The sequence below is a fragment of the Mauremys mutica genome, chromosome 2 (assembly GCF_020497125.1).
Source record: "Mauremys mutica isolate MM-2020 ecotype Southern chromosome 2, ASM2049712v1, whole genome shotgun sequence".
Taxonomy (NCBI): domain Eukaryota; kingdom Metazoa; phylum Chordata; order Testudines; family Geoemydidae; genus Mauremys; species Mauremys mutica.
Genome location: NC_059073.1, coordinates 12,352,833 through 12,497,011, shown reverse-complemented (window position 1 = coordinate 12,497,011; position 144,179 = coordinate 12,352,833). Strand labels below are relative to the sequence as shown.

At 43.7% G+C, this 144,179-nt stretch overlaps 1 protein-coding gene across 1 annotated transcript; it reads left to right on the top strand.

Annotated features, from left to right (window-relative positions):
• Positions 1 to 68,530: 68,530 nt before the first annotated feature.
• Positions 68,531 to 141,467, top strand: DENND3 (DENN domain containing 3). The gene is made up of 23 exons (XM_045007062.1): positions 68,531 to 68,735; positions 84,812 to 85,088; positions 85,862 to 85,977; positions 86,493 to 86,632; positions 96,422 to 96,533; positions 97,734 to 97,853; positions 99,306 to 99,524; positions 101,707 to 101,828; positions 103,344 to 103,499; positions 107,335 to 107,431; positions 110,370 to 110,473; positions 117,415 to 117,596; positions 118,901 to 119,419; positions 121,027 to 121,286; positions 121,922 to 122,092; positions 125,119 to 125,248; positions 125,535 to 125,642; positions 130,681 to 130,820; positions 134,715 to 134,875; positions 135,757 to 135,890; positions 137,123 to 137,241; positions 137,372 to 137,509; positions 139,060 to 141,467. The coding sequence occupies exons 1-23, from the start codon at positions 68,652 to 68,654 to the stop codon at positions 139,258 to 139,260; spliced, it is 3,810 nt and encodes a 1,269-aa protein (XP_044862997.1). The 5' UTR covers positions 68,531 to 68,651; the 3' UTR covers positions 139,261 to 141,467.
• The last annotated feature ends 2,712 nt before the right edge of the window (positions 141,468 to 144,179 follow it).

The window sequence follows — 144,179 nt, the reverse complement described above, 5'->3', positions numbered from 1 at the left end:
GTTATAAAGCACCCCATGAAAATGCTCAGGGTGCTGAGCGACAATCATAGAAACAATTGCTCATTAACTAATAAAAAGAGTTACTTTCTTCAGTGCCCTGGCCTGTATGGAAATGGCCCAGGGGCAGGAAAAGGTGCAAGGCCAGGCACAGTTGCAGCCTCTGTGCTCAAGAAATGCATGAACTGCTCCCTCCCAGTGCGTCTGGGTTTGCCAACCCTGCCAAAGGGGGAGGGGAGGAGCAGACTGGGGAACATGCCACTCCACATTGAAGGATGGGGGTAATGTCCACACCTCCCGCAACATCCTGGAGCTCCTTCATGGGCTCTCCCTGGGGCAGTGGGATGCTGCAACATCCTTGGGCTGGGCCAGTATCTCCAAGGCACAACCTGACACTAAAATAGCCCAAATTGCACTGTTTTAACCTGGAATTTAGAGTTCTTATTCTAGAGCTGGCATTTCCTGTCCCTGTTACCATGGCTTTTACGCATGACATTCGTATTCCAATATAACGTGAATGGACAGCAGGGAGGGAGAAGCGGCAGTGGGTGGGGAGGATCCCTGGGGAGAGGAAGAATTATCCCCATTCATAAGGGAGGAAGTGACTCTTGCTTTTGTGCAAAAGAGACCCACACAGACAACAATGAGGCTTAAAATCATAAGTGCGTCTGGGCTAGGGCTCTGATTCATTCATTACATACAGCCCCTTCCAAAGGAAGGGAGGAAAAACACAACGGCCCGGCCTTTCAGAGAGGGCTTAGGAAAACAATGGAAAGGGATCCAGTGTTGCCTTAAAAGGTCAGACGCAGGGATGTACAGCCCATCTGACAGCTATTCATGTGCCTCTGGGCACTGGGTCTGTGTCATTTTCCTTCCAACCCAAAACAAAAAAGCTGAGGCCTGCCTCTTACAAGGCCCTGGCTGGAGTCTGGGGACAAAATCCCTGGGGCACTGACACTGCAGAGAGTTCGCAGTGAAACGCTGCTCATGGGTCAACAGAAAACGCTGCCAAGGAGAGAACACCAAGTGGCAGTTTCAGGTGGGTTGAGGAGAAGGCCTCAGCTTGGACTCATTCCTGTGCGGAAAGAGCATCTAGCTCTAACTGCACTTTATGGTGTGAGAAACTCCCCTCTCTTGTCTTGCTACAAGATCTCTTCCAGTTTCTCTGCCTTGGGTCTTGGTCTCCTCCCCCCACCACAGCCCTTGGTGCAGTGTGACTCTGTCTAGCCCAGGGGTCTCAAACTCAAATGATCACAAGGGCCACATGAGGTCTAGTGCATTGGCCTGAGGGCCACATCACTGACACCCCCACCCTCACTGCCCCCGGCCCGCCCCCACTCCACCCCTTCCCTGAGGCCCCGCCCCTGCCCCACCTCTTCCCTGCCCCTTTCCACCCCCTTCCCCAAAGTCCCCACCCCAACGCAGCCCCTTCCCTGTCACCAGGGGGTACAGGGTGTGGCAGGGGCTCAGGGCAGGGAGTTGAGGAGGTGTGCAGGGTGCAGCAGGGGGCTCAAGGCAGGGAGTTGGTGTGTGGGGTGCAAGAGGGGTGAGGGTTGCAGCAGGGGGTCGGGGTGCAGGGTGCAGCAGGTGGCTCAGGGCAGGGAGTGTAGGAGGAGTGCGGGGTGTGACGGGGGCTCCGGGCAGGAAGTTGGGGTGCAGGAGGGGTATGGGGTGCGGCAGGGGGCTCAGGGCAGGGAGTTGGGGTGCAGGAGTGTATGGGGTGCAGCAGGGGGCTCAGGGCAGGGAGTTGGGGTGCAGGAGGGGTGTGGGGTGCAGCAGGGGGCTCAGGGCAGGGAGCTGGGGTGCAGGAGGGATGTGGGGTGCGGCAGGGGGCTCAGGGCAGGGAGTTGGGGTGCAGGAGTGTGGGGTGCGGCAAGGGGCTCAGGGCAGGGAGTTGGGGTGCAGGAGGAGTGTGGGGTGCGGCAGGGGGCTCAGGGCAGGGAGTTGGGGTGCAGGAGGAGTGTGGGGTGTGGCAGGGGGCTCAGGGCAGGAAGTTGGGGTGCAGGAGGGGTGTGGGGTGCGGCAAGGGGCTCAGGGCAGGGAGTTGGGGTGCAGGAGGGGTGTGGGGTGTGGCAGGGGGCTCAGGGCAGGAAGTTGGGGTGCAGCAGGGGTATGGGATGCGGCAGGGGGCTCAGGGCAGGAAGTTGGGGTGCAGGAGGGGTGTGGGGTGCGGCAGGGGGCTCAGGGCAGGGAGTTGGGGTGCAGGAGGGGTGTGGGGTGCGGCAGGGGGCTCAGGGCAGGAAGTTGGGGTGCAGGAGGGGTGTGGGGTGCAGCAAGGGGCTCAGGGCAGGGAGTTGGGGTGCAGGAGGGGTGTGGGGTGCGGCAGGGGGCTCAGGGCAGGGACTTGGGGTGCAGGAGGGGTGTGGCAGGGGGCTCAGGGCAGGGAGTTGGGGTGCAGGAGGAGTGTGGGGTGCAAGCTCCAGCCCGGCACCACTTACCTAGAGTGGCTCCAGGGTGGCAGCGGCACACATCGGGGCCAGGGCAGGCTCCTGGCCCCGCTCTGCTCCAGGAAGCAGCCAGAACCATGGTCTCTGCTCTGCTGCTGCTCCTCCAGGTACCTCCCCCGCAGCTCCCCTTGACTGGGAACAGGGAACCACGGCCAATGGGGGCTGGGGGGGGGCAGTACCTTGAAGCGAGGCAATGCAGGAGCCCTCTGCCTCCTCCCCCATCCCCTCTGGCCCGAAGGGACGTGCTGCCAGCCGCTTAAGGGAGCGGCGCAGGGCTTGCGGCGCCATGGGGGGCAGTCCCACGGGGCACCCCTGGCCTGGAGTTAGGCAGAGGGGCAGGGGGCGCAGGGAGCTTGGCGGCCCGCACAGAAGAGCCCTGCAGGCCACGTGTTTGAGACCCCTGGTCTAGCCACTGCATTCTGTCTCTCTCTCTCTGCTTCTCTGTAAGCATCTGCTCAAATAACTTTAATGCTACTAGTTTTTAAATAAAAAGCCTCTGTCTCCAGGCTGGGTGAAGTGATATCTTTTATTGGACCACCTTGTCTCTCTAATAGCCTGGGTATGACACAGCTACAACTACATTGCATTCACCTAGGCTATGGCACTTATTGCTTGCCTGCCCTCCAGACTGCAACATGCTGGAGGCTGCTGCTTCTCTTCTTGGCATATGTGGGAGTGTGATCACCTCAGATCCATCTTCAACTTCACTGGCTTCCCCCACTCATTTCAGGAGTCAGTTCAGGAAATCAGAATCAGTCTATGGACCGTAGGGGCAAGAACAGGAGCGTAGAGGTTACTGGCACAGAAAAAAATCCTAGAAGCCAGGAGACGAATTTCTGATGCAGCGTCAATACTCACAGCCAAAACATCACCCAGTCTGTTCTATGCAGGGTTCTATATCACATCAGTCACCGGGATATCTAAGCATCTTCCTACAGAGTAGTGTGGTGGGATGGGAGAAGAAGGGGTTAAAAGCAGCACCAGGGAGGCTGTGCAGAACCCACTAACAAGGAAAGGGCTTATTGAGCCCATCAATAGGGGGAAGGCTTGCTGGAGCAGCCAATCAGGGCCGGCAAGGGCCGTATATAAAGGGCTGCTCAGCAGAGCCCAAGGGAGTCTCTCCTTGGAAGGCAAGGGGGGAGGATTGGCTGCCTGAAGAAATGCCATAGCTAGAGCAGTGCTGGGTAGGGGTGGCAGAGGGTGAGCTGCTGGCTGACCACTACCAGGCTGGGGCTTTGCTACCAAAGCTGAGAGGGTGCTAGGACTATGGGAGAAGTGGCCCAGGGAAAATAAGTAGTAGGTTGGAGGAGGGAAGTAGGTGGCTACTGGCTATAGGGTCCCTTGGTTGGGAACCAGAGTAGTGGATGGGCCTGGGTGTCCCATCCTCCACTTGCCAATGAGAAGAGTGGCCAGTATCCAGACTGTAGTTTGCTCCTGAGGCAAGGGGGTGGATCTTGGTCTGCAGTTGGCTGCTGAGGCAAGTGGTGGGAATAAGGATTGTTCTCCCCCGGAACAGGGGGAGATAGCAGAGTGGGGCACAGCTGGAGGGCTGTGCCCAGAAAATGCTGTGGTCTGGGGAGCAAAGTGGGTCCAAAGAGTGGAGACTGCAGTGATGGCAGGTGTGACACCACTAACTGAAGGTGGGCTGGAAGGGCTGAGACCTAATTCCCAAGATGGCCAGCAGGAGGCACTGCAGTGGTGAGTTGTGCCTCGTGACAGGTAAGAAGTCCCATCATAACTTCTGTTGTGTGATGCTCTCGTCCTGTTTCCTGGTGGAACTCTGCCTGGAGCCTTTCAAACAAAATGGAAATGTTTGGGTCTACATGGTGTACTATGGGTGTTGTATTATTAAAGGCAGATCAAGGACGTGCACCTTGCACTTGGAATGGAAAGAGGGAAGGTGTACGGTGGCTCCTGGATTCTGTGGGAGTTTGTTCCACTCTCTCTAGGGCCCTACCAAATTCATGGTCCATTTTGGTCAATTTCATGGTCATAGGATTTTAAAAATAAATGTCCTGATTTCAGCTATTTAAATCTGAACTTTCACAGTGTTACAACTGTAGGGGTCCTGACCCAGAAAGGAGTTGTGGGAGGCTCACAAGGTTATTGTAGGGGGGGCTTGCGGTACTGCTACCCTTACCTCTGCACTGCTGCAGGTGGCCGTACTACCTTCAGAGCTGGGCAGCTGGAGAGCAGCAGCTACTGGCTGGGATCCTGGCTCTGAAGGCAGAGATGCTGCTAGCAGCCACTTACCCTTACTTCTGCGCTGCTGCCTGCCTGTCCAACAGCTGCTGCTCTCTGGCCACCCAGCTCTGAATGCAGCCCAGAAGTAAGGGTGGCAATACCAGGACCCCCTAAAATAACCTTGCAACTCCCCTTTTGGGTCAGAACCCCCGTTAGAGAAATACTGATCTCTGCTGTCAAATCTGTATACTATAGGGTAAAGCACACAAGACCAGACTTTACTGGGGGAGACCAGATTTCATGGTCCTTGACACGTTTTTCCTGGCTGTGAATTTGGTAGGCCCCTAACTATCTCGGACAAGCACTGCGAAGCTCTGCCTCCTGCACATATGGTCTTGAGAAATGAAGGATGGGCCACTGGCTAGAGCATTTTAGCCTATGATATGGGACACCTGTATTTGAGCAATTGCTCCACCAGACGTCCTTTGTGACCTTGGGTGACTCCCTTAGCCTTGCTATGTCTCCACTCCCATCTGTAAAATGGGGATAATAGCAGTGCCCCACCATAAGACAGAACATTTCATTGTGCATGAGGAGGGGAGTGGTTAACTACATTTTTTTTTTCAAAGCTATAGGTGACTTTTCCTGGGCTAGATCTTGAAGATCAGGACTGATATTCTGCACTTGATGCAATATACTAGTGGGGAGCCTACTGGCTTTCTTCAGAGTATAGCTCTCAAAATCCACTGAGTGGAGATGCAGGTGGTCTACACCTCTGGAAAATCAGAGTTAGAGTGTACTGGGGGAGCTAAGCAATTCAGGCTGCACAGATCTACTCCCTTGGTAATCCCTGTACTTAAGATAAGGAGCTGTAAGCTGTGGTGTCTTTCAAAGAAAGCAAATTAATTCTTTTTGCCAACCCTGCACTGGCGTCTGTCTGTACTACACTTTGAGGGCAAAAAAATAATCATACTCATGATGGTGACTGTCACAGGGCCATAGCCCTTTCCTCTGTCACATTCTTCCCCCCCCCTTCCCTGCAGTGGTTTATCACATTTGCAGGTAGCCATTTTCCCAGGAACCCTTGCTGCAGATGCAGTACACTAGTCTTGTCACAACTTAATGCCAATGTGCTTTTGAGACAGGGTGGCCAGCAAGGGGAAACTGCAATCCTCAAATGATGCTGCAGATTCCATCTTCCTGGCTTCTAAAAGCAATGTTTTATTTAGTCTCTTGGTGGAAAATTCTGAGGAGCATCAGATCTTTCCTGCTGCTGCTGCTCTCTTCTTGCCATCCTCATTATGATTCATCCAAGGAAGCATTGTCTCAGCATGCCCCACAAACAAACAAAAGGCCCCCTCCTCTTGAGTGTGACCTCAGTCTGCCTCTTCCCAGCAGGAATTCAGCCCATTCATCTCTCCCCACATGTGCCTCCTCCTTGTAGAGCTTTTGTGTGGGTTAGTCAATGGCCAATTATTCACCATAGAAAAGGCAATGGGCAGCTCTTCTGTGATTTACCCACTGTCTCCTAAGACCATTATAAAATACATTTTCTACTCGGAATGTATTTCCAGAGATTTTTTGCAGCTGAAATCAACACAAGCAAGTTATATTCACCAGCAGAAAGTTTCATTAGAAAAGATTTAAGATTGCAAGTGTTGATAGCCCACAACACTAATTGCAATGTTTAGATTTTATACAAGATTCAGAATTTTTGTAAACTGTACACTCACTGGAAATGACTCGCTAAGAGATCCAGCCATTTCCTGACTGCTGGGGAATCCTCCTTTGGAGTGGAGGAGCAGGGAGGGAGCCTGGGCTAGCTGAGTGGGGATGCACCAGTATTGCCAACACCTTGCCAAGTTGTCACCAGTCTCATGACACTTGATGTTTTTTCTTAAATCCCCAGTGCCTGCTGGGGTCATGTGATTTGAGAGACTCTCAGCTTTTGTACAGAAACACACATGCATACAGACACACAGGAGTAAGTTTCTAGCCCTTATGGTTGTGGAGAAAAACTTAAACGTGACCCCTAAACTCTCCAAGCCAGAAGAACCCAAAAGTTATTAAGGCTTTTAAAATTCAGTTTGGAGGAGGCCGGACATGACTTTTTAGTGCTTGAGGATGGCAATGCTTGTGAGCTTGGGACAAGTGGATGGGTGGTGGGGATGGCCAAAGATAGCCACGTCACACTTGTGTTGGAGTTGAGGCAGACTCCTCCATGTTCTCATCTCTGCTCCTCTCTGTTACTTCTCCCAGGCTTGTGGCCAACAGGTGGAGCAGTGAGAGGGGAGGAAGAGAGGTCTTCTGGCAACCTGTAGCCCTGATGCCTCCTCCAGTTGCTCGGGACTTTTATTGGGACTAAGTCTCAGGGGCAAACATTAAAATCCCAGGCTGATCTCAGCCAAACCACGTGGCAACTACGCAATATAAAAAAGTAGCACTTTAACTTCCAAGATCTCTTCTAAACAATATGCTGTGTTCATTTGCCAAGTTCCTTCCAGTTCTAAAGTTACTTTCCCATTCCAGCAGAGGAGAATCTCCTTCATTGACCCAAGAGGATAGAAAGCCTCATCTTTGCAGTCCTTACAGCCTGCAGTATCTAGACAAATACATTTTGTTAGGGCAATCGCTGGGCCCTTTCCAGAGTTGCAGGGGGTGGGGGGGTGTTACTGCCCCGCCATAGGGAATTTCACATTCACATTCTTAGCAAGTGCAGATTTGGCATGGAAGAATCACAAGCTTTTTAATATATGGAGCCACAGGTCATAGCTTCTGAGTGCTGCCTTTCTGAGAGACGGAGCAGTGCAGAACAAGCTTACAGTGTTGGGGTGGTGGTGCACCCACCTGTTGCCGGCCCAAAGGGCCCGAGGAGGGGCAACAGTGGGGTTCGTTGCCCGGTGTGTGTCGCACTAATTAACGCACCAGGGTGGAGAAGCAAACCACGTTTATTTGAGCTCAAAAAAAAGGCGCAAGGGAGAAATTACAATTGCAAACCCTCCACACCCACACGCAGGCAGGGTTCCAGCATTTATACCCCCCTTGTTTTTCCCCCTTTCTCCCTCCCCCTTGCAACAGTTACACTTAACACTATAATGTAGCTTGTTAGAACTGTTCTCATTCGCATATTTATTTATGGCCTTCACAGCACAGACGCATGCAGACTTTCCTCCCCATTCTCCCCCCCCCCGTCTTACTGCTGCTTTTTGCTGTTTCGAGCTGTCCTGCAGCTGCAAGCCAAGACAGCTGACAGTTACACATTTTGCTTGCTGTTTGTTAGCATCTTAGGCTGGTTAAAGTTTACAGCATGGAAGAACTTTGGTTCACTCAGGCCCGGAGTCACAACTTTGGTTCACTTAGGCCTAGGGACACCAACACACCTACTTCATAAGCAGAATGAGAAGTCCTTATTGCAACTGAACTCTTCATTCGAGTGCCTAGATGATGGAGTTCAGAAAAGAAGTCTGATGCTCCCAGCAGCCTTTTCTGTGATTGCTTCACTATGGCACAAGTGCAATTCATGTAATTAGGCACCAGATGGCAGCTGTTCTCATGTTACCGTACACAATACCAGGTGCAATTAAATATACTGTACTTACCTAGTGATTAACAACAGTTTCTTAGCAGATTTTTAGTGTTGCAGTTGCACTCAGTGGAACCCACCTTTTAGTAGAGGTAAGGGGGTATCAAGCTGGTGCATCATTCCCCTTACAGCAAGTCTGTGGGGCTGAACTGCCCCTTAAAGCTGAAGTTCATGGGGCTGATTTTGCTTTCACATTAGTATAAAGCTGAGGAACTCCTCTGAAATCTGCTCTGAGATTAGTTGGGCCTCAGATGGCTTCCTGAGTCATTAGTTGCCTGTGGAAGAACATTTAAAAAAAGGCCTGCAAGAAGCAGAAACAGAGTGAGACACTCAAGTTCATCCTACTGCTGCTAGTCCTGGAACCCAAAATATGCAGCGTGGTGTCTAGAAGGTTCATATAAATGTGGCAATTCTCTCCACCTCTTTCCATAGTCAGTCAGGGTGTATGTGGCTGCCTAGGACAGAAAGGGGGACTCCTGTAACCAGGGCATTCCTTGATTCAGTTTTACCAAGAGGGAGTACCAGGATAGGATGGTTTCAAGGACCTGGATATGGATTGAGGTCACTTCAGCTCCAGGGGGAGCTGAACAAAGCCAGCTGGCTTCCCAATGAAACCTCGGTCCATTAGGGAGTGTGAAAGTAGAATGAATTATTGTAAAAATAAGAATGGATTAAAGAAATGTTGTATGTACCTTTAAGCAGAAATAAGAAATGTTGAAATACAAGTGCCAGGAAAAGAAACATTAGGCATAAACAATGGTGCTAATGGCGAAACATTAACAGAAGATGGGTAATAGTTAAGTAAGGAAATAAGATAAGTTTACCTGGGCTAGGCATGCATATCTGATTCTGCCTCCTTTGTTATCTTGTTAAGTTCTCACCCTTTTATCTGTATAAATAAGATAGTTTGTGTCTTGCATGGTGCTCACATTATCTGGGTGTTATTAGCAGGAGCGCTGTGCTAATAAAACAGAGTGGTCTGACAAACTGTGAGTCCTGAGTCTAACTTTGACAATTTGGAGGTTCCACCGAGATGGCAACCGTCTTCACTGGGGCTGTGTGATTCCTGACTGTTTTTGTAGGACGACCGTGGCAGCCGGCACCTGGGCATTTGGCCCGAGCGGTCCTCCACCAGAACAGAAAGGTGCATGACCACAGTGAAGTCTACGCCATTGAACCTGTTGGTTCCCACTCTGTTCTGGTAGGGATCCCGGGATCTGACATCAGGAATCTGATCAGGTAATTATTTCTGTGTTTTGTCCGGACTGAGGACTGTTCTGTCTCTGTGTCTATCCGTCTTCCTGTGGAGTGTTTGAGTCTGGGTGCCATCTCCGTCCGGGGATCGGCCAACCAAGGGGTTCCTGTCCCTGCGGTCTGAGTGAGTGGAATCTGCACAATTGCAGCCGCACCACACTTTGGGTAAATCCCTGGGTGTGAAAGCAAGGGCAATTGAGGCAGTAGCCTGTGGGCTCCTTTTGTGTGTTGCACTGGGCATTGCTCTCACGAACCCGAATTTCCTTCTTGTGCGATTGGTGTGTGAAGTCCTCCTGTATGGGTAACCAGACGTCTAAGTCAGGACAGTTCCCTAAATGAACGCTGGCTCATTTTATATATTTAGGATGGGTCCAGACTCCTGTAAGAAGGGTCTGGACTCCTGTAAATTTCTGGAAAAATGGTCTAGGCTAACTCGGGGGGATCCTAAAACTCAGTGGCCACTGTTAAAATCTTGGAACAAGACCGAGTGGACGTCTTAAAGGACAAACTCGGCCAACCTAAAACTAAATTGGCTAAAGAAGAGGTTAATTGTTTCATTCAGTGGTGGGAAGAGGCAAATCGTAGCTGGACAAAATCAAAAACTCGCCTCTCTCAAATATTCAAATAATAAGTTAAAAGCTTTATTAAAAGCCTCCTCTCCCACCACCAGACCGAGCGCTCCCCTTTACCCCGTTCTCAAAAACCCACCCTGGATCGATCCAACCCCCTTAATACTCCCATCTCATTGTAAAAAGGACAAAAAGCCCCTTGTTCTGTTCCCCTTTGTTGTCTGCCTCAAAAACTGATTCTTTAGTGTTCCACTAGCAATTCAGCAAGGGTGGGGGGGCTCCTCAACTAGCCCCCACCCTTCCTGGTCCCTTTCCTTGAACATTTATTTCAAAATTGTGAAGTGACCACAATATCACTCACAAACGGTTCATTGGAAAAAAAAAAAAAAAGCAGGATCAGGCCCAGACAAGCAGGCAAGCAACAGATAAAGAAACTGAAAAACAGGTTGGAAGCCCTAAGGGCCTAATGTCAGGAGTAAGAAAAGCAGTAAGTGCAGGCATGAACCCCTGGAACAATACCTAAAATGGTGAAATCTGAGGTGATAAAGGTGTTATTTTGGGAGATAAACAAGTGATTTATGGAAAGAGAGTGAAAAGTTAACTCTACAAAGGCTGGAGAGAATTAAGCAGTTAAACTTTGTGAAAATGTTAAAAAGGACCATGTTAAAGAGAGAATTCTTGGTTTCTTTGCAGCCATTCTGAAGGGAAAATGGGCCCTTTTCCAAAAGAATGCCTGTAAATAATCCAAATATATATAGAGCTATGTAAAAACAAAGCAGTGTAAAGGAATAGAAAATGTGTATGTATCTATTTGTCTGTCAAAATATGTAAAGTTCTAAGAAGCTAAACCAGCACATCTGGTTTGTAAAACTCCTGTTTTGTAGGTGTAAGATAAATTGGTTTTGTTTTTGTTTTTAATGCCACTAAAAATTCATTTGACTCTTAATTCAAAGTTGCAAAACTGACAGACCTTTTTGCAAGACACAGGTAATTAGTGTTGTTTGGCTTTGGGATTTAGCATTTAACCCTTAAGGGGTAACTTGATTCTTTATAAAATTTAAAATGTTTTTAAAATAAAAACCAAGTCATGGCTGCAATAGGGCAGTCAAAATCAGAAGAATAGGGAGAGATTCTGGAGTCTTTTTGTTTGGTTGGTTGTTGTTGTTTTTTTTGTAACAATAGCAGATAAGAGCTGTAGTGAAAGAATAAAAAAAAATTTTTAACAGTGCCCCTCTGAAGCAACAGCAGAGGTAAGGTGCACAAAACAAAAAGAAGCAATGTTTAAAAACACTGAGCCTTAAAATGGCTCTGTGTAATCAGACTGTCACTTTTGATAAGGGTACATAAAAACTCTGTAAGAAAAAAAAGAAACAGTTACATCATATGTAACAATTGATATGGCTAATGTTTAAAAAAAAAAAGTTGTAGTATAGAAGGAATGTGCTTTTTCCCTAGGACATGTGCAGTGTATATTGTAAAAAGGGGTAAAAGAAATACAAATGAAATATGCTACTGAATTAAAATCCTATTAGGGCTCCAAAAAGAGCCGCAATAGACTGTTTTCTTTTTCAGATCTCTGTGTGTTTTGTAAGCAGGAGTTGAAAGTGGAAACAAATGAAAACTCTGGTGAAAGTTGATTGTGTCCCTTTTAAGACAGAGTCTCTGAGCTCTGCTGATGGGTTTAAATCCAAAAGCCAAGCCTGTGTTGATGCAAATTACCTAACTGGAAGGTGAAAACTGCCAGCACAAAAGAAATTGCCTAAATAAAAAAAAAAAACATGGTATAACAAGATATCTTTAATAGATTTGACGCTAATGTTATTGTTAATATTAAACATTGAAATAAATGTAATGTTAGTAAGTACCCCTGTAACAACGTATAGTATGTATGATTTTTGGGAAAATCCTTTAAGGTAATATGGTAATGATGCTTCTCAGCTATTACCTGTGAATAAACTTAAAGCTTAACACAGCAGGAAAAACATTACAAACTTGGTCTGCTATATAAGAAGAAAAACTTGAGGTACACCACCTCATGAATTTAATAACTAAACAGTAGAATAATTTCCCCATAACCCTTAAAAAGTAAAAGCCATTAAAACCTGGCCTGCCTATATTAAAAAAATAAAAACAAAAACAAAAAACCACAGGAAAATATGGGGGTAATTCCTCTATTTTGCCTGCAATCAGCAAGGGTATTTGTAAAAGAAAGGAATCTTTTAAGCGACAATCAATGCCACCCTGAAAGGGGTAGAAAAATGTTTTTTGTCTTTTAGAAAATCAGAAATGAAAGTTAAAAAAAACATACTGCAATAGCTATGACATGTACTGAAATGCAGATATTTAGAACATAAAATGTTTTGGGTAATATAAAAAAAAAATTAAGGTTTTAATACATCTGTTAAAGCAAAGAAAAAAATAATTGTTTAATACCTATCAATATAACTGGATGCAGTATGTCTCCAGTACGGTAAGACAAAATTTGTTAAGTGAAGAAATTGTTAAAATTGCACACCAACAGGCTCTGGAAGCAAAGAGATGGAAAGTTAGCCCACTCCACAGATTGCACCTGGGATCCTTCTGGCTACCTCAAACCTCAAGCCACTTGGGCTGGGGAGGAAGGGAAACTATTGGACACTAGAGGTTGTACCAAGTGAACTCCTCAAAAGTGGGTATGCTTATCCATGCCTGTTCCTCCAAAGCCCTGTAGTAAAGACATCTCACTAGGATCCTGTATGTGGGATAAAATTAATAATTAGACCAAAGTATTGTATAACGGGCAATGTGTGTGTTAATTCTTGGAAAGAAGTGTTTTAAAAGGATAAAAGTGTTAGCAACCCACCAGTAGACAAATGTACATGTAATGTAAGTACTGTGTTTACCAATAATCACATTTACTATTTGCCACAACCAAAAAGTCTCAGCTTACTGTAAGCACTGATTTAGCTGAGTTCTCTATCAGTCTTGGCATTGAATGGCAAACAGTTACCAATTATCTGTGTAAAAAGGTAACAGTTCCTAAAAACAAAAACAAACAAAACAATGTGGGAAACAGAACCATTCATATTATCTGGATGGACTCCCACAACTACTGGCATACTAATGTTACTATCCCTAATTGTTTTTGGTTTTAAATTATATGTGTTTAACTGAAATGTTTAAAATATGCTGGTGAATAAAACAAATGTATGCAAAGCTAGAGCCTCAGGCCCAAATCACCTCCCAGTATTTTTACTACATAAGAAGTGACACTGGCGATTGATAATCTTAGTGTCAAAAGGGGGATATGTAGGAGCTGGACTTTATAATGTATAATTTGATTTCATCCTACCACCCACCCTTTTTGAATAGCAGAAAGAAATGACCCTCTGGGACTATAAGATTCTGTTTTCCCATATGCATTACAAATTGGGCCCTCTCTAACTCTTTGTTTTAAGATTTAGGTAGTAAGAGACAGGATTCTCTATTGTGTCTATGTTAAGTAAATTAGAGAAACATTGAAGGCCTGGGTCTCAATGTAAATTGTCTTGGTTAATTGTAAAACTTAGCAAGGTTTAATTTGCAATGCCTTTTTGCTCAATATAAAATACTACTGTTTGTATTCTCAATCTGTTTGTGTGAATGAGGAATGAATGCATCAGGAAAAGATAAGGTGTGAAGGCCATTGTTATAGCCAGAGTCAAAGAAAGAAGCAAAAAGACTTAAAGAGTATCAAAGAATCGTCAGGCACTGCTTACTACCCAGACGGCTGTTAAACTGTCTGGCATCCGCAGCATGAATACATGCTTTGCCGTGTAAGAATGCACCACCCTCAGCGAACCAATCATCACCTCAGGACCACGCAGAGTCAATTTTGACTCCAGAAGATGACGTAGAGGAACAGCCTGCAATACCTTACAATCTACGTTCTCGTAAGGGTTGCCAGAAGCAGACGACTACCTAAAGCAAGGCCCAAGAAAAAGCAGTAGTGAGCCTAGCGCCTGCTGCCTGGTGGACATAAAACTGTGACTACAGTTCCCTCAGTTGAGGTTGTCAGAACCAGAAGGGTCCTGCCTCCAACATGTGGTGCCTGTTCCTCGGCTGTTGGTGTCTGAAGGTCTGGGGAGTCCACAATGACAATTCTTTTATCCAGCAGCAAGTGTGGATAGCTCAGACCCTTAATATTTCTAAATGCTGGGTCTGCAGCCACATCCCAGCCCACTCTCAAACTGATGTTCCTGTCCTGGCTATCCCACTCAATTCCCCAGACCTCACTGGAGGACCTTGTCCGTTTAACACAATATGGAACAGTAATGACACCTGGGAAGAGACTATTGGCAGTTCCTTTAACTCACTTGGGGGAGTAATACACCAGGCCAAAAAAAAAAAAAAAAAAAAGGCTCCTGAGGTTAAAAGAAGTAGTTAAAATAATGGCAAATAAAACTGGAGAAAGTTTGAGCCCTGGCCAAAGAAACAGGGGCAATCCGACAGGTGGCCTCCAAAACCGTCAGGCATTGTACATAGTGCTGGCGGCCAAAGGAGGGACCTGTGCTCTCATTGGAAAACAATGTTGTGTGTTTATACCTGACGATACCAATGAGGTAATAGATCACGCTAGCCACTTAGAACAAATCGCATATCTTCCCCATGAAGAGCCGAGTTCTTTATGGAAGTGGCTAAGTAACCTGTTCAATTTCTCTGGCATAGGAAACTGGTTGTTTCAGGAAGCCCTGACTATCCTGTTTGGAATCCTAATAATTTGTGTATGTTTTCAGTTAGTCTCCTGTTGTACCCAAAATTGTGTAAGGCATGCCACTCAGGTGACTGCCCCAGAACAGAGTGCTAATATGATGATTTTTGAATATTGCTGATGAACAAAGAGATAAAGCGGTTAATATGTGGAACCCCGTAAAATTTTGGTCATGGCGTGAGCTTGACCAAAAGGAGGGATTGTGAAAGTAGAATGAATTATTGTAAAAATAAGAATGGATTAAAGAAATGTTGTATGTACCTTTAAGCAGAAATAAGAAATGTTGAAATACAGGTGCCAGGAAAAGAAACATTAGGCATAAACAATGGTGCTAATGGCGAAACATTAACAGAAGATGGGTAATAGTTAAGTAAGGAAATAAGATATGCATGCCTAGCCCAGGTAAACTTATCTGATTCTGCCTCCTTTGTTATCTTGTTAAGTTCTCACCCTTTTATCTGTATAAATAAGATAGTTTGTGTCTTGCATGGTGCTCACATTATCTGGGTGTTATTAGCAGGAGCGCTGTGCTAATAAAACAGAGTGGTCTGACAAACTGTGAGTCCTGAGTCTAACTTTGACAGGAGCTGAGCTTTCATTCCATCCTCAGGGGCTTGGAAAAGACTCGCTCGTTCCTCAGGGAGGGATTGGAAAGGTTGTGAAGAAGGAGGCTGGAGGATGTAGCTCTGCAGTCTAGCAGGAGTCCAAGAAGTGCCCAGTTTATACACCCTAGACTAGTCTTCAATATACTGTCTTTGTTTTATCTAGTTGGCTTAGTGGCCCCCAAAAGCTAAGGACTGCACAGTGATTCAGACAGCCTTCCCTTGTGGGATGTTTTTCTGTTGGACCATAGCAATCAATGTCAATTGCTCTCAGACAAACAGGTTTCTTCTCTGCTGCTGTCATAGGATGGCCACCTCCATGGTGCCCCCTCAGTGCCTAAGGCTGTGGCCCTGCAAATGATCCCCTGCCTCCATTCCCAGGGGCTGATCACCTGCCCGTATTCTTTCCGAGCATAAATAGCCCATTGTGAGCTTAATTTATAACAAAAGGTCCTACAACCATAATTCAGATTTCCCCAGCACAGTCCAAACAGTCACTCTTTCAAGCCTCCATAGTCCATCAACAAGTACAACTCCAGCATCTCTCTCTGCACCTACCTGACTCCTTCTAGCTGGGGTGCTTCTCTGCCCTGTTTCCTTGCCAGGCACAGCTCCAGCTCCTGTCTAGAGACCTCAGGGGCAACCCCTCCATCATTCCTCATCCTTCAGCTCTGTGACTCAGAGCCAGCAGGCATCTTGCTCTGCTGCTGTCAGCTTTCAGGCCTCTCCCACAATGGCTCTTTGGCCTGGGGAGTTTTGTGGGTGACCTGTGCTCCTGCCCCAACAGCCTTTTGGTTTCACCAGCCTATCTGGTTCCACTGCTCCCTAGGAAACTCTTCCCACTCCCTCTTTCAGGGGTATCCCCTTCCTGAAACACTCAAGCCAGCTCAGCTCTCACCAGACTCTGGGTTCTGAGTTCTCCCTTACCATTGTTCTGTCTCCCATTTATATCTCCCAGGACAGCCCCTCCCTCCTCTTTACACTAGATTAGGGGGCACCTGGCCTGAAACAGGAGCACTGGGCCTGATTTCATTTCGGGGTCTGTTATCCTGTTACAACCTCCAAATAACTCATGTTGGATTTATGTTGGGGATGGGGTAGATCTTGACTCAGCCTTATAGAGCAGTCCATTGTCATGGATAGCCTGACTCATGAAGAGTGGTAGGAAAGTTCAGCCAGTCTCCTGCTCTCACTTGGTGGTGGTTCCTTACTGCTTTACAGCGAGAGTGATGAATCATCTTGTTCCCAGCAGCTGGAAATCTTCAGGAATCTCAGACGTCATCTCAGAGCTCTGAGCATGCAGGGGAAATCCCCACAGGCTAATGAGCTTCCTTCCTGATAGAATATTCCATCACAGCTACAGAGTTCTTTCTGGAGTTGTGTAGCATAGACAATGAGAGGTGCAATCGCTCAGCCTTTGTGCATTGCACTGTGAACTCAGTCACATTTCTTCTCTGCTGATGTCCCCAAGAAGTGATTAAACCAAAACACCCCCAGCAATGTTAACTCTTCCTCTGAGTTTCCTAGTGCATCCGTCCTCTTCCACAGCATCTTTGAAGTCAGGGCTGCTTCATCCTGTGGCTTGTACGGTGGGTGCACGCTGCTGCTGATGAGCCAACCATAAGCATTCCAAAATGGGCTAATCCCAGAGCAAGACTCTTCTCAGTCTCCAAACGTGCCTAGTTTTGATGCAGACATAACTTTGAGCTGAACTGTTTCAGGAAAGAGAAATTCAAGTGACATAAAAATGGCCAGAATACTTGGCTTTAGCAGCATGAAAGCGCTTCTACTTAGAAGGCACTTGGAACAATGCTAGATTCTGGCCCTTAAAGTGTAGTTATGAGTCAGACTTTTTTACTGTCTCAGTTCTTATACTGTGCTCACTGCAGTAGTAGCTGAGTGTCTCATTCGCCCTGAATAACTTGCATTGCCAAATGTGCCCAGTTCTGAAATCAAAACAAGGTTTGTCTGGAACATGACAAGTGCCAGCTACAATTTGAGAATCAGAAAATGCCCTTTGTTTGTATAATTGTCAGGGTTCTCACATGACACTTTTGTTGGTACCCGCATAGCTCCTTGCTATGAACCATGGGTACAAAAATAAATGTTGCCCTTATCCTCTTCACAAGGAGGGCTTCAGGGGAGTCTCCCCTCCTAAAGCTCTCTGAAACACATCTTTTGATAGGGCAAGCAGCATCTGCTGCCCTGCACCCTCCACTAACTGGGCTATATGTGAGTAGAATCCCTGATTACTAGCAGTGAAGACATAGTTTTATTGATAAAGCAGATGGTAGGATATGATCCACCTCTTCCCTGCTCTATTGTTTCCCCTTCAGTAAACTGCATCTTATAAAATACATAGGGCCAAATTCTACTTTTTGTTGGATTTTACCCTAAAACAGTCACAAACCCATGATACTAATGCAATATTTTGTGTTCCTGTTTTTCTGTCAGTCCCCTTGGAAAGATTTGTCCCAATGAATTTGGGGCTGCCCAAACAAATTACTCTGACTATGAGCAGCAGCAATCTGAGAAGAAGGTTCATGGTCACAGATTCGAAGGCTCCATGCTAAATCACATGGTTTCCTTTAACCAGGTACCAGATTGGCCCTCCACACATGTGAAGAATCTACAAAGTGGCTACAGAGCATTAACTCAGTGCAACTGGAGACAATCCAGATTCAGATCAGCATTTGCACCAGCTATTCTTCTGGCAATCTACTTTCCAACATTCTCATACACAGAAGGGCAGGCTGGAATTTGGCCCGTTGGCCCTGATTCAGCAAGTTATTGAAGCACATGCCTAACTTTAAGCATGTGAGTAGTTCCACTGAAGTCAGTGAGGGCCATAGAGAGAAGTGTGCTATTTGTACAGAATCACATTTAATACTAGCAGCCTATTTTATTTTTAAGCAGAATATAGGGGCTAATTGAGTAAAACTTTCACTTCCTGAAACCATGACAGATATTCTTGACTTTTGCAAGAAGTTAATAAAATGCCGATGTATCTTTCGTAATTAAGGCAGTGACAATGCTTTTGTTTCAGTAGGAATGTAGCTCAAAGGAAGTCTTCTTGCAGTCTCCAGAAAATTTTCTCTCTCAACTGTTTAGAGGATTTATTTTCTATGCAAGCAGGGGTGGGGGGGAAAGCAGATGTAGCAGATTTACCTACTTTGTCTTGCTTTTTGTGATGCAGATCAGATGAAGATTTAGGAGCTTTGTGTACAGCACAAGTGCAGATGAAAATCAGCAAGCTGAGCAAAAACCAATCTAAATTAGGGCTGCTGTCAAGCCATTCCAAAGGCTTAGATTTTCTGTGCTGTGCTGTGAGGAAAACTTCCAGGGTTGGGAAGAGACTTGCACAGAAACACTTATCTCTGTGCTTGTTGAATCATTTCATTCTATCTGATGGGAGCGAGATCGTCCCTTCTTTCTGTGGTGCTAGCTGGAACTGGGTCACTTGGTTTTGGTGTGACTGTGCTGCAAGAAATACTGTTCCATACCGCTGGGCAAAGCTGGCATGGTCCACAGTTGTGAAGCCAATTTCCTTCAAAAAGGGATCCCACTGTATCATCGTCCATCACGGAATTTTTCATTCACCCGGCACATGACAGATGCCAATTCTGACTCAATTTTCTTGGATTAGTTCACATTTTGTTTTAATAATAGTGCTTCTTGCTTCAGTAGCCCCTTTCTGCAGAAGATCTCAAAGTGTTTTCATATATTAGGGGGGGAAGAGCCCCCCATCCTCACTGTGATGTAGGGAAGCATTATTATTACCATTTTATAGGTGGGGAAACTGAGGCTCAGAGTTGAAGTGGCTTGCCCAAGGTCACCCTGTACACTGAGGAAGGGGGTGAAGACCTGCAATGGTTAACTAGAGTGCTGTGTAACCACAGGGCAGTATTGACCCACTATGGATGCACTGCTGTGTTGCCACTTGAACTAGTGCAATCCCACCCATGCAGTTCCCAGTGATTCAGTTCTGTAACGTAGCAGTCCTCAAACTTTGGCCAATGGAGCACTTGATGGTGGTCTGCAGAAAGCTGGCGGGTCGCATACTTCTGGCTCTTCCTTGTTTCCAGCTGCTAAAATGCAGTAAATACTTGTTATCCAGAGAAGCATAGGGATTTGGGGTGATCAAAAATGGGACATGGAGAGTCAATGAGGCTCTCTTTCCATTAAGACCCAATCGACACTATAAAGAAGTCAGAGAATCTCCTACTCTAGTGTGGACAAAGGGAGTAAGGAGAGCTGAATAGAACATTGTACAGTAGTCTTAAAACATGCAAAAGTGAAATGTATCTGCTAATTAATCCTCCCAACACTCCTCTGCAATAGACAAGGAGCCATTTGAGATGTCACCGAGGCAGGGACTATCTTTCTGTTACATGGAAAGTGTCTAGTACAGTGGGCTACAGAGAGAAATAAGAATGTCAGTGGAGCTGCTTATGTATTTTGCAGGTGGTTTGGCTCTTTTTTTCATTTTACCCAAAACAAAAAAGCATTTAATAGAGGGTTTGTTTTCAAAGTGCAGTTCCTATAGTAAGAATTGTATTGCAAACTGCAAGACTGGGTCCCAAAACACTTTTATGCACATGAGTAACACTGAACTCTGGGGACTTCTCAGAGTTTAAGTGTGTGGAGTCAGGGAGTTGGTGGTATCCAATTGAAAGCATCAGCTTTGGGGTAGTGAAAAGTCAACAAATGCTCACCATCTGAAGGTGGGCCTTTCTCATTGTTGAAGGCCCTGACATTTTGAAATCCATTCATTAAGTGAGGCAGGAAAAAGAAATTGAGAAGAAATCTCCCTGCAGCTAGCCTTGTGCGCATCTCTAAAACTATTCAAATACCTCAGCTATTTAATGGGAATTTCACAGGAATGGGAATTTCACAGGAATGCAAAAATCCCCTTACGTTTATTTTTTTTCACATGTATTAAAAAAAGGACACTAAAAGTATCTATCCTCAATTCTGGGCACCCTTTACAAGACCCAAAATTCATAGTACTCAAAACATTACATCAGACTACAACTGGTGTGCTCACAAGCACAATCAATCATGGACCCCAAACCTAATTAGCCTGATAAACAACCCTAGCCAACCCTCATTCCATCTCCTCTCCTGTGTCTTCACTAGGAAAGACTGATTAACTCAGGTTAACTAACTGAAGGTAAAAGTCTAGAGAAGACAAGGAAGTTTTCACATGTTAGTAAGTCAAGTTAGAGGCAGGAGGAGGGATCAGAGCAAGGATGCACTGGCCATTTCTTTGCACATGGCACATTCAGTAGGGGAGGAGGAAGTGTTCTGATGCCTCCCTTGAAAATGCTGTGTGGAAAGAAATGGCCACTCATCCTTTCTCTATCTCCCCTTGCCTCTTTAACTTGCCCTGATAACTCCCCTCAAAATGACCAACCTCCTTGAATTTTGATCATCAGTACATGGCAATTGCTGTAGACTCTTTTTTTTTTTTTTTAAATGCTGCATGCAAAACACCATCCTCTAGCATATTCAAGCTGCTCACTTTCTCAAATCTCCTGGATCCCTTCCAGTCAAGCTTCTAGGCCGGATATGGCATGCAGACTGCGTTGGTCTTTCAAAACTCTCAATATGAGTTTTTAGATTCTCACTATGATTAAGGACAGCAGAAAGAGAAACCATATTTGTCTGAAAATGTAGGAAGATGTACAAGAAATCCGAGAAATTAATTGATTTGGCAAAGGTACACAGCCAGTCCGGGTCAGAATTGGGGAAAGGAACATGGGAGTCTTGGTAGACACTGTGACGCTCTGTACCTCAGGGGAACACCCTACACCCCATGTTCCTGTTTATAAAATGATTGTGTGGTATACAATGCAAAGTTTGTCATGTTGGATGTTTTCGGAAGGCTCATAATGTACTGAGCATGGTTGTTATAGTGATCTAGTAATTGTTACAGTAAGGTTATAGGTTATAATTTCACGTATATAGTTGAGGCTGAAAATGTATCTTCATGGCTTAAAGCAAGCCCATGCAAAAACGCTCCAAGAGCAGAGGGGCAGTTCCCACCTCGTCAGGGCATGGAGGGGACAAACCCAGCCCAGCCTCGCAGGAACAATGGACACTGGCTTAGGCAGCAACAAAAGAATATTAGACCCTGGAGGGAGTCACCCCCTTCCTTTGGGCAGTTTGGGACTGCGATGAGGTAATGCTCACCTGACTCTGAAGGGGAGGGGGGCAAAGCCAAGAGGAAAGAAAGGGCATGCTACAAGGGAGAGACATTTTGCCATGCGCGCTCTCTCTTTCTCTTCCACCTACATCTACAGACACCATCAGCACCAAGCAACTGAACCGCTGATCAAAGGGGGAGAGCCTGGCTGAAGAGCCAGCCTGTGGTGAGAAGCATCTACGTTTGTAAGGACACTGAAAGTGTTGAGATCAGCTTAGAATGCCTTTTGCTTTTCTTTCATTTGACCAAATTTGACTTGTTACGCTTAGATTTTTTTAAGTGATTATAAGTCCATCTTTATAGCTTGTCTGTCTGTTTGTTTGTTGTACCTGAAGCAGTGCATTTGGTTTGAAGTGTGTCAGACTCCCCTTGGGACAACAAGCCTGATGCATATCAATTTCTTTGTTAAATTGATGAATTGCGGCGTCCAGTGGGCATAACGGGGCACTGCAAGACGGAGGTTCCTCGGGTTGTTTCTGGGACCGGAGATATTGGCTAGTGTCATTAGCTTGCAAGTAGCTGGGAGCAGCTTACATGTCAGAGGCTGTGCGTGAACAGCCCAGGAGTGGGGGTTCTCACAGCAGAGCAGGGTAAGGCTGGCTCCCAGAGTCAAGAATTAAGGTGACCTAGCAGATCACTAGTCCAGGTAACACCGGAGGGGAATGTCACGCACACACTTTCTGAAGCTGCCTCTATCTTTGTGTGAAACCTTGGACAAGCCCTGCTCCCCCATTTGTAAATTGACAATAATACTGGCCTCCCTCATAGGAGGTTGGAAATTTAATTTGTAAACCCATTAGTGCTTTGGGTGCTATGGAAGGGCAGAGGATTATCATTTATTAATTGTGTTTCACTGATGGGGAACATCTTAGAATCTAGAGCTAGGAAATTGACAAAGTAGAACTTGCTTGTAGACATCTGGCAGATTACTGAACTAGCAGCTTCTTTTTTTTCTTCCTTTCCTGCCATGTTCAGAGGATGTTAGTGACAGTTGCCAAGGGGATTTTTCTGCTGGTGGCAGATTCTGCGGTCAGACTCTCTTTGTTGCAGGAGAAAAAAGTCTCATTGACTGCTATCGTCCCAGCTTCAACTCCAGTGGACGTTTCCCTCCAGAAACAGTTTGGTTTCATAAAACGTTAGCAGGCTTTTTGGGCGAAGGGAAAGAGAGCTACTCGCTTGCCTTCAGGGTGGGGCTAATAAAGTGTATAAGCAGCATCCCTAGTTGATTGGTGTTGCTATCAAAATCAGTGTTTCAGGGATCAGCAAAGTGAATAGGGAAGAGGTTGCCTCTGGGTATCGGTTAAATGTGTCTCAGTACCATATATCTGGTTTTGAAGCCATATTTTTGGAAAAGAGAGAAGCTTTGTAAAAAACATTCTAACTTTTAATCCCACTCAAGCTCCCCAGAGTCTCTTTAGCAGAGCACTATCCTCCTCCTGTGACCCTTTGACACTGAATATTTTTGGTCTGCAGTCTATAGTAATAGCTGCTAGATTTCCTTTGTGCACAGGATTTGGTAGGAAATTACAGCTATTCATGCTGCGCAGAAGAAGATAAAGTGCTGTTCTGGGAACACAGATCCATAAAGATTATTAATCTAGAGAATTATTGCTTTTAGGTTAAAACAAAAAATCTCTGCCATAGATGCTGCTTCTCTTTATTTTAATTGGTCTCTAAAAGCAGTCCTGACAAAACCACCCTTTTTTGAGTGACTTGAGTATGAGGATGCAGGGTTGAATCAATGACCATTCTGTGTCCCATTTTTAACAAACAAAAGCAACTCCCTGCAGCTGTGTCCACTACACCATTATGTGATTTTTTTTTTAAAAGCACCCCATGAAAAAGGTATGTGAATATAGAATAGTTTCCTTCATTACCAGTTGAAATAACTCACTGTTTTCTCCTCTTCGCCCCCATAACTAGCTCCATGGTTTTCCTCCTTCTTGGGACTGCGTAACAGAATTGCTTGTCCCTATAAGGGCTAGAGGTTTGGGGCTGGACAACTGGAGTTATGAAGTAGGCACACCTCACTAGGGATCAGTTGATTTCCCCTACAAGCGCAGCAGGAAGCTGCGGCAAGAAAGGCATGCTTGGTGAGAGACAACCAAAGGAAGCTGTGGCAGAGACTTTAGAAGAGCTGCTCTGAGTAGGAGTTGTGTCTCTTGGAAGATCCTTGACTGGGAGAAGGGCTTGGGCTTGAAAGCTAGAGGGCTGAAGAAGGATCCTCTTGCACCAGCAAGGAAGCCTTATGCATGGGTGATTTTAGTTTGTACCTAAAGAGAGGCAGTTGATTGACATAAAACTTACTTAGGAACTCCTGAGCTCCTGTCTTGGCTCTGACACTGGCTTATTGCCTTGCCTTGAGCACAGGTGATAGGTCATATCCTGCCCTAGATCAAATCTTGGGAGCCCTAAAACCTGGACAGGATCGCTCAGGTCTAAAGCCCATAACCTCATTTTCCTGCCATATATACAAGTAGGGAACTGGAAGGGACAGAGCTTAAAATGGCTGGAGAACAGATGTAGCTGGGATCTACAAGACACAGCTGCCATGCATAAAAAGGAAGAGGAAAGGAGGTTTGTGGTGGAGGGGAAATCCTCATCTAATTTGGACAGGACAGTGACCTGTTCAACAAACATTCTGATGACAGAAGAATGTTGATTTCCGCCTGTTTACATGCTGGAAAGGGACAAATAATTGTTTGAGTGTTCTTATCCCTGTTGGCGAGGAAAGGCTGCCCTTTGGTGGGATGTTAGCTGGTTCTGTGTCTGGATAGTGGAGGGCAGAGTTAGTCAACTTTCCAAAGAGGCATCTAATTTTGGGTGCCCTACTTGTCACCTTGGGCTGATTTTTCAGGAATGCTGAGTACCTGCTGTTTTTATGGTCTTCAGCTGGAGATCTGGGTGATCCACATCTCTGAAATTGTGGCTGGCAGTGTTTGACTGGGCATGCAAAAATGTAGGCACTCAAACTGTGGCCACTTCTGAAATCTTTGACCTTAGCTTCTCTGTCTTACTCTCTCCATCGGATCCTTCCTTGGCTGCCTCCCTTGCAGGGATGTTATCACATGTAATGTTTGTACAGGGCTTTGAAGGAAGAAAGAACTCGGTTATTAAAAAGAATCAAAGTTCAAGGGTTGCATAAAACTGTGAGCAGAGATGGTTGAGTGCATTCAGCCCTGCCCATTGCCTGTCCTGTTCAGGATGTTGGTTTCCTTTAACAGATGGAATGAGATAAAGCAGGTAGAATAGCTCAGCTATTTATCTGAGCTGGAAATGAAACACACAAAAATAACTGGTAGAAGGACTAGATGCTTTAATCTCCTGCTGTGGAGTAGTTGACAACTAGCCAGCTTGATATTACTTGATGCTATAGTACTGTCTGTTCCACAGAGATAAAAACATCATACTGATCTTCTATACTCTCCCAAAGGCAGTAACTCATGGTAAGGAGAGGTACTATGACTGACAGGTTATACTGGAGTCCATATTTAGTTCAAAACAGTTAAGAACTGGGGAACCCCAATCAATTTTAAGTGTAGACTAAAAGACATCCTTTCTATCCATCTGGGTGCATGGCTGCATGTCTCACACCCAGATAATATCCAGTATAGGCATTAAAGTCTTCTCTATGCTGCAAACAAAATGATGCAGAGCTGAGTGATCCTCCATCTGTGGCTGTTGAATCACTTATAGCTCCTAATACTCTTATTGCTGTTGTGGTTTATCTTTTTGTCTCTTGGCTCATTAGGATATTAAGTGGCTCCTCAGCTATTCAACACTGAGTAAGTGCTACTGGTGTAGCTGCTTCTGGTAGCAATGGAACTCAACAGGCCCTTTGCGGGCCCCTCTGTAGACCTGATCGCTTACAGAGACTCTACTCTAGTAGCACATGGGGAATCATGCAGAGTCTGCTGGAGGGCACCTCAGTTCCTGTGCTGCCTGCAGAACATCCTTGATGCTCAACCAACACTGCAAAGCTTGGTATTGGGGCCCCTTCTGGAAATAAGCCACTGTGGCCCTGTAATCATGTGTTCCCCGGCTTCCAGCACTGGCCCCAAGTGCTCGCCCAGGGTGCTCAGTCAAAGGCAGACCAATTCTGAACCTTCACTTTTGATTCTCTGGCTGGCTTCCTGGGATTTAGGCTTGTATACATCCAAGAGGCTTAAGGTAGAGACCTTGTGTGGCTGTAGTGTCATGGACAACTCTAGCTCTTGAGTTATCTCCAAAAAACCTCTTATAACAGTCTCCCCCCCCCACATAATAGCAAGAGGCTAACAACGATTTCATCATAATTCTTCCAAATCTCCATAGGTGCTGTTAAGGAATTGAAATTAGAGATGAAAAATGTTAGTTCATCGAACCATCTGCCTGGCAGGCCTGTTCTCTGCAGGACACTTTACATGTTTTCTCTAATCTAGTTTTAAAAATCCTAAATAGATGGGCCTATCTCTGCTTGCCTTGGGAGGCTGTTTCACAGCATACTAGGGCTCTGTGCCAAGATGGTTTTCCTGAGATTCAGTTTAAATTTTCCATTCTTAATCTCACCCCAGTAGCGGTACTTTCTCCATCTTTGGCCACCCCAAACAATTTGTCTCCATCCCCAGCCTTTGTATGCTTGTCACCCGCTATCACGTCCCTACTTACTCAAGCTGTTAATACTTCTCTCTTCTATTACTGTAGTGCTTGGACCAACCACGATCAGAGCCCCATTGTGTTTGGTGCTATATATGTACACACCCTGCCCAGAGGAGCCTCCAGGCAAGACAAAGGGTGGGAGGGGAAATACAGGTATAGAGAGAGTAGTTTGCCCAAGGCCCCACAGCAGGGAAGTAAGTCTGTCTGGTGCTTTATCTATTGCACCACACAGCAGCTGCAATCTTTCCTCAAACCACTCCCCTAATTGTCATGTTTCTCTTTCCTGAGCTCCCTCCAGTTTGCTGCTACCTTTTCTGTCCTGACAGTGTCAGACTTGGGTCCAAGATTCCCACAGCTAATCACTGACCAGAGTGCCTAAGACTAGACAATTAAGCAATTGTGTTAATGTTTCAAAAAGAAATTGGGGAAGCAGCACACGAATGGGCTAGATGCACTCGGTCTGATAGTCTCCATGTGCATCTTCAGACTGTCAAGTTTCATCATCTGCTGCACAGGGGATATGGTGATGCTTTCACATGTAGCAGCGGCATCTCTTGGGTTGGGATAGAAGTGCTTGCAGCAAATACCAGGGCTGGCTCCAGGGTTTTTGCCGCCCCAAGCGGCGGAGGAGGGGAAAAAAAAAGCTGTGATCGGCGCCTGCTCCATCACGCCGCTTTCTTCTTTGGCGGCAATTCAGCAGCAGGTCCTTCCCTCCGAGAGGGACCGAGGGACCCGCCGCCAAAGAGCCCGATGTGCCACCCCTTCCCCTTAGCCGCCCCAAGCACCTGCTTGCTGGGCTGGTGCCTGGAGCCGGCCCTGGCAGATACCAAGGTGTCTCAGTGTAATAAATGTGCATGGTTTATCTAGGAAACTTGTTACACCTCATGCTGGTACGTAGAATTTTTTTCTCTGTGTGTGTCGATTCATTTTACACCTTTGGATACAGTTCTGGTTTTGTATCTGAGGCTAAATTCTACCATCAGTGCCACCTGTGCAACTCCACTGACTTGCCTTCAATGAGGATAAACGGCTGTAACTAAGGGCAGAATTTATTTCATACCACTTTGAGCCCTTAGCTTTTGTGAATGGACTCCATGAAGTTCACTGAAGACAGTGGTGCTCTGCATTTCTTGTTACCAAAATCAGAGTTCTTCCCACTGATGTCTAGAAGATTCCCTGGAATTTTGGAATGTATTGGCCCCAGTCTTCAAAAGTTACCGTGTTAGAGAAGTGGCATGGAGTCGAATGTTAGGCCTCACTTTGCTTGGCCAATGATAGTTCCTATCCCAAATTACTTGCAGCGGATCATGTGACTGATATAATGTAAGCATAAAATAGAGCCACAGCCAGGAGCCCAAAGGATGCATTGAGTCCTGCAAACAGAAAACTTTCAGGAAGACTGGTAGAGTAGATCAAGATGTCTCTAAAGAGATTTGGGTTCAGATTGTAGCCACAAATTTGTCCTGTACCTGAGACCATGTTTAAATTTCTTAGCCCTTTTGGCACAAAGAATCTTCTTCTACCTTTACTATTTGCTTGAAAACTTCCTAGCTGTAGTGTTGTGCTAATAAAGCAGCTCTTTCAGTTTGTTTGAATAAGGTGTGTAGAATAAACAGAACACAATATACTTATCTACCTGTTAGTCTTAAGAATAATGGCTAGCAAGTGATGGCAACACAGAATGTAATACATTTACCCACGTGACCCCTTTAGAAGTGTACCTTGGACAGTATTCCTCAAAGGCAGTAAAGAAGGCACATTCCTCCTGAAAATTTAGAACTGAAGGCTGTATGTCATCTAAAGATCAGCATGATGGTCTTTATATATAACGTACTGTGACTACTGTTTATAGATCAGTTTTTCTCCCTTCCTAAAAAGATGATTGTCAGGGAATATATCTCACTGGCCGCTAGCCATAAACAAAACAAATAACCCTCCTATGCTCAGTGAATATTGTCGTGACATTTCCTGTTGCAAGAAACTAACACAGTAGATTGTAGATTTTTGACTTGACTCTGAGCACAATGAATGTTTCTTGTGGGTCAGAAGGCTTGTCATCCAGAAAATCTGGCGGTAGGAAATGCTAAATCTCCCCCCAGATTTTCCTCACTGAAGCCTTAGCTACACTAGAAATTGTTTGTCAGTAAAACTGCAGTGATATAGCTATAGTGGCAAACCCTACTAGTGTAGACAGCTTCTACTGGCAAAAATGTGCTTTTGCTGATATAATTTACAAGAGCTCCCAAATGAAATAAGCTATATCAGCAAAAACACTTCTTTTGCTGGTATAACGACTGCACTAGGGTTTTGCACCTAAAAACACCTAATAGACATTATTATATTGGTAAAAGTTTCTAGTGTAGACTTGGTGTGAGTAACTGGGACACTTCCTGAAGTGTTTTGCTTTCCTCATTCCAGTTTCTAAAATTGATGATTAGAGTTGGTCAGAAAATGAATTTATGGTCCAAGGGAAATTCTGATATCTTGACTCCCCTCCCTCCCGCCAGCCCCAGATGAAATAGAAATTCTGACAGGCTTAACCAAATGAATTGAAAAGATCAAGTCAAAATGACATGGTTTAGCTTATCAAAATGAAACATTTTTCTCTTATTGAAACGAGAGAGCTGAAATGATTGATTTCTACTTTTTGTCATCAAAAGCTGTCTAAATCTACACATTACAGTGAAACATTTAGATTTAGAGAAAGCTGCAGTTTTTGTTGGAGTGTTGTTCTGTTGAACTTGTCATCCAGCTCTACTGGTAATATCGATTGTATTTCTCAGTCTTCATGTGAATTTACTGGTGTTAAGACCAGCAACCATGAACATTTATGGCTCAATCCTGGTCTTCACTGAAGACAAACTGTTACCTTACACAGACAGTTGAGGATCTCTCCGGAATTCTTCTATGGTACAAAACTGATGTAGACAGTCTACCTTAGTCTCTCGTGCTCTCCCTCCAGTGCTGGGGGTAAATGGGATTCAGGTCTGGGTTCAGCCATCCTGGACTAGTAGAACAGCCCATTTGGAGCTGTTCCTACAAACATAAATTGGAGCAAGGCTGGTCATTGCTCCTGAAAACTGAGCCCTACATATCCACAGAACAAATGCAGCATGTGAAGCAGTTCAAGCTTCCCTCACACATGAACTTTCCTGATCTAAGGGGATCTTCTTTAGAGGAAAGTCAGTAGTTCAGTCTCTGTGGCCCAGTCACTCAACCTTTCTGCTGGGGTTGCTAATTGGTGCCAAAGGTGATGATTTTTTGTGATATGGGTACCTATCCAAGGGGACTGTAACTGACATTACCAAACTCATTTCATGCAGGCTACCAAACAGTCATGAGATGGTAACAACTTGCAGTCACTATCAAACTAGGCTCAATTTGTACCCATGACATTGAAGTGAAAAGCTCTGTTTGGCACTACTAATCACTCCCTCAGCCATCATTCGTGTGTTTTTTTTTCTTTTTTAGTTCCCATCACTGACATTCTGCATCAGATGCGTTCTTAGAACTTTGCTTGGATGTGTTCTGTAGCTGGCTCCAGTTACCATAATTTTCCAAAAAAAAAAAAAATTACACTGAAACACACAAGGTGTATGGGAACGCATGCTGGTGCTAACTGTAGCATGCCACAATACTTAGTGGTAAAACTGTATGCTCCTTCCCTCCTCATATAAATGCCAGAGCTGAAGATTGTTTATTGCTTTAAACTCTGTGCTCCCCAAATGCAGCTAACACCCTTCTGAACAAAGTGAAACAAATGGGAACAGAGGCCTGGGCACAGAACATACATACAATGGAGAAAGCTGGCAAAATCATCTGTTTTAAAACTCAAGTATCAGAGGGATAGCCGTGTTAGTCTGGATCTGTAAAAGCAGCAAAGAATCCTGTGGCACCTTATAGACTAACAGACGTTTTGCAGCATGAGCTTTCGTGGGTGAATACCCACTTCTTCAGACTGTCCTGCACACCTGTAAATGTGAAACTTGATCAGTAATTCAAATAGTGCTTTGGTTTGCCATCCGCCGGTATTGCTTCAAAGCAAAAACTAGGGGAAAAAAACGCTGTTTTCTTCTGTTCTGGCTGAGAGAGAGATTAGTCCGTGTTGTGACTATATAGCACATCTGTATTTGTGCATTGAGACACCCCAGAAAAGAAATCCGTGCTGAAAGCAAAGGCACGGAAGCATTGAATTTTGCACACAGAAATTATGGCATTGTTTTATGATGACACAGGATGGATCCATGTTAAATAACTTTAAGCATGTTAATTAACTGATTATACATAGAAATTCTTATCCCAGAGCTGCTGCCAGATTTTCACTTATTTGCCACACTCCTTAATAATGTTGTCTGGTAAAAAATACCAGGTCAGATTCTCAGCTGGTGTCACTCCGTTGGCTTTGATGGATTGACAGTGATTTATGCCATCTGAGAATATAGGCCATTCATATTGAGTGTTTCAGATTATGACTACAGGCGTTCAATACTCTTCCAACTCTGGGAAGTACTGACTCAAAGGACTTGCTGTTGGTTGAAGCACCTGACCGGTCACAAAGGGACACATCATGCTCCCCTTACTCCCAAGTGGCTCCAGTGAATTCAATGAGCCACTGATATGTCAGCTGAGCATGGTTTGGTCCTAATTACTTACTAACTGCACCAAGAAAGCTCCACCCCTGGTGGTATTAATCAAAAGGGGGGAAAAAGACAAGATGAGTGGGTGACTGAAGGGGCTGGTAATAAGGGAGAACAGAACTTAGGTTGCCTGTCCAGACCTAGCCCTGGTCAGTAATGACAAAGTCATGAAGCCGGCCCTGTGGGCTAGGTGAAATGAGTGTGTCAGTCCAATTGTCAATGGAAAAATGTCCACATCACAGCAACTACCCTTGTAGCTGGGTTGATTGCTTCTCCTCTCCCTTTGGCAATCTCAGAAAATAGACTAAGAATTTAGTGGCTATGGAGCGAGGATGATTTAGATTGATAGTTCACTGGGGCAAGCAGCTAATATAGGGCCCTGATCCTTATTGAGGTTTTAGACACTAGTGGAATATAAATAATGACCTCTAGATGTGTCATTCCCCCTCCCTCCCCCCAGCAGGATTCATGCACGGGGGGGTTGGGGGCGATGATTGCACTGTTATCCTGAGGCTAAATAGAACATTTCAACTTCCTGATGTCTCAGTCTCTTCCTTTTCACATAAACAGTGTAAAGCCCATTGTTGTAAGTGAGAATTTGACTTGGAGCAAAGTAGAAAGAAAAAGTCAAACAATTCTTCAGGTATTTGGACCGATACTTTAGACAGATGTTATGGCTACAGGTTAAGTGTAAAATAAACAAATATGCTAAGCAGTGAAAACCTGAGGAAATCTACAAACTACCGAGGCTTTCAGAAGTGAGTTTAGTACTGAGACGTAGTAGGGGAAAATAGCATATGATATGGGAGCATGTAGCACACATGGATTTTAGGGAAAGCTGCATACACTGCTTATTTGTGCAGTCAATATTTTGGAAGGTGTAGCCATATCATGCTTAAGCTCTGATTTGTTAACTAAGCACAGCTGCACCCGGTCCAGATATAGAGGACAGACAGCCAAGGCAAATGCATGTTTTAGATTGAGAGCTCTTTGATGGAGGGGCTGTTGCTTTTTTATATCTATAAATATATAATCTGTATTGCACTTAGCCCGGTGGAGACCCAATCCTCTAGGTAGTACTGCCCTCTGAAAAATAAATCATAAATACTAAAAGGTTGTAGTACTGCATTCCTTTTCCCTATGAGTCACTACTGAACCAATGCACTCACCTAGTGTTAGTGGCTTTGGGCTGTTTGCTTTGTGAATCACCTTTCAGCTGAGCCATAAACCAAATGGCCCAACCAATGACCATAGCACTGGAGAATGACATGTGGAGGGAGTGCTGTCTTGGCTGAATTTCAGTGTGGGGGATTACTTTCTTTTTTAATAGAGTTTAAAGGCTAGAAGGGCCCACCAGATCATCTAGTCTGACCTCCTGTATATCATAGGCCACTAGCACCACAGAGCATCTGCACACTAATCCAAACAACCACAATGACACAACGGTGTTAATACTCCAGTTTCTCCTGTGGACTGTATGTGCCACAGGGAGAAGCGGAGGGACCGAGGTGCAGGGCCTCTGCAAGGACAGGGCAATGATTAAGTGAGCTATACCCAATAATTCTGCCAGGAGACCTGCACCCACATGCTGCAGAGGAAAACAAACCCTTCCCAGGTCACTGCCAATCTGACCCAGGGGGAACTCCTTCCTGACCCCACATATGGCAATCAGTTAGATTCGCAAGAACCAGCCAGCCAAGCCCCTGAGAGAGTGCTCAGTGCTACCTCCTAGCATCGGCCCACTCCATCCAATCCCTCATCTCCAGCCATGGTCCTCTCTGGTGCTTCAGAGGAAAGACAAACAAAACACACAGAATATATTTGGGGGGGGAGAAGGGTGGGGAATCCTTCCCTGGTCTCTGTAGCATGTAAGACATAAAAAAGAAGTGAGATCTAGGGCTGCTGATCCCTGACCCCCTACCACGGGAAGCAACCTCCTCAGACAATCACACTCAAATGTGTTCAGTGCTCTCTCAGAACTAATTAAGTTGATTGCCCCAACCTCCTATTGGGAGGCTGTTCCAGAACCTCACCCCTCTGATTAGAAACCTTCTAATTTCCCACCTGAATTTGTTCAAGGCCAGTTTATACCATGTTGTGCCAACATTGTCCTTTATCTTAAATAGCTCTTCACCTTCCCAAGTGTTTACCCCCTGATGTATTTCATATCCTCTGTCTTCCTTCTGCTAGGCTAAACAAGCAATGCTCTTCCAATCTCCTCTTATACAATAGGCCCTCCATTCCCCTGATTTCCCCCAGCAGCTCTTCTCTTTCAATTCACCTTTCTTGAACATGGGTGGCCAGAATTGTACACAGTATTCCAGATGAGGTCTCACAAGTGCCTTGTGCAATGGCATTAATACTTCTCTATCTCTACAATAAATGCCTCACCTGATGCATCCTAGAATTCAATTTGCCTTTTTCACAGCTGCCTTGTGTTGGTGGCTTATAGTCATCCTATGACTGACCCATGCACCCAAGTCTCTTACCTTCTCTGTTGCTTCCAATTCATGATCTTCCCCCCTCCCAAAACTGTAGAAGAAATTCTTATTAGACTCTATGTGCATGTCTTTCACTTTGTACTGTTAAGTTTCATACCATTTCTGTTACTCCAGTCTTCAAGGTCACCCAGATCTTCCTGTATAATATTCCAATCCTCCTCTGTACTGACAGTGCCTCCTACCTTTGTATCATCAGCAAATTTCATTAGCACACACCTACTTTTTGTGCCAAGGTCACTAATAAAAATGTTGAATAAAATTGGTTCCAAGATTTATCCTTGAGGAACTCCACTAGTAACTTCCCTTCAGTCTGATAGTTCACCTTTCAGCACAACCCATTTTCTTTTCCCCTTTAGCAAGTTCCTTATCTACCTTATAATCTTGTACTAAAGCCCATATTCTTTAATTTAACTAATAATTTCCCAAGTGGCACCATGTCAAATGTTTTATTGAAGTCCAAGTACAATGGATTTACTGTATTGCATTTTTGCTTATCTAAAAAAAACACCAGTTATTTTCTCAAAGAGAATCAGGTTAGTCTGGCATGATCTACCTCTGGTAAACCTATATTGCCTTATATTCCTCTTACTGTTTACCTCCATGAATTTAATTATTCTTTCCTTCATAATTTGTTCTGCAGCCTTGTATACTACTGAGGTTGGACCAACAGGTCTGTAATAGCCTGTATCACTTCTTTTCCTTTTCTTAAATATAGGTACGATATTAACTATTCTCCAGGCATATGGTACTATCCCCGAATAGATTGATTGATTTATTAAAAATCCTTGCTGCCAGACTAACCAGCTCATGTGTCAGTTCTTTCAGTATTCTAGAATGACAATCATACAGTCCCTCCAGTCAGAGCTCATTAAGCTATAAGCTTTTTCTTCCACCTCAGATGTGGTAATTTCCACTTCTATACACTAATTTCCATTAGCCTTCATGCCCATATTATCATCCTTATTGAAAACTGAGGCAAAGTAGTTATTTAGTTTTGGGGACATACCTAGCTTATTTTTTAATCCCCTTCCCATCCCTGCTCCATAGAAGCCCAACCTCATCCTTCCTTATTCTCTTTTTATATAGATAACTTTAAAAAACCCTTTTATTATTTATTTTCTTTGGCAAGAGCTTATTCATCTTGGGTTTTAGCAATTCTCATTTTATTCTGACATTTTCTAATCTCCAAGGTGTAGCTTTCCTTTCTGATCAATCCATTGTTCCATTCCCTGTAGGCTCTCTGCCTACTTCTAACAACCTTTTTGAGGTGCTCATTCATCCAGTTGGGTCTAGAGCAGGGGTCTGCAACCCGTGGCTCCGGAGCCGCATGCGGCTCTTCAGCCTCCTTGTTGTGGCTCCCTTCGGCCTTGACAAAAGAAAAAAAAAAGAAAAAAAAGAATAACGGTTATTTATTAATTTAATTTTTATTTATATATTTTATTTTTGTTGCACAGTTCTCTTGGAGTTCGAGGTGATACTTTAACATCGAATTTTTAAAAAGTTTTTATAATTTGTCAATTAAAATATGCGTCACATCCACGTCTATAGCCCTCGCCTTTTCCTGCAGGCGGCTTCTTGAGTGTGCGACCCCCGCGGTAAGCTAACCATGAATACATCCCAAAAAAGAAAAATCTCAGAAGAAAATAGAGAGTTTAATTCTGCATGGACAGAGTCCTTTGCCTTCACTGCCAACGACGCTGGCTTACCTGTGTGCTTGATATGTGGCGAGAAATTAGCAAACAACAAAAAATGTAACGTTGAAAGACATTTTCAAAACAAGCACTCAGCATTTTCTGAAAAATACCCAACTGAAGATGGGCGAAAGAGAGCGATTTCGGAACTACTACGGAAAGTTGAGCAGAGCAAACATACTTTCAAGAAGTGGATCAACTCTCCAAACTCAACTACAGCTGCTAGTTTTGTGGCAGCTCATGAGATCGTAAGGAGGGGGAAGCCGTTCACAGATGGAGAATACATGAAAGAATCATTCATAAAAATATCAGAGCATCTATTCTCCGAATTCAAAAACAAACAGGAAATTATTCAGAAAATTAAAGAAATGCCTCTCTCTGCAAAGACCGTCAAGGACAGGACCATTAAAATGGCAACAAACATCACCAGTAAGCAAATTGATGACATCAATTCAGCTCAAGCATATTCAATTGCCTGTGATGAGTCAAGTGATGTAAACGATATTGAGCAGACAGCACTGTTATGCAGATATGTGAACTCTGATGGGCCGCAGGAAGAACTGATTGAACTCATACCGCTAAAGGGCCAAACGCGGGGACAGGACATTTGTGAGGCTGTTTTGAGTTGTCTAAAAGCCAAAGGAATAAACACCACTCACCTGGTGTCAGTGTCTACTGATGGTGCACCCAGTATGAGAGGAGCACAGAAGGGCTTTGTGAATTTACTTCAAAAGTCGCTGGATCGAGAGCTGATGACGTTTCACTGCATCTTGCACCAAGAAGCACTGTGCGCTCAAACATTTCCCCCCTGAATGTGTGGAAGTGATGAACCTCGTTATTAAGATAGTGAACAAAATAATTGCAAACGGGTTAAACCACCGACAGTTTTGTTCATGGTTAGATGAAGTCGAGAGCGCATATTTGGATCTCCTGCTGCACAACAGAGTTCGGTGGCTGTCAAGGGGAGACGTGCTGAAACGCTTCGCTGCTTGTCTGGAACATGTGAAAACCTTCTTGGAAAGCAAAGGCCTCAGCTATCCCGAACTGGGAGATCTCGATTGGCTGGAAAAGTTTTATTTCACGGTGGATATGACAAGTCACTTAAACACGCTGAATAAAAATCTCCAGGGAAAGGGAAGCACGGCCCTGCATTTGCTGGAGGATGTTCTGGCGTTTGAGCGCAAGATGACAGTGTTTGCCAGAGATGTACAGAGAGGTACGCTCTCTCACTTCCCCTCCCTGAGAGAGTTCAAAGAAGAGAACAATCACATAAATTGTGATTATTTACACCGTGCAATTATGGCAATGCAAGCTGAATTTGGAGAAAGATTCAGCGAGTTCAGAAAGGAAAAAAAGCACTCTGTCCTTCCCTGTCACACCGCTGGACATCGACCCATCCCTGCTGAACATATCCGCATTCACAGGGATAAGTCAGCCCGATCTTGAAATTGAACTGGCCGACATAGCGGATAAAGACTTATGGGTGTCCAAGTTCAAAAGCCTGACAGCGAATCTCGAAGAAGTCGCCCGTCAGAAGGCCACTTTCGCTAAAGAGCACAAATGGAATGATATTGAAAACCTCCCCAAACCCGACAAACTTGTTTTTGAAACATGGAGTGCCATTCCCGACACGTATATGAACATGAAAAAGTATGCATTTGGAGTCCTGTCCATCTTTGGCTCAACATACTTATGGGAGCAAGTTTTCTCGAGCATGAACTTCATAAAGTCCAAATATCGCTCCTGCCTCACAAATGAGAGCCTACAGTCCTGTGTGAAGATCAAAGAACATCTTACAGCCCCGACATAGGGAAGATCAGCATCGAGCTTCAGAAACAGAAGTCACATTAAACAGGTGAGAACACTAGCATTTAATAGGCTATTATTATTCAGAAAAAAACATTTATTTCAGACCCGGAGCTGATGTAGTTTTTTATTGTATGTTCAGGTGCTTCGGTTGATTGCTGGCCGAGAAAGAAACCCGAAGAGGATGAGAGCACACTGAAATGGACTTGTCAAAAAACGTTCCTAATTTTATGTTTACTTTTTTAAAACTGCTAAGCTGCAACTATGTTTTTTTTTATATTAAAGTGGGCTACGTTTTATTTTAATTTTACACAAATATGGGAAGGACTCAAAAAGGCCTGCATAGTTCAGTGTTTAATTTATTTCAAAGTAGGCCTACACATGCACACTGCACTTCTGTTTGTTGTATTCTGTTGTTGTAACAGGTAAAATTAAAAAAAGATTAAAACTTTTAAAAGTTTATAAGCAGTGTTATGTTTTGCAGCTCCAGACTATTTTTCTTTAGTGGAAGAGGGGGCAAAATGGCTCTTTTGATAGTAAAGGTTGCCGACCCCTGGTCTAGAGCTTTCCCCTACAACTTTTTTCCCTTGTTTGGATGAAAATTGCAGATAGATTTATAGAGGTGATTTGAAGAAATTCCAAGCTCCCTCCACATTTAAGTCTGAGCTCTTAGGTCCAGCTGAGTTCTTTAACCAATTCCCTTCATTTTCCAGTCTGCCCTTTTGAAATAAATATTTATAGGTGATGACCTCGTTTTGATTATCCTGCCTTTTAATCTAAACTAGATCAACTCATGATCACGCTATCCAAGGTTATTTCCTATGACCAGCTGGTCTATGATGTCTTCACTATTTATAAAAACAAAATCTAAAATTACATAATCTCTTGTTGGTTCAGTGACAACTGGATGAAGAAAGCTGTTGTCTATCATATACAGGAATGACTGGCCCTACTCGTATTAGTAGCATTCATTCTCCAGTCTATATCTGGGAAACTAGTTTTCCATTATTATACAATTGCCAATAATATTTATCTCTCTAATAATAAAGAAACCTCTATCTATATCTGAGTCTGACCCTACAGGCCTATAGCAGACCACTAACACTATCCCAACAGAACCTCTTCTACAATCCTTCCACAAAGTGATTTTGACCCAAACAGATTCTGTACAGTGCTACCCTATCAGCTTTACCACTATTTCTCTCTCTCTCTCTCTCCTAAACAGCAAATACCTTCAATACTTGTATTTCAAACACGAATGCTATTCTACCATGTTTCCGTAATCCCTATAATGCCTGGTTTGGCCTCCTACACTAGTAGTTCCAGTTCCTCCCTTTTATGTCCCAGACCAGGCCCACCGACAGCAATTTCGGTGGCTGGGGGCACTCGGGCAATTGCCCCCTTTGCCCTGCCCACCCCTACCAGCGGGCCTGGCCCACACTCCTTGCATTTGTGTGTAAGCATTTCAGTTGCTTCCTTCAGACTTCACCAAGTTTTCCAGCCTTTCCACTAACTGTAACACCTACCTCACTACTAGTTCAATCACTACTTGTACTTTCTCCTTGCTGTCCATGCTCTTACCTTGTGGTGTTCTGTTTATCCCTCTCTATCTTCAGTGAGCTTATTTTCATCCTCCTCTTTTGTTCTCTGTCACAGTCCCCTGTACTTCATCTTCCTTTTTCCCAAGCCTCTGGTCCCTGGCTGTCTCCCTCATCTCTTCTGCCTTCCCTTTCCCTCCTCACCAGCCCATTTTCTAACTGTTTCTGCTCCTTGTTTCCCAGCACAGCAAACCTATCACTCAACTTGATTTCACCACCACTAGCTGGTCTCTTCCTCTGGCTTGTCCTCATGGAGGAGAGGATGTTATGGAGGAGGGGAAATCGAGTGCCTCTAGAAGAGCCAAACGAAATTCTTCCTGCATTTTCTAAATGTTTACATAATTTTTAAATTAACCACAACATTTATGACCCATAGTAAATACTATATTTCAACACAGTACATTTTTGAAAATATGTAACAATTTTGTTATTAAACAGGAAGGAATGACCAAGCCTGTTAATTCAAATTGGTCTTGTTACAGCAACTCTAAGTATTTCCATAATCAGATTTAGATGTCTCTCCATGCCAAGAGGCTTTGTGTTCCGAGATTGTAGGTAAATTACAAGCTTGCCTTTCAAGTCTTTATCATAATTATACAAGTCTGGTGTAATCTTGCATGTAAGTGGAGGTGACCATATCTTATCCAAGTCAGTTGATAATACTTTAATTTTATATAATGATGTGCTGCCAATATTTTAACGAAGACTGAGAGGAAAAAATCTCTTTAAATCCATTATAAACTTCCCTCGGGGCATATGTGACAGGAACAGACTGAGAGGGGAACCTGTTTATAGAGTTGTATTAACGGGGGAATCATTCTTTTTTTTTCTAATTTAAATATAACTGCTTTCTTATAACCATTACCCAGGAAGGATGCACCCACTTTGTTCAGCCAGATTTTGCTGAAGAAGTATATACTCTGTTCTTAAAAATATATGGAATCTATTGACAGCACAGCACTGATCAACTGGTACAGTCTGAAGAGGGAAGTTGAGGTGAAGGTCTTTATAAAGGGATTCACAGGCATCCTCTCCTAGGACACTTTCAAAATTATTTCATTTGGTGCAATCTGGAGCATTCTTATGGCAAAACATTTGCTCTTCAGAGGCTTTTTTTTTTTAAATGTCACCTCTAGCAATATCTGGAGAGGGGGCTGAATGTCATTTAAGAAAGATGGAAATCATTCCAGCCCTTCCCCTTAAAATGCATGCAGAATTTTTAAAAAGGAATCCCTGCAACAACCTAGTGTTCCCTTCTGCACGTCAGTTACATTGTATTTATACTATTGTTTGTATTGTGGTAGCATGTAACATCCTAAATCAAGATCAGGGACCCATTGTAGGAAATGTTGTACAAATGCTTAGGAAGACACAGTTCCTGCCTTGAAACTCTTGGCATGTAAGGCTCTGATCCTGCAAAGAATTGTGAGAGGGCACCAGACTATGCCCCTACTGAACAAAATGCTGGATCTGGGCTTAATCAGACAAGATGCATCAACAATCTGAGGAGTGGGTGGACGAGGGCATAAGAATATTGTTTGGAACAAGATTTGCTCATGCAGGATAATGCAGGTATCAATAGAATTCTTTTCAAACCTAGTGTGACGCATATGCATTTTAGTTCTTCATACAAATGTAGTATGTGTATTTTGGAACCATGAGGGTTTTGAGTTTGTCATATTGGATGTTGTAGATGTCATTTTCCTTCAATAGGTGAAGAGTTGTAGTTAAATGTCGACCACCACCTTTGTAGTGTTTTTATTTGAGCAAAATCTTATGAAGAAAGTGCTCCCAAATCCCCAAGATAAATTCCCTCTCCAGTCTTGGGTTTGCATAATGACTCACTTTATATTTTGTTACACTTTACTAATGAAATAATTTCATTATAGTTACTTAACATTTATATTATGGAAGCACATAGAGGCCAACAAAGTGCTAGGTGCTGTACAAATATATATATATATATATATATCAAACAGTCCCTGCCCCAAATTGCTTACTGTCTAAAACAGGAGTAGCCAATCTGAATCTGAGAAGGAGCCAGAATTTAAACAATATACATTGCCAAAGAGTCACAGTAATAAGTCAGCAGCTTCCCCACCCGCTCCCAGTGTGTCTCACCCACCAGCAGCCTTCCCCTCCCTGCACCTCCCGATCAGCTGTTTTGTGGCATGCAGGAGGCTCGGGAAGGGGGGGGAAGAATGAAGGCACGGTAGGCTCCGGGGAGGGGGCGGGGCATGTGGCAGAGCCAGGGTTGAGCAGTGAGCACGCCCTGGCACATTGGAAAGTTGGCGCCTGTAGCTCCAGCCCAGAGTCGGTGCCTACACAAGGAGCTGCATATTAACTTCTGAAGAGCTGCATGTGGCTCCGGAGCCACAGGTTGGCCACCCCCGTCTAAAAGATGATACATGACAGATGGACAAGATGAATAAGCAGCTCAGGGTGGGGAAGGGAAGGCAACAACCACCAAAAACAGGATGTGCATAATTCTTAGCCAGTCAGCAGTAATCACAACTCATGAGAAATAAGCATCCCCTTTATATAATTGTTAGGGTCCATATTGACCAACTTCCTCCATGGGTCTGTACTTTACCTACACACACGAGACTGATCTGGCCATTGAACATGTCATCTCACTGACTCATGTCATCTTAGGCTGATGACTAAAAGCCTGGGGTATCTATAAATTGCTCCCTCTAAACCTTACTGGTTGGGTCACCTTGCCTGCTACTCACTTCCATGTATCTGGTTACATTACTTTGCAAGGTTGTGTTTATACTGAGTTCCTCACTTCTTAGAAGATATTGGGTAAATTAACTCTGAAAAATTCTAAAAACACCACAGAAAAGAGAAACCCAACTCAAGATTCAGCGGAAAAAAGAGGGCAAAGAATGAGAGCCTGAATTACTCTGAGTGATCTCTGAAAAAAGCCTTTGATTAATAATTCACCTTTGTAGATGAAAAATTCACTTTGCTCTTTGAGGAACTGGCCACTCTACAGAAAAGGGAGATTGTTATTACTCTGGAATAAATGAGAGACTGAGAAAATAGACTGTCACATCACTTTTCTTAGCCAAAGTTTGGCAGTTCCAGACTTCTTTTGAGCACAGAAAAACACAAAGTAGGAAGACAACCACAGGATATTGGGCTGTCGTGGGTATTAATGTAATCATTGTCTGAGTATGGAGAAAATGAAAATGATTAAAACATATGAGCCAAAAACAAGGTCTCTATGCTCAGCCCTGGTATGGGGAGCAAAACCTTAGGAAGATGCCATGGTTGCTTAGCACAACATCACGGCCATGTGGTTGGTTGGGTTTTGGTTTGGAGTTGGGGATGAGCTCATGAAGAATGTGGGAGGCCTCTCCCCTAAGTGCTATGATTCCCCATCCCCTCCCCTCCCAAAAGCCATGGCAGAGCAAGGGGCTTAAAGTTAAAGCTGCTTTATAATTCATGACCCTCTCAACAGAGGAGTTGGTTGCTAGCTCACCTCTGCACCATGCAATCCCTCATAGGAAGGGGATTATATGAAGCAGGAACTATTGCTGTTTGAAGCCATAGGTAACATGGTAACAGGCATACAGACGTTCTCTGCTCTATGAGGTTAACACACTGCCATGAATGTAATATGTGGACCTGATCATGTTTTATAGTGTACATACAGGAGTATTAGAATACAGGTGGTATATTTAGTTACGTAAATGCTACATCTTTGCTTTCTGTGTATTGCTCTTTTAAATCTCTAAGAACTACTTCATACAAAGAAAGGTGGCAATTTTGGGACCGATTCACTGTTGCCCTGCATCTTGCAGAGTTGTGTATCGGTGCAAAGTGAACATAACATGCTGCCAAACCAGAATGGTACCATTTTGCATCCACTCTGCGCTTATGCAAATTATGAGTCAGCCCTCTGGGCCAGATCCTTGGCTAGTGTAAATTTGTCAGTGGAGCCATGTTGAGGATTTTGCCATTAACATTTAGTTCAGAGAAGACTGTCACAGAGGGGAGACACACACTGCGCACTCTCTTATGCAGAATTTACTTGTGTTCCTTCTTTTTTTTTTTCATTAAAACTAAGTCATTCAGACTGAAAATATCTGTGTGGTCACTCTTTTTATATATGGAAAACATAACAGCATTTTGAGTGGTGAGAACAAACCTGGAATAATCTTCTTGAATTACCTTGTAATGTGGATTTGAAAAATAACTTAACTCAAATCCTTGTGCACTGTTGACAGAAGATAAGTTTGTATTTAACATAACACATTCTGTTTGTTCATGCTGACCTTTTATGGAGTGTGTGATGTAGAGGTTACTACAAAGGACTGAGAGGTAGGTGGGGACTGGTTTCTGTTGTGTGTTGATTCACTGAATTAACTTTGACTGAAGCACGTTAAAATCAAATTTCTTCCCCAAGGTCACAAAGTTAGTTACAAAACACTGATACATATTTTCCAAACACACTGCAGCACTCTAAGTGTTTCTTGGGACTCTAAAGCAAAACAGAAGATTGTTTTCTTCACTTAAAAACAATAATTTGTGGTTAGCCCATGTTGTAATTGTGGTTTATTTTAAATCAGGGTGTGGAGCTTGTACCCATGAATAGGCAGCAGAGATATCTGAAGCATTTGTAAATTGTTAGACAATGACTGCACACCCTGGTGTTTTTTTGTGTTTATCCAAATCTCTCACTGGGATAATGCACTAACAGACTGTGGTACTTTCACACTTGAGCCCACATTTCTTTATCGCACTGCTACAAAGACCAAAAAGTGCCATGCAGCATAAAAGCAGCTATAAAACTATCAAAATCCCATCAGTGGCCTATGGCTGGGTAGAACTTGGGGAACTGAAAGTACAAGTGTCATGTTGAGCAGGTCAGATTTGAGGGATGTGTCATATGCCCCAGGCAAACACAATAACGTGGATATTGACCCTCTACGCATTCTGTAGGAAGGCAGCTGTTCTGCAGCTCTGAGTTATATCTGACAATCTTTCCTATGCCAGATGTTTGTAATATTCAGAGTACATGTATTAGTCTGGATCTTTGCAAAGACGGGGCAGTTTAATGGTAGTTCATCCCTCCAGAGGGAGGGTTGTCATAAAAAACAGATCTCCCCCCCCCCCCGGAAATCTAAGCCGATTGATACTGTTCAGAAACCCAAAGCCACTGGTTGCCTGATTATTACAAGCATAGATAAGTTGGTAAAACACAATGCTGCATTGATGCTGATGGTCCATCGTGGTGGTGGTCATCATGTCTCTCATAATTAAGGTTATGTTTTAGTCATGGGTATTTTTAATAAAAGTCATGGACAGGTCATGGTCAGTAAACAAAAATTCACAGCCCGTGACTTGTCTATGACTTCTACTATATACCCCTGACTAAATCTTGGGGGCAAGTGTCCTGGGAGCCCTGCTGGTGCTCGGGAGGAGGGTTGGCGTGGCTGGCTGGCAGGCTCCCTAGCTGGCTCTGCACCTCCCCGGAAGCAGTGACAACCCCCTCCCTCAGCTCCTAGGTGATGGTGCGGCCAGGCAGCTCTGGACGCTGCCTCTGCCTCGAGCACCAGCTCCACAGGTCCCATTGGACGGGAACTGTGGCCTATGGGAACTGCAGGGGCAGTGCCTGCAGGCAAAGACAGTGTGCAGAACTACCTGGCTCCGCCTCCACCAAGGAGCTGAGGAAGGGGGATGTTGCCGCTTCCGGGGAACCTCCCAAGGTTAGGGTTAGAGCTCTCACCCTGACCTGTCTCCTGTCCCCCGCCTCCCACACCTGCAGGGGGACAGGGGGTGAGACGCAGTGGCCCGAGACTGCCCCAGCAGCAGCCGGTGCCGCTGGCCCCCAGGGACTGCCTGAGCTGCTCAGGTGGCCCCCGGGCCAGGCACAGCATCTGCTGAAGAAATCACAGAGGTCACAAAGTCATGGAAACTGTGGCTTCGATGACCTCTGTGACAAACTCTCAGCCTTACTCATACTTTGTTTGGTTTAACAAAGACACTGATTATACAGGTGGCCCAAGAGCCTTTCTGCATGGTTGGCCACATCTTTATAACATAGTCTGATCCAGTATGGTCATTATTAACAGTCCAGTTAGCCCAATATCCTGTCTTCTGACAGTGGCCAGTGCCAGATGCTTCAAACAGCTGAACAGAACAGGGAGGTCATCCAAGTCTAGCATCTAGCACTCAGAGGGTTAGGGACACCCAAAGCATAGGGTTGCATCCCTGACCATCTCAGCTAATAGCCATTGATGGACCTATCCTCCGTGAACTTATCTAACCCTTTTTTGAACCCAGTTTTTGTCTTCACAATGTCCCTTGACAATGAATTTCTCTCTCATGTCATGATTCCTTACTTTGCTTAAGAGCCTTTGGTGTGGGACCTTGTCAAAGGCTTTCTGAAAATCTAAGTGCACTATATGTACTGGATCAACCTTGTCCACATTTGTTGCCACCCTCAAAGAATTCTAATTGATTGGTGAGGCAAGATTTCCCTTGACAAAAGCCATGCTGACTCTCTTCCCCAACATATTTTGTTCATCTATGTCTGATAATTCTGTTCTTTATGATAGTTTCAACCAATCTGCTTGTTACTGAAGTCAAACTTACCAGCTTGGAGTTGGCAGTTTTGCCTCTGAAGCCTTTTTAAAAAATCTGTCACATTAGCTATCTTCCAGTTATCTGGTACAGCGATAGGTTACACCCTGCATTTAGTAGTTCTTCAATTTCACCTTTGAGTTTTCAGAACTCTTTTTGGTGAATACCTTCTGGTCCCGATGACTTATTACGCTTTAATTTATCAATTTATTCCAAAATCTCCTCTATCGACACCTCAATCTGGCACAGTTCCTTCAGTTTTGTCATGTAAAAGAATGGTTCAGGTGTTTGGAATTTTCTTGACATCCTCTGCAGTGAAGACCAATGCAAAGAATTCATTTAGCTCCTCCACAATGGTGTTGTCTTCCTTGAATGCTCCCTTAGCACCTTGATCATCCAGTGAACCTGCTGATTGGCAAACTTCTTTCTTCTTGCTTTTGCTGTTAGTTTGTCTTTTTGCTAGTTGCTCTTCAGATTCTTTTTTGGCCTGCCTAACTACACTTTTATCCTTGACTTGCCAGAGTTTGATTCCTTCTATTTTCCTAGGTATGATTTGACTTCCAATTTTTAAAGGATGCCTTTTTGCCTCTAACTCTCTCTTTTACTCTGTCTAGCCATGGTGGCTTTTTTGATCCTTTCACTATTTTTTTTTTTATTTGTGGTATACATTTAATTTGTGCCTCTATTATGGTGGTTTTTTAAGTTTCTGTGCAGCTTGCAGGCATTTCCTTTGAATTTCCATGTAATTAGTTTCCTCCAATTTATTTTATTTTCACAAGGGTTCTTAACTTTCCTTCTGAAGCGCCATGCAGAGTCACTTGCAACTGTTTTTCCTCACATTGAACCCAAAATCCTCTGCACAAGTTCCTATGGGGCTTCAAAGGAGGTGCCAGTTCCTAAAGAGTTTCATAGAAGACGTGATTGAAATGATTAAATATCATGTGTATAGTATCATAAATTAACTGGGTGCTTTACAGACTAAAGTATGCAGTGTAGTTGTAGCTGAGTTGGTCCTAGGATATTAGAGAGACAAGGTGGGTGAGGAAATATCTTTTATTGCAGCAACTTCTGTTGGTGAGACAGACAAGCTTTTGAGCCACACAGAGCTCTTCTTCAGGTCTGAGAAAACTGCTCCCAGTGTCACAGCAAAATGCAAGACGGAACAGATTGTTTAGCATAACACATTAGCATGTTCAAAGTTGAGTGGCCCGATAACATCTCTGCAGTCATGGAACAAAAAGAGGAGGTTAGTGGGCTACAGATTGTTGTAATAATCCATAAATCCAGTTTCTCTGGTCAGTCCATGATTGAGTGTCTAGCAGAGTAATGAATTTAAGCTTGCAGGCTCGTCTTTTGAAAGTGTTGTGCAGGTTTTCTTTGAGCATAAGGACTGATAGACCACTTATCAAGTATGACTGCTTTGTGAAAAGTGTTCACCTACAGGTGATAGGCTGTTTTTGTCTTTTATCATTTTCCTGTGTGCTCATTTGAGAGCATAGTGATTGTCCGGTATCACCCACATAGTTGTTGTTGTGGCATTTAGTGCCCTGGATGAGGTACCACACATGCTTTGATAAACCTGTATAGGAACCAGTGATCTTGAAAGGTGTGTTGTGGGGGCGTTGATCATTGTAGCAGTGGAGATATGTCTGCAAGTCTTGCATCTATAGTTGTCACCTTCCATCCCACACTGGAATCCATACAGGGTATCCTCGAACAACTACAAGCCATACTTGATGGGGACCCCATCGTGAAAGATCTTTCCTGAACCCCCATTTCTGGCCTTCAAACAACCCCCCAACCTCTCCAATCTCATCATCAGTAGCAAGATCCCCACAGACCAGGACACACCAACTCAAAGTGGCACCAAGACCCTGCTAGAACAATAGCTTGCTCAGTTGTAAATTTTAAAAAATGTACCCTTCTCCCCTGGAGGAGGTGTCAAAGCTTATTAACAAGAATCCCTCTCCTTACAAGTGTGGTGAATTTTCCTCCTCCAAGATCAGTCCAGACTAAAGAAAAGGAAACTGGGGACCAGCTTGTGTAAGACTTCTAGATGCAGAAATGTCATTAAAGCCAGTGGGAGCTCAACAAGCCAAGGGTTTGCAGAACTCCCCAAGCTTTGCTTAGAGATGATCATTCACAGTGGTTACGTAGAATTGCATTTAGATGCAAAGGGGATCATAGAGTCCAGGGCCAGAAGGGACCATTGTGATCATCTAGTCTGACCTCCTATATAACACAGGCCAGAGAATTTCCCCAAAATAATTCCTAGAGCTTCCCTTTTAGAAAAAACATCCAATCTTGATTATAAATGGTCAGTGATGGCGGAGCCACTATGACCCTTGGTAAATTGTTCCAATGATTGATTACTCTCACCATTAAATTTATGCCTTATTTCCAGTCTGAATTTGTCTAGTTTAAACTTTCAGCCATTGGATCATGTTATACCTTTCTGTGCTGGATTGAAGAGCCCATTATTAAATACACTGCTACCTCGATATAACGCCACCCGATATAACATGAATTTGGATATAACGCTCGGGGGGGGGGGGGCGGGGAGACAGGGCTGCGCACTCTGGTGGATCAAAGCAAGTTCAATATAACATGATTTCACTTATAACGCGGTAAGATTTTTTTGTTTTGGCTCCCAAGGACAGCATTATCGAGAGAGAGGTGTATTAGCTCCCCATGTAGGTACTTGTAGACTAAAATCAAGTCACCCCTTAACCTTCTCTTTGATCAAGCTTTCTATAAAGCATGTTTTCCATAACCTGGAGATTCAGTGCTTCAGACAACAAATATTGCTGCAAAGTGAATGAGATTGCAGTAGAAACACAGTTACTTCATACAGCCCAGACAAAATGGCTTCTATTTGGCTGGTTGGTTTTTTTTTTCAGCTGGAGTAAAGAGTTATTTTCTCTGTAACCTTGCACAGTTCAGAAAGCAAACAAGTCTTAATACACAAGCGTGTATTTCTGTGACCAAGGTGAAGGAAGGAAGGAGGGTTAGAATTGATACCATAAACCACTAGGCATTGCTGTGAAAAAGCCTGTACCATCATAACAGGAGAAGAGAGGATGCAGAAATGAGCAGCATACAAATCAGCCTACACTAGCATGGAAGGATTTTTTTTTTTTTAAGTTTCTACATTCAGTTTAAAAAAAAAAAAAGCAATGCATTATACATTTCCTGCAGTCCTGAAACACAATATGGGGAAACTTTCAGAGTCCTTCTGAAAAGTCCTGTATTTACTAACTAACTAAATATCCAAAGCAAGTGTGAGGAAAGCTGAAGCGGTGAAGAAATTTATTTATTTATTTATTGCATTTTTTTTTTAAAAAGCCTGTCTGTAGGTCTAAATGCTTTTACAAATGTGTAAACCTACACACAACCACGGATAAAACTCCTTTCTACAAGGATAGCCCGCACAGCAGTTATATTTTATAGCACTCACAAGTGGGGTAGGCACTTCACTGGCAATCCTGAGAAGACAGGTCCCAAACCTGCAATCAGATCTGATGACAGGGATCTCTGTGCTAGTGCAGAGCCCCACTCACCTCAGTGGATACGAGGGTCTGCCTATGTGGATCCATTTACAGATCTGGGCTCTAAACAGTGAACATATTAGATGAGAGGCTATTCCACATATCAGGGAGGAGAAGGTTTATAGTCCTTTGCAATGATTGCATGATACATTTTCTTTCCCCACAATACAGTCCTTAAACCAGGAAGTGCCACTGGCAGCTTAGGCCCCACCTTCTAACAGCTGGTCTGGAGGAGAGGGTATGAGGAAGGGAAGGATGCCTTGAGGGGGCCATTTAGGGATATGGGGCAAAAATCTGTTGGATGATCTAATTGGGGATTGGTCCTGCTTTGATCAGGGGGTTGGACTAAATGATCTCCTGAGGTCCCTTCCAACCCTGATGTTCTATGATTCACAAGTGATTTCTGAGTGTAAGCATCTGTATGTCTAAGTATTTTTTTAAATTTATTTTAAATTGTTAAAAAGTGGAATTTTTTTTGTAGGCAAAGCGACAGAAATGAGATTTTAGCAGTGACTGGAAAAAGGTGGAGCTGGAGGTGTGTCAAATAGATTTTGGACAGGAGTTCCAATGTAAGAGGCAATATGAAAGAGGGTAAGGAGACTAAAGGGATTTTGGAGGGGGCATCATTAGCAGAGTGCCAAGGGCGAGAGAGGATATAGAAGGAGATGCAAGCTGGGCCTCCATAGTACTTTGGACATCCTGAAGGAGAACAGGGTTAGCATCAGAGAAGATGAGACTGCAGTAGTCAATGCAGGTCCGGGATTGTCACATAGGCATGGACCTGTGATTTGGCCATTGGGATAGACAGAAAAGGTGGAAAATATTTATATAATATAGGTACTTCCTCATGAAGTGGTCACCACCTGAATAGGTGGTTGGGAAGAGTGGGAGCAGCCAGGGACGATCCCAAAGTTCTTGGCTTGAGTGATGAGGACATGTTGGCAGCAATGGAAAATGTGAGTAACAGATTCAGTTGGGTCATAATCACACACTACCACAAAATTGCCTAACAAAACAGACATATTCATCTGACCATTACATCACACAACCCACCACTCCCCCAGAACCTGGGATTGTAGATCTATCTTGTAGCATAGAATCATAAAAATGTAGACTGGAAGGGACTTCAAGAGGTCATCTAGTCCAGTACCCTGCACTCATGACAGGACTAAGTATTATTTAGACCATCCCTGGCAAGTGTTTATCTAACCTGATCTAAAAAATCTCCAGTGATGGAGATTCCACAACCTCCCTAGGCAATTTATTCCAGTGCTTAACCACCTTGACTGGAAGTTTTTCCTAATGTCCAACCTAAACCTCCCTGCTGCAATTTAAGCCCATTGCTTCTTGTCCTATCCTCAGAGGTTAACAAGAACAATTTCTCTCTCTCCTTGTAACAACCTTTTTATGTACTTGAAAACTGTTATGTCCCCTCTGTCTTCTCTTTTTTCCAGACTAAACAAACCCAAATTTTTACAGTCTTCCCTCATAGGTCATGTTTTCTAGACCTTTAAAACATTTTTGTTGTTCTTCTCTGAACTTTGTCCAGTTTGTCCACATCTTTCCTGAAATGTGGCACCCAGAACTGGACACAATACTACAGATGAGACCTACTTAGCACAGAGGAAGAATTACTTCTCGTATCTTGCTTACAACACTCCTGCTTATACAGCCCAGAATGATGTTTAGTTTTTTTGCAACAGTATTACACTGACTCATATTTAGCTTGTGATCTGCTATGACCTCCAGATCTCTTTCCACAGTACTCCTTCCTAGGCAGTCATTTCCCATTTGTATGTGTGCAACTGATTGTTCCTTCCTAAGTGGAGTACTTTGCATTTGTCCTTATTGAATTTCATCCTATTTACTTCAGACCATTTCTCCAGTTTATCTAAATCATTTTGAATTTTAATTCTATTCTCCAAAGCACTTGCAACTCCTCCCAGATTTGGACTGTCCACAAACTTTATCAGTGTATTCTCTATGCCATTATCTAAATCATTGATGAAGATACTACCCAGACCCAGAACTGATCCTTGTGGGGCCCCACTTGATATGCCCTTCCAGTTTGCCTGTGAACCATTGATAATTCTCTGAGAATGGTTTTTCAACCAATTATGCACCCACCTTATAGTGGCTCCATCTAGGGTGTATTTCTGAGCATGCTGCGATGAACTAGTGAAACTGCCCACCAGCATGGCAGGGATTAGAGAGAGCCTTGCCCCCATTATACCTGCAGCCAATGCCAGGCCTGGACGGGGAGAAAAGGAGAGAGCCTGGCTCAGTTGGGGGCTAACTGGCAAAGAGGCAGGAGCTAGCTCCCAGTCTACCTGAGGGGAAGTGTCACTAGCCTGACAGCTGAGGCAGCCACCAGGGAGTAAGGACTGTCTCCCCAGCCTGGGGAAGCTGTGGAGCAGACCTAGGAGCCTCTGGCAACTCGGGGAACTGGGTGACTGAAGCCCAGAGATAACATGGGGTTCAGCCTCACCGCTATGGCTGCGCTGGCCGAAGGAGCCTGGGACCATGGCTGGGTGCTGCCCGAGGTCCATGAGTGGGTGCTACTGGAGGCAAGCCACCCCAGTGACTTGAACTATAGGAGCCATGCCCCAAACTGAAGGGACAGTGGTAGGAAGTAGCACCGGGAGGTGGATTTAGACTGCCTGCTGGTAGGGCCCCCTGTTCAGGGGTTGACTCAGACAGGGCCGTGCAATGGGGCCTGGTGGAGAGGGAGGGACCGGGACCCCCTACCTCACCACCTAGAAGACTGATGCACCTCGACCAGGTAAACAAGGGTCCAGAGGTCAGGAGTGCCAGCCATTAGGCTGCCTGGCCCTCCAAGCACCCTGTTACACATACCTTGAAGGTAAATAAATTCAGGCTTTTATGGATCAGCGAGAAATATGAACACATGATAAACACATGAACACTTGATTTTAAAATTTCCAGTGATGTAAAAATTGTTCAAGTTGTTAATAATCCTCACTCTCAAAAATGTGCATTTTATTTCTAGTTTGCATTGTCTAGCTTCAACTCCAGCTATTGGATCTTGTTATACCTTTAACTGCTAGACTGAAGTTCCCGTTATCAAAATTTGTTCCTTAAGAAGGTACTAGACTGTGATCAAGTCGCCTCTTAACCTTCTTTGTTACATTAAATAGATTGAGCTCTGAGTCTGTCACTACAAGGCTTGTTTTCTAATCCTTTGATCAGTCTCGTGGCTCTTCTCTGGATCTTCTTGAAATGTGGACACCAGAACTGGACATAATATTCCAGCACCGGTTGCACCAGTGCCAAATACACAGATAAAATGATGTCTCTAGTCCTACTCCAGATTCCCTTGTTTATGCATCCACAAATTGCATTAGCATTTTCGGCCACAGCATTGCACTAGGAGCTCCTGTTCAGCTGACTGTCTACCATGACCCCCAAATCTCTTTGAGTCACTGCTTCCCAGGATAAAGTCCCCCATCCTGTAAGTATGACCTACGGGCTTTGTTCTCAGATGCGTACGTTTACATTTGGCCGTATTAAAATGCATTTTGTTTGAAAGAATATGACTTTTTCCCCTCTTGTTTTGGATTGTTACCTGTCAGGTCTGAAGGAGTTAACTGCTTTTCTTAAACAAGAAAAGCAATGCTGTGACTGAGGGAAAGCCTCTAAGCATGAATTAACTATCAGGAAGAAACATCACTTGTGGGTAATTACTGCAACTCTCTAGGCACATAAACAACAACTCAGCAGAAGTTCCACCTGGGGACAATTGCGTATACTGGTTTTGACCGGGTTCAAGAGGCCCAGCAAACAAAGAACTCAGAATTGTATGAAGTGGCCAACCTGACATGGAGGAGGTATCACTCTCCTTGGATCCAAGAATGGACATGAGGCTTCAACCAAAAGGGACAGACCCTGCAGGAAGGGTTTGAAGGACTTCAGAACTTACAAGGGTCTCCATGTGGAAGACGGGTGACACTTTATAAGACAGGCGTACATATAAGCTGTTTATTGTTTTCAAGGTATGCTTTCTCTGTAATGCTTTTATTCTAAATAAATACATTGCTTTATGAAACCTGGCTGGGCACTGGTAAACTCTGTCATAGCCCCTGCGAGATAGCAGGATGGCATTTGCTGAACTAAACTCAGACTTACTAAGGTGATCACAGTGAATGTCAGGAGGCATTGCAGCCTAAATCCCAAATCTGGACAAGTAATGTGAGTTCCTGCCTTGACTAAGTATGTGGAGAGACTTTTTGTTAGAGGGGTCCAGGGGCATCTAGGAGGGGGAGTGGTAGTTACTGAGCTATCTCTGTAGCTGAACAGAGGATTTCCATTAAGGGCAAGCAGTCTAGTGGGTTCCACACACCAAGAATCTGAGAGCTGAACCAATCAGAACTCAGTGCAGAAAGGGTTATAAAGAGAAGAGCTGGAGACAAGTCTGGCCCGAGGACTCAGGGCTTGTCTTCACTTGAAACACTGCAGTGGCACAGCTGTGCCACTGTAGTGCTTCACTGTAGACACTGCCTACGCTGACAAAGGAGATCCAGTTGATATAGTGTATTTAGATTTTCAGAAAGCCTTTGACGAGGTCCCTCACCAAAGGCTCTTAAGCAAAATAAGCAGTCATGGGATAAGAGGGAAGGTTCTCTCATGGATTAGTAACTGGTTAAAAGATAGGAAACAAAGGGTAGGAATAAATGGTCAGTTCTCAGAATGGAGAGGTAAATAGTGGTGTCCCCCAGGGATCTGTACTGGGCCCAGTCCTATTTAACATTCATAAATGATCTGGAAAAAGGGGTAAACAGTGAGGTGGCAAAATTGGCAGATGATACAAAACTACTCAAGATAGTTAAGTCCCAGGCAGACTGCGAAGAGCTACAAAAGGATCTCTCAAAATTGGGTGACTGGGCAACAAAATGGCAGATGAAATTTAATGTTGATAAATGCAAAGTAATGCACGTTGGAAAACATAATCCTAACTATACATATACAATGATGGGGTCTAAATTAGCTGTTACCACTCAAGAAAGATCTTGGAGTCATTGTGGATAGTTCTCTGAAATCATCCACTCAGTGTGCAGCGGCAGTCAGAAAAGCGAACAGAATGTTGGGAATTATCAAGAAAGGGATAGATAATAAGACAGAATATCATATTGCCATTATATAAATCCATGGTATGCCCTCACCATGAATACTGCGTGCAGATGTGGTCGCCCCATCTCAAAAGATATATTGGAAAAGGTTCAGAAAAATGATTAGGGGTATAGAATGGCTTCCGTATGAGGAAAGATTAATAAGACTTGGACTTTTCAGCTTGGAAAAGAGGCAACTAAGGGGGGATAGGATAGAGGCCTATAAAATCATGAGTGGTATAGAGAAAGTAAATAAGAAAGTGTTGTTTACTCTTTCGCATAATACAAGAACAAGGGCCCACCAAATGAAATTAATAGGTAGCAGATTTAAACCAAACACAAGAAAGTATTTTTTTACACAACGCACTGTCATCCTCTGGAACTCCTTGCCAGAGGGTGTTGTGAAGGCAATACTATAACGAGGTTCAAAAGGGAGCTAGACAGATTCATGGAAGATATGTCCATCAATGGCTATTAGCCAGGATGGGCAGAGATGGTGTCCCTAGCCTCTGTTTGCCAGAAGCTGGGATTGGGTGACAGGGCATGGATCACTTGATAACCTTTCTGTTCATTCCCTTTGGGGAACCTGCCATTGGCCACTGTCAGAGGACAGGATACTGGGCTTGATCAGGGGCGGCTCTACATATTCCGCCGCCCCAAGCAGTCATGCGCGGGAGGCGCCCCGGAGCCCCGGGAGCAGCGGACCTCCCGCGGGCTTGACTGGTGAGGGTCCGCTAGTCGCGCGGCTTGGCTGGACCTCCCGCAACTGCAGGCGGTTCGCTGGTCCGGCGGCTGCGGTTGAGCTGCCGCAGGCATGCCTGCGGGAGGTCCAGCCGAGCCGCGGGACCAGCGAACCGATCGCAGTCATGCCTGCGGCAGGTCCGGTCGTCCCGGGGCTCCGGTGGACCTCCCGCAGGCATGACTGCGGCAGGTCCACCGGCCCAGCCTGCCGCCCCTACTGGCAAATGCCGCCCCATGCGCGTGCTTGTCGCGCTGGGGTCTGGAGCCGGCCCTGGGCTTGATGGACCTTTGGTCTGACCCAGTATGGCCGTTCTTATGTTCTTATGATGTTGGCATAGGTAATCTGCTTCCTGAAGAGGTGGTAGCTAGGTTGACACTAGAATTCTTCTGTCAACCTAGCACTGTCTAAACCGGGGGAGGTTACCTCTAGGACCATCTCTAGCTATTCTAGGGCCCTATGCAGCCCCCCTGTGGGGTGGGGCCCCAGGCCTCTGGGGGGGGCTGGCTTGGGGGATGGGGAGAACCACCCCCCAACACTCACCGGTGGCGTGGCTGGGGCTGGGCCGCTGCACTTCGCGCCGCCAGTGAGTGCAGGCCCAGCCCTGCTGCAGTCCTTAGGGGTGGGAAGAGGCGGGGCTGGGGCGGGGAAAGGGTGGGACGGAGCAGGGGTGGGAACTTTGGAGAAGGGGTGGAGTGCAGGCGGGGCTTGGGTGAAGCAGGGGTGAAAAGAGGCGGAGCAGGTGCGGGGCTGGGGAAGAGGGAGGGCAGGGGCTGGAGCAGCATGCAGCTGTGTAGGGCACCAGGAAACTTTGTGCCCTAAATTTCCTGGTGCCATACGCAGCTTCATACTTTGCGTATGGGTAAGGACGGCCCTGGTTAGGTCAGTGGACTTTTCATACCTCTGAGCAACATAGCTGGTTTAACCTAACTTTTTAGTGGAGATCAGGCCTGAGTGGCTGAACAATGCAGGACTAAGATATGTTTGCTGTGAGATCTGCATCCCAGAGCCTGTGCCACTTTGGATCTAGGTTACAAACTCCCTATTTTGCTGGAAGCTGAGGAGATGCCAATTATTGACTCTGGGACTGGAATTACTGCTGACTGGCTGTATCTTTGGATTGCTTTTGCTGAGGACATTATGAGGCGTTTGGAGGAGAATTGTGAAGCTGCTGTTCTCCTCTGGCTTCTTGGTGCCATGCTGCAGACAGAACTCCTCTCTGTGGAAAAAATGGAGGAGAATGTGTGCCTGTGTGAAAAGATTGGAGGGGAGTATTGTTGTGTATTTGGTTGTCATGGGTTTTGTTACTATGGCAACTGAGTTAGACTATTAAGGGATAGCTCAGCCGGTTTCAACCGGCTGAGTGAGCTCTCTGTATATCTGTAAATAAAATGGAGGTTTTGGTTAGCTGCCTGCTCTCTGGCCTCAAGTGATTGCTTCCTACACCGGCTGCCCCAAGGATATAACAAGTATGTGTGTACTAATGTATATCCAGGCCCTTTGTTTTCAGTTTTTATTGAATTTTCCTGAAAAATGCCCAAGTTTTGAAAAACCCATTATTCAGGTTTTACTGATTTGTTTTTTAACCTGAATTTTGTAACTTCCCAGACCCGTCATCCTGCTCTGGAAGGATAGATGGTGGTTGCCTTCTGAAGGGTCTCCCACCCTGCAGAGTCCCTGCCGGGTGGCACAGCACACCTGCACCAGGTAACTGCTGGCTGCGCTGGGGAGCTGGGTTTTGGCAGCTGAGAATAATAGAATATTAGAGTTGGAAGAGACTTCAGGAGGTCATCTAGTCCAACCCCCTGCTCAGAGCAGGACCAACCCCAACTAAATCATCCCAGCCAGGGCTTTGTCAAGCCCGGCTTAAAAAACCTCTAAGGATGGAGATTCCACTGCCTCTCTAGGTAACCCATTCCAGTGCTTCACCACCCTCCTAGTGAAATAGTGTTTCCTAATATCCAACTAGACCTCCCCCACTGCAACTTGAGACCATTGCTCCTTGTTCTGTCATCTGCCACCACTGAGAACAGCCTGGATCTATCCTCTTTGGAACCCCCCTTCAGGTAGTTGAAGGCTGCTATCAAATCCCCCCCCTCACTCTTCTCTTCTACAGACTAAATAACACCAGTTCCCTCAGCCTTTCCTCGTAAGTCATGTGCCCCAGCCCCCTTATCATTTTCGTTGACCTCTGCTGGACTCTCTCCAATTTGTCCACATCCCTTCTGTATTGGGGTGGGGGGGGACCAAAGTAGGATGCAATACTCCAGATATGGCCTCACCAGTGCCAAATAGAGGGGAATAATCACTTTCCTCGATCTGTTGGCAATGCTCCTACTAATACAGCCCAATATGCCATTGGCCTTCTTGGCAACGAGGACACACTGCTGACTCATATCCAGCTTCTCATCCTCTGTATTCCCCAGGTCCATTTCTGCAGAATGGTTGCTTAGCCAGTCAGTCCCCAGCCTGTAGCGGTGCATGGGACTCTTCCTTCCTAAGTGCCCAACTGCTGCAGTGACAGGACCTCAGGGAGCTGAGGACTCCCTCCACGTCTTTCCTGCCCCCCCAGGAGTACCGGGCACTCACCCCACCCCTGCTCCCGCTGCTGCACTACCGGGGAGGAGTGAGATGGGTTGGGGAGCCAAGTTCTGCAGCCAAGATCACCCAGCTGCTACAATGATAGGCCTGCATGAAGTGGAAGGCTACCATCACCACTTCCCTGGCCACTGGCGCCCGTGAGTACTGGCACCCCTCACCTCCCCACCTGCTGGCCCCTGTGGGTACTGGGCACCTCACCTCCTGGTCCCAATGAGTTTTTTACCCATTTTTCACTCTTTTTTTTTTTAATAAAGGCTGCTTGTGACGCTGTATGGAATCTGGGGGACGCTTTAGGATATTATGAATACCAATATTGTGAAATTACAATGAGTTGTGCCAGATATGCCATGTAAGGTATCTGCAAAAATGTTATAATTTGCCAAGTATGATCATCTTGTTTGTGTGTTTGTATCACCCGTGTATGGTAAGTTTTTATATGTATGGTATATTTGTAGTTCCAAACTTGTGCTGAATATCTGGGTGACACCTCCAGACAGATTGGCATTGCACTTCCTAGCCTGCTTGATGGCTCATCAAGGGACATCAGCTATACAACTGACCCATTGAGAAAAGGCAAGGGATGATACACCTTGTGATTCAGCAAGGCATGCAGGGGCATGCCTGGACAAAACGCTAAGGCTTCCAGGCTATGTGCTGGGCAGCTTGTGTTTGGAACAAAGGAAATACATGTTGCATGGCAAAAGACTAAAAGGCAGCTGCATCTTCTCCATTTTATCTTCATTCCTGCTTCTTGTCTTCATTCCTGCTTCTTACCTCTGGAGTAACCTTTCTACAAATGAAGCTCTGAATTCCAGAGGGACTTTCAAGCCAGCAAACTCACACATATGGCTAAGAACCTGATACGTGGACTTTGAATCTTTGTATGTATCTGAGTAATTTACCATTTAACAACTCTCTTCTTGTTCTTTCTTTTTTCTTTATAATAAACCTTTAGTTTTAGACATTAAAGGATTGGCTGGCAGCTTTTGGGTAAGATCCAAACCTATACTGAGCTGTTAATGTGGCTGAGCCTTTGGGGCCAGAAGAACCTTTTGTATATGGGAGCAAAGTTTTTTAAAATAACTTCTCACTGAACTGGACCTAGGTGTTGATTGGGAGCCAGAACTGGAATGCAATAAAGGGGGCCCTGTGATTTTCTTTTTTGCTTCTTAATAACCAGTGTGGGGGACCAGAAACATAGTTTGTGACTGGTTGGGAAGTTTAATTTCAGTATTACCCACCAGTCTTGAGAGTATCTGCTCTCCCTGTTGCAGTCTGCCCTGACCTTGGCATTTCCAATGAGGGCTGCCCTAGGCACCCTGGGTCACACTGATACATTTATGGGAAATTTTAACCAAAACAAACACCGAAAAGAAAGGGCTTTACGTATATCTTGCACTGAAACGTATGTAATGGCAACAAAATGGAGACGTCTATGTAAGAACACCAGCAGTTGCTGCATAATAGTTGTTTTAAAATATTTATGAAAACTTTCTTAATCTAACTGCAGATTTTTATGTATTAAATGTAGGTCTTTAAACCACGATTTGAGGACTTTTAGGGTTAGGTTAGGGGTTTGTTCCAGGAGTGGGTGGGTGAGATTCTGTGGCCTGCATTGTGCAGGAGGTCAGACTAGATGATCATAATGGTCCCTTCTGACCTTAAAGTCTGAGTCTATAATATAGTTTAACATAGAGTTTAAGGCATCAGCAGTTTTATTCTGTGTAATACTTTTAAACAAGCCCTGAAAAGACTGAGCTCTGGTCTGTGCTTCAGCAGAAAAGCAGGCTGAAATGCAGGAATAAGGGAGTGTATTAGTTATATCACCTCAGTACCCCCATTGCCCATTACACATACTTGAAAAATTGGAAAGGGTACAGAAAAGAGCTACAAGAATCTGAGCTCTAGAAAAAAACACCTTATAGTGACAGATTTAAAAAGCTCAGTCTGGTTATTTTATCCATCTTCTCTTTGATCAGTTAAATAGGATAAGTGACTTGATTATGGTCTACACGTATCTATGTGAGGATGATAAGATTTTGTATAATAGAGGGCTCTTTAATCTCGCAGACAAAGGCATAACAAAATCAAGTTGCTGGTAGCTGAAACTAGACAAGTTCAGACTAGAAGTGAGGTGTACTTTTTAACAGTGGCAGTAATTAATCATTACTGGAACAGATTACCAAGGGAAGGGATGAATTCTCCAACACTTGAAGTCTTTAAATATAGATTCTTTCTAAAAAATATGCTTTAGCTCAACAAGAAGCTATGGGGCTGAGGCAGGAATCACTTTGCAATTCCCATAGACTCTGTTATGTAGGAGGTCAGATTACCACTGAAATGCTGGCAGACCAGATGCCAGCTATTGCAAAGGCCTCACTGATCATTAACAAATGCATAGCTGAAAAGCAGGCTGGCTTACCTGTGGTTTAGTATAGTTAAAATAGATATTAGTTTTATAAGAATGTGTTCAGTGTTTAAAAAAGAAGGGGGGGGAATAGAGAATAAGACTGAGAATATATTATTGCCCTTATATAAATGCATGGTACGCCCACATCTCAAATACTGTGTACAGATGTGGTCTCCTCACCTCAAAAAAGATATACTGGCACTAGAAAAGGTTCAGAAAAGGGCAACTAAAATGATTAGGGGTTTGGAGAGGGTCCCATATGAGGAGAGATTAAAGAGGCTAGGACTCTTCAGCTTGGAAAAGAGGAGACTAAGGGGGCACATGATAGAGGTATATAAAATCATGAGTGATGTTGAGAAAGTGGATAAGGAAAAGTTATTTACTTATTCCCATAATACAAGAACTAGGGGTCATCAAATGAAATTAATAGGCAGCAGGTTTAACACAAATAAAAGGAAGTTCTTCTTCACACAGAGCACAGTCAACTTGTGGAACACCTTACCTGAGGAGGTTGTGAAGGCTAGGACTATAACAGCGTTTAAAAGAGAACCTCCATGAATTTATCCAGTTAAGTCCATAAATGGCTATTAGCCAGGCTGGGTAAGGAATGGTGTCCCTAGCCTCTGTTTGTCAGAGGATGGAGATGGATGGCAGGAGAGTGATCACTTGATCATTGCCTGTTAGGTTCACTCCCTCTGGGGCACCTGGCATTGGCCACTGTCGGTAGACAGATACTGGGCTAGATGGACCTTTGGTCTGACCTGGTACGGCCGTTCTTATGTTCTTATGACTTTATGGAATGCTTGTAGGATGCCACATGTAGTAGTTCTGCTTATACTATTTGTATCCCATACTGTAAAGTGTTGGCTTTATAACTGTACATTGTTTATTCTGAAACTCTAATTCTCCAAACGGAAAAAACCTCACCTAATGCAAAGTGCTGGATCCCTACAGAAGGTGTTATATCCTATCCTTCAGAAGGACTGCTTGATCCAAATGGACCATTGTAGAACAAAGACTTTGTTGATTGGTCCCCCTACCCACCCACGGAGAGGTTATGTGCAGAAGCACTTGTCCCATCAGCTTGGACTCTAGGGAGGTGGCGATAAAAATCGCTGACCAGAAGGAATTGTGGTCTTTTTATGATGTTTGGACTCTAAATGACAGAAATTCCTAAACATAAGCAAGAGTCCCCACGACTAACCAGGGTTTGACCTAATGGATGTACAAAGCTGGCATATTTCAGGAGCTCTATCATGATCTAATAACTAAAATTGCTTTTGTGTGTGTATGTTCATCTGTTTTAACTTTGTAAATGACTTATTTCTTTTTCCTACTTAATAAACCTTTAGTTGGTTTATTACAGAATTGGCTACAAGCATTGTCTTTGGTGTGAGATTTAAGGTGCAAATTGACCTGGGGTAAGTGACTGGTTCTTTGAGACTGGGAGTAACCTGAATATTTTGTGATCTTCGGTGTAAAGGGACCATCTATCACAGAGCCAAGCTTGCCTGGGTGGCAAGATAGATCAGAATGCTCAAGGGGACTGTCTGTGACTCCAGATTAAGGCTATATAGTGCCTGAGGAATTTACACACATTACTTAGTTGGTGTAATCTAATTATAGAACTTACAGCCAGTTTGGGGTTTGTGCCCAGCTTCTTAACAGTACATCCTGAGGTTGGTATTGTAGCTTGTGAGCTTCTCCAGCCAGCGTGACAATCATAATTATCCCTTATGGCAGGGGTGACCAAACTGAGTCTGAGAAGGAGCCAGAATTTACCAATGTCCATTGCCAAAGAGCCACAGTAATACGTCAGCAGCCCCCACAGCAGCTCCCCACACCTGCTCGCAGCATCTCTCACCCACCAGCAGCCCTGCCAATCAGCGCCTCCCACTCCCTCCCTGCATCTCCCAATCAGCTGTTTTGTGGCATGCAGGAGGCTCTGGGGGGGGAGGGAGGAGGAGTGAGGACACAGCAGGCTATGGGGAGGGGGCGGGGCCTGTGGCAGAGTCAGGGATTGAGCAGTGACCATCCCCCCGGCACATTGGAAAGTTGGCGCCTATAGCTCCAGCCCAGGAGTCAGTGCCTATACAAGGAGCCGCATATTAACTTCTGAAGAGCCGTATGTGGTTCTGGACAGGGGCGGCTCTAGGATTTCTGCCGCCCCAAGCAGGGCGGCATGCCACGGGGGGCGCTCAAGCAGTCGCTGGGGGCGCTGTTCCGGTGGACCTCCCGCAGATGTGCCTGTGGAGGGTCCGCTGGCCCCGCGGCTCCGGTGAACCTCCCGCAGGCATGCCTGCGGTTGCTCCACCGGAGCCGCAGGACTAGCGGCCCCGCCGCAGGCACGTCTGCGGGAGGTCTACCAGAGCCGCGGTCCCAGCGGACCTTCCGCAGGCATGCCTGTGGGAGGTCCGCCGGAGCCGTCTGCCGCCCTCCCGCTGGGACGCCGCCCCAAGCGTGCGCTTGGCGCGCTGCGGTCTGGAGCCGGCCTTGGCTCTGGAGCCACAGTTTGGCCACCCCTGCCTTATGGCTTTAAAATACACTCATATGAATCTACACTCCCTTGCAGAGAGGATCTTTGAACTTCCAGGTTTTCAACCATTTCCTTCTTCTTGTTGTTCTACTATATACAAAAGTTTCCCACACATAACCACTCGTGGCTTCCTCCAACTTCTTTCAGGAAGCTGCACTGCTGAACTAGTTTTTTTTTTTTTTTAATCCAGAGTTAAAATCCAATTAGAATAGTGCCCCATAATTCTGACACACTGTTTATTCCAAAGGTTCTTTGTTGGTTCTTAACCTTGAATTGATGATGTATAGCATATTCTTGAAAGCTGTGAGCCATTTAGGTCATATCTATATGGGGATTTTTATGTGATTTAAACTATGTGTACATGGCTCTATTTAAAAGTTGCAAAGTTTGTCTGACTGGTGTGGATGGGGCTATCGTGAATGTATTTAATACTGCACCTTCAATTTCCAAGAGACTGCTGCCTGCGTGTCGGGTGTCATTTTGTGTAATGGAGGAATGCAGCTCCTTCAGAGGAAATAAACACTGCTCTTCACTGAGACTTTAGTTTTGTCCTTTCTTGTTGATTTCTTTAAACTAAAATAAATCATTCAGGCTGAAAGCATAGGCTTATTCTGTGTGTATGGAAAGAGAGGCCAAACTTCACTAGAAAAACCTTTAAATAGTTTCCCAATAAAGTAAAACCTTTATATAAAAACAGGTTGAACAACACACTAGAAAATACATTCTAGGGAATGATCAAGAATTGTTTGTTCATTTTTTGCATTTTGTCTAAATGCTAAATTGTGAGCTCTCTGGAATATAGGGTCTGTCTTTGTGGTCTTTATACAATATCTAATACAGTCCCTCATCAGTTGCTACCCTAATGGAAATAAATAAGTTTCAAGGGGAGGGACTAGGTGATGTAATATAAAGTAATGAAATGTAATTCCTTTACAAGATGTTATTAATTGTAAGTTAAGCATGCAGATCCAATTCCTACAGAGATTCCTACTGCCTGTGTTTTATAATCATGGGGTGAGAGAGGGTGGTGGGCTCTAAACCTGAAAACAACCTTGCTGTTTAGAGTTAGGACCTGACCCTGCATCCCTTACTCTTATAAACAGTCACACTGTCTTCAGTAGGACAACTTGTGTACATAAGGGCTGCAGGTTCAATTCTTTGGATCCTTCCTCCGCTGTGTTGTTGTGTTTGTGGACTTTGTCGGTGACTCATTCCTTTCTGGGAGCAGCAGTGCCATGCATTCAGTAACTGGCTCTGCTTCTTGCAACTTGTAAAGTTACTTGGAATTATCCTGTAGTTTATACTAATGGGATGACTCGCCCAGCTATGGCCGCCCTTAAGAAAGTATGGAAAAACTGTGGTAGCTCGAAATGTACCACGATGCAACTGGTGAAAACTCCACATCCGTAGTTATTTATGGATGTGAATCATGGGAAGTTAATGCTGCTGAGAAGAAGAAACTTGATGCTTTTGAAATATGGTGTTAGCGAAGACTCTTGTGTATCTCCAGGATGGGGGAAAAAAAGATGAAAGCTTATGTTAAAAATATTGGAGAGATGAAGACTCTGATTCGGAAAACAGATGCAAACGTATACACTTCAGTAACATTAGGCATAGAAATGGAAATAACTTTGGGAAAGTTATTATGGAAGGAATAGTGGAAGGTTATTGTAATAGGGGATGACCAGCGAGGAGATGGATGGATGGTGTGCAGCAGATCACTAGAAGGTCAGCTGTTGAATGGTCAAATTTAGCAGTGGATCATGAAGGCATCGGGAAATCCTGCTATAATGTCATTGCTATCCAGACATGAACAAATGGATTTGCTTACACTAGTGAAGAATACTGCGACTTTATACACCTATAGGAACATGCCAAGTAGCACTAAAGGACTCTCCAAACAGAAACTGAACCATTATGCAATCAGAATAATACAACAGGATTTTTTTTCAGTCACTGTGTCAGGAATAGTCAGTAGGCAGACTGCGGGCCAAATCTGGACTGTCAGACACTTTTGAATGGACCCTGAAATCTTTTTTTTATTGTTAAATTATTTTCTCTGGAGTCTAGACTTTGACAAAAAATAACTCTTCTTCCCCTGAGTGTAGATTCTGGAGCATTGGTGTCACATTCCTACTGAGAAACACAGCTTTCTGTACCAACTTTAGTTCCAAATGGATTTAAAGTGTAGCCTGAATAAGAGTACTTTGCAATAGTCTAAAGTTTGGGTGAAGAAGGTACAATGGTAACAGGGTCTACACAGCAGAGAAAAGGTTGTGATATCCTCCCCAGTTTTCAACCAATAAAAACCATCCCAAGCACAGCTGCTGCCTGACCATTTAGCAGCAATGCTGAGTGTAACCACACCTACTGACTGCAAATATAGACCTCAGACGTCACACACCCTCAGTAAAAAGACACACATAATCCTCACCATATCTTCCTGTTACATTCCCCAATCTGCCAACATTACCTCAGGGTTAGCTGGATTGGGTGTCAGCCAAGTTGTCCTCATCCAAGACACTAGGTAAGATATTCAAATACCAAATGAAATGGAAACATAAAGCTGGATGTTATCACTAGGTTGAAGACACTTCAGTTCAGCTCATTAACTCTTCCAATAGTCCCTATACATATACTGACCAGAAGGGGTCTATGGAAACAACATATGAGTATTCTTGTAAAAGAAGAATAGTTGCCCTGAGCCACACGCTTGGGTCTTTTCCTTCCCCTGCTGCAGGAGCTGACCCCCATACTTTTTAGGGGTGTGTGTATGTGGAAGAAAGAAAGGGGCAGCTGGGGTTGGTGGTAACAGTGCTGCTGCTACTCCTGTGGGTTGCTGGCCCAGCACGGAAGCTGTCAAGAAGGGCATGTTTGCTGCGTGGCCAGCCTGGTGCTTTCAAGAGGGACACACTTTATCTAGGTCAGTTAGCGTGGTGCTGAGGAGGGTGCTCCCTGCGAGGTTGGCTAGTCTGGCCCAGAGTGTGTTGAAGGGGCATGGTCTACTCGAGTAGGCTGGCCTGGGGCAGTGTCTGTGAAAGAGGGGGTGCTCCCCGAGGTTGTCTGGTGCGGCACAGAGTCTCTGGATGGGCGCACACACCCCCTAGGTCAGGGGTCGGCAACCTTTCAGACGTGGTGTGCCAAGTCTTCATTTATTCACTCTAATTTAAGGTTTTGGATACATTTTAACATTTTTAGAATGTCTCTATAAGTCTATAATACATAACTAAACTCTTGTTGTATGTAAAGTAAATAAGATTTTTTTAAATGTTTAAGAAGCTTCATTTAAAATTAAATTAAAATGCAGAGCCCCTTGGACCGGTGCCCAGGACCCAGGCAGTGTGAGTGCCACTGAAAATCAGCTTGTGTGCCGCCTTTGGCACGCATGCCATAGGTTGCCTACCCCTGCCCTAGGTCATCCAGCCCTTCCTAGAGTTTGTGGAAGGGTGTGCACTATCCTGGGCCAGGTGGTGTGGTCCTGTGTCTGCGGGAGGAGGGGCGCTCCCTCTGTTGGTCTGCCTGGTGTGGCATCCATAGGAAGGGGACGTGCTCCTTCTGGGTTGGCCTGGTGTGGTGTCTGTGAGTAGGGGGTGTGCTCCCACTGCGTCAGGCTGCCAAATATTTCCTGATGAAAACTCCAGGGCTGATAAATGTACATGGGTGGTGGTGGGGAATGAGGTAGCTGCAGGGGAGAAGTGTTGAGTGGGGGGAACGAGCTAGCTGGAGGAGAGGGGTGTGTGTGTGAAGGGGGGAATGAGCTAGCTGGGGGAGGAAAGGGGATGGTTATGTGTGGGGGAAACGAGACGGGGGGTGGTGGTGTGTAGAGATCAGCCAGCTGAGAGGAGGTGAGGTGAGGGGCATGTCCTTGGAGGAGGGGAATGAGCCAGCTAGGAGGAAGGGCATGGGGGGTATGAGCTAGTTGAGAGGAAGCAGTCAGTTGTGGGGGAGGGAAGGGGCATGTGTGTGGGGAATGAGCAGGGGAAGGGAGTGTGCATGTGAGTGAGGAATGAGCCAACTGGAGAGGAGGAGAGGGGCAGGGGCAGGCATGTGGGGAATATGAGCAGGGGAGGAGCCAACTGGAGGGGAGGGGAGGAGAGACATGTGTTGCAGTGGGGGAGGTTTAGGTTGGATATTGGGAAAAACTTTTTCACTAGGAGGGTGGTGAAGCACTGGAATGGGTTACCTAGGGAGGTGGTGGAATCTCCTTCCTTAGAGGTTTTTAAGGTCAGGCTTGACAAAGCCCTGGCTGGGGTGATTTAGTTGGGGATTGGTCCTGCTTTGAGCAGGGGGTTGGACTAGATACCTCCTGAGGTCCCTTCCAACCCTGATATTCTACGATTCTGTGTGTGTGTGTGTGTGTGTGTGGGCGTGGGGGGTGGGTGAGCCAGCTAGGAGGACAAAAGGGGAGGGCTGTGGTAGCGAATGAGCCAGCAGGAAGAAGGGGGTGTGCCTGGGAACAAGCCAGCTGAGGGGAGGTGTGTGTGTGGGAATGAGCCAGCTGAGGGGAGGTGTGTTTGTGGAGAAGAGCCAGCAGGGGTGTGTTAGGGTGAGACAGTGGGGGGAGGGACATGTATGTGGGGAACAAGCCAGCTAAGAGGGGGATGAGCCACTGGAGGCAGGGCTATGGGGGGAGGACAAGCCAGCGGCAGAGAGGGGTGTGCATGTGGGGGAATGGGGCAGGGGTGTGTGTGTTGGGCAGGGCCGGCTCTAACATTTTTGCCACCCCAAGCGAAAACAAAGAGCCCCGCCCCCCATGAGCGTTGCGCCGCCCAAGTCCCCACCCCCCGAACGTCACGCCGCCCAAGGCCCCGCCCCCCATGAGCGTCACCCCGCCCAAGTCCCCGCTCCCTCCGAGCGTCGCATTGCGCCGCCCAAGTCCCCGTCCCCCAAGTGTCACGTCACCCCGCCCAAGTCCCCGCCCCTCGAGCGTCGCGTCGCCCAAGTCCCTGCCCGCCCAACACGGCGCCATGCCTCCTAAGCCCCGCCTCCCCCCAGTACCGCCCGGCCAAACCAAAAAAACCCAAAACCAAACCCCGATCGCTGCCCCGTCCCAAGGTGCAGCCCCAAGCACATGCTTGGTAGGCTGGTGTCTGGAGCCGGCCCTGGTGTTGGGAACTAGCGGGCAGGGGGGGTTGTTTGTGTGTGTGGGGGGGAAACAAGTCAGCTGAGGGGAGGGAACTGGTGTGTGTGGGGGGAATGATCCAGGTGAGGGGAGGGAACTGGTGTCAGTGGTGTGTGTGTTTGTGTGTATGGGGTGGGGAATGAGCCAGCTGTGGGGAAGGGATGTGTGTATAGGCGGTGGGAATGAGCCAGCTAGGGGGAGGGATAGGTGGAGGGGCGATGAGTCAACTGAGGGAGAGGGATAGGTTAAGGGGGATGAGCCAGCTGAGGGGAGGGAAGTGGTGTGTGGGGGTGGGAATGAGCCAGCTGAGGGGAAGGGATGTATGTATGGGGAGGAATGAGCCAGCTAGGGGAAGGCTTATAAGTAAGTGTGTGGGTGTGTGAACAAGTCAGTGATGGGGAGAGGATGAGCCAGGAGGGGGGAAGGGTGTGTGGGAATAAGCCAGCAGGGGGTGGGGAGGTAGGAGGTGTATGTGGGAGGAGGAGCAGCAAGCTGGGGGGGAGGGTGTGTGTGCGGAGATGAGCCAGTTGAGGGGGAGGTGTGTCTGAGTTTGGGAGGGAACCTGCTGGGGGGGGGGGCAAGGGGAGGGAGGTGTGTCTGAGTTTGGGAGGGAACCTGCTGTGGGGGGGGGCAAGGGGAGGGACAAGCGTGTGCGTGTGTGTGTGTGTGTGTGTGTGTGTGTGTGTGAAGGATATGTGTTAGGGTTGTCACCTCTGACTGAAACTATTCCGAGAGATTTTTTCCCCCCCAACATGATGTAATGTTATTTTCTTAAAATAGCCTGGATTGCTGTCAATAGTCACTGGTTTCAGAGTAGCACCTGTGTTAGTCTGTAGCTGCAAAAAGAACGAGAAGTACTTGTGGCACTTTAGAGACTAACAAATTTATTTGAGCATGAGCTTTCCTGGGCTACAGGCTACAGCCCACTTCTTTGAGATTGAGGCAGATTCCTGGAGACGCCAGGCAAACTCTGGAGGGTTGGCAACCCTAATATGTGCGTGGGGGAGGAGGGGAACGAGCCAGCTGGCATGGCGGGGACGTGTGTGTGTGTAACTGGGTTACAGGTCCCTTTCCGCCCGCATCGACTCCCCAGCCACTCTTCACATGTCTCCCTCCTTCCCGCTCGTCTCCACCCTACTCCCCCCGGTCGTGGAGGGGCAGCCGCAGGGCCCCTCCCCTCCCCTCCCGCTCCGTGCGTACAGGTGGCGCGAGAGGGGCGGGGTGGCTGCCGCGCTTGAGGGAGGAAGAAGCCCCTCGGCCGCCACATGTGCAGGCCGCTCCGATTGGCTACATGTCCCGAGGGGGCGTGGGCAATGGGGGCAGACAGCCAATCAGAGGCTCGTTGCTCCGTAGAGTCGCTCTCCTCCCTCCCTCCCTCCCCCAGTAGAGCGGCGGGGTCGCGCCGCTGTGAGGGGACGCGGCGCGGGCTGAGGGGGAGCAGGTGCCCGCCCCCGCCTGGGGAAGGAGGCGAGTGTGAGGGCGGCTCCCCGCGGAGCAGCGCGCGCGTCTCCGGCTCCCCGCCGCGGCCATGGAGGAGGTGCTGCCCTCGGGCTTGCTGGAGATCTGCGTGCTGGTGGGAGTCTCCGGGGAGAGGGCGAGAGACGCTGCCCAGGTAACTCCCGGGCTGGTTTGCCCGCCTGCCCCGCCGAGCTGTGCTTAGGGTCCCGATTTTATAGGGACCGTCCTGCTTTTTGGGTCTTTTTCTCATATAGGCTCCTATTTCCCCACCCCCCCAGCCTGATTTTTCACACTTGCTGTCTGGTGACCCTGGCTGTGCTGGCGGCGACAGGCTGGGGACCCCGCTTGCCCTGCGCACCAGCCCAGCCCCACACCCGGGCTGCCCCGCGGGGTGAAACCCAATTGCTGCCCGCTGGGCAATGGGTCTGAAAGCGGTGGCTGGACTGACAGACCGGTGTGTCCGGTCTAGCCGTGAAAACCGGCTTCCTTGTCGAGGCGTCTCTCATTCACTGCAATGTGGCCATCTGCTTTGTTAACTTCCTCCCCTGCCTCTGTTCAGACAGTGTAACCCCAGAGTGAACTTCAGAAAGAGTAAGCACCATTAACCATGCGTTTGTAGGCGAGAAATCTGACTCTGTTTTCTTGGCAGTTAACTGAATTTGAGCTCTCGCTTGTCCTTGTGAAATACACGGTCTTTCTCCTGCCCATCATGCTAGAGATGAAGGGAGGGTGCTTTGCCAAAGTCTGGCTGTTACTGGCTCACGACATTGCACTGGTATGTTTTGGTGCAATGGAATAACTTCAGCATGCTGCCTCAAAGATGCTTTGTGCAGCAGCATCACAACACAACTTGATGGGTGCCTACAACGTGATGTGTGGAATCCAGACAGGCCACTGTCAGGATTTGAGATGTAGAATCATAGGACTGGAAGGGACCTCGAGATCTCATCTAGTCTACTCTCCTGCACTCAAGGCAGGATTAAGTATTATCTAAACCAGGGATGGGCAAACCCCTGAGGCTCCCCCAGTGCCCCAACCCCCACCCCAGCCCTGATCCCCCTCCCACCCTCCTAACACCTCGGTCCCAGCTTGGAGCACCCTCCTGCACCCAAAACCACTCATCCGCAGCCCCACCCCAGAGCCTGCACCCCCAGCTGGAGCCTGTACCCTTTCCTGCACCCCAACCACCTGCTCCAGCCCTGATCCCCCTCCTGCCCACCGAACTCTTGGCCCCAGCCCGGAGCCCCCTCCCACACTGCGAACTCCTCATTTCTGGCCCCACCTTAGAGCCCAACACCCCCCCCCACCCCCCGAACCTCAACCCCAATTTTGTGAGAGTTCATGGCCCACCATACAATTTCTATTCCCAGATGTGGCCCTCGGGCCAAAAAGTTTGCCCATCCCTGGTTTAGATAATACTTAGTCCTGCCTTGAGTGCAGGGGACTAGACTAGAAGACCTCTCGAGGTCCCTTCTAGTCCCGTGGCTTGAACTTGAAATTGTTTGTGCTCATTAATGGCATAAAAGGGTTATTGTTAAATTTGTTGCCACTTTTTATGGGGCATCTTTTGATGGTTTCAGTTTATTATTTAGCCAATATTAATGAAAGATTCAAATTTTGGAGCCTTGTTTAAGGCTAATAAACATACACTTCAAAATTAGGGACATAGTGGTGTCACAAATATTACTGCTAGATTATTTTGAATTACAGAATGTGGATATAACATGTAATTAAGAGATCTGTTTTGAAAGATTGAAGGAAAATTGGCCCAAGTGGGAACTGAACCAACTGTAGCGTTCTGCTCATCCTGTTCTGAATCCTGTCCCTCCACAGGATGTCAAAAAGGGAGGAGGGTGGGCAGGAAGGAAGCTGTATTAGGGGTAGCTCGCAGAGAAGGTATGTATTACAAATAGTAACACTGGATGCTGTTGCTATGGTAGACCTGTGATTTTTGGTTACGTTAGTAGGCAACTTAATTGGCTGAGCAGTTTTTAGACTTGCAACCTTAATTTTTGTGTGTGTTTATACTAAAGAAGAGTACATCTTAAAAAAAAGTCATTTATCCCGCTAACACTTATGCAGATGCTTAACTATTACGAGTATTAGTAGTAAAGTCAATGATGTCAGTGCGACTACTTGTGGTACTAAAGTTAAGCATGTACATAAGTGTTTGCAGGATCAGGACCCAAGTTCCATTGATTTCCCCCCCCCGTGAGATTTATGCTGTATCTACACTAGGAACACTTTACTGGTATATTATACTGGCAAAGCATTACTATTATGGAGACAGCTATACCAGCAAAACAAGTTATACTGGTGAGAGTACAACTTTGCTAGTATAGCTGCATCTACAGTAGGGACTCATACTGGCACAGCTATGTTCGTCAGGTATCATTCCTCTTCACATCCCTGACTGCCATAGCTGTGCCAGCAGAAATCGGTAACATAGACCTGTCCCTCAGCTCCTAATTCGAAAATTTTACCTGATTTTTTTTTTCATTTTGTTTAATATTTATTGGATTCCAAATGAAATATATACCAATGTGAGAAAATAGATGCTGCAGCCAAAGGCAGGTGGGCCAATGCATGTTATATGTTATCTGATCGAGGATATAGAAAACTGTCACAAATGTTGTACAGCAATAAAAGCACCAGTGTAGATCCATAATAAATTTAAAAAATCTTTTGCTTTTACTTTCAGTGACGGGATAGATTTAAATGTAGTATATATGGCAAGGAGAATTGTAACTGTTTTAATTAAATGTGATATTGGAGCTTGTAATGTCTAACTATTTGTTATGGGCACGTGTATTCAGTGCTAAACAAAACATGCAAGGTAAAAACGTGTCCTCCCATGAAAGGTTCCAATATGAGGCCTCAATCACCAAGCCAATTTCAATGATGACTGGGACATAAAAGATAGACATACAGATGACAGAGCGCACTGGAAAACCATAACTTGAGGATATGCCAATTTTTCCCATTGTTATGCTTTTTTTATATGACGTGTTTGTTTAAGAGACCAGGTGAATGAGGTGATATCTTTTATGGGACCAACTTTTGTTGGTGAAGGAGACAAGCTTTCGTGCTTGCACAGAGCTCTTCCCCAGGTTCATTTATTTAATACAATTTTATAGGCTCTCAGTGAATTTAAGTGAGGTCCTTGAATTTTCATTTATTTAATGAAAGTAGTGCAATACTTTGCACTTCTACTGATGTTGCACATTATGGGACAGTACTGTGTGTTAAAATTTTAAGTTTTGCTAGGCAAGCATGTAGTCCTGCGCATGTTTTACAAAAAGAAAATCCACTAGAAGTAGGGGGAAGTTATGGATTTCATAAGATAAAGCCACAGAAATGGATAGCAGAAGTTGAAGAGGTAGAATTCGTCCTGGTCTAGGGTCAAGTATATTTAAATTTTTCTATCTTTATATTTTATTTATAATAGAACAACTAAAAACAGCCACATTTTCTGTAATACTTATCAAAATATATAAATCTACAAAAACTTTCTCCAAAAAAACACACAAGGTTTTTTTTCTAAACAGATGTTTCAGAGAGAAATGAAATTTTGAGAAAGCAATTAACTTACCATACAGTAATTGTCTAGGAAGAACTTGCATACCCTGCCCTCTTCCCCACAAGGGTCTGTGTATCTTTGCTGAAGCACTCAGGAATCCCCATTCTGCTTTCTATTATTCATCTTTGAAGTTATGGCATTTGTTTTGCTGAAGCAAGATGCTAGCATTTCTTGGTTGTCTGGAGAGTGAACTGTTGAGCAACAAGAGGCACTTTATCTTCCCAGGGCCTGAGTATGCTATTTCCAAAACATTGTTTAGCATCTGGCAAGTAAGATAATGTGACTTTGAATAAATCGATAAAATGTTTATCTATTACATAGAATATGTTCTGGCGAAATATTGATAGTTGTAACTTTGCTGCTCGCAGGTCATCAGATCTGGCACATTGTTATTGGAATAACGTTGTCTTATATTAATGGCATGTCAATAGAAGAATGCTAATAGTTCCTTTTACTGTACTGGATTAAAATGAGCTAAGTGTCCAGTGTGGAAGCAGTGACACTGTAATAATGTAAACAGGAGTATTGTTCAGTTTATAATGTGTATTTTGGTATAAACATTTGAAAATAAACCCGTAAGTACTGTTAAAATAACATTGAAGGATGATACTCTCATAGCATGCAATAGTTCACTTCATAGAGTGTCAGTTTGGGAACTGGGCTCTGTGTCCCACTCCTGTGGAGGCAGAAACTGAGAGTATAGCAGAAGAATACACAAGGGATGATCCATTAGCTAGAGTACTAGCCCAGATTTTGGAGACCCTGGGTTCAATTATTTACACCCCCACAGCCTTTCCTGTATGACCTTGGGGAAGTTACTTGGTTGATCTGTGCCTCAATTTCCCCATTTGTAAAATGGAGTTAGGGAAGTAGTATTGTATAATACTTGTTTTGAGGCTCAATACACAAAAGATTGAGGTGCTTAGATACATGATACCTTTTGTGGTAAAAGAAGACAAGTGTGACAGATGGCAGTATCCTGGACAAACCTGATTGAATTGAGTTTAATATGTTTGGGGTCCAATGTATTAAAATGCAGTTGCTTATGTGTTGTTGTGAGATTATATGTAATTCATGTAGGAGGATGGGGTGTGCTAATGTAATTCCTCTGGTTATCAGCCCTTTGAAAACACCCCCTATAGAGGTTTGCATATACTGCTTCAAACTGGATTCTCCAGTGACCATCAGACAAAGAAAAGATTTTTAAATTTTAAACAGGCTCAGGGCTTTCTGTTATGATCCAGCAAATGAACAGGACCTCCAGTCCATGGAGGGCCCCAATCCTTAGAGAAGAGTTGGAAGGACTGACACTGACCAGAACACTTATGATCTCTGGTAAACTTATTAGCATGCATGTAGGTTTTTTATTATTATGTTTTCTCTGTAGTGCTTTTACCTTTTAAGAATAAAATGTTTGCTTAGGAAGAACTGTGTGGTAGTTGATAACTAAGGGCAATTACACTGTGTGTGGTGTCTGAGGGGAGAAGGAAGCAGGCCTATTTATGTAGACTCACTTTTGCTGAGAATAACACACTGAAGACAGGGAACGGTTCATGCTGGAGATACCAGTGTGTCTCTTCCCTTCTGACCAGGCTCTCCACCCAAGAAGGGCAACAGCTCGTAGCTGGAAGCCTGAGAATGGGTACCAATACTGACCCAATAATGGAAGACATAGATGCAGTTGCCCTGAACTGTCCTGATAAGTACTTAAGATATCCTGTGGCTGATACAGGAGCATCTGACTCCAGAGGGCACTTGATCCAGACTTCTTTAGTAGTGTGGTTACGGCAACATGAAGCTGGGGTTTGTTGCATGGATTAGATAAAACTTCTAGGATGTTATCACAGATTACTTTATTATGTTTTTGAAAAACCCTTGATGGTCTGCCAGAGGGCATCAAATGTCATTGTTGACAGGAGCTGTCACGTTTGGTTGTTAAAAGTCTAAACCTGTTTCTTCTTACGACAAAGCGTGATCAAAAGGGAAGAGAGAAAAGAATAGCAAAAGGTAGGCGAATGTAGTCAGGGCCAGATTAATCTTTTGTGGACCCAGCACCAAACATATTTGTGGGCCCCCATGTAGTCGTTATGGGCCCCTTCTGAGTGTGGGGCCGGTGTGGCGGTGCCATTGGCACCATAGTAACACCCAGTACTGAATCTCAGAGACATTTTTCATTTTGATCACACACCTCTGCAAGACTGTTTGTATTGCCATACACAGCTACCTCAGTCACCAGTTTTTCTCATTGAGCTGTACCCATGTAGGTTTACCAGTGTCCACAGTGAGCAGAACTTCCATAGTGATCAGGGGAAACTCCCCACAGATTTATCTCCTTCCTCATTCAGAAGTTTGGTAGCCACATGTCCAGTATCACTCTATTTCACCAGTCACTGTATGTGGTCCTGGCCTCAGCTCAACAAAGTTCCACAGCCAGCAGATACCTGATCCGTTCTGACAAACCCCTCCCCCAGCACCCATCCTGCCATTTGAGCAAGCCACTTGCAAACAACATTCTCCCAACCCTGCTCAGTGAGCACTTAGGCTGGTGACTTCAGGTTCCCAGGGGCTTTCTCCCTCTGCTCCCATCTACATGCTATTCCACTATGTGGTCACCACCACCACCTCTCTCCATGCTTGTTTCCCTTCTATCTTGGACATGCTCCACAACCAGCTGGTCCTATTCTCTCCCTGCAAGCCTGACCTGCTTCCTCTTTCCCTGCTCCCCCTGACATTCCCTTCCTACTGGTGACCTCTGTTCCTTGGGGTTAACTCCAGTTTTTTTTGTCTGCTCCTAGCTTAATGGCCCCTGGTAGTCACAGAGCCACATGTAGCTTCTCTGGCTACAGCCACGTGTCCAATTGCCAAAGGCCAGCCTTAGACAGCTGCAGCAACTAGCCGCAGGAGGGGTGGCAATGCCAAGGCTGAGCATTAGAGACTCTCAATCTTCAGCACTGGCTCTAGGTAGCTGCAGACTCTGTAGTTAGGTGCTTCCCTACTCCAGGGAGTCTTGGCTATCCACAGCCCCGGTGAGATGGGCTAGTGAAAGGATCTGAGTCCTCGTTCCTGTTCCCTTTACCCAGAGGCCTGCCTGACCTCAAGGGCTCCCCTTTCACTCTCCTGTTTGGCAGAGTCCTTGTAACCCAGGGCCGCCCAGATGATTCAGGGGGCCTGGGGTCTTCGGTGGCAGGGGGCCCCTGCTTCGGCAGTAATTCGGCAGTGGGGGGGTCCTTCCGCTCTGGGACCTGCTGCCAAAGTGCCCCGAAGACCCGTGGCAGGGGCCCTCCACTGCCGAATTGCCACCAAAGACCCAGCACTTTGGCGGCGGATCCCGCTTTGGCGGTAATTCGGCGGCAGAGGGTCCTTCTGCCCTGGAGCGGAAGGACCTCCTGCCGCTGAAGACCCAGAGCAGAAGACGCTCCGGGGGCCCCGGCCCCGTGAGAGTTTTCTGGAGCCCCTGGAGCGAGTGAAGGACCCCACTTGCCCCCCCTCCCTCGGGCAGCCCTGTCGTAACCCCAACAAGGCTGGGCTCAGGATTCCTGGGGGGCTTGACCCCCCACCTTGTTGTGGTCACTTAGGACAGGGGCTAGGGTGTCCTCACTCTAGGGTGCTTTCTGCGCTCTGGACACTTCGTTGACCCACTAATCATTACATACAGTTCAAAGCAAATACAATTTATTAAACAGCAATCAATTAAAAAAAGAAAAGGGAAAAATGGGAAAGGTTAAAGGAAAACCTGTCACCCCACTCTGTGGCACAGGGACATCACAACCAGTGTCTCTGGAATGTAAGGGAAATTCAGTCCTACCTGGGCTGTGCTGCAGGGATGCTGCGGGTCGGACACTTGCTCTGGCGGTGGCCACACACCCTCAGGCTTTTGGTGGCAGGACTCTTCTTCCCAACATTGTCCCCACCCCGTCAGGGTTACAATCCCCGTCCAAGTCTGGCCTGCAAGGCCTCTTGGCTGAGGGTGTCTACCTGCTCTGGGCCTGCTGCCCCGGATCCCGCCTCCTAGCTGCTCACTGCACCTGGCTCTGGACTGCTCCAGCTCCGCTGCCTCAGCACTGCTGCTGCTGCTCTGCCTCCGGCTCCCTGGGATACTTATCTGGCCCCAGTTGCTGCAGCTCCCCTCCCAGCACAGGTCTGCTTACTGGGTTGCTTCTGTAACTCTGCTCCCAGCACTGACCTGCTCCCTGAGCTGCTTTTCTGGTCAGCACAGCCCTGCTCCCTAGCCCAGCTTGGGCCCCTGCTTTCTCCTTAGCTCAGCCCCCACTCTGACCCAGGCAATTCCAGCTCTCACGGAGGCCGGGACTCCCTTGTCCTCCTGACTCCTTGATTAGCTTGGCTGCCCTGTTAATCAGGCTGACCTGGAGCATTGGCCTCTCCCCTGTCAGTCTCAAGGCCCTGATTTCCCATTGACCCTTCCCCTTTCTTTTGGTACTGGGAGCTAGCCAACCAAACCACCCCCAATGAGTTTAAGTAAGGGGACAATAGTTCCATTACATATGGCTTTAAGTACCGGTGATGCCTATCACCTGCAGTAGGCCCCCCACTTCCCATGAACCCATCAGTTAGCACATAGTCGTGCAGAAGGTGCAGCCTGGATGATTTTGGAGACTGGGGCGCCAGGAGGTTTCCCATCCCTGAGCAGCAGCTCTGTAACAAGCTCACACTGCCTCCCTCTGCGGTGGGACCAGGAACCTATGAAGACAGTGGAGTTATCCCAGCGTATAACCAGTTCCACCCAAAGCCTGTTGAAATCAGTAGGAGTCTTTTCATTGTCTTTAATAGACTGTGTATAAAGTCTGGGTGAGGTTCTTTGCTTCTAGGACAGGGGTGGGCAAACTTTTTGGCCTGAGGGCAGCATCGGGTTTCAGAAATTGTATGGAGGGCTGGTTAGGGGAGGGGGTTGTGGCCCGGGCCCCACCCTCTATCCACCCCCTCCGCCCCCCCGGGACTCCAGCCCCATCCAACCCTCCCTGTTCCCTGATGGGGCCCCCCTGGGACCCCTGCCCCATCCCCCCCCCCCCCGCTCCCTGTCCCCTGACTGCCCCCGGAACCTCGGCCCAACTGCCTCCTGCTGCCCCATCCACCCCCTTCTCATTCCTGACGCGCCCCCCCGCCCCCGGGACCTCTGCCATATCCAACCACCCCTTCTCTCTGTCCCCTGACTGTCCCCGCCCCCCAGGACCCCTGCCCCATCCAACCCCTCCTCTCATTCCTGACCCCCCCCTCCCCAGGACCTCTGCCATATCCAACCCCTCCTCTCATTCCTGATGTCCCCCCTGGGGCTTCTGCCATATCCAACCATCCCTTCTCCCTGTCTGCTGACTGCCTCCCACCGCCTCATCCAACCCCCCTCCTTCCTGACTGCCCCCTGGGTCCCATGCTCCCATTCAATCTCCCTGCTCTCTGACCACCCCGCCCCCTATCCACACCCCTGCCCCCTTGAAGTCTCCTGCCCTCTATTCAACCCCACCTGCTCCCTGCCCCCTTACCGTGCTGCCTGGAGCACTGGTGGCTGGCGGCGCTACAGCCGCCCCGCCTGGCTGTAGCCAGCCACACCGTCACCACCGCACAGCATAGTGTCAGGCCAGGCTCTGCAGCTGTGCTGCTCCAGGAGCTCACAGCCCTGCAGCCCAGAGCATTGTGCCAGCAACAGAGCGAGCTGAGGCTGCGGGGGAGGGGGAACTGCAGAGGAGGGGCCAGGGGCTAACTCCGTAGTTTGCCCACCTCTGTTCTAGGAGCACAGTGCATTCTGAAACTCTGCTGCACTGGTTTACTATTGTAAACAGGAGGGTCTCACATTACCTACTGAATAATCAACACCTCCTGCAACACACAACTTTTTCTGAGAGGTCTCCCACTCCACTACTAAATGTAAACCTGCTTAGTTTACAAGGGCTGAAAATAGCAGGTCGTATGGTTACAAAAGCAAGGCACTTCTGAATTCAGTAGGAATTTTGGATGTGCACAGAACACAGGACTGGTTCCTGCATGGTTACAGAACTGCAGTAAAGTGGAACAATTTTCAGTTTGTGTGATTGGAGGATATCTAGATCCATATTGTAATACTGTCCCACTTAATGAGGAAAAGTTGAGGTGTCTTTGCTGTTTGTTGCAATCTTAGTTTCTGTGGAGAACTTGTCATCTTTTTATGTTTTTACAGGAAACAAAACTAAAAAAATGGGTAATGGTGGTTGAAAATAGCAACTCTCTTCCTAGTTAGTATTGGGAAGATGCCAACATTTGTTGCTCAATTTTATCCTACTTTTTCTACAGAAAATTAGTGGATCAGTATTTGACTTGGGAGAAATGAAGTAAGTGTGGCCAAAATTGAACTTGAGCGCTCCTGAACTTTTGAGGGTGTAAATCTGGAAGGCAGATGCTAGAGTCCCTTTCTGAATGTTAGATAAATCTGGACAGGAAAAGCCAATTTCTGCTTCCATGGCTCAGAAGTGAAAAATGAGTCACATCCTCCTACGTGCTTGGTATCTAAAGCTGCCCAAGTCCTCTAGTAGAGCTTTCCTTTCCTTACTTATCATTTTAACTTCTCCTGGTAGGGTCCACATACTTCTGACCCTTGCTAGGCTTCAGATAGAGGCACGTTGTCCATTCATTCCACGCAATTCCTTCTTTGGGGGCTGACAGCTGAAGCCACTAGCATTCCTAATCCAATCTGAGGAAGTCTTTTACTCCTTGTGCCTACATGTTCCCCTTTCACAGCATCACCCTCTTCCAGCAGCCAGCTTCCCAAGCTCTGTGCATCGGGTCTCAACAGCCCTGGCAACTTCCCCTCCCTTTCTGGTTGATAGCAGCCAAGGGGAATGCTGGGAGATGTAGTTCCTTTCCTGCTTCAGGGCCAGCTTTCCAGGCAGGGAGCTGGCCAAGGAACTACAGCTCCTGGGCTACCTTGAGCTCTCAGCTCCTAGGCTAGATCCCTGCGGGCAGAGGGTGAGAGCTGGTCTGGAACATTTTTGCCTGTCTCTGGTCTGGGCAGGAGGGATACTATGTATCAGGGCCCTGATACATTGCATCATATCCCAGGGTTGTGGGGGGAGCCTGCGGGGTTGGAAGGGGTAAGGTGTTTGCTGGAGGCTAGGCACCGCAGTAACCAGTGTGCTGCTCCACGCACTGAGAGGGGAGGAAGTGAGCGTTATAGGCCCCTTCTGAGTGTGAGCCTGGCGCTAAGGAGTCACTGGTGCCATGGTAAACCCTGTACTGAATGTAGGGTCTGTCTCTGATGCTTACAGTTCTATTGCTGGAAGGCCATGTGGCATAACCCAGTTATCCATTCTTGGAGCCTAGTTTTACTCCACTAGCCCTGAAAAATGTAAGGTAAGAACAATCTAATACAATAGACTCGATCATAAGTCGGTTTGTTTATAAGCTGACCCCCCCCCAAAATGGATAAGTAAAAATGGCAAATTTTTATGACCCATTCATAAGCCGACCCTATAATTCAGGGGTCGGCAAACTTTGGCTCCTGGGCCACCATTAGGATAAGCCGCTGGCAGGCTGAGATGGTTTGTTTACCTTGAGTGTCTGCAGGCACAGGGGTAAACCTAAGTAAACAAATTGTCATAAGAATGGCCATACTGGGTCAGACCAAAGGTCCATCCAGCCCAATATCCTGTCTACCGACAGTGGCCAATGCCAGGTGCTCCAGAGGGAGTGAACCTAACAGGTAATGATCAAGTGATCTCTCTCCTGCCGTCCATCTCCACCCTCTGACAAACAGAGACTAGGGACACCATTCCTTACCCATCCTGGCTAATAGCCATTAATGGACTTAACCTCCATGAATTTATCTATTCTCTTTTAAACTCTGTTATAGTGCTAGCCTTCACAACCTCCTCAGGAAAGGAGTTCCACAGGTTGACTGTGTGCTGTGTGAAGAAGAACTTTTTATTTGTTTTAAACCTGCTGCCCATTAATTTCATTTGGTGGTCCCTAGTTCTTATATTATGGGAACAAATAAATAACTTTTTCTTATTCACTTTCTTCACACCACTCATGATTTTATATCCCTCTATCATATCCCTTAGTCTCCTCTTTTCCAAGCTGAAAAATCCTAGCCTCTTTAATCTCTTCTCATATGGGACCCATTCCAAACCCCTAATCATTTTAGTTGCCCTTTTCTGAACTTTTTCTAATGCCAGTATATCTTTTTTGAGATGAGGAGACCACATATGTGCGCAGTATTCAAGATGAGGGCGTACCATGGATTTATATAAGAGCAATAAGATATTCTCTGTCTTATTCTCCATCCCTGTTTTAATGATTCCTAACGTCCTATTTGCTTTTTTGACTGGCACTGCACACTGCGTGGACATCTTCAGAGAACTATCCACAATGACTCCAAGATCTCTTTCCTGATTAGTTGTAGCTAAATTAGCCCCCATCATATTGTATGTATAGTTGGAGTTATTTTTTCCAATGTGCATTATTTACATTTATCCACATTAAATTTCATTTGTCATTTTGTTGCCCAATCACTTAGTTTTGTGAGTTCTTTTTGAAGTTCTTCACAGTCTGCTTTGGTCTTAACTATCTTGAGCAGTTTAGTATCATCTGCAATCTTTGCCACCTCACTGTTTTCCCCCTCTTTCCAGATCATTTATGAATAAGTTAAATAGGATTGGTCCTAGGACTGACCCTTGGGGAACACCACTAGTTACTCCTCTCCATTCTGAGAATTTACCATTTATTCCTACCCTTTGTTCCCTGTCTTTTAACCAGTTCTCAATCCATGAAAGGATCTTCTGTCTTATCCCATGACAGCTTAATTTATGTAAGAGCCTTTGGTGAGGGACCTTGTCAAAGGCTTTCTGGAAATCTAAGTACACTATGTCCACTGGATCCCCCCTTGTCCATGTGTCCCGGCATGCCAGCTGCTTACCTTGATGGGCTTGGACAGCTACTGGCGGGGAAATCTGGTGGGGGAGGGGGGAGAAGCTGGGGGTCAGGGGAATAACTCCTGTGACCACCCCCCACATGACCCCACCCCTAGCCCGTGACACCCCCCCACCCGTTCTCCCCTTCCCACCTTAGCTGGGGCAGGGCAGGGGAGGATCTCTCTGGCCTGGCCACAGCCTGCTCTGGCGGGCTGGGCTGGGTGGTGTGGATGCAGCCTGCCAGCCCCGGAGTTGCAGCTACTTCGGAGGCTGGAGGGAGAGCAGTGTGGCCAGAAGAGGAGAGACTCTGGCCCCGCCTCTTCCCTTCTTGCTCTGCTGGCTGTGCTGCCCCTCCTTGCCCCCTCTGTTTGGGGGGCAGGGGGCTGTGTCCCACCTCTTCCCCCCTCCCTATACCCGTTCATAATCCGACCCCCTTATCTGATGCTTCCCTTTTTTTACTAAAAAAAAATTCGGCTTATGAACGAGTATATATGGTATTTTCCTTTTGCATGTCTGTGACTAGCATACCTTTCACTTCAGATCATGCTGCTAGTTATCACTTTTAGCTTGTCAAAAGGAATGCAGCAAAGCATTTCAAATATAGACTTCCCTTGGCTATCTAAACTGACTCTTACTAGACAAAAAGAGAAAGATAGATAGAAAAAGGCAGAAGAGGAAACTGACACACTCAGGAGTGAGTAATAGGAAATGTAGCTTCATGTCTTAGAGTTGTGCAGGGCATAGCAGTGCAGATGGTATTGTTAACTGATTACTTTTCCCCATCTGGTCAGGTCAGAACATCTTCTCTAGTGTAAGTATGAATTATTTTGGGGATGTTCTATAGCCTGTGTTATGCAGGTGGTCAGACTAGATGATCACAATGATTCTGTCTGACTTTTTTGTGTTTAGCTAAAAGAGCCCAAACTGTGGGATGGCAAATCCTGATGTCCTGGCATGTTGTGGTGATGGTGACCACGATGGTTACTCCTTTGTGTTGCATATAAGCAAGTTGCCAAGTGCTCCTCAGAAACAGTACGTAAAAGGTGACAGTGTTGTCTGATCAGAACTTGCCAGTCAAAACAACTGTCTAATGATCTTTTTCTAGGCAGACATTTAGTAGTGGATGTGTTTTACATTAACAAAAAAAAGTCTACTAGAAGCAAGGGGAAGTTAAGGATTTCATAAGCGCAACTGTAGAGATATATATGATAGTGGAAGTCAAAATGATTGAAGTCTTCCTGGTCTGTGTAAAACACTAACAAGCTGGTTTTGAAAATCTAGTTTCTTTCATAGATACTCTGTTTACATCATTCATTCATTCAACTTTATTATGTGCTTTCTTTCAATAACAATTTTATCTCACATATTTGTGGGTTCAAATGACCTCTTTGATACTCTCACTCACTTTGAATGATACAAGATTTTAGCCGGCAGTAGAGTTCAGTACAAGAGCTTGAAGATTGTAGTAGGGGCCTTTTGTTTCATTTTTGTAAGTTTGTTACTGGAGTCAAATTCTGTAATGACTGTTGACATGAAGAGGAGTGGTGGTTGGGTTTTTTTTTTTTTTTTTTTATTGTAATGGTAAATGGATGAACCAGTTTCCCTTAGGGCTGATCTACACTACATAGTTTTACCATATCTGAACACGGTTGTGAAGAATCCATTTATTTTGCACAGTGTTGACTGTGACTTTGCACTGTCCAGGATAAATCACATCCAGCATTATATCAGCTAATTGTGATTAAACCCATAGGCCTTTAACTAATTTGAGTCTTCAGATGATATTAAAACATGGAAAAATTTGTAACATTGATTCTTGAGACCTGCCAAATGAATCCATGGACTGCACAAGTACTCCTGTTCTTTTTGCGGATACAGACTAACACGGCTGCTACTCTGAAACCTGTAGCAAAGAAGTGTCATAGCCCTGAGAACAAGTGACTTATTAGTTGACTGATAAGCGAATTTGGTAATTGTCTTGTAGAGGATTTAATACAAACTAAGATTGCTGCCACCAAAGTAACTCCTTGTTTTTCTTGTGTAACAGTTTCAGGGCTAAGGGATAATTCCTTGCTACTAAACATTTTAGTGGGAAATCATGTTTTGATAGTGATCAAATTATGAATGTCTTGTTTCTTGATTACTTCATTAGAAATTAGAGAACAACTGCCAATTAAGAGAAAAATGAAGCTTCAGACTCTTACCATGTCAGAAATATGTCAGTCACCAGCCCAATTTATTACATTAATACATTTTAAGTTAATTGCCATCCTCTGGATCTCCCAGTGGATACTTATCTAACCTTTGTCTTAGACTGTAAAGTCCTCGTGGCAGAAATAAGGTCTTTAATTGTGTTTGTAGAAGGGTGATTTTTTTTCACCCTTAATTTCTTTTTGAAATGTGCTAAGTGTACTGCAATAGCATAAGATACAGAAAAATTAGAAGGAATATATAATTTCAAAGATATTTTTGTATGTACACTCCAGTCTGGAGGAAATTGCTGGTTTGACCCACCCATTAACACAGAGGTAAGTAATTTAAAACTTTTCTTAATTCCAAAACTTTTGATTTAAAAAAAGCCTGTTTTTAAATGAAGCAATGCAGCATTGATTTACTGTTGAGCTGTTCAAAATAGTGGAAGTATGTACAGGAGGGAAAGGGCAGAATTATGCCTTCGGGAATATTTTTCATATATATATATATATATATATATACACTACGTTATGTTTGAAGTTGAAGGTAAATAGCTATAGGTCTGGTTCATCCTTCCCTTAGCCTTGAAGCAAAGATTTGAAGATTGAGACATATGTTCAGTCACAGTGAGGCCTAGCTTCCCAGTTTCCACACACCCTTAGGACCCATAAAATTTGCTCTTGCAATTTTGAGGCTGTAGAATTAATCTGTTTCTGCAGCCAAGGAGTTAGAGATGCAACTATTCAGATATGGCCTCACTGCTCAGTCATAGGCATGTAAGGGAGCAGCAGCTGCCCCCTTGCCCATCTTCTGAAATCTTCCAGGGTAAGTTGTTACAAAAAGAGAGAGCAAGAGTTTGTAGAACTATAGTATTTTTTTTTACAAAGCTACTTACCAGAAAGCATTGCAATTTGTGTCACGATCTTATAGTGTCTGGCCATGTACCTATGTAAGTCAGAGGGAAAACCTTCATGAAGGTCCATAGGTACCTTATTATACCCTTTGTGCTTAAAATGCCTCTTACCATATTTTTTTTTTTTGTGATAGTGTTGGTAGCACGCAGTTTTTAACTGTGGTATAAAATGTGTGGTAATGTAGAAGTATGGTCTTCTTTTAAAACTAGTATAAAATAAATAAAAATGTGATTTTTATGAAACAAAGGATACACTTGAGGGGATGTGGACATATTTTCTTTTTGTTCTTGTTTATCTCTGAGAAAACTGTAAGACAAATAGAACACATGAAAGGAGGAAAGTATCTTTTTGGTATGTGCTGATGTTAGTTTTGGAAGCGTCGCTTGCCAAAGAGAAATAATTGATATAGTAAGGCTTGACTCATGAATAGATTAAGATTAGGGACCTAATGCTGTGACCGTTGAAGACAAATGGAGTCTTTCCATTGACTTCAGTGGGCTTAGGATGAGGTTGTGGAAGGGAAAATGAAGAAACTGGAAAGAAGAAAAATATATTCTTGTCACATTTACAATCACTAGGGCAGAATGGAAAATATGGCTAAATACATTTAAAAAGAACAATAATAAATGTCTACTTATTTTGTTTTTAGATTGCTCAGAAAAAAGAGAGAAACTCTCCTTCCCTTGATCCAGAAGTTCTGTCAGTTTTTGTGCCTCCATTTATCAGCAAAGAGGAGATTCAAGCGACTAATATAAATAGTAGTAACTTCAATAAAACAAAACGACGTTCTTTCCGAAAAAAGAGAGAGAGACCTAAGGTTGAAAATGTGAAAAATCCAAATGGGGAACAGAAAGCACCTGATACTGAAGATATTAGTGTTCCAAAAGATATTGATCTTATTGGCTTGCCACAGCTATGCTTTCCAGGTATTATGTGGTTTTCATTTAACTGTTAGTTAAGAAATGTTTTATAAATACTTTATCTATTTGGTGACCTATAATAATAATAATAATAATAACAATACAGTCACAGATCTCTTCCCTTATTGTGGCTGTTTATGGATATTAACAAGTTAATTTTTTTATTTGTATTATCATAGTACCACAAAGCCCCACTCATGGAGCAGGACTCCATTGTGCCAGGGACTGTACAAGTACAGAACAAAGAGACGGTCCCTGCCCAAGAGAGCTTATAATCAAATTTCTTTACTTTTTCCTATATTTGATATTTTTAAGGCTGTCTTCTCACCTCACCTCTTCTCTGCCTTTAGGTTGAAGAAAATATTTTCCTTCTAAATACCAATGAATTCCCTTTCCCACTCCAATACTATATATATTAGGATGTCCCTAAAGTAGAGACCATTTCCCATAAGCCTCTTTAAAAAAAAAAAAAAAAAAAGGGGAAAAAAAAGGAAAAAGTGCATCAGCTGGACTTTGTGATATGTTTTTGGCATATCACAAATACAAAATGAGCTGTGCAGTGTTTTCATTTATTCATTGAAATTTGTGTATGGCTTAAGATCTGAAATTGTTATACAACAAGTGAATTATGTAGGTGTGCTATAATCCCTTTAAAATGAAGCATTACAATGGAAGTAAAGTAGCAACATTTGCTATAACTATAGCAATGCAAGCTGCACTATTAAAACAAACTTTTTTTCAGTAATGTATGTTTTGAAAAGTACTTGTCTTATTTGCAGGAGGACTTTACATAACTTCTGAATCAAAAGAGGATCACATTCATTTTCTGGTCTTCACAGATGTCTGTGGTAACAGAACCTATGGTGTTGTTGCACAGTATTACCAACCTGTGCAAGTATGTTTTTTTTACCTTACACTTTTAATACGACTTACTTAAATATTAGGTAATACATTTTGATAATAATACCTACTTAATTTGATGCTTCACATAAGTTATTGGATATTTGTATATTTTAATACCAATATGGAACAACTCTTACTTTAAGAGAAGTACTCCTCACTTAATACAATATTGTGCCCATATACTCAAGCACAGTTTCCATAGAATTCAGTGGGAATGGTGCTGGAGTATCTGAGAGCAAAATTTGGCCTTAAGCATATTTTTAGGTGCTTTAATGTTTGTGAGTTATATACTCCATGTTCTTGGTAGATGTTCATAGTGCAAATAACTTGCTTTTAGCAGGGGGATCTAACCTTTACAAACCGAGATATTCTTTTTTTAAAGAAGTCTAAGGGAGTTAGATGTCCAAATCTCAATGGGAGTTGGGTGTCTAACTTGCTTAGATTCTCTCAAAAATACCAACTGTAATTTCATGAGTAATATAACATTAATATGTAGCTTTCTTGTAGGATGGTTATATCTCTTCAAATGGGCAGGCCCACAGGGAATCTGTGCAGACTGCTAAAGCCTTTGGCTGCTTCATACCATTTGCTATTTGTGTCATATCCAGATATCCATATTTTAATGCCCTTAAGGACTGTCTCTCTTGGTAAGTATTACTGTTATATCATTTATGCCTGTGCTGCAAATACATTTACAAGTCAGTCCTTTATGTACGAATTGTCAAATGTTGACAATGTAGTGGGAATGTTTGAGTGACAATAAAACTGGAGTTATAAGTGATTATGGCATGAGGCAGGGGAAAAAACAAAAAATTAAAACAAAAGCCACCTGGATAAGAACAAAATAGAAATGCAGTTTTAAAGAAATTCCAGTGTTGGTGTTCTTTGAGATTTTATCTGGCTGGGCAAAATTTAATATCTGCAGGGAACTGATTTCTAACATAGATTTATCTAGTTTCTCCCTGGAAGATCTCAAACTCTACAGGTCTCTCTATTTGGGGAAAATAATTTTAAAACACTTCACTGTGAACAGAATAAGTTTCACAAAGAGCATAAGTAAACTTGTCTCTAACTGGTTAGACACACTGTGGAATAAGGTGACCTAGCCACTCTGTGAAGGAATACATGATTACTCGGATTCTGGCAAATTAGAGGAGTGAATCTTTTAGTTCCCAAATCACACTGTTTTGAAGGCTTAACAGTGAGACTAATAATCTACATTCTAAAACTTCTTAAAATACTTCAACTTTAAAGGTGGGTCAAGAGATGGGATGGAACTTGGGAAACTGTTTTGTTGACTATCGTAGCCTCAATTTATTGTGGGGGCTACTATCTCAAGTTTTCACATTTTCACCTTCAACCTGTTTAATATGTATATGCCTGTGTCTGAAGTGGATTGTAAGCTCTTTAGAGTACCTGCCCTGTCTTTTTACATTTGTACAGTGCTGAATAATCTGCGGTTGTAGGCCCTCTGTAATAATCTAAATGGAAAAAAGAGTTTCTGCTGTTGTTTTTCAACTAATGCTAAGTCTCAAAAATACCAGGAACCTATTCATGAATTTGCTGAATAGTTTTCCCCACCCCAAAAAAAGGTTGTGGAGGAATTCCCTTATAAGCTTTAAGCCAGTGGTTAGAAAACTCACCCAGGATGTGGGCCACCAGGTTCAATTAACCCCTCTGCCTGATGTGGAGAATGGGTCTGAACTTGGGTCTTCTACATTGCAAGCCAGTGTCCTAACCATTGGGTTATGTGGGATATTGTGGAACAGGGCTCTGTCAATCTCTCCTGTTGAAGCAGTTCCATTTATAAATAATTAGTCATTGAAGGAGGGACTTGAACCTGTATCTTCCATGCTCTAGGTGAATACCCTAACCACCAGGCTATATAGTCACTCACTCACTTTTCCAGGCCCAATGATTATTCATTGTCAATCATAATGCTAATTTATAGTCATTCATAAAGACAGAACATAAGAACGGCCGTACTGGGTCAGACCAATAGTCCATCTAGCCCAGTGTCCTGTCTTCCGTCATGGCCAATGCCAGGTGCTTCAGAGGAAATGAACAGATAATCATCAAGTGATCCATTCCTGTCTCGGATTCCCAGCTTCTGGCAAACGGAGGCTAGGGACACTTCAGAGCATGGTTTTGCATGTTAATAATTGTAAACCCCTCTTACTGATGCTTCAGAAGGGACAGAGCAGAGACTGGTTTCTCTAGTGGACAGTCTCCTTATAAATATGGAGCAAAGGACAAACACCCATTCTGATAAAACAGAACCTTTCAGAGACCTAGGATACGATCAGCAAAAGACTATCACTGGCCCATCTGTGCAATGAAGCAGAAGTAAAGAAAGTTTTACCCAGCTCACCTCTACCTCGATATAACGCCGTCCTCGGGAGCCAAAAAATCTTACTGCGTTACAGGTGAAATCGCGTTATATCAAACTTGATTTGATCCTCCAGAGCGCGCAGCCACCTCCCCCCCGAAGCGCTGCTTTATCGTGTTATATCTGAATTTGTGTTATATTGGGTGGTGTTATATTGGGGTAGAGGTGTATGATCAAAGATCTTGCATTCTCCTGGCTTTTAGCTCTCTGCAGTCTCCACAAGGAAAGAGAGTATTTTCAGTGGTTTGAAGATTGGCCTACTAAACCCAGGGTTGTGAGTTCAATCCTTGAGGGGGCCATTTAGGGATCTGGGGCAAAAATTTGTCTGGGGATTGGTACTGCTTTGAGCAGGGGGTTGGATTATATGATCTCTTGAGCTCCCTTCCAACCCTGATGATCTGTGATTCATGTGGGTTAAGCATTCACCTCTGTCCATTTTATCTGTGTTGAAACTGAAAGCTTAATTCTGTGTGGCAGTTTGAAGCAAAGAGCTGGGGAGCATGCTCCGTGTAGATGGAATATTAGCAATCTCTAACTACAGCCTTCAGCTTGATTTTTTTTTTTTTAGCAGTTGCAGTTGGTTACTCAGATTTGGTTATGCTTAAGTTTCATGCAGCAGCCTCTATTTCCAGTGATTTCCCTAACTCCTATTGCAGAGAGCGATTTGGCTGATGGATCCATGTGGCTGCAGATCCACCATCCAGGCTCCTCCCATTCCCCAAGAATGCTAGACCAGCAAAAATCCCCACAAAGCATAGGTTGCAGTATACAAAGAATGCAGACTCTCTTGTGGGCCTTCTGTTGTTATAGAGCAGTGATACTTGGACTGAGGCTCGTGAGCTGCAAGTGGCTCTTTAATGGGTCTACTGCAGCCCTTTGCAGCGCGTGATATCAAAATACTGTGTGATTTAATTATTAATCAATTAGGATGCTATTACTATGTTCTTAACCAATTGTAGTTGATATAGTAATAACACTTCATCAGTCATTTTGCTATGAGAATAATATATAAATAAAAATAGTAAATGAAACAATGAAACTCTCACTATGGTGACTCTTTTGAGTAATGCTGATCACCAATTTGGCTCCTGAACCACTGAGATCTGACTGTCATTGTTATAGAGGAACAGTATTATCCTCTATCTTAAGGTCACCTAACAATTTTTTCCAACTTTATTCTTTTTTTTTAACACATTGACTTGAACAGGACTTTGAAAGTTGGAATGAGGATCGTTCTGGTGGCAAGAAGATGTCTTTTGCTGTTACTTATTCCGCTCTGAGAGCATGTGTGTGTGAAAGATTCTAGTTCTCCCGGAACGCACTGTTCACATGCTCCAGCACCTCCAGTGGACAGGATTTGGCCCTAAATGGGATTGATATTTTTATTCATACATGATATCTCTGAGGTTTTTTTTTATCTTTTTGGGCATTCAGCTCAAGTTCCTAACATAAGTCAAAGGGAAGCCAATAGTAGAAGTTACAACTTGTTCTTGTCCCAGTTATTTTTTTTAAATCTGAGACATGTTCATATTTTGTAATTGGAGACATTAAATCCTGGTGGGTACCTTGAGTCACATTACTGACATGGAAATTTCCATCAGAACAATCAAGATCTTTATGTTCTGTACCATTAATCTTACTTTTATAAATACTTGTTGCATTACAAATGGGCAGTGCTGGTGATTCTAGTGCCAGAACTAACTGAAAGGGAGACAGGGGACTGCGTGACTCTGTCTCCAAGGCAAACAACTGAGAATCCAGACCATTACAAAACATTGTTGCTGTTGGATTAATCTACAGGAGTATAGCTCTTTTCAAGAAGTTAAGGGTTTCAGTGAACAAGTATTTCCATTCCAGTGTGGTTGTATGCTATCCGTGTCCTGACACACACCAATAATAATACTTACCTCTAATATAACACTTTTCATCAGTAGATCTCAAGTGCGTTACAAAAATCAGTATCATTATCTTCATTTTACAGCTGGTGAAACTGAGGCACAGAGAAGCAGGAATAGAATCCAGGTTTCGTGAGGCCTAGTCTAGTACGCTTATCCCTAGGCCACAAGTTCTCCTACTTTCTAGCTAAACTGAAAAAAAGCATCTTTTAGTTGGTGGTAACCACCCATTTCTGAGTGATTCCCCTTCTTGGATGGATGAACATATTCTCTCTCTCTCTCTCTCTCTCTCTCTCTCTGTCTCTCCCTCAACATGTCCCCAAGTCTGCTCTACAGAAGGTTGAGACATTTGTGAGCCAGCCCAAAGATGCTGTTAGAAGGCCTTCCTTTCTGAAAAATTTCTAAAGTAAATCATGCTCAGTTAATTGTGTTAGAGAACCTGTACACTCCTTTGTAATCTCTTTGCTTGAAGTATATATTTTGTTCCCACAGCTCATTGCCGTTGGGCAGGCTTTTCCGAGGCATCACTATCAAATACTATAGTAGTACAGACACTCCCTGGGTTACGCAAACCTGATTTACGCGAATCCAGACTTACGGAAAAAGTTCTATAAGCTTTTTTTTTAGCGTAATTGTCGAGTATATGTTCCCGATTTACGCAAAGTTCGACTTATGCAAGGCTTGGAATGCTTGCGTAAGTCGGGGAGCGTTTGTACATAAATAGGCACAGTTCTGTTTAAAGTTGTCTGTTCCTTTCCTTTTGTACATTTTTCCTTTTCGTTGATGCAAATGTCAGGATTTAACTTGACTAATTGTGACATATGATTTATTGGGCGTCCTAAGATACTGTTTATGCCTCAGAACACTGACCGGCCTTCTCGTTGTGCTGGTAATGTCTGTTGCATAGCCTAGTAGGCATATACTAGTGAAAGACTGAAGGAGCTCAGTCTGTTCAGTTTAACAAAGAGATGGTTAAGGAGTGACTTGATCACAGTCTATAAGTAGCTGTATCCTTCTCTTCCCTGAAAGCTGGCAAGTGCTCATGTTTTGCTTGTGCATCTGATATTCTTAAGGATGATGAAGATCCTGGGGAGGTCCTAGTGGCGGTGTTGGGTAGGTGGGAATCTTCAGTCCACCTATCTGCAGCAGCATTATACTTCTAGAAAGAATGACAGTTGGCTGTGCCTCCATCTGAATATGCACTGTATAACTATGGTAGGGTACCTTGGTAGCTTCCAGGAATAACTCTGGCCTAAACGATGCAATAGGCAAGTTGGATCCACGAGCAGCTTTACTTCAAAGTAATCTAGCAAAATACAGTGACAGTGCAACAGAATAAAACTGCTACCTACTGTAGCAACTGTGACAAGATGATAATAGGTGGCAGCTAGTGGTTGTGACTTAATCGCTACTCACTGCAACAGACTTAAGTTAAAAAACAAACACACCCATTAAAAGCAGCAAAGAATCCTGTGGCACCTTATAGACTAACAGACGTTTTGCAGCATGAGCTTTCGTGGGTGAATGCCCACTCTTGCATCCAACGAAGTGGGCATTCACCCACGAAAGCTCATGCTGCAAAACGTCTGTTAGTCTATAAGGTGCCACAGGATTCTTTGCTGCTTTTACAGAACCAGACTAACATGGCTACCTCTCTGATACTTGACACCCATTAAATGTCCACAAGAACATTCACCATCAGCACCTCCAGAGTGCCTGCTCCCTTGTAGTTTTAAAATCCCAGACACTTTACGATTGTGGGTATGATGAACAGGAGTTCAAAGGTGGCACTAGGTATCTCTGTGGAATTAGAGGCAGTCCAGATAATAGGGAGTGAGACACTTTTATATAGAGCAGGTTAAAATTGATACAGTGGTAGCTGGTAATAATCCCAGTTATAAAACAGCCATAAACTCTAAACAGGCAATTTCATTTTTGTACAAGCTCCCTGGTCGTCTTCTTGAGTAGCCTGCGACGACATGCTGTCTCTAGCATAAGGACTTTCATACCACGCCACCCAGGGGACTGACAAGGTCTCCCAAAATATGGAGCATAGTCTCCCGGATATTCACACTTGCCTGTGGCACAACTCAGGTTCTGCCAGTACAGCCAGCGATTCTGGATGCAGCTTTCAGTAGCTGGCTACGAGAGAGAGTAAATGAGCTAGCAAGCCTGCAGGTACAGTGTGTCCTTAATACTGGTCATGTGGTTTCAGCTGGGATGTCTGGGCAACTGAGTCTTCCAAATCTCTGGATCTAAATACAGGCAACTGCTACTAGTTCCTATGCTGCTGGATGTCTAAACCTGGTAAGGTAGCACAGCTGGCTCCCCTCCCTTCTCATGAAATTCTGGACACACTTTTTCAGGCCATGATCTTTTTTTTTTCTCAGCTTCCTCTCTCTTCCAGCTACCCAGTTTCCCAGCCTATCAATACTGTAGGATTCTGTAGGATCTCCTGACTTTCCACTTCTGCCCAGATACAGGATTGCAGTGATAAGTTCAAAGTGTCCCAGAAGATGCCAAATGCTGCATCGTAGGATTTGTAGTCCTTACAGTGCCTAGCCGCTACAATTCAATTGGAAGTAGTTGTAGTTTTTTGGAACCAATGCACAGTACAAAGAAGCCTAATCTAAACACCTCTGGTAAGGTCCAGAAGCCCCCATAATGGAAGGAACCTACATACCTATATGGGGAACAGAAGTTTGATCAGAGGAGACTCTCCAATGTAATATACCTTGCTATGAAAAGATCCAGTGACTGTAACTTGAAACTAGACAAACTCAGATTAAAAATGAGGTGCAAATTTTTAACCATGAGGGTAATTAACCATGGGAACAATTTACCAAGGATTGTGATGAATTTTCCATCACTGAAATTTTTAAAATCCAGATTGGATGTTTTTCTAAAAGATGTGCTCTAGTAAGTTCAAATGGGAATATATTTAGGGAAGTCCTATGACCTGTATTATACACGTGGTCACTGTGGTCCCTTCTGGCTTTTTAACCTCTGAACCATTATTTTTTTCAGAATTAATTTTTCTCTACTAGAACACTGAACACTTTTTGCTGGACCATAGCTCTGCTTGGAGGATTGTGGAAAGCTTTTCAATCTTTATAACTGAGCACCTTTTGTATGACTTAATTGGGGTACAATTTTACTTCTGCTCAAAATACCAGAAAGCTGAAAATCAGTTCTCCCTGCCCAAATTTTCAGATGTGTGGAAGACAGAGGACACTCCTCCTGGTTGAAATTCTACACCATTAGGGTGTTCTGCTATAGGTCACAGTGACAGACTAGGATAGCTGCAGGTATTCTGTTCTGAGGACAGCTTTATTGCTATGTGGCTCTCTGAAACTGTTGCCTTGGTTTATTTTAATTTTTCTGTTACCTATGCTGGAGAAGCAAGAAGTTTAGGTTAAGGTTTTCAGAAGTGACCAGTGATTTGGAGAGTATTAATTTTTGGATACTCTACTTGCAGTTCCTTAAAGGGTCCCAATTTTCAGCGTATGGATCTTAAAGGGGCCCAGTTTTCAGTGTGTGGGTGCTCAGCACTTTCTGAAAATCAGGCCCCTCTGATGTGTCTCAAGTTGACCACCCAAAAATTGAGGCCCCCCCCCAAATCACTAGTGACTTTGGTCTTAGTGGCTGAATCAGGTTCTAGTGTTCATTAGTTACACTTAGACACCCAAAGCATTCCTGTTGAATTTTCTGGTGGGAAAGGCAGCAGACAACTCGAGTTTTGCTTAGGATAGGGTAGGTAGATCAAATAATGGAAAAAGGAAGAGGTCTGTGGCAAGTGAGGTATTGGGAACTGTACCTTAAGTTGCGTAGTTCTGGGGACAGGAAGTCTGGGCAGGGGTGCTGCAGAAGCCCATATTCTATTATGCAGAGGTAGTTGGAACTGGTCACTATTGAATAAAGTATCTCTTTCAGGTACATTGGGCCAGAGTGATTCCTCAAAACTCCAGCAAGGGAGAGAGCACTGCATTGTTTAGCCAGTATAGTGGTCTGCAGTGCTGTACAAGAGACCTGGATTTGATATCTTTTCCCAGGATCTTGTTCCCTGAGCTTCAGGGTCTGGGAGTTCTACAGAAGCAGTGCATGCAGTGTGTTGTAGGAGGAAGCACCTTTTGTTGCTCAAAACCATCCTCCCCTAGGTTAACTAAGAAGCAGTGGTGACTAGTTCTAAAGAATCAAGCTTAGGCTAGTCTACACTGGCAATTTTAAAGTGCTGCTGTGGCTGTGCTTTAACGTGGCTTGTGTAGTCATGTCAGAGCACTGGGAGAGAGCTCTCCCAGCGCTCTAAAAAACCCACCTCCATGAGGGGCGTAGCTAGCCCCCAGCGCTGGTGCACTGTCTACACAGGCACTTTACAGTGCTGAAACTTGCTGTGCTCAGGGGTGTGTTTTTTCACACCCCTGAGTGAGAAAGTTGCAGCACTGTCAAGTGCCAGTGTAGACAAGGCCTTAGGCTTGCTTGGCCGAAGGGATGGGGCCAGAAAGTGGGATTGGAGGTTGAGGTGAGGAGAAGGTTGGGGGGAGGGATAGCTCAGTGGTTTGAGCACTGGCCTGCTAAACCCAGGGTTGTGAGTTCAATCCTTGAGGGGGCCATTTAGGGAACTGGGGTAAAAATCTGGGGATTGGACTAGATGACCTTCTGAGGGCCCTTCCAACCCTATTAGTCTATGATTCTAAGAGATGGCAAAATCATGGGGGAAAAGATTGGATCACCGTGGCTTTGATAGGGAAGAGTTGTCATCATCTGAAAGGAGGGGCCAAACTAGGAGTGAATTTTGAAACTATTGGCCAGATAATCTTTACAGATTTCTGTTCAGGAGAGGACATTGGTCTAACTTTTCAAAAGCGACTAGTAATTTTGGGTAACTTACTTTTAAGTGGCAGACTTGAGATACCTTGAAGAGGTATGAGTTTCAGAAAACATGGAACCCCACCTTCTGGAAGTCAGGCCTCTCTGTGGTGTTTCAAGTTGGACAACCAAAAATGTACCCAAAATTACTAGTCACTTTTGAAAAATTAGATGGTTGTATATGACTGCTGAATGGCTGGCTCAGTGCTAAGAAAGGTAAAGTCTGATTATATCTTGTGTTTTAGACTGTCATTACATAACCTTGTAGTTTGTCAGAAAGGACTTCCAGCACTGAAAGTAGAACCTCTCTAAGATGTGACTCCTCCGGTTATTGGTTGGAATAAACTTTTACGTATTTGTCCTTGTCTTCTAGTGGCTGATCAGGAGCCACATTTTCTGATTGTGGGGAACAGTTGGTGGTCTCCAGTTTGTTGTTGTGCTCTGTGGAGCTCTGTTTCTTTGCTAGGCAATGTGCAAACATAGGGAAAGAAATGGTCACTTCCACTTGGAGCTTAAATCCCAATTACTATTGCACTGAAAATATGATAATATTGTGATATGAATTGGAGCTGACAAGTGTCTGAACTTATTTTCACAGGCAAACATAATAGCATATTTATGTACAAAAAATGAACCAAAGCATTTTTAAAAAATAACCAAATTCTGATAATGTAATTTAACATTGAAAATTTATATGCACAAAAGTCAGGAAATTCAAAGTTCTAACTTCTTATAGTTATTAATTTTTTTTTTACAATGCATGCACCTTGAATCACACATTTTAATGGTAATTTATTGCATTACTCTACATTTGTGCAATGATACTTTTTAGTAAATTAAACTTTGGAGTTTGACGTGCATTTAATTTCTCAATTGTAATGCTGCAGTAGTAACTCTTTTTGGCTTGTGTATTTTTAATTTATAACTGAATAGTGCGTGTAAACCTGCAAGAAACAGGCTAAATTCCAATAATCTCTAGCCTTCTGTGGTTTTGAAATGACTAAGAAGTTAAACTCCCGAAATAGAAACACTTGACAGACTTGCACACATGAAGAATAAATAAAGTTGTGTGTGAAAGATATGAAAGAGCAGCTTCATATACAGCAGCAATGTTAAAATCAATTGGAGCCTCTAAATTATCTAATAAACCAGAGGTTAAATAGTTGTAGTAATATTTTTATCCATACCAACAATTTTTTGAGTTTTAAGGTATCAAGGAAGAGTTTATTTTTTAGCCTCTTTGCATATTACTTTTTAAAAAAATATTTGGCATACTTTAATTTCAGCTTACTGGTACATCTGAGACCTCTCAAGGATTTAGACGTTGATGATCGTATAAAAGAATTTGCAGCAAAATTATCTTTAATACCCACTCCTCCACCAGGAACACTCCACTTGGTAATTAGTGAAGCTCAATTTCATAATTATTTTAACATTACCTGCTATAAAATACTAAGTATGTTGTTTGTGTAAAATGGGGCATATTCTGTAACACCAGTTTTAATGCCAGTGTGATGCCACTGAAGTCAGTACCTGTGCTCTTACCCTGTTTTCTAATGGACACATGGTCCACCAAAGAGGTGGGGAGAAGGTGGGGCCATAGCTCTGCCCTTTCTGCACAGCAGATAGGGTAGTGAGGAGAGGAAGGGTTGTTGAGTGGTTAGAGTGCTAGTCTAGTACTTGGGAGATGTGGTTTCAGTTCCCTGCTCTGCCACAGATGTTTTGTGTGACCTTGTGCAAGTCACTTAGCTTCAATTCCCCATTTGCAAAATGAGGACAATACTTCCCTATGTTACAAGGGTGTTGGGAGAATAAATACATTAAAGATACTACAGTAATGGGGACTATATATAGGTGCATTGTAAAAAGGAGTGTATTCTCCCTGTGTGCTCCTGGGAGCTTCAAGGAGCTGCTTTTGGAATGGTGCAGCTCTCCACAGTTCCTTCTGTGGGTTGTGTCTAAATGGCATGATTCAGCTCTTCATTATTAACTTTATTTATATCAAATCAATTATTATAAGCTGGTCTACATTTTAAGTTGTAATCAGCAAGCGGTGAAATTACAAATTATGTTTTGGTAAAGTTTCTCAGTTAGAATTGGAGAAAAAATATTAGATAATAAAGCAGATGAATCCAGACATATTGCTCTGATAAAGGCAGAGGTAGCCTAGAAAGACAGAATGCAGTTAGACTAAACTTACAATAGACCTAATTGACAAGAGTCCCTTAAAGATGATGTTTTTATTATGATTACATCAAAATACATTTTATAATTTTGTAAAAAAAGGTATTTCATTTCCTCTATTTTAATATCTGTTTCAGTATCTAAAATCTCTTACTAGACTGAAAAGAAACACACAATGCTTTATAAATCTTTATTGAGATAGTTATTATTGAGTTTAATACTTCTAGTACTGCAATTATCTTTTGTATATAAAGCTAAATTTTAGAATCTGTGCTTATCTCTCTCTCTCTCTCTCTCTCTCTCTCAAATAATTCTTTCAGATAACTGTAATATTTTATTTTAGAATTGGGATTTAAAATTTCTATGGGACCATTTCTTCATTAAAAATTAATTGAAAAACATGTGTTACTACAGATATTTAATATGAAACCACTTCAAATAGTCTTTCCATCACGGGAGGATCCAGACAGCCCAATTATTGACTTGGATCTTCATCTTCCATTACTATGTTTCAAACCAGAACAGGTGCTACAGGTAATAAAGCAAACAAACAAAAAACTTTAAAGGTTCTGTAAAGTGTCACATTTTTTTGCTTGTTACCTTGATTCCTTTGTTGTCTGTTCCCAGAAAAAAATCTGCAAGATGGAGTTCAGGTTGAGAGTACATATCAGTAATTTAGGGTTAAATAAATTAGAGAGATGTAATTATCCCCAAATCATGCACTTGTAAACAAAGGAAATTCAGAGCTAAGGTTAAAGTTAAAAGAATTCCTAACACATTAAAAATATATGGAAATGCCCATTTAGGGCACTCAAATAATTTAGCTTCGTGTAGTAACACCATGCAATAAATACGTTTCTGATTAAGGCATTTGTGTGTTTTGAGGTCCAGATTAAAAAAAAATCAATTTAATCTAATCTAAAGACACATTAGCTTGATTATTCTTTTTTCTTCATGCTCTAACACCAGGTGCTAAATTTCTTAAAGGACCAATTGTTAAAACTCCTAAACTAAACAGATTTACTTGAAAACTCCCATAAAATTCATTCCATACTAAAACAGTAAGTGCTGTAATTTTGGGGGAGGATACACTGTTTTTATCATACATAGCAGAGAATTCAATCTGTTTTAAATGTAAAACTCTGCCAACCATAACAGTGGAGCCACAACAGGTGCCACCATTATGTGTCTAATGTAATTAATGAAGAAAGGCAAGACAATGTCCTGCGAGCAGCCCCTCTTATTTTCTTAATACATCACCATTGTCCCCCTCAGCTGCTTCCTCTTTTGAACTGAAGGGCTGACTGGATCCTTGTTTCATCTGTGCCTTTGGTGTGTTCCTAGTGTGCATCTAATCCAGCTCAGTTCTGAAAATAGGTAGTGTTGGCTTATTTTTTTTAGCCGTGCCCACTATCTGACGTATTTGTCTGCATGCATTTGGTGCACAACCAGCCTTCCCATTTGAATATCTTGTGCGTGATCACCTCCTCCTAGTGCATCTGAATACACGTGCATTTGGGTAATTGTGCCCATACAAGCTTAACAATTTGTGGCCCTTTTCTCTAAAATGTATGTGGTCCATTTGTGTGTTTCATCAGTGTCTGGTTTGGCTTTTTATCCCTTAATTTTGATGCTATAAAGGCCTCTTACATTGTAGTCTTGTGGCTAGAGCCAGTGGACTGATAACCAGGACGCCTGAGGAGAAATCCTGGTTCCACTGAAGTAATGGCAAAACTCTCATTGACTTCACTGGGGCCAGTATTTCACCCCGGTTTTTATTCCTAACGCTCCAGCTGTGTAAGAATCCTTTAACTTGTATTTGCCTCAGTTTATCAATGTGTAAAATGTGTATTACTGTAACATTGATCTCCCTGAAGGTGAACCTCAGTTTGTAAATGGTAAAGTGCTTGGAGATGCTTTCAATAGAATTTGCTCTACATAACAAATATTACTACTAATATTAGTTATTTTCATTATTGTTTCCAGATTATAACTTGCATCTTAACAGAGCAGAGGATTGTTTTCTTTTCTTCTGACTGGGCCCTGCTAACACTCATAGCTGAATGCTTCATGTTGTACCTTCATCCTATTCAATGGCAACACACTTTTGTACCTATTCTATCTCGTCAGATGCTGGATTTTGTAATGGCCCCAACGTCTTTTCTTATGGGATGTCACGTTGATCATTTTGAAGAAGTTAGCCAGGTTTGTCATAAAACATTCCCACTCTGGCTGCCCCTTTTCCCTAGGTCTGTTTAATAAGCCACCTCCCTTTCCTCAATTCAGTCCCTCTTTAAAACAAATTTTTGCCAGATTTCTTACAAAAAGATTTTTTTTTTTAACTTCAGCAGAACCATCATTTAGTTATCAAGTGATTTTTATTTCTTATAACTCTTGTCTTTCCTCTCCTTCCCCAACAAGGTCTATGATCCCTGTTTGTTATGTGATGTCAGATTTGGGTCCCAATCCTGCAAATGTATGCTCAGATGTAATTTATGCACATGAGTAGTCCCATTGAAGCCAGTGGGAATTTTCCTGTTGATAATGTTTTGCATGTATGTATGTGATTGCAGTATCAGGCCCTCACACTGTAAATTTTTCAGGGAGGGCCCATATCTTTGCTTGTTTCTTTGCGGCACCAAGCACAGCTTTGAAAATGCTTAATATTTTTGTGCAATACATGGGCCTCAAATTTCTAATTCTTTGTCATGATGGATTTCCAGATTAGCATTTTTAACACTTCAACTTTAGCAATATAAAGGTGAGTTTTTAGAATGGAGTTTCAGAATTGGATTCACAGTTTCTTCTTCTCTTTGAATTTTAATATTATTTTAACGAGTGTTTTGTGGCTTGATATATAAAGAGCATTTTCAGTGAAAAATAAAACTTCAGCTGCTCAAAGTGACACTGTCAGATGGTTTGGGCCCAAAATTTAGAGATTTACATTTGTTTGAGGGTTTGTGAGGGTATGGCTACACTACGAGGCTTTTAGTGACACGGCTGTGCTGCTACAGCCATGCTGCTAAAAGGCACGCAGTGTAGCTGCTGTTGTCCGCAGGAGAGAGCTCTCCTGCCGACAAAAAACTTCCAACCCTCCCCCCCACAAGCCGCAGTGGCTTTGTTGGCAGGAGAGCTCAGCTCCCCACTCCTCTAAGTTCCCTGTGCAGCAGCCGCCCAGCAGGCTATCAATTGCCAGGCAGTTCAGCTGTCCCTCCCGCCCCGCTCCCATGTGCAGCTCCTGCCCTCTGCCTTGGAGCTGCTCCTGGGAGCCTCCTCTTGCTGTGCAAGGGGGAGGGGAAGATGAGTGCTAATGTCAGGGTGCCCCCCCCCCTGCTCCTTTACCCCATCAGGCCATCTCCACAGAGCAGGGGGGGGGACATGACAGGGCTCAGGACCGAGGGAGCTTGCTGGCAGCAAGCTGAGACAGCAGCTGCTAATCTACTTAAAAAGGCAGTGTACTTAGGGTGGGTCAGCATACTTAAAGGGGCAATGCACGGCTGTCTCTTTCACTCACACACACTGTGTGTCTCCCTCTGCCATGCTGTCTCCCCTCCCTCCATTGGTGCTGCCTTGTAGAGTGTGAGGCTACATTAATAACAATGTGTTAACCCTTGAGGGCTCAGCCTATTACTAGTTCATCATTTAGCAGTAAGGCATTCCCTGGGAAATATCCTACCCTCTGACTCCTCCACCTCAACCAAGCTTCACATTCATCATTGCTGTCTACAGTATTAAATTGTTTAAAACTTGTACTGTGTATGTATGTGTATATATAGGTATGTGTGTGCATATATGTGTGTGTGTGTGTGTGTGTATATATATATAGTCTTTTGTCTGGCGAAAAACATTTCCCTGGAACCTAATCCCCTCATTTACATTAATTCTTATGGAGAAATTGGATTCACTTAACATCGTTTAGCTTTAAGTAGCATTTTTCAGGAACATAATTACAACGTTAAGCGAGGAGTTACTGTATTTAATCATTAACATCAAAGAGTCTTCTAGCAGCTGAGGTGTGAAAACCAAGGGAGGAGAAACTGGTTTTGTAGTTGGCAAGCTATTCACAGTCTTTGTTTAATCCTGAGCTGATGGTGTCAAATTTGCAGATGAACTGAAGCTCAGCAGTTTCTCTTTGAGGGCCTCATCCTCCCTGATTGAACTAACCTCGTTATCTCTAGCCTGCTTCTTGCTTGCTTATATATACCTGCCCCTGGAAAGTTCCACTACATGCATTCGACAAAGTGGATATTCACCCACGAAAGCTCATACTCCAAAACGTCTGTTAGTCTATAAGGTGCCACAGGACTCTTTGCTGCTTTTACAGATCCAGACTAACACGGCTACCCCTCTGATACTTGAAATCATTAACATGTTTGTTTTTAAAAAGGAAGCTGAAGATTTAATTCTAATCAACATTGATAATGGAGACATTACACATTCAAAATCATCTGTAGATGAGGTGGTCATTCCAGATGTCCCTTCACAAGCAGCAGAAATATTTATAAACAGGTAAAAAGAAACCTGAGTGGTTCGTGCTGTAAGTAGGATAAGTCCTACGGAATCCTCTTTATGACAGATTTTGTTTACGTTACATAAATAAAAATACCAGACCGGGCAATGGTAAATTGGACTTTTTGTACAGGTAGCTTTATACAGTTACAGTGCATATGTCATAAACCCAACTACTGTATCCCTTCTTTATTATCTGATCAATGTAATGCTTCTTTCCTTATGGGTACTAATGTTGGTATTCCATAATCGTGATCAGCCTATACTGGAAGAAGGATGGACTCTGGATATGGTTTAATTAGGCCACAGATTTATCATTTAGATGTCTGGGATTACCCAGCACATACAAGCATTCAGTGCGGTTAACTCCTTAATTCTTTCAATATCTACCTGAGGGCTTTCGTCAGACCCTTCCCTCCCCCCTGCCACCTTTTCCATTTTGATCCCTAGCCAACCTGCTGCTGGGACCTTAACATCCTTTTCCCCTCTACCCCCCAAATGAGGGTTAAGGTGGGCTATAAAGGAAGCGGGGAGGGGTTAGCTCAGCAGGGAGCCAGTCATAGGTGTCCTGAACCCCTCCTGTTCTGCTCCTTTAACAAACACCTCTTGCTGGTGCAGGGAGGGCTTGCCCTTTATCAAGTCCCTGCCCTTCAGGTTCCTGGGGGATGAGTCAGTGTTGCCTTGCTGACCTGTTCTGCTTCTGCAGCAGTATCTGTGCCTCTCTACGCCCCCTAGCCCTTAAAGTGGTATACCCCTTCCCATGGCAAGCCAGATGATGGCCACCCCACTTAAGGTGTAATGCAGTCATTGCCAGGGCCGCCCAGAGGATTCAGGGGGCCTTGGGTCTTTGGCGGCGGGGGGGGCCCACTTCAGCAGTAATTCGGCAGCGGGGGGTCCTTCCGCTCCGGGACCTGCTGCTGAAGTGCCCTGAAGACCTGCGGCGGGCCCCCTCCCCCCACCGCCGAATTGCCGCTGAAGACCCAGCACTTCGGCGGCGGTTCTCGCTTCGGTGGTAATTCGGGTGTGGGGGGGTCCTTCTGCCCTGGAGCGGAAGGACCCCCCGCCGCCAAATTGCTGCCGAAGACCCGGAGCAGAAGAAGCTCCGGGGCCCCGGCCCCGTGAGAGGTTTCCGGGGCCCGTGGAGTGAGTGAAGGACCCTGCTCCAGGGGCCCCGAAAAACTCTTGTGGGGTCCCCTGCGGGGCCCGGGTCAAATTACCCCACTTGCCCCCCCCTCTGGGCGGCCCTGGTCATTGCTGACTTATTAGAAGGCAAATATTGCCCATACCACACAAGAATGTTTCCAGGGGGTATGTACACTAGAGATGTCCAAAGTTCCATGTTTTATTACGAGTAGGCTTCTCAAGAAATGTTACTGGCTTTATAGCAACACTTGCAATTAAAATCTTGTAATTTCTTTAGTTGAAAGTAGGGTAAGATGCAAGTTTCTCTTTAAAAAACACAAACAAAAAACCCTTGGTTTTTAAGGGATAACTCATTAATTTTCTCTTTCCTAGGGTTGAGAGCCTTCAGTTGCATTATGATCTAGAACTCTGTCACCTCAGCTCCAATACAGACTTTATTGAACTACAAATGCGCAGGAGGGCTTGGCAGCAAAAACTGAATACTGAAGTTCAGCAGATTACTTTGCAGTTAATTGTCAACATCTTCAGGTGGGTGATGATAATGATGATTGCATGCCATAAAACCCTAGTACCAGTTAACATCCACACCTACTCTATCTCTGGGAATATTCTGTTGCTATTTTTCTTTTTAGATACTGAGAAAAATCTCTAGATCTGTTGAAGGACTGCGATAAGAATTCTGTTGCTAGCTTAGTACAGTGGCCAGTGTTAAAATTTCAGCAGTTCACATATTTGGGTATAGTTTCATTATGTGATCCATAACTTTAGATGAAGAGTTCATGGTATCTCGTAATATCCTGAGAAATTAAAATTCTTGTTTTAAACTCCCTGCCATTTCATGTGAAAACATCAGGAAGAGAGAGGTGTAGCCCAAAAGTCTCAGATTTGCAGATAGTCTCAGATTTGGTTCAGTATAAATAGCATTAATAGTCACACAAGTAGTGCCAGTGTCTTCTAGACCTGCAAACGCTGCAAAGGTCATAAGAAGGAATAAAAAGATGCTTAGGGAGAAGAGATTGTATAGGCTTAGCCAGTGGACACAATGCAGAACTGATTGTTCTTATTGTTTCTGTGACCTTTTAGCTCTGTATGACTCTTCCATTGTGCACGTGAGTTCGGATGCGGTGACTGATCTTTGCAGCTCATTGATGCTTTCTATTGTGTCATGAGTCTGCTCTCCCAACCATGTGAAATTTAAAGCATAAGAACACAAACAGGAAATGAAAAGTTATTCAAGTGCTTTGTAGTCTGTGGTTATAGATGGCATCAGCCATACTGATGGCAGTCAAAGTACCAATATATTTAATTCATTTTCTCATAAGCAGATGAAAGAACAGTCAACTTGGCTTTGATTTTTCTTGTTGGTTTCAGTCACTTTCCTAAATCTTTCCCCCCCAGAAATCTATTGAAATTTGCCTTTACATTTCTGCAAAATCTCAAATTTCCCGTTAGTTCCCTGAGATCTTACTTTATTAATGCAAGGTTGTGTAGGTTTGAGCAGAAACAAATTATTTCAATGTTAGTAAAATGTACTTGTAAGGTCCTCTCCCAGATTCTCCGAGTATCTTAATCACTTGGACCAGAGTCACATTTTTCTTTTCCTCTGAGGTATTTGCCCAACTGTTCCAGCTCTACTGGTTCTGAGACCCTAACCCAATACACTAATATTCATATAGTGCCTCAGCATGCTCAGAGCATTTACTGAACATCCCATTCATGTGAGACATCCATAGGTTTGTGTGTGTTTGGAGAGGTGTCATTTCTAGTGCCCAGGTTCTACAAGAGGACAGCACAGAGAAAGAACATAGATTCTGTAAATCTAGATATACCAGTGGGAGAGCTCCATGGTTTGCTGGTGGATTTATCATGATGATATTTTAGCTTAATACAAAGGAATAAAAATACTGAAAAACAACGAGGAGTCCGGTGGCACCTTAAAGACTAAGATTTGTTTGGGCATAAGCTTTCGTGGGTAAAAAACCTACTTCTTCAGATGCATGGAGACTGCATAAATCTGTTAGTTTTTAAGGTGCCACCAGACTCCTTATTGTTTTTGTGGATAGAGACTAACATGGCTACCCTGCTAATAAAAATACTGAGGGTCTGATGATGATTCTGCAGGCTCCAGTGAGTGAGTTTGTTAAATTCAAATGATATATTTGTGACGGTTGGTAATGTAGCATATTGTGAGATAAATGGAACAGTACAGTATATCAGGGAAGCGTCAGCACATAGCTCCATCCCAGTAATAAATGTAAATTGACATGTTAAGACTAATTGAGCTCAACCCTAGGGCATTTGTTCAGTTCGAGGTAGCTGACTTTGCTGGTACTCGATTGCCACTTAGTAGATACTGACATAGTCTGGAGAAGGAAAAAATGTTTTTCTAATGAGTCTGAGGAATCTGATATGCTGCCAGTGTGAGATTTGCTGAGCTTTTACTATTGACTGCTATATACTCGAAATAAAGATTAGGTGAAATATACTTTGCTACCTGACAAGTTTAGCTCTAAAAATTACGTTGAATACTTGGCTACAAAAATGAATAGATACTTCGTCTCTCTAAATAGATATCTAGAATTAAAATCTGTTGGCAACCCCATTTGGAGAATGCTATCTTTCTTCTTTTCTTCCTTCAAACTTTCTCTTTGTTCTTTTTTCCAGCAATGTCTCTTCTGTCTTCTAAGGCTCTATCTACCAGAGTCCAGGAATGAAGGAAAGTAAATCTTTGATGAAATTTCTGTTTCCAGCTCAAGCTGTCTGGTTTTTATTTTCCTCAATAAAGTGTCTTTTATTTCTGTATGCAGAGGTTTTATACTTAAACCTACATTATTTATGGTTTGTTTTTATATCCTTTTATTAACCACCATTTTTCTAGATTCATATGAATATTTACGCTGCCATAATACAATTAAGATAATGCCATCAGTCAGTGATTTATGACTCAAGTGGAGGCAATATGGTCCCATTGACAGTACACAGAACTGGGCAGTTGAGTCTTGGGTTTTAGTCGAGCTCTGCCAGTGATTAGGTGTGTGACCTCAAGCAAGTCACTTCTTCCATCTGTGAAGCAGGCTGATGATATTTATCTGACCCTTAGATAGTACCTTGAGATCTATGGCTGAACAGACCTAGGCATTTTTAGTCCTTATGAAAAATCATAAAGAGCAGCGAACGTACTGATAACTCAGTACTCTGCAAACACTTCTAGACAAAATTGCCACACTCCATTTGCCAAGTTTGTCCGATTCTCTCACAATTGTGTGGAATTTACAGCCATGCAGAGGGCCAGACCAAAGTCTAGGCGCCATTTAAACTATATTTTAATCATATTTGAGTCTTTAAAACCCTACTTTAGTCTTGAGACTTATGTGGTACACAGGTCTTGTGAACGTCCTCAGGTATGTTGTGCCAAATTTGGTTCACCGTACCATTACCATCTTCATTCAAATCCTTCTTTAACATTCAGTTCATCCTTAATTATTAATTCATATTGAGTATCATTATATAATAACAAAACAGATCCCTTATTTCATCCACCATGTTATGCATACGTCTAGGATAAGTAACCTCATGGTTTTTTACCCACAGCCCTTGGCTCAGAGAGTAGCCCTCTTGCAGTCAATCTCTCCAATCCTGTTTCTAGAGTAGCTTGCCTTTTTGTCCTCTTCCTGGAGCACATACGTTTCTATTAACTTCTGGTTCCCAAGGGAAAGGGAATAGCCTCTGCTTCTGGCCATAATATATATGCTAAAATGTAGACGCATTTTTTTAAATTTTTTTGTTTTTGTTTGTTTAACTAGTTCTCCCTTTTTTCCTGTCTCCTTTTTTCTGAATTAAAATCTCTTTTGCTTAACATGGTTATCAGTAAAGCTGGCTTTATGGCTGGACTTAGGGGACATTGCACCTGGGTGTGCACACAAAACATCTCAAATTATCAAATACCTTGCAATGTAATGGCACAAAATAAGGCCCGATCCTGCACAGGCAGATCTTTTTGTCTGTACGGTGCCCCAAAGTGGGGTTCCTGATGGCTTCATGGATTTGTCCACACAGACAGGATTGGGGCCTAAGTAATGACATTAATAAGCAGATGGTACTGCATGGTAACTCAGATATTGAAGTTGACCCCAGTGTGTCAATGGATTTGCTGATGGAAAATGTCAGTGATAGCAGGTAGCCTGCCTTACTTCTATTGATAAGATTCTACATTTATTTTCTTTAATTCGATGATTCAAAATTGTTCAGAAAACAGAACCTGCCTTCTCATAATACAGTGTGTTTCTATTAGTACCAGTGGTTTACTACAAAAATTCATTTCTTTAAGAAATCGCCAGACTTATAACATGCTCTTTATTAACAGGGAGGTAAAGGACCATCTAAATTATGAACACAGAGTGTTTAATAGTGAAGAGTTTCTGAAAACAAGGGCACCAGGGGATCAGCCATTTTACAAAAAGGTAATTATATCCTTGGTGTATTCTAATCACCTGTTAGCTTATTATTTTATTATTATTATTACAAAACACCCCAAATGAAACTATTGAAATTTGGACTATATTTTATAAGCTATTAGTTTTCATAACACATTGACTAGAATTTAATTAATTAAAAATATACAGGCAAATATGATAGCATATTGGTCTCTGAAATTATTTTGTCTCTCTTCCTCAGGTGCAATGAAACACATTTTTTCAAAGTGAAATTTTCCTTTTGCAAATGGCCAGCATGAGACTGAAGTCACAGCTAAGGCTTCAAAATAGGACTCAAGTGAGCATAGGTCTTGTGCTCAAAAGGGGTGAATTTTTCCCTAAGTGAACCATAGGAATTTACAGTCCAGGAAAATTAATCCTTACATTCAAGGGTTTTACACACCATAATTTATATTGATGGTAAAGTCAATTTTGCAGTTAAACCTCTGGAAGATGGTTTCTCGACGGGCAGGTTATTCCATAACTGTCTACATCAGAGTTTGTTGCATGTTTCTCTGACCACTGCTGGAGACAGGATTCTGCATTAGGTAGACCCTTGATCTGACCTATTATGGCAATTCCTATTTAAGATGACAAAAGCAAAGGAATACAGGGTTTACATTATTTTTAATCTACTCCTTTTGACAGTAATGTCACTTTAAGAAGTGTTGAATGCCTGTGGGACAAAGTAGGAGAGTTTGAGGGAGTGGGAGCGTCCAAAATCCTATCTGCCATTTCAGATTCACTCCTCAGAAGGAGTAAGATTGCAAGTGCACTTATAAAATTTACAAAAGCTTAATTTGTAATGATATTGCTACTTAGACAATTGGTTCTTCAGGAGCTGCACTCTGCATCTGGCAAAGAAATCCAATCACTACCACTAATAGATTGTAATAATTAGTTTTTACCTTGACTAGATAATGAAGCTTTTTTAGTTCGCGTCTCCAAACAACAAGTAGAATATTTTTGAATGACCTATTTCTAGAAGATGCCCAAGTTTGAAGGAAATGGATCAAAACAGTAATTCATTTTACTTAAATCTGTTCTGTAGACTATACTAACATTCATGCAGATCTAATAGGACAAACTGCCAAATTTATGGTAGGATAATTTTTATTTTGCAAAGATATTTATTGTGCAAAATATGTATGGCAAACAGAGCAAGGAAAAAATGTACAAATCATGAAACAATCCACTACTATTTCTATGCAGGAATATTTCCTCAAGACAGCTTAAAATGTTTATAAAGAAATTTCAAAGCCATAAAAAAGTTGCATACGAATTATTTGTTAAAAGCACAATTTGTATAATAGTTTCTAACACTTCATTGTAAATTAAATATTAGTAAGTTAAGAACTAAAATTGACGTGTATATAATGTTTTACATCTTCAAGTTGCTTTGAGGATTTGTGCCATCTAAGTCCTCAGTTTACCAAAATAAAATAAAATGACCTTATTTTCTTAAATGCTAAATAGCCTAATGATATGTTCATTTACAACAAAATCAAATTGGACCGCATTTGATAAAGTGGCCAATAATACCAAGCATTATATTGAAAGGGCAATTGGTTCAGTTGCTGCTACCTGTTATCTTAATAAACCCAATTGTCAATATAGTATGCCATCTAGTGGGAAAATAAAGTTACAAATACATATAAATAAAAATCCCAGAATTGCTGCTTAGATGCCACTTTGACAAGTGCATTAGAAATACATTGATCTATATACAGTATTTTTAATTGGAATGGACCACCTGGTAATTTTAGTCCTGCCCCATTGCATTGTAGCAGAACTTCTTATATATGCAGTTTCTTTTTTCCTTTCTTATTTTTTAAATACATAAATATATTATTCAAATTCGCTGAAGCCCTGTGAGCATAATTCCCCCTAGCCCTTAGCCTGTGATACCTCTTCCCGGACATGGAGTTTATGCCCCAGACAAAGTAGTGGAGAATCAGTTTATTTGTTTTTCCATTTAAAGAAAGATCTTTTTCATAACTACAACCAAAGATATAGATATCATCTTGCGTTAACCTTAGCAAATTTGTAAGGAGGTCAGGTATCACAGGCATAGGTATGGTATAAAAACCTAGATGGATAGTAGGGAGCCAACATCAATGAGACTTAAACATGTGCTTAAATGCTTTGTTGAATAGGGTAGTTTGGTGCATTGGTGAACAAGATTAAGAGCCCTGTGCTAGAAGTGTTTATACTGTGTTTCTAGAAATGATACAAATTATTGGTTACATATGATGATGATGATCGATTTTCTGTCATTTGTAGTGGTAAGGGAAGAAGGGAGACCTTTTGGGAGAGTTTGGATGTGGGTGTAATATTTTTGACTTTAATATCTGATTTTTTTTTTCAGTCTTGTCTATTCTAAGGGGCAAAATTTGGGGCTTTAGATGTATTTCTAAGAGTCTCAGCGATAAGTCACCTTAGGGAGGGATAATTTAATGGTTCTCACAAGAGGGAATATTCAGTCAATGGCAGGGATATCATCCCAATTTTCTCTTCAGTTTGGCGGTAGAATTTTTTAACATGGAGCTGTGAGGAGCCTCTTCCTTCACATCATGAATTAAGTTTAAAGTTGCACAGTTAAAATAAAAAAAATTTAGAAAATATAAAATTTAGTTTGTTTTTTTCTTGTTAAATTTGTAGTTTAATATATTACTGTCTATCATTAAAATGTATACCATAAAATTATACAGGGTGTGTAAAGAGGTTGACTTGATGTTGCTGTTGGAATTTTTAAGTTTTGCTTTTCTTTACGTTTTTTTTTAAATTGTGCAATGTTAACATTGCATTCCTATAGGCTTTTGCATTTAATTCTATTAAGTCAATAAAATGGATGAAGGCTATTAATAAAAAATGTATACTTGTATATGATCAACAGTTAATATCAGTTTGCTGTTGTGTATTGCAGGTGTTAGAGACCCATATATTTCACTCGTTTCTTAAAGCTCGTCTGAACAGAAAGATGGATGCTTTTGCCCGTCTTGAAGTGAGCACTCAGTCTGAAGAAGATAGGTAAAATTTTCTCACTACAGTTTACCACAGACTTGATTTTCCTTCCATTGAAATCAATGCAAAAATGTCTTAGAATGTTAGTGATGTAGGATCATTTCCTATATATACATAAGTTCTTCAAGGAGTGTCTCTGTGGGTGCTCCACTTTAGATGTCTTGGCGCCCTGCACTTGTAATTGGAGATTTGTAGTAGCAGTGCCCACTTGGGCCGCGCACGTGCCGTAGCTGTCTCGCGCAACTCTGAGCGGTTTCATAGCGGTGCACAGCCAACCGTCCCCCAGTTCCTTTTCTACCGCCTTTGCCTTGAGTTGGAGTGACAGCAGCACCCTCTCTTACTTTAATAGTTCATAGCTGTTTACGATAGTGTTAGCTTAGTTGTAGTTATCTACCCTATCCCCTTGTCCTTTATATTTTATGTTTTACTTTATTTTTCTTCTTTAAAAAATATGTTCCCTTCCCTCTTTTATTCCTGCCTCCCCGGCAGGTACTCGGCTCTTGCCTTGAAAAAAAGAAAAGAAAGAAAAACAGGATTTATCCCTGTTTTCGCCAAAGGACTTTCTCTTTCAGGCAGGCATAGCTCACCAGGCTTTAAACGCTGCCCAACTTGCAGACTCTCCACACCAGGGTCTGATGGCCACACACAGTATGTCAACTGCCTTGGCAAGACGCACATTACCCAAAAATGTCCACACTGTTGAAAACTGACAGGAAGGACAAGGAAGGACAGGGATCTCCATTTAAAGCTCCTTATGATGGAGAAATCCCTCAGACCAGCCTCCGACCCAGAGTCCAGGACGCCTCCTGGCCAACAGTTGCCAGCGGCAGCGTCTGACAGGGGATCTGCTTCAACAACGGCTGCTAAGGAGCCTGCTCCTAGAAAGGCTATCAAAAAGTGGCCCCAAACATCCCCACACTGAGGATAACCTAAAAGAAAGTGATCTCCAAATGAAAAATCTGCCCTGGTACCAGTGGCACCGAGAGTGCCGGACCGTGAGGTACCGGGAACGTCTGGTACCGAGACTTCTCGAGAAGCTAAAGACCCTGTGTGGGCTAGCTGTAATGCAGGTGCAGGTAGAAGTCTGTTCTGAAGAAAACCTCAGCACTGAGCAGTACAATGGCGCCACCTGCTGTACCTATGTAGCACAGCTCTAAGTCATCGGCACCGACAGCTTCAACTTATAGTTTGTGGTCAGTGCATGATGCCTTCCCGGCACCGAGCTTCACGGTCCCGCAGCAATTCACGAGGCATGTGGCCCTGATAGAGGCCTCAATGCCTGAATCTCCTCTACTTAGTACCGACGGTACCCCATCTAGACCAGGACCAAGCCTGGTAACCATTCCCTGTGGGTCAGCTCCTCCTATCTCCAATGATGAGGAAGAAGAGGATGAGGCAGTAATATACACTCCTTGCCTAAACCTGGACCTTCTCATCACCAAACATCTACAGACATGTGGGGCTGGTATGAGCAACCATGGGCACCACCCCCATACCATTCCCACCCAGCTGGCCATACTGGGATCCATGGGCAATGTATAGGGCCCAAAATCTCAGGCCCCCTAACCTGCTTAGGTCCAGAGCAACACTGTCCCCTTCACCAACTATCCCAGCACCCTCAGAGACACAAGAGGAAGAGACCGAGGAGCCTGAGGACACAGCTGAAGATGACACTCTGCAGCCCACTCGCATCTCATCTTTGTCACCGGATGAAACAATAATGCCACCACCCCCCACTATGGGGGATGATTTCAGATCTTTTCAAGACCTCTTCAGAAGGGTAGCTGAACCCCTGGACATTTCGCTAGCACAACTACCAGAGACCCAGCACAAGCTCCTGGACATACTACAGGTATCCTCAGCAGCAGAGATAGCCCTGCCAATTAATGATGATATCATGGAGCCTGCAAAAATAATCTCGTAGACACCCACTACAGCCCCTCTCTCGTGTAAGAGGTCTTACAAAAAGTATTATGTGCCAGCAAAAGGAGCTGAATTTTTATTCATCCACCCTACACCAAACTCTCGTGGTGGATGCAATCAACCAAAGGGGGAAAACAACATCAGTCCAGAATGACCCCGTATGATAAGGACTGGAAAAGGCTAGACTTCACTGGATGGAAAGCCTACTCCTCCCCCACACTCCAGTTCCGCATAGCCAATTATGCGGCCCTACTGGCAAAATATGCACACAATCTGTTTGTGAAAATGTCAGAATTTGTTGAAAGTTTACCTAATGACAAAAAAGAGCAAGATAAGGCAAATGTTTCTGAAGGGTGTCTCTTCACTAGGACAGCCCTACGGGCCTCTCTTGACTCTGCAGACACGGCAGCATGGTCCAGCGCTACATCCATGGTCCTGTGCTGTGCATCCTGGCTCCACCTTTCCAGGTTCCCAAGAGAGATCCAAGCAACTGTTAAGGACTTATCCTTTGAAGGATAAAAATTATTTGCAGAGAAAACCGATGTCTCTCTACACACCTTAAAGGACTCAAGGGTGAGCTTAAAAACCCTGGGCATATACATACCTGCAAATTAAAGGAAACAGAGTAGGTTTTACAACCAGAGATTCTGGTCTACACCATACTTGCAGCCACAAAGACAGTACAACCAACAGCATAAACAAAACCAGACTAGACGTCGGCAGAACAAAGATCAATCTTCATTGTCTCAACCATCCACCTCCAGACAATCATTTTTAAAGGTGTGGTCAAGGGCACGAGACCATCGCACTCTCTGGTTCCGGAACCATCTGTCACCATGCTTCCCAGTCTGGAACACCATCATGACAGACAAATGGGTTCTAGAGATTATCCAGAAGGGCTACTCCATCCCCTTTATTTCTATCTCACCTACCCAACCCCCTTCCCCATCCCTCTTCAGGGACCCCCTCACGAGCACCTGTTATAACAGGAAATAAACCACCTCATACAATTAGGTGTCTTGGAACCCGTACCATCCCAACACAGGGAGAGGTTTTTATTTCCATTACTTTCTAACTCAGAAAGAGAATGGCGGGTGGAGACCCATTTTGGGTTTACAAAAACTCAACAAATTTGTGAGAACATGATGTTTCAAAATGATGAGACTAACCACAGTAATTCAGGTATTAGAGAAAGGAGATTAGCATCCTGGAGGTCAAGGGCTGAGAGCCATTTTCATATTACTATTCACTCATCACACAGAAGGTTCTTGAAATTCACCCTAGGGAATCAGCATTTCCAATACCAATACTATTGCTCCCAGGCCAGTTTGGGACACCGCTCCCTAGGCGACACACTCCTAAACTGGGAAGCGCCACTGATGTATGCATTTCCCCCAACTCCACTCCTAAGCCAAGTCATTCACAGGATCAGGCAGGACAAATCCAGGATGATTCTCATTGTACCCACATGGCCCAGACAAATGTGGTTCCCATACCTGCGTCAGATGGCAGTGAAACCGCCTCATACCCTTCCCTTAGTGCCTCACCTTCTATCACAAGATGCGGGATGCGTCTGTCACCCCAACTTTGCAGTACTCCACCTCAAGGCCTGGTTAATTACTCCATGGCTGATGTGGGGGTTGAGAAGGACTGTTCTGAGGAAGTGAAAGATATAGACTGAGCAGTTGAAGACTAAGCACAAAGACCCATATATCCATAAGTGGAAACAATTCTGCACTTGGTGCCAGGACAAACAGATCTGTCCACAGTCGACCCCACTACCGAGAATCCTTGACAATATACTGGGGCTTAAAAAATCAGGGCTATCCACAAGCTCGATCAGAGTTCACTTGGCTGCCATCACCTCCTTCTATGACAAGGTGGACGGAGTCACTATATTTGCTCACCTGATGATTAAACGCTTCCTTAAAGGCATAGAAAACACTTATCCCACTCTAAGAAACCCTAGACTCATGTGGGACCTCAGCCTTGTTCTGTGTGGCCTCACAGGAAAACCGTTTGAGCCCCTTGCAACTTGCTCCTTGTTGCACTTATCTATGAAGGTGGCTTTCCTCATTGCTATCATGTCCGCAAGATGGGTGGGAGAATTAGGTGCCCTAATGGTACATCCACCTTATACAACATTCTTTAAGGATAAAGAACGAGGAGTACTTTGTGACACCTTAGAAACTAACAAATTTATTTGAGCATAAGCTTTCATGGGCTAAAACCCACTTCATCGGATGCTTGCAGTGGAAAATACAGTAGGAAAATATATACACAGAGGACATGAAAATATGGGTGTTGCCATACCAACTATAACATGAGTAATCAATTAAGGTGGGCTATTAGCAGCAGCAAGAAAAAAAACTTTTGTAGTGATAATCAGGATGGCCCATTTCCAACTGTTGACAAGAAGGTGTGAGTAAAAGTAGGGGAAAAATTAGCACGGGGAAATAGGTTTTACTTTGTGTAATGACCCATCCAGTCCCAGTCTTTATTCAAGCCTAATTTAATGGTGTCCAGTTTGCAAATTAATTCCAATTCTGCAGTTTCTTGTTGGAGTCTGTTTTTGAAGGGTTTTTTTGTTGGAGTATTGTAACTTTGAGGTCTGTAATTGAATGACCAGGGAGGTTGAAGTGTTCTCCGACTGGTTTTGAATGTTATAATTCTTGACATCTGATTTGTGTCCATTTATTCTTTTGCATAGAGACTGTCCGGTTTGGCCAATGTACATGGCAGAGGGGCATTGCTGGCACATGACGGCATATATCACATTGGTAGATGTGCAGGTGAACAAGCCTCTGATAACGTGGCTGATGTGATTAGGTTCTATGATGGTGTCCCCTGAATAGATATGTGGACAGAGTTGGCAACGGGCTTTGTTGCAAGGATAGGTTCCTGGGTTAGTGTTTTTGTTGTGTGGGTCTGTGGTTGCCGGTGAGTATTTGTTTCAGGTTGGGGGGCTGTCTGTAAGCAAGGACTGGCCTGTTTTCCAAGATCTGTGAGAGTGAGGGATCGTTCTTCAGGACAGGTTGTAGATCCTTGATGTGTTGGAGAGGTTTTAGCTGGGGGCTGAAGGTGACGGCTAGTCGTGTTCTGTTACTTTCTTTGTTGAGCCTGTCCTGTAGTAGGTGACTTCTGGATACTCTTCTGGCTCTGTCAATCTGTTTCTTCACTTCAGCAGGTGGGTATTGTAGTTGTAAGAATGCTTGATAGAGCACTTGTAGGTGTTTGCCTCTGTCTGAGGGGTTGGAGCAAATGCGGTTGTATCTTAGAGCTTGGCTGTAGATAATCGATTGTGTGATATGGTCTGGTCTGGATGAAAGCTGAAGGCATGTAGGTAAGTATAGTGGTCAGTAGGTTTCTGGTATAGGGTGGTGGTTGTGACCATCGCTTATCAGCACTGTAGTGTCCAGGAGGTGGATCTCTTGTGTGGACTAGTCCAGGCTGAGGTTGATGGTGGGATGGAAATTGTTGAAATCATGGTGGAATTCCTCAAGGGCTTCTTTTCCATGGGTCCAGAAGATGGAGGTCATCAATGTAGCGCAAGTTGAGTAGGGGCGTTAGGGGACGAGATCTGAGGAAGCGTTGTTCTAAGTCAGCCATAAAAATGTTGGCATACTGTGGGACCATGTGGGTACCCATAGCAGTGCTGCTGACTTGAAGGTATACATTGTCCCCAATGTGAAATGGTCACAAAGTTCAGCCACTAGGTTTGCCGTGACATTATCGGGGATACTGTTCGTGACGGCTTGTAGTCCATCTTGGTGTCGGATGTTGGTGTAGAGGGCTTCTACATCCACAGTGGCCAGGATGGTGTTTTCTGAAAGATCACCAATGGATTGTCGTTTCCTCAGGAAGTCAGTGGTGTCTCGAAGATAGCTGGGAGTGTAGGGCCCGAGGAGAGAGTATGATTGTATCTTAAATTCATACCCAAGGTCGCCTTCCCTTTTCATTTAATTCAACCCATTTATTTACCTGTATTTTTCCTGAAGCCACATGCTTACGGGAGGGAGGCCTCACTCCACATGCTAGATGTTTTCAGAGCATTAGCTTTCTATATAAAAAGAACAAAACATTCAGAAAATCACCTAGACTATTCATTTCCATAACAGAATGCATGAGGGGCCAAACCATCTTAAAACAGAGACTATCCAAATGGGTATGTGGATGTATCCATTTGTGCTACCAAAACAACAATCTGCAACCCCAGTCCGCGCACGCGCCACCAGAGCGTTAGCAGCATCTGTGGCCTTTCTAAATAATGTACCTATCATTGACTTTTGCAAAGCAGGTACCTGGACGTCAGCCCATATTTTCACTAAACACTATGTGTTAAAACAACAATCAGCAGCAGATGCTCAGTTTGGACTTATGGTGTTATCCACCATCAATAAACCAACTCCAAAGCCCCTACCCTCCACTGAGGGGCACTGCTCAATAGTCACCTAAAGTGGAGCACCAATAGGAAGCACTCCTTGAAGAAGAGTTACCTTGCGTAGTAACTGAGGTTCTTCGAGATGGTTGTCCATGTGGGTGCTCCACTCCCCTCCCTCCTTCCCTCTGCTGTGGAGTTTCTGGCTGATTCTGTGGGGTAGAGAAGGAACTGGGGGACAGTTAGCTGTGCACTGCTATGTAACCGCTCGGAGCGGTGCAAGACTGCTACAGTGCATGCGTGGTCCAACTGGGCACTGCTACTACAGATCTCCAGTTACAAGCAAAGGGTGCCAAGACACCTAAAATGGAGCACCCAGAGGGACAACCATCTCGAAGAACCTCAGTTACTACACAAGCTGAGTAACCTTGTCTTTCTAGGTAATTGATGAGCCATCTTTATTAAATTTTTGTCACATCCTTTGCAGTAAATGTCCTGCAGTAAATTGGCGATAGTGAGAGTGCTGTGAGTTGGTAGGTGTTACTGTAATACAAAAAAGAGTAATAATAATAAATTACAATTTATCTTCATTTATGCTGCTGCATAGTATAATGTGTAAAATGTAATTAAAAATTGTTTTCTTCAGATTAAATTCAATGCTTGATAGCCCAAGAAGACTGACTGTGGAGAAAATGGCTTCTAAAAGATTTAACCCTCAATATATGATTAGTAAACGTATGGTAATAAGTATGCCTAATCTACAAGATATTAAGCCTCATGATAGTCCTGCTAGGACTTCATCACTCCGAAGATCAGAGACAGAGCGTGGTAAGGAAAAATGTATCCAACAAGTACAGTATCTTGTGATATCATGGACCAGATACTTGGGTGCTCACTCTCCTGGTGCCAATCTCTGGTCAGACTGTCAGAAAACAGGGCAGGCACACCCAAACTGGTGTTATATTCTACAATTAGATTTCACCAAACCAGCAACGAATGTGGATTCCTGGAGCACTATACTAATTTTACCATAGAGCCATAGACAGTCACCGTAGACACTGCAGCCTATAGTACCACTCTTACAAACTGGACTTTATGGTGAAAAATTATTTAAACCAAATTCACCACACATCAGGTTCTTCCAGCTTTCTGGGGCAAGTCACTTACCCAGCTCAATCAATACTTCAAGTCACACACCAAAAACAACACTGTAGCCAATCCTTTTATATCTTGACCCCTTTTTGCTGGAAAAATCCTGGTTGTGTTACATGTCAGGCAGCTTCATGGCATTCGTGCTCTGTCATCCATCCATCTGAATTGCAGATTCTAGCTTGCACCTTTTGCCAAAGTGCCATGTGAGCTATCTTCAGGGACAACATGCAGACACCTTAGTTTACAATTCCTGTGTTATTTCTAAAGAGCTAACATGTGAGCGTTTCTCAGACCCACAACATGTTTAAGATGCAAACACACAAAAATGTCATAACCCCACGCACAAGGTCTTGTACTTAATACAAGATTTATCACAATTTTGCAACAGGACCATATTAGCGTAGATGGTCACCTTCCTTTCTATACAGCATCACACTGACCATGTAAACACAGCGGAAGTCAGGAGGTGGTAACCAAACTGTGCATGAAGTAGTGACTTGCATCATCCTGAACCTTTGGCTGCTCTGTGCTGAGAATTGTGCTATCCTGCAACCACCACAGGGGACTGAACACCTACTCTAGTGTTGTCATTGTGGGGCTACTTCCTGGACCAGTTACTGTGCCCATTTATCCTTTCCCACCTAGGGCTCAGTTCAGAAATACATTTAAGCAGATGCTTAAGCTCATCTCTGTTCAGCGAAGTCAGTGGGGTTTAAACATGTACCAGAAGTAAAGCATGTGCTTAGGTGTTCTGCTGAATAGGGACGGACTACTGAATCAGGGTCTGTGCTGGCATCAAGGAGTGTGTGGTGAACAACTTTATTTCTCTCACAGGCATAATATTGCATTACTGGGAGCGCAGGTCACATTTTAGGTTATGCAGGATACGTTTTTAATTTTTTAAAAAATTCCTTGTTTGAAGATACTTGTAGGCTTTCATTCTTCACTTTTATATCGAGAATTTTACTTTTCTTTTTTAGCTGTAAAATTGTCATCTAAATCAATTAGTACATTCAAGATCCCAGAAATTCACTTTCCTCTGATGAGTCAGTGTGTTCACACCTACTATACAGATTTTATCAATCATCTCACCAGAGCTATAAATATTTTACAACATAATTCAGCATTGCTGGCAAGATATTTCTACCTTCGCGGACTTATTGGTTTGATGCAAGGAAAACTACTGGATGCGCTTTCAGACTTTCAAAATCTATATAAAACAGACATAAGAATTTTCCCTACTGATCTTGTGAGGAAGATGGTGGAAACTATGCCTCCTTCTGAACGTTCCCTAGCAGAGCGCAAACCCGAGTTGAAGAGGTTGGTTAGTCAAGTGATGGAAAAACAACGAGAAGTTACAAAAGTAGATGACCATGTGAAAAATTTTAAATTACCAAAAACACACATGCAGTTGGACGATTTTGTGAAGCGAATCCAAGAATCTGGGATTGTCAAAGATATAGACACAATACGCCGTCTATTTGATGCCTTAACAGTAGGTAAGCAGAAAATATGCTGTGTTAATTAACATCTATTTTTGTTGTATAAATATTTTTATACTTCTATTGATAAGTGATGGAAGTTGCTGTCTAGAGTCTGTTTTTTTCCTCTGGCCTTCAGGAAAATATTTTCAAATGTTTCTCAGTGCAATAAGTGTCTGTGTGTGTATTGAATCTGTGTGTGTCCATGTAGCACAGAACTTTTAAATTCACAGTAAAATGTTTTTGTAATTTTTTAAACACACAAGCATTGTTACCACAGTCTATCATTTCCATTACATTACTCAGTTATGCACGTAGACCCAAACTCACCTAAGTAATAAATGGTGCTATTCATGTGTTTAAAGTTAAGCATGTACTTAGGTATCTCACTGAATTGGGGCCTTTGTGTTACATCCTCCTCATTTTGGTTGTGAAATTTAAGTTCCACAGAAAATGAAACTCCATCTTGTTGGCAATTTTTAATTGGGATAATTGCAGAAGATCTTATTTAGTGCAGTACATTTGACTCGTTCTACACCAGGTGCTAAATGGTGTCGGTGGTGGTGTCTTCAGACCTGTTCACCATAGTCAGTGGGTGAAGATTTCAGTCTTTTTTTTGTATTAGCATTTAGTTGTCCAGTGATAGGACAGCTCTATCTTGATTTAGATTACAGATTAAAATATAGTCCTATCCTAATCCCCAGCAGATAATATGTCTGTATGATAAAACCACTAAACAGTATCGCAGACTAGCAATCTGTTCAAGAAAGGTCTGGAATTTTAATATCAAGGGCAAAATTTTTCATGAAGCTAACATTAGAGCCTGCATAAGTATCATGGATTGTAAAAGAAAAGTTCAGGATGATGTGTCCAGGATAATTTCTTTACCTCCTAAATCTGAAACATGAATTTTGTGTTCTGGTTCTCCAGGGTAATAAAGACCAAACCATTTGCAATTTGCTGTGTGTAATAACTGGAACATAATTGTCACATTTATCACATACTCTGGTCACTGGACCAAAATAGCAAGAAATTCTACATTTACTACAATCAGTAGCATATAATTTATAATTATCTGTTTGAGTTGGAATATCTGGAGTCCAAAAGCAGCCAGTTTTATGAAGCTACAGTTTAAAGTGATTTTTGGGATGTGTATGGTTTATAAGCTTTTGGTCTGCAGATTAATGATTATTATTATCAAGTCTAGTCTTATCCATTATACAGGAAATATATGATCAAGAGAATAAAGAGCTAGAAAATCCTAATGAAGAGTATCAGATTTAGCAGACGAGTAAGAATTCCTTTATGTGGGCTGCTTGGGCTTGTGGAAGTGAGAGAGGCTGTGCAGCTGTTTACTTCCTCCCTGGGGCGGGTGGGGAGAGAACCAAATGGATGGACAGAGGCCAATGGTATAAGCTAGCAGCAAAATACTTCTTCCCTCCAGGGACAAAGAGAAAGCAGGGGAGGAATTCTCACTTTGAAATGTCTCCTGGGGTTACTCGTGGCAGCTTATACACCAACCCTTGCTCAGGGCTTGGGCACAATCTAACCCATAGTATCCTCAAAATATATATTAAATTCATATAATGGCTTCAAATAATGAATAACTTTTAAAAACTTTTAAGGACACCAGAAACAAATTGACCCTGAAACATTCAAAGATTTCTACAACTACTGGAAGGAAACAGAAGCAGAGGCTCAAGAGGTTAATTTGCCACGCACTGTACTAGAGCATTTAGATACAAATGAATGTGTCTACAAGTTATCCTGCTCAGTTAAAACTAATTATGGAGTAGGAAAAATAGCAATGACGCAGAAGCGCTTGTTCCTTTTGACTGAAGGAAGGCCTGGCTATGTTGAGATCACAACTTTCAGGAATATAGAGGTGAGCATGAAGTAAGTAGTTGTTGTGATCTGTTACATGATTGTGAGCAAGAATATGCCAGACTCCATCCTGGTAGCACAGCCTCTCTCTCAAGCTGAGACGTTTCATGAATGTTATACAAGAGAGAGAACTACAATGGTAGGGAATATATCTTTAAAAAATCACTAATTCTGTCTATGGCTACAACCAAAGTTTGAGGTATTTCTCAGTGCCGATTGGCCCCGCTAGTAGTGGATCAGTGCCCAATAGGGTAGGTGCTGTACAGACCTGTAGAAAAAAGGCAGTTGCCCAAAGAGCTTATAGTCTGGATTTATGAAAAGACACACGTGTGTCTGAAAAAACAAATTGAGGCTAGGGAGTGAGAATGGATGGGGTCAACAGTAAAATGAGCACATTTTGTACAATCAGAAGTAGTCTGAGCTCACCCCCTGTTTAGCAATTTACCTAAACATAAATTGTCCTTCAAACATTTAGTTCTCATAAACGCTGATTAGAGACCCTGTCCGGGTGTTTGTGTATGTCAACACAAGAGAATTAGTTTTGGCTAGGAATGTTAGAAGTTGTCATGCTTAATGAATACTGCACCTTGTCTGTGATTGTGCTTTACTGGTTTCTTTGTTTCTCTGCATTTACAGGATGTTAAAAGTACTACTGTAGCTTTCCTTCTTCTGAGAATACCCACTCTGAGGATTAAGTCCGTGTCCAAAAAGGAAGTCTTTGAAGCTAACCTTAAGACAGAGTGTGATCTTTGGCACTTGATGGTGAAAGAGATGTGGGCTGGGAAGAAAATGGCAGATGATCACAAGGTATAAATATTACTTTGTGTGTTGAGCTATTTGTAATCACTATTTATAAATGTTTCTGTTCCTCGTGTACTTTGGAGTTCACATAAAAACTTGGAAATGAATTTTCTGCTTTTTAGCTAAGAATGAATAAAAGAGAACAGGGAGGCCTCATATGGCAAAAAAAAAAAAATGAAGATTTACTAAAACATGATTCTGTTTATTACTATAGTACATCTTGAAGTACTATAATTTAAGAAGAAATAATTTAAAATCTGGTTGTCAAAATTAAATGTGCAAAGTAAGTTTTTTGTCGCACGTCAGCCTTTTGGTTTTTTGTTTGTGACCTTTCTCCCCACACCTCTTTTTTAAAAAAACGTGTGAAATGGAGGCCTTAATAGAAAATGTTCCTCATTTTGCTTGGCACGTTATTATGAAAGGTCACATGGTGAGAGGATTTTACCATGCCCGGACATGTGGTCCTGAATCCTGTGAGTAGATGGGCTAACACGGATTCCTGCACCACAGAGACCCCACGGAGAAGGTTTATACAAACAGAATATTCATCCAGTCCAAAGACGTTGATGGTAATCTGGGAACAAATAGATCACTTATCTGTGTTGGAGAAGTAGAGAAGCTACAGGACTGAGAATGATTACATAGCACATTTAATATTTGTTGTAGTCCCGAAGAAACTGGGCATCGCAAGAGCAGTCCTGTATCTTTATTTCTGAACATCTGTTTAGGGTTTTTATCCAGAATTGAAATAAATCTCAGTTCCCCAGTAGCTGTAAAGCTAGCTAAAAAGCCTTGCAATGTAAGTTCATATTGCACTCTTATAGAAAGATGTCCATATTCTGGGCAGAAAAAAACTTGAGTCTATTATGAAGACATATGCAAAGTGGTCACTTGGTCTAAACTTTATACATTCACCACCGCACTGCAGGCCGGACCTCGTGGCTAGAGCTGATGCTGCCTTCAGCAGAAGGATCTTGTATACTGTAGTACATGAGCCACACATACTAACATGCCAAAATTCATAAATACTTTTTTTCCAAGTATTTACTCTGTCTATTTACTTGCTTTATTTTACTGCTGACAAAGGCACAGTCCTGTGCACCATTTAGCACGCAGGGGGCTGAGAATGGGAAATGTTTTACCATACCTACTGATTTTCCTTTCTTAGAAGTCTTGGACACTGGTCCAATTCCTGCCTAAAAATATGTGATGGAGCGTCATGTACCTCTTGTACATGGTAGCTTGAAGGGCTGCTACTAGCAGGTCAGGCTCTTGTGTATTAGATATAGACTGGCTGCAGATTTTCCTTTATTGAGAGAGAGAGAGGCAGGAAATGTCTTTCATAAGAGTCTTTAATGCACTTCTGGCTCTAGCTATTACCAGCTCAGGTAAAGTATGTTACACATGGCACAATCTACATTACAATACAATTTAGTATTCCATTAAGTGGGTGATGGCACCAGAAAAGTGGAAAATGGTGTATCTGGTAAGGTTGGGTTAGATTTCAAAGTTGTTTTTATATAATTTTAACAGTGGAAATCAATGTCTGTGCAACTCTGAAATTGTTCTTCTGGGATGGGTGTATTCAAGTCTATATAGGTTCCTACACCGCTCTCATTACTGTAGTATACGAGCACTTTCCAGTAGTGCCTAAAGCCACATAAACAACATCTATCCTGTATGCATGCGCGCGCGCACACACCCCTGTATGTTTGTTAGAGAAGGTTTGTGGGAGTTAATTCCACAATCTTGGGCCCGCCCCTGAGAAAGCTCTGCTCATTCAGACACGTTTGTAGAACATTACATTGTGCAAGAGGAACAAAGTTGTTGACCACAGAGTCTGTCTTGGAGCTATAGTCACTCTTTTAGCTATCCTGGCCCAGGCCACTGAAGCACTGAGTGCCTTGAACTTATTCTGTGGGACACCAGTGTAGGAAGCAGAGGATGTGATGAGCTTGTGGTAGTCAGTGTTGCAGAAGAGATGTGTTGCAGCGTTCTGCACCAGTTAGTTTTCTAAGCTCTGAAGGCTTCAAGACCAGGTATATTGCTTTGCTTGTGGCTCTCCAGCTGAGAGGTGACTAAGCTGTGAAAAACTGAAGCATGGTCATTGTTCACCAGGATGGGGTCTCTTAACCAAATGGAGATGGTAGAAAATGTTACTTTCAGATGCTGGTATGTGAGAGCTTGGACTCAGTGAGGAATCCAAGAGTACTCCTAAATTATGGTGTATACAGACCAATTGCAGGTATGTACCTTCAACCAAATGAGACTGTATGATGGCTGCCAACTTTTCAAAATGCTTCCTTCTGTCCACCAGCATCACCTCTGTCTTGCTTGGGTACAGCTTCAGCCAGCTGTTCTTGATCCATGAGCTGATCTTGCCCAAGCACTGGCCTATCATGATGATAGTGGTATGGTCATATGTGGTGAAGGATTAATGGAGCTGTGTTGAATAGGACTGGAGAGAGAATTGATCCTTGTGAGACTCCACAAATGAGGTGGCTAGTGGTGGAGTTGCACTCTCCTGTCACTACTCTTGGGTGCATCCCTCCAGGAAGGATTCTCAAACCATTTTAGCACATTATCTTGGACTCCTGCCACCCCTCTCAGGTGAGACAGCAGAATCTTATGGTCAACAATGTTGAAAGCTGCAGGGGAACGTCCAAAGGATGAGAGTGGACGTCTGTCCTCTATCCACTGATAGCAGGTGACCATTCATCAGTGCCACTAAAACAGTTTTAGATCCATGTCCTCACCTGAATCCGGATTGGGCCAGGTATAGAACAACAGCTGCAATTAAATGAGTTTGAATTTGGCCTTTTGGGTAGCTTCTCTATGAGCTTGCTCAGGAACAGAATGGTTGATGCTGGGCAGTAGTTTGCTAGAACTGATCTGGCTTAGACAGCAGATGCTGCTATAGGCGTAGGGGTGCTTCTGATAATATTGAGAGATCCCTGTTGTGAGTATAGAAGATCGGACTGTGTAAGAAAAATGATTACTAGATGAGCTAAAATCAGGTTTTTCATTTTTAGGATCCTCAATATATTCAACAAGCCCTGACCAATGTCCTCCTGATGGATGCTGTAGTTGGTGCACTGCATTCCTCCAAAACCATTTATGCTGCTTCCAAACTATCTTACTTTGACAGGATGAAAAGTGAAGGTCAGTGATATAGGCTTCAGGGGTGCACTTGCCATTATAATTAAGTCTGCTTCAACTTTTTCTAAATCCTGTGTTGCAAAGGGTTGTGTCTAAGAAGCTGAAATTTGATATACTATGCAAGTTGTTGGCCCAGATGCATTTTCTAAATTCAGATTAAAAATGTTAACACTTTAATCTCATAATCTGAATAAACGGTACAGGTTTATTCTAAAATTCATGAGTTTTATATAATTTGAGGTTTAAATTTTTACAGTTTTGTAAAGTATACAATATCTTTGTGTTTCAGTGCCCATGATGGTCCCAAAAACTACATCAGAAACACTAAAGCACAAGATTAATCCCTCAATTGGCGAGACTTTTCCACAAGCAGTAGATGTCTTGCTCTATACACCAGGTACCGTGATATAGTTCATTCTTGAAATTCATCCACTTTAAATTAAATGCAAAGCTTAAAATCACCTGCTGCTATAACTTGTGGAGGAAGTAGCCTGATGGTGCTGCTGTTATGGCGTGTTTTGTGTATCTATAAAATATTGCACACAAAAAACATGTTAAAAGAATATTAAGGTTGGAAGATCAAGTACTCAAACGTTAGGAAATGCCAAAATTAACGTTGCCTGCGAAACTTTAATTTACCCCTGTTGTGGCTATGCATAATGATATAGTCTTTAATCACATGATCACATACTACTTTTTCCATAGCATTCCTACCTGACTGAATGCACAGGATGGTGGATGGTGCTCACTTAATTGGAGCCATTCAATATTTTGTTTTATCCTCATTGTTCAATGTACAACCTTATTTACTGCACTATTTAAAACCTGCTCTGAAGACAGAATTATTAATTTCCTTATTGGGCCCTTCTATGGTGCTCATCACTAGACAATCTGAATGCTTCACAGATATTAATGATTTTACTTTCACAACATTCCTGTGAGATGAGAGGGTATTATCCCCATTTTACAGATGGTGAATAGACAGAGATATTAAGGATAAAAGTATCCACTAATTTTGGGTGCCCACTTCTCCTCAAAGCTGGGTCTTTTTTTCTTCTACTTGTTTTAAACCAGGAAGACCTTCTTTCTCAATTGTAAAAGCGGCAGAGAGTTCTGTGGCACCTTATAGACTAACAGATGTATTGGAGCATGAGCTTTTGTGGGTGAATACCCACTTTGTCGGATGCATTCCTCAATGGTGGGATTGTGGCTTTTTGGGTATCTATGAAAGTGTTCTTAAATAATTCCCATATATTGTGAGACATCCTCTCCGTGGTGTTGTAGATGGGAGGTATATAAGCCCCAGGATGATCAAGGCCTTATACCCTGTGGACTGGGGAAAGGTTACTACAGGTTAATTGGAGCACTGGGGCCAATTAAGGCCCTGTCAGAGACCTAATAAAACCTCCCTGCTTCAGTCAGACAGAGAGGGAGGGGCAGGAGAGTTGACTAGAGTTGGAGGAGTAGTGCTGTTAACTAGAAGACCACAGTACCAGGGGAAGCAGGGCCGGCTCCAGACCACAGCGCGCTAAGCGCGCGCTTGGAGCAGCATTTTGCCGGGAGGGCGGCAGGTGGCTTCGGCGGACCTTCCGCAGTCATGCCTGCAGGAGGTCCACCGGAGCCGCGGGACCAGCGGACCCTCCGCAGGCACGTCTGAAAGAGGTCCCCCGGAGCTGCAGGACCGGTGACCGGCAGCGTGCCCCCTGCGGCATGCCGCCGTGCTTGGGGCGGCCAAATTCCCAGAGCCGCCCCTGAGGGGAAGGGTACCAGCACAGAGGACCGAGGGAAACGCTACCCAAGGAGAAAGAGGGTAAGCAGCTTGCAAAGCTGAAGGGGCTGGACCCGGAGTAGGAGGCGAACTGAGTCCCTTCCCTTCCCCGCTCCTCTCCCTCCCACACTGGGGCACGAGCGGAGCCCACAACGCCCAAGAATAGGGGCAACAGGTGGCACCCTGGCCCACCACACTAAGAAAAAGCTTGGGACCCACCACATTAGCGTCGGCCATTTGCCACAAGAGCATTCACACTTTTTTCTGATTTAAATTTTCTCTCAGCTGATTTGGCTCATAATTGTTTTCAGTTTTGTGAAATTGGCCCTATTAAAGCACCAAATACATATATTATTGGTCTGGATTTTATTCTGTTTGCACATTATAAATGTGATCAAGTCATGATAATTTACCTACACTACCATTGATTTTTTTAGTATTTAGTTCCTCTTTATCTGCCATGTCTAATTATACATGGCGAGTCTAATATAGAATTCCTCTGTGTTGGCACACTTTTTGAGTTAGGAAATGGTCACCTACAATATGTAGAAATTCCCAAGATATTTTAGTACTGGCAGCATGAGACCTCCAGTATATGCCACTCAAATTGAAGTTCCCCATGATCATGCAGTTTTTCCCCCTACGCATTATAGACAGATGTGTACATGTGGTATGATTTGGTGGAATGTAGGGACACCAATTAATATCCCATCAGATCCCAGTGTCTCAAGTCAGGCCTGCAGAAAATGAGTAACACACAGTTCGTGACCACCAATGAAAAGTTTGGCTTAAATGACTTGACTAGCATCACACACAACTCTGTGGCTGAGGCAGGGATAGAAACCCATACTCTAGTGCACTATTCAGCTGCCTTAAACATGAGGCCTTTCATTCTCTCCCTGCAGTCCCCTGCCTTGTTCACTACACACCTTCCAACTTCTGCAACAAATGCAACAGAAGTTCCACAGACAACTATATAAACCTTCACTATATAAACCTTATTCATCCCCAGATCAGGTCTGTTTGTGCATTGAAGGAGGCAAGAGTCTTGTGCAGGGAAAAAATGGTATCTGATCTTATAATTAAAGATTATCATTATGCACAAGTGGGACAGCGACTGGTAACTTTAATTCTGGCATGTATTAACTGTTGAGTGCTTAATGTTGTAACCTTAGTAACATTTTAATTTAGTTTTGTGTATATATAATTTTCTAGCTTAAAAAAAAAAAAAAACTCAAAAAACCCCAAAATTCCATCATATGGCATCATATTGACACCTACGTGGGTCATCAGCAGGGTTAGGACCTTTTAGCTCCACCACCCAAATTTCTGCCACTTGAGCTAATAGAGTAACTGATAGCAGTAGTATGTTGTCATTCTCCATATGGACCAGCACTAGAGGGGGATGAGCAATATTTGGCCAATGGATTTCACAAATATTGGCTGACAGCAGAGGCATGGTAAGACTCGGGAATCTTGGGTTCCAATCCCGTCTCTGGAGCAGGGAAGTGTGTTCGAGGGCCCAGACTCTTCTGAAGCATGAATCCTTCTGCCATGTCTCCTCCAAATTGTCTCACTCCTCTCCTGTCCCCCTGGCACCTTGTCCCAGTCCCATTCTTCTCATGTAGACAGTCCCAGTCTTGACTCCTCAAGCTTCTAGTCCAATCTTCTCCTCCTCCTCCCCCCAGTCCCAGTTACCTCTTTCCAGCTCCTCTTCCAATTTGTCACTCTCTTCCCCACTGTGGCCCCAGTGGCCTCCCTCCCTGGGGTCCTAATCCAATCTCAGTATCCCACACCCACCTCCCCTCTGGCTCGCTCTCCCAGTCTCTTTGCACAGCCAGTCCCAAACTCCCCCAGCTCCTCATCCAATCTCAGGGCTTGTTTGCCCTTCCCCACAGTCTGAATAGCAGTGCAGACCAAAGTGCTGTGCTGTGCTGTGACTCCTGTGTGGGTCATATGGGTGTGAACTCAAAGTTTCCTAGTTTGTGTTAACATATTCTTGTTTGAAGAGGACAATGTTAACATGAACTAGGAACCTTTTAGTTTGCATCCACACAGGGAGTTACATCGCAGCACTTTGGTTTGCATTACTATTCGGACACCCTTAGTCACATAACCTCAGCCTTTCACCCCACCCTCTGGCTCATAGTTCCAGGCTTGGGTACCCCACCCTAATCCCATTGTCCCCCTCCACTCCCAATTCCAGTTTACCTCTCCCTACAGGTCGGCCTCTTGTCCTTTCTGTATTCAGATCAGGCATCTTCTTCCTCTAGGCTTCTTGGGCCCAGCAGAGGGGTCAGTGGGAACGCAGGAGAGCCTGTCGTCTTTTCTTCGTTCTGGTGCTGAGACCCAACACTGCCTGCAGCTGTCCACAGCTGTAATTGCAGGAAGAGTCCTGCTCAGCCCCAGGCAGGGCCTGCCCAGTCAGGACAGCATATTCATGGAATTTAACTGCTAAAATTTTAAGACTCACTGAGCATATTTTATAACTTGGCCAAATTTGGATGAATTTTCATGGGAAGTAAAAGGCACATCCTAGACTGAAAGGTGACCCCTTGCCAAATTTCAAGTTACTGCTCCAAAGCATGGAGGCGGTAGAGCTTTTCAAAGAAAAGGTCACCAGAATTTTTAAACATGGATAAAACAGATTATTTCCTTAACCTCATTCTTGGAAAGGCTGTACCATTTTGGCTGAAATTTTTCAGAAACATTCAGCCTGAGGCAAGCACCCAGCATGGCAGATTTCAGCCCAAACACGTTGGCAAACTTATGAGCAACTGAAAGAGTGTCTTGTAATAGGAAGGGTCAAGCAACCTTAATAATAGGTGGTGCAAGCAGCTCAGCATATAATAAAAAAGTACCTATCCCCCCACCTCTAAACACAGTTGCCATAAATTTAAAAATACAGCCCTCCTGAAAGTCTAAATCAACACCACCTTCTCATTCCTGATGAAAGAAACCCAGAAAACAACTCAAAGATGAATTCATACCCAGGTTATACTCCACTTTTCCCACAAATCCTAGCCTTTGTGAAGCACACAGCCCCTACAGTCTGGTTAATGGGCCTTGCAGCATGTCATGAGAGTCAGCAAACTCAGGCTATTTGAAACCAGAAGGGAGAATAAGTTCTAAAGTTAAGGGTACCCTCTGTTTTATACTGAGGGGGTTCCAGCTGGAGCTGCTTTTGCCTGCAGATGTGGCAGTCCAATGCAAGGAAAGAAGCATTCTTGCAAGTAGGTGTCTCCCAGGCCTTTTAGAGGTTTGTAGGTCAAAACATAAAATCTTACATTTTACCCAAAACCCAATAGCCGGCCGGTGTATTATCTGTTAAGTATATTGCAGTCGCACCCAGATGCCCCAGGCGGGGATCAGGGCTCATGCTAGAGCTAGGCACGTTACAAATATACAGCAAAAAGATGATCCATGCTCTGAAGAGCTTACAAGTCTGAGATGCAAAACAGGTGGACTGAATAAACAGACATGGAGGAGCACAAGATACAGTGGGATGATTATAATCAGCATGATATAAAGTGGTTGCAACTCAATAGCTACCTAATGTAGGTTCTGGGGCACTAATATCACGTTCCACCAGGAAGATATTCTGCTTAATAACGTCTCCAAATGTAGCTAAGAGTACTGTTTATTCCTCTTTCCCCCCCAATAATAGGGCACCTCGATGCAGGAGATAGAATTGAAGATGCCCGTCCAAAGTTATGGTGTGCTTTAAGTGAGGGGAAGGTGATTGTGTTTGATGCATCTACCTGGACTATTCAGCAACACTGTTTTAAAGTGGGCAGCTCTAAACTGGTGAGTGAGACTAGCCTTGTTGTTAATTATTTGTATTACCATAGTGCTTAGGAGCCCTGGTCTTGTATCAGGGACCCTACTGTGCCAGACATTGTACAAATACAGAGCAAAAAGATGGTCCTTGCCCCAAAGAGCTTACAATCAAAGTCTAAAACAAGCTACAACAGATAGATACAGATATAGATGGGAGGAGTACAAGGAAACAATGGGACAATATTGGTCAGCGTGATAGGCAGTAGTCTCAGTACACCAGCAGCCTACCAGTTAAAGGCATTATGGCAAAGGAGACTTTTAAGGAGGGTTTTGAAGGTGGATAATGAGGTAGCTTTGTGGAGGTTTAAAAAGAGCTTCTCTCAAGTGAGGGGCAGCACGAGCAAAAGCACAAATATGTTTGTTTGGATATTTAAAAAGTGGGTGATGGAGGCTGGTATTGTGGGCTGACTGGAAGTTGGGAATTAACCTCTTGAGGTCCCTTCCAACCCTGATACTCTATGATTCTATGATAGTGAATGAGAGGTGATGGGTGGGGATAGGCTGGGAAGGGGCTTGAAAGAGAAGACAAACAGCTTACGTATGAGGTGATAGAGAAGAGGGAGCCAGTGGAGGAAACAGTGAGAGGGATAACATGGTCAAAGCGACAAGCTAGGAGAATGATCGTCACAGCAGTATTCTGAATGGGGCAAGATTGCATTGTCAAGTCCAGAGAGAAGGAAGTTGAAGTAATATAGATGTGAGATATTGAGAGCCTGGATGAGAGTTTTAGCTGTGTGCATGGTTAGGAAAGGCTGTGTCTTAGAGATGTTATGCAGAAGGAGACATCAGGATTTAGACATAGCCTGGGTATGAGGACCTAGAAAGAAGTCAGAGTTGAAGAAGACACCCTGGCTACGAGCCTGTGTGACAGGCAGGTTGGCGGGCGGGAGGGAGGGAGGAGGTGTTTGCAGTGATTGAGAAAGGGGTGGGGAGGAGAAGATTAGGAGCTCTGTTTTGAATCATGTTGATCTTGAGTTGTTGGCTAGACATCCATGAGGAGATGTCAGCAAGACAGGTCAAGATTTTAGTTTGGAAAGAGGAGGACAGGTCTGGGGTAAAGAGATAAATGTGTAAATCATCAGCATAAAGTCAGTAGTTGAATTTGAGTTTCTGGATGAGATTACCCTGAGGAATGCCCACAGAAAGAGGGAGGGGGTGATGAGGAGGAGCCTCAGAAGGACACGCTGAAGGAGCATGTTGAGAGATGAGGAGAGTGTCACAGAAGCCAAGGAAGGACAAGATTTCAAGAAGAGGAGCATGGTCGATTGTGTCAAAGGTGGCTGACAGGCCAAGGAGGAGGAGGATGGCATACTAGTTCTGAGCTTTGTCTTGGAAAAGATTATCAGAGCATTTGGCAAGCAGTTTCAGTGGTGTGCAAAGGGCAGAACCCTGATTGGAGGGGGTCTAGGATGGAATTGAAGGAGAGGAACTCCAGATTATAACCAGTGCATTCAGCGAGCTTACAGATGAAAGGAAGAAGGGAGATACAGTGGGCTCGGATGGGCTTTTTAAAATAGAAGAGACTAGATCATTGCTTGTATTGTGAGGGGAAAGATCCAGAGGCTAGTGCGAGGTTAAGGAGAAGAGTAAGGGAGGGGAAGAAAGTAGGTGCAAGGGGACCAGGGGATGGGATGGTGGGAGGAGATGGCAAGTGGAGGGGTTAGAGGAGAGCAAACAAGAAACTTCTTTATCTGTAACGGAGGAGGAGGAGAAAGTTGTATGAGGGGAGAGGAAAGGCAAGTCAAGGATAGGGGGACAGTCATTTTGTCAGGTTTCTCTTGGAAGAAATTAGAGAAATCCTGTGCAGAGAGAGAAGTGGAGGCAAGAGATGAAGTGGGTTTGATTAGTGAATCAAACATGGCAAAAAGACAGCTGAGATTGCAGGCATGGTACTCAGGTAAGTTGGAGAAGTAGAGCTGTTTAACTAGAACAGTGGTTTTCAACCCAACGTCCGCAGACCCTTGGGGGGCCGCGGACTATGCCTAAGATTTCCAAAGGAGTCTGCGCCTCTATTGAAAATTTGTAGGGGTCTTCAGATGAAAAAAGGTTGAAAACCACTGAACTAGGAAGATGGGAGAAGTGAAGGAGGAGAGAACAAATGTAGAGTTGAGGAAGGCAGCCAGGTTATTGGATTTCCATCAGAGACGCTCTGCAGTGCGAGACCAGGAGCAGAGGAAACAGATGTTAAGGATAAGCCAGGGCTGAGGTATTGATGGGGTGGGAGATGGGCGAAAGAGTTGAAACTGGAGGAGAGTGAAGCTTGGAGGGAGTCAACAACTATCAGTGGAACTAAAGGAAGAGAGGGCTGAGAGCAGACAAGAAGTCATCAATGCTGCTGGGCTGCAAGACACAGAGGCTGCTTGGGGAGCTGATGGGCGATGTGGAAAGAAACCAGGCGATGGTCTGAGAGGGGGAACTCATCAATAGAGAGACTAGAGAGAGCATTGCTTGGTGAAGACCAAGTCAAGTGAACAGCCCTTGTGACTGGGAGAGTTGATCCAGAACTACTGATCAAAGGAAGAGGTGAAGGTACAGCTAAGAGGTCATGTGAGTCATCAGCATGGAACTTGAAGTCACCAAGGATGAGTGGGAGATAGCAAGGAGAGGAAGAGTGTGTCAGGAGACTGAATCGAAAGGAAGGATGATGTGAGGAGTTGGGTGGATGGTAAATGACAGCAGCGTGAAGTGGGCAAAGAAGGTGCAGATGCAGTGCTGTTCAAAAGAAAGGAAAGCCTGGGAAGGGGGAGGTGGGAGGAGCCGAAACTGGCAAGAATGGGAGCGGAGAAGCACACCACAGTCTGACCAAGGATGGTGTGTGTGAAAAGAGGAGAGGCCTCAGAAAGGACAGCTGCAGAGGCAGTGTTTGATGAAGGGATCCAGGAGCTGGAGGGAGCGAGTTATTGAGAGGTTGTGGATGGCTGAGATCTTTTGAGAGATGGGGTGGGTATTAATGTGGGAAATAAGAAGTACATTATTTCAGAACATCCTGTGTTTAAAATACTGCTGCTGCTATTTCTAGTTCAAAAATTAAATGAATGTTTCACTTCTAATTGAAGAGAGAAATACATTTCATACAAATGGAAGAGTGTCTCTTATGTAGGAAAGAAATGTGTAATACTTTGAGGTTCTGTAGTGTTTTTCATCTGAAGATCTCATAGAGTTTTACATTCTATTTTAAGCCCCCAAACACTCTTTTGAGATAGGTATCGGTAAGTATTATTAAGCCTACTTCTTTGAAGGATGAACTGAGCCATAGCGATGACATCACTTATCTTCAGTCATACAGCCTTGTAGTGACAGAGCCGAGAAAGAACTGAGGAATCTTGATTCTTGCTCTGACGTTAGCCACTAGAAAAACTCTTTGTATAACACAGTGGCTCTCAACCAGGGGTACATGTACCTCTTGGGATATGCAGAGGTCTTCCTGGGGTACATCAACTCCATCTAGTTATTTGCCTAGTTTTACAACAGGCTACATAAAAAGCGCTAGCAAAGTCGGTACAAACTAAAATTTCCTACAATGGATTGTGTATATTGTTCTATATACTATAGACTGAAATGTAAGTACAATATTTATATTCCAATTCATTTATTTTATAATTATGGTAAAAATGACAGTCAGCAATTTTTCAGTAATAGTGTGCTGTGACACTTCTGTATTTTTATGTCTGATTTTGTAAGCAAGTAGTTTTTAAGTGAGGTGAAATTTGGGGGTATACAAGACAAATCACTCTTAAAAGGGGTACAGTAGTCTGGAAAGGTTCAGAACCACTGATATAACATGTTTGTGTACTTCTTTCAAGAGTGATAGCCTTCTGTACTGAATTTTTAAAAGAAATCTTGCACTTTTTTCCCCTCTAGACTTGTATGGTAATGGTAGAGCAGAGCCAAGTATGGATCGGTTCTCAAGATGCCATTATTTACATAATCAACACCCATAGTATGTCTTGCAATAAGCAACTAAATGACCACCGCGCTCATGTTATGGACATCATTGTAGAGAACAGGAACAGTGTATCCAGGTAAATTTGATTACAAAGCTCCATTTTTTTAAATATACATACCAGCTAACGTGGGAGACATTCTTAGTACTAGAGCTTCTGAAGCTGGACAAATGTGTAATATTAGAGAGAATTTTAAACAAGATAATGTTGTTTTTTCCCCTCTAATCGCTAATCAACATCTAGACTAAATATAACCTTAAGAGAAATCATGCAATTATATGTCAGGGTCCAGATAAAACAGTCAACTACAAGATACTATATTTAACCTTCTATATAGGTAGCCCAATGTAGCTGATGTGATCAGTTTCACAATGACATCTTATTTCCAAAATAGTTCTGCTTTCCTGAGACAGAGATGAGACCAAAGGGGAGTTGCAGGCAACCAGTGATAAATTGCACACTGAAGCCTCTTAAAGATCATTCCATTTTTGCTTTGTCCACACAATAGATTCATCATACTTTTACAACCCAGTTCTGGATTTATTTGTCTTTATACAAAAGTGAACGGAAGAAGAAAAATAAGTTAAAATACATCGTATGATTCTTTTTAAAATTAATAATGCAGAAGTGCACGTGCCAAGCCTAACTTCTGCTGCCAAAGCCAGCCTCTCCCTGCCACCTGCTGTGATTCCCTTCCAGCATACTGCCCTGGCGCTTGGGGACTACTCCTGTGCTACTGTCCTGTAGACTTTAATGCACACTCCGTTGTGGCTCATTGATGTATTTTAATCTAATATTTCTACTACTCTTGGAAGTAAAGATCTCTGCTTTGACTTGGCATTAATGTTTTTGTTGTGGTGGGAGACCTATAACAGCGTTCTCTTCCTTATATGAGATCTCCGTTCTGGATTTGATTGTACACCATGCCATTTTTAATTTTGCTTTTTTTACGTCAACAGCGAAGCATATTCATGCAGTTTAGATGGGACAGTGATTGCTTGGAACATTAGCACTTTGAAAGTAAACCGTAGACTTCAACTGCCCTGCAAAGATCTTTTTTCTGTCAAACTCCATGACAACCATCTTTGGTGCTGTAAGTTCTTCATGCCTCAGATATTGGAATTTTTAAAAAAAGTTTATGCACATTATGTCACTTTAATGTAAAGAACAGTACAATTTCATGCCACTTCTTTTATTTTTGTATGATTAACCAGTTCTCTTCATCCACCCATCTCCATTCAGGCTGTTTAAATAGTATAGAGTAGTCCTATTGAGTTTGTTGGGACTATTATTGTGCTTTAAATTAAGCATTTTGCCTGATCAGGGTCTTACACATATCCTCTTGTGATAGCAAGAAGTCCCACCTAGGATAAAATTGCTGGGTTACTGCATGGGAGGATGAGAGTTGCCTCTGGATGGCCATGTCTCATCTGGATTGAACATCTGTTCAGGGATGTTGCATTCACTGCAGGATATGACATCTAGACGCATCAGTCTCACCTGAAGATGCCTGTAAATTGGCATGGGAACCCTTAAAAGAGAAGTTCTTTTAAGTCTATGGGGTCTAGTGGTAATAGTATCTGAAGTTGTGGGTCTGTATTTGAGCCACCTATTATGGCACAGGTCCAGCTTGATAGTCTCGGCAGTCACCTTTAACTGCTTCCAAGTGTTCTGCCATCCTGTTTGTAGGAGCTGAGTAGGATATGCTAAGGCTTCAGTACCAGAGTAAAAGGTCCTCAATAAGGCATCTTTTCCAAGTACAGGTTGGTTCAAGAAACCTAAGGCTTATCCACCCAGTATTGCCTTAACACTCAATACTACCATAGACCTAGGCTCCACTGTGTATCAAGTATGCACACTGAGTGACAAAAAAGCTGCTAAAGACTCTGGGTAAAATCCTGGCCTGATGTGCAGTCAGTGGTAACACTCCCATTATTTTCATTGGGGCCAGAAATCCACCCTACAACTTCTGTAGTACAGAAAATCTCTGTCTTAGGTCTATAGCAGCAAATACTTGTGCACACTGAGAACCAAATAGTGATGCTTAAATTTTTGTAAGTTTTCTTTTCCTTTTCTATTAGCACCTAGAGTACCAACAGGCATGCTTGTAATTGCAGAATAGACATAAGACTGTACACTGTGAGAAGTCCATTGGGAACAGAGTACCATATATAGTTTTCATTGTGTGTTTTAGGAAAGATACTATTGGTGACCCCACAGTTCTGCATGTACACATTTACTCCTGCCTAGCTTTCCATGGTTTTGTTGAGGGGGAAAAAAGAAGTCAGTACTTCGACTACTAACCTCGTATTTTTACTATTCAAGGTACAGGAAGTGGTATACTTGTAGCAACAACTAATGGGTCTCCTCGGCAAGAAATGAAGATTGAAGAGAATCTGAAGGATGTTTGTTTGCATTTTCTCTGTTTCCAGCTGTTTCCTGAGGTATTAAATTTTAGGCTGGTAATTTGTCTTATAGGAAGCCTCTGCTTTATAAACAGTGCTGTACAATTATTTCTTAGGATATGTTTGTGAGTACACTGGTAAGATTGGTCATATTCTTTCTGTGCTTTAGGGGGACCAAGTATGGACGTCATGTTCAGGAAGTAGTGACCTGTATATTTGGAATGCAACAGATCTCTCCAGAATGCCTCAAAAGATTCATCTTCAAGACTGTTCTGAGATTACCTGTATGATAAAAGTAAAAAGTCAGGTAGAATATATTCCGTTAATTTAATATTTTTATTTGTTGCCCGTTTCCTAGGTGTAATGCAGTTTGTGTTTACAGCACTGTCATCAGTTGAGTTGTTTTATTGTGGGCTTGCCACGCACATTGGTCTGAGACATGAGTAGCCCTGAGCTAATAGCAGCCCAACATAATTGACCATCTAGTATTCAAACATATAAGCAAGGCCAGAAGTCTCATCCATGATTAAATGTATGATGACTTTGTTAGTCACTGACCTTTTCACTAAACAGTATGAACCAAAGATTAGGTCCCCTGACATTTAATGCCTTATGCTACAATGATAAAGCGCAAGGAAAGACTAGTGGAAAAATAATAAATGCTGATTAGCTGGCCTGCGTCTGGAAGATGGTCTCTTCCTATCTAATCATCATGTGCCCACCCTAACAGGGTTAAAGGACCCGAGCAGTTCCCCTATGTCACCATCTTCTGGGCGTGTCACTCAGCCCTCTCAGTCACAATATACCAGTCACTTTCAGAGGTCTGTGGCTGCTGCAAGTGAGGGCACCATTTGGTCAGGGGCAAAGGTCATTTCCATAAATAATAGCAAAAATATTCCACAGTGAGATGGTGACAGTAACTCCAGACCCTTCTGAAATAATCCCAGCCCATCTCCCCCGAAATGTACCATCACTTCATAAAGCACCCTGTGGAGTTGGGAAGCTGCTCTGCCACTGGCGCTAGGTTGGGGAGCCAGGACCTAATGGGAAAACAGAGAAAGGTACCGTAGAAACAGAACCCCACAAGCTCTGGGATACCCAACCAGCCTGTAAATTAAAGGATTATTCAGAAACCCAGACCCCTCTTCTGCTCCATCTGCAGCGTCATCCCTCTTCCCCTCCACTCATTCATAGCCCAGTAACACTGTACATAACATTGTCCAACTCCCTTATCCAAAAATGAAAAATCAGCAAACATTCCTGAGCTTCCCATCTCCCCAGTTTGAACATTCAATACTCCTGTCTTTAAGCCTGCCAGCGATGCAGCAACTTGGCTCTTTCTGCCCTAGGATAGGACAGAGCCAATGGTAAGAGCTATAATACCCACATATCCCTGCTGTAAACACGAAACAGCATTTACTGGAGTTGCCAGGCTGGGCCAGAGTGCCTACCTGGCAACGACAGAAGATGATAGTGTTACAGCTGTCTGCTACAGGCTTACTTCTAATTCATTTACTTAAAATCAGACAATTTACTATATGATTTCCTTATTTTAGCAAGGAAGCAAAGACAAATAATTTTGCCCATTTTGTCATTCTTAAATATGCTTCTTTCTAGTTAGCAATCCTTATTAAAAATGTAATAGTGGCTATACATCCTGTATAGAAACATACAAACCATTGGCTCCAACAAGTAGTTTTGAGAGATCTTGGGTTTTACCGTTTTCAAACATGACCAGAGTACCACTGACTGTACCTTTTGGGGGCATATAAATCAACTTCTTTGTCGAAACAGCTTAGGCTGTATCTTCGAACAGAAGTGGAATGTAATGCATTAAAAATTTATTCTGCTTTTCAGATCTGGATTGGCAGCAGAGGAATATCCCAGGGCAAAACCAGGGGAAAGATCTACGTGATAGATGCTGAAAAGAAAACTGTGGAGAAGGAGTTGGTGGGCCATGCTGATACGGTGAAGGCACTGTGCTCTGCAGAGGACAGATATGTTCTTAGTGGTTCTGGAAGGGAAGAAGGGAAGATTGCTATTTGGAAGGTTGAATAGATTTAATTTTTCCAAGTGTGTGTAAATACCATTGTTGGAAAACTTACCAGTTTGGATTTTGTTACTCCAACTTCACCCTTCAGATGTCTTTAACAATGCATCAGTGTTATTTTTAATTTATTAGTATCGTTTCAGTGGTAACTACATTATTGTAGTATATAGAAACAAAAGGGAATTTCTGTTTGCACCCTGTCATGATCAGCCACGATCTGCACTCTCAGTAAGGAACTGGAAGACTGAGTAGAGAGATCACTAGATTTTTAAACCTCGGAGATTACATTTTACAAACATGGCCCATAATCTTGACCTTTCATGACAAAGTTCTTTGCTAAGGTAATTTGACTTCAGTGAAGCTGAACCAGCAGAGAGTATTGCTCAATAATTCAGTTTGAGCGAGTTCTTAAAGATACATAAGTATCATCCTACAAAATAATAATTTTGATATCTTGACAGCTGGAAATGTTTGTCTGGAAAAATATTAAATTTGACTGATTCATCATGGGTGATAGAATTACTGTAAATTCAAAGTATCTTTCTAAACTGGCAGCCCGATTAACACCAGGATGACTTTCCATTCCTGCTGTATCTGTATTTATGGGGCGTTATATAAAATGCTGACTTTCCCTAATAGCACTTGTTGTCTGCTGGTGTGCCAAGATATTTGGCTATTTCCAGTTATGGCAACTTTAAGAAGTAAGCATTCCTTTAAAAAACAAGTGTAGAATATTTGGGACCTGACAAGTTCTTAGGAATGGAACCAGAGCTGTAGTAGCTCTGTCTTTGGCAAATTTAATTTCAATATATTATATGCTTGCTAGTGGCAGCAACATTTCTTGGAGCTATGCAAACAAACCCCACCCCAATACCACTCCATTAACTGGGACTGCCCAGCTAGCTTAGCCTGTTATGACGACCCTCTGTAATTTAGATTCCCTGCACCAGACATGCAAAAAAGATTTGTGTATGTCCTTGAACCCTAGCCAATGGGGAAGTGCCTTGCAAGTCCGAAAAAAAATCTACTGTTGATCTACAATTATGGCTGATTTGGCAGAAAAAAAAATATATTTTGTCCATACTTGTCTCCCGGAGCCATAGAGGCTGACCTGTTTTGGGACTGTCCCAGGATACAGTCCTTTTGGCTGCCGGAGGATTAATACGATATTGGATACCTCCATAAAATGACTTCCAAGAGCTGCGTTTTGGGATATAGCCCATTATCTTGGAAACATCCCAGCTTCACCGAATGCTTGGCTCTCCAGTGCACTGCTTGTAGACAAATGACTGATACGGCTTAGCTGGAAGAGCAGACTGCATCCAGGGGGAGCAGCCTGGCACATAGACTTTGCTGACCGGGCAGCTAAAGAGCCGGTAATGTTTTGGAGAGGCGGGACCTCCGACAAATTTGAAAAGATTTGGTCTGACTTTTTAGAAACCTGATGGAAACAGATGTTGCTCTCCTTTCCAATCCCTGCCCCCGTCCTGCCTTTCCTTTCCCTCCCTCCCCACTCCTTTACTTCTTTGTTCTTTTTGCTTTCGTTGCTCCCTTATTTTGGGAGGGCAGAGGGGGTGACAATTGCAATAAAATATAACTAGAGAAATAAAACACAAAAAGGACTGCCATTATTTAGCTCCGAACATACCTAAGAAAATAATTCAACTTATTTTTAAGTTACATGAAGGCACCATATGCTATCACACAGAGAGTGCGAAATAATTGAAAATAAATGCCATTGTACTGTGGTCTGGTGTTCCATTTGGCTTATGCTTCCTAGTAACTTCCTTTCAGGAAATTGTGTGAGTTGGAGAACTATACATATGTGCAGAATAGTTGTGTCTATATCAACGCGGGATAAAGTAGAATATATAATTGCTATAAAATACTGTAAATAGATGGAAAAATCAGCTGCTACTTTTTTTGTTAACATATATAACCCTTAGTAGTGCAGGGCTAATAGAAATATTGTTATATAAACTATTGATAATCTCTATGTTAAGTCTTTCAGTCTGGGTATTTGATAATAGCTGAAACTCTCTTGTCATTTGTTCAGTCACTGAAAAAACGAATATGAGAAACAGAATATTCAACACTATTGCAATTCTAGCCTCTCTTTGTAACTTGTTTTTATTTCCATGTAATTCAACACACCACAAGGACCTAAATTTACACTTATGGCCAGCATCTGCTGGGTGTAGCAGAGATAAGGCTGCAAAGACGACGGCTGTGGCTTTCTGATACTAGGACTGTCTCTCTACAAGGTTCTATTCCAGGCTGAAGGCTGCTTTACTCTGCTGGCTGGCTATGATTGTTTATAACTGCTAAGCTTACCTTATCCCTGACATGCCTCCTATGCCAGGGACTAAAGCAGGTTGTGAAGGAGCTGGTTATCCTGGCTTGATCTCATCTGGGGATTCTCCCATCCCATGGAAGTTCTAAGTTGGGGGATCCAGTAGCTCCCTAGCCACTAGGCCCCAAGTTTTATATGGCCTGCTCTGTTCTATCTTTGCTTTAATACCACATCCATCAGCATGGTGTATGTGCACCAGTGTGGCCCCTGCCTCGCTTTCCCCTCACTCTAGAGAGCCGGGACCTGTGATGTCAGCAGAGACGTCTGGGCGAAGAGCTGGCAATGACGAAGTTAGCTACTGTACTGCTCAGCCATGTTACTTCATCTGGTCATCCGTTGATGACTGCCTTCGTTATCGCCCTCACAAAGCATTTCATAATTAGGTTGCCTCATCAGTGGGCTTTCAGTGCACCAGGGATGAGCTCTCATCCTGGCAGTGATGCCCTCTGTGATGTTGGGCAAGTGTTTGCCTCTGTTCCCCAAGTATAAAATGGGCAGAACAGTACAGTTCCCCTTCTGACACCAGTGTGGCCCCACTACAGAGAAGCAGCAGATGTTCTGGGCCTTGCAGTTCTGCTCTCCAGGGAAGGAGACATTAGTGACAGAGTCTGGTGTACTCCAAGTGCAACTTGCTTTATTTGCGTGCACACACACACACCCCAGTCCTGAAATTACATGGTCCAACAGCAGATGGGGCAATCCTTCTGCCACGAATCTCAGCTCAGCACCAATATGTGGTTTCCCTGGAGCAACCCTGCCTCAAGAACTGACTCTAAGCAGAGCCCCAGAGAGAGTGCAGACTCTCCTGCTGCTTGCACAGTTCCCATAAAGCTTCCTCTACACCCAACTTTGCATAACTCAAAACTAACACCACCACAGCATATCTTCCCAAGAGTGGAAACTTGCTCACACGTCACAAAAATGAACTTTAACAGTGCAGCCTAGTGCCACCTGCCACCATAATACTCAGGAATTCCTAGGTCCCAATCCTGTGCTCATACATACTCCTTCTGTAGTAGTATTTATTAATAAGTATGTTCTCTAAGCCAGTTAGAATGCAGTATGACAACATGATTACTTGCCCTCCATGACCAATACCAAGTTTATTGGTCTTTTTCCTCCAACCTTTCCTCAGTTTTGCTTGTCTGCCGTTGAGGTTACTCACTACTTTCTCTTTTTTTTTAATAACATGGACCCAGATCCTCAACTGGTGTAAATCAAGATAGCGCCCAAGGCAATCAGTGGAGCTAGGCTGATTTACATCAGGTGAGGATCTGGCCCATGCTGTTGAAAACTGAGTGCAGTGTTCCAGGGATCAAGAAACTAAGGAAAGGCAAATAGGGGTGGATAATTTTTGAGCATCCATGTGACTCTTTATTAATATGACCCAATATAACATGCCTTTATTTTGCTATAGTATTGACTCTTAATCAGTATTATCACTCTCACCCCAGATCCTTCCCTAAAATGCTGCTGTGCAGCCTGTATTGTGTATAATTTCAGTCCTTCCTGCATAAGAGTCATGCTGGATCTACTTCAGCAGATTTCAGCTCGCTTCCGAAACTTACCAGAGTGAATTGTATTTTAATCGTGTTCTTTAACCCATTACAGTCTCGTAACTTCAGGACAGCCACAACCTGCATTATTATAGTTTCCTTTCAGCTCCAGTGAGGATGAGGAATAGCACTGGACCCAGGAACCAATCCCCTCTTCCTCCCCCCGATAACTCTACTCAACTTGACACTAACGAGGAATATTTACATTCTAGTCCAGCGTTATGTCTCCATTTTACCACATACATAGGTTGAGTAAGTACATCAGAAACTACCCACCTCCGCCATGCTGCAATCACCTGCACTGTCACTGGACGTCTGACTGACTGACTTCTGTGGCTACATGTATGGTAGATTCAACCCTGGTAGTACCCAGGTTCAATCTCCGCTGCTAGGGTTTGTGGAATGGTTTCAAATGCTTCCTTGAAGGCAGCAGCATTGCCTCTTCGGTGCTCATTTATCCCTTTGAAAAAAATAACTTGGTCCAGATCCTCAGCTGATGTAAATTGGTGCAGGTCTATTGAGGTAAATACCAATATACGCCCGCCCAGGAACTCTTAGCTTCTATTGGTGATGGTGGTTCATTTTCCCATTGGCCTTCAGGTGCTCCCAAGGTCACTGCTTTCTCAGCTCTTGCTGGTTTCCAGGAAAGGAGGTTAGACTGCATTTTAATTCCCCGAGCCCCCTTTTTTTTTCTTCCTCCTGCCTCAAAACCAGGAATGTCCGGCCTGGTTCTGAGAGGAGCACGCTCCTATAGAAGTCCGTGGAAGCTGCACACACTCAGCCCTTTTAAGAACCAGGTCGTCTTTCCTTTTGTGATCTCACTGTCCTTCATCAGGTGCTCTCAGCTAGAAAGGCCAGTGGTCCCATTACAGGTAGATCTTTAGCACTCTCACCTGAATTTCACAGTCTTAGCCTGAATATATTTATATCACTATCTGGCTACTTTGCTTTGTTTTCTTGTTCCAGTGACATTCTAATAGTATCTTGTTTTGTGCACCTAGGGCAATGCAAGCCCCGT

Coding starts and splice junctions, on each gene's coding strand:
- DENND3 (XM_045007062.1), top strand. CDS start 68,652: ATGGAGGAGGTGCTGCCCTCGGGCTTGCTGGAGATCTGCGTGCTGGTG. Junction 85,978..86,492: donor AGTATTACCAACCTGTGCAA/GTATGTTTTTTT, acceptor GCTTTCTTGTAG/GATGGTTATATCTCTTCAAA. Junction 121,287..121,921: donor CAACTTTCAGGAATATAGAG/GTGAGCATGAAG, acceptor CTGCATTTACAG/GATGTTAAAAGTACTACTGT.